The sequence below is a fragment of the Cryptomeria japonica genome, chromosome 6 (assembly GCF_030272615.1).
Source record: "Cryptomeria japonica chromosome 6, Sugi_1.0, whole genome shotgun sequence".
Taxonomy (NCBI): Eukaryota; Viridiplantae; Streptophyta; class Pinopsida; order Cupressales; family Cupressaceae; genus Cryptomeria; species Cryptomeria japonica.
This window is the reverse complement of record NC_081410.1, coordinates 603,605,784-603,749,962: the sequence shown is the minus strand read 5'-3', so window position 1 is coordinate 603,749,962 and position 144,179 is coordinate 603,605,784.

The window sequence follows — 144,179 nt, the reverse complement described above, 5'->3', positions numbered from 1 at the left end:
AACATATACTTCAGTAATATAACCAAAACTGCTAAACATGCAAACTCAAAAGCATATAAACATCATAAATCTCATAACACCAGATTTAACGTGGAAACCCAAATAGGGAAAATTACTGTGGGAGTTCGGACCCACTAAGAAATATACCCTTCTAGAGTATGCTCGGTTAAAAGCAAATCATGTAAAAGTTTACAAACACATTGCTAGATGTGACCCAATTAAGGGATTTGCCTCCGATCTGTTAGGATCTTCACCTTGTTAGAAGTGACCTTGTTAAAGGATTTCAAACACTCAATTAGAATGTCACCTTGCTAGAGGGTTTTACAAATAAGACTGTTAAGTCCACTCAATTAAGATATTTTCTGTCACTTTCACAAAATAATAGTAATAAAAATCTATCTGCAACTTCACATCTAAAATACTAAAGCAGATTCTTATTTGCTCAATACAATCTAGACATAGAACTAATCTTGTCCTTCTATTGGGCTTCTATACTCTGTTATTCAACAAGTCTTCAAGCTTTTGTGCTTGGTAATCACTATGTAGCATCCCTATGCATACATTTGCCCCCATACATTGTTTATCAATAGTTCCCTATTTATAAATAATTAGCTAACCGCTTAATCTCCTTGATCACATTTCCCATGATCAATCATAGCCATCAGATCTTCAAACTTGGACCAGGTTCAATGTATCCTTCAATCTGAAAATGTTTTACCCTGCCTTGGAACTTGCATACATTTCTTGGAACTTGTGCTAGGGTATTGCGGTTCAAAATAAGCTGTAGATCATTATGTCGATTTTCCTTTGCCATAGATTCATTAACAAACTTCATGCACGGCATACCAATCATTTAATCAGTTCCAACTCATCAGCTTCCTTCATTAAATAATGCATGTAACCATTTAATGTATTTTGTTATAGCTCAATTACAACTCTGTAACAACTCAGTAAATACTAAACTTCACTCGGTAGACATTCTGCCTTCATTAACTGATAGCAATAACCTTAGGGTTTATCGACTAGGTTCCTTAGGGTTTACCGACTAGGTTCCTTAGGGTTTACCGACTAGGTTCTTTGCTCGGTAACATAGAATAGTATTAACCTTACAATTTACAACATATGTATGATGTTAAAACAATCTAAACATCATGATCTCATCATTGTCTGGCTCGATAATAGTTGCCCATTGAATACCTTAATCATCCCCTTATTCATCATATTCTTTCTATGTCTTTTACTGACATCTTTATACTCTTCAAATCATACTTCTCAAGATATGGCAACATCATACTGAATTAGAAAATCAATTTCTTGACATCAATGACAAAATAATAATATCAAGACAGTAAACATCCTTAATCAGTTATATCCATAATCATCAACAACCTTCTCAATATCCTTATTGAAATGCCAACAATCTCCCATTGTCTATTATAATGCCAAATGCCAACAGTTTCTGCACTACCAAAGAATTTCTTAGATGGCTCCCTTGGTGCATCAAGTAGAGCTTTAGCATATGTCTCCAGAATAGATAGGTCTACCTCATAACCCATTTTAGTAACCCAAATAGTTATAGGGCTTACTGCTTCCATCCAAGTTTCATCTCGCTTAATGACAAAACAGATTTGCTTGTCATACTTATCAAATATGCTCTATGGTAGTCTCTCTCTTTCTCTCATCTTAGTTTGAAATATTTTTAAGTAGTCTATAATGATCTTATCACAGATAGTGTCCATACCGGTGAAAGTTGTTGGCATTCTACACTCTAGTGAGAAATGATGATGTTGTCATTGATGGAAACTTACTAGAAACCTTGTGGATATCTTCAGGCACCGACACTGGCAGGCATCGACACCGACAAATACTTCACCGACAGCGGCAACAATGTATACCGACATCCCAGCCAACATGAATAAAGTTTTGTTTATTTTATTTAATTGTAAATATCTTTTGTAAAGCGAACAAGGCATATTATAATAAGACTCATATATGCATGAGATCTTGAAAATCATTTGTAGTAAGTGACGGATGGACATATGATGGTAGAAGTGATGTGTGAATATTAAGGTAGATTTTGTATAAGATTTATGGTTGTTGTATGAGCTTAAACTAGTACTGAACCTAGCATAGCAGATGCTGAATTATAGCAGTACATTATATTGGATTTTCATAATTCATTTTGTAAGTCAGTGAGACTTCCTTTTGTAATTGAGCAGTGAGCTCTAGGCAGTTGGCCTTCCTGCATGTGCAGGCCCCTCTTGTAAGTAATATCCATTCATTGGCCAGTGAGTGAATATTGTGGGTCACAAATCCCACTGAGGTTTTTCCCACACTAGGTTTCCTTTTTAAACATCTTGTATTATGGTGTGTTTTCTATGTTGTCTTTATTGTTCTTATTTACTACATTAATTCTCATTTACCGGTACACTGTTTTGGAATGCAAAACACTTGTTAAGGTTAAAGAATCTGTAAACTGATTAGATACTTGTTCACCCCCCCCTCTGAGCATCTTTGGACTATCATCAATCCTAACAATTGGTATCAGAGCCTGGTCCTCTATTTTCAAAAGTCTAATAACTTGAGGAAGATTCTGACATCGGTACAGATGGAGAATTTAAGAAAGCAATTAGAAGGAGCTCTTGTAGACTATGATGCAGAGAAGTTGAAGAATATTAAACTTGAAGATGATCTAAGGACTGCACAGGAATTCATTCAAGGACTTCAGGAGAATCTCACTATTGCTAGAAATAAGAGAAAAGAACTTCATGAAAAGATGCAGAGTAATGATGATGAAAATGAAACTCTTAATGAGCTTGTAAGCAAGATGAGGCAAGAAAACATGACTTTGAGGAATGAAATGCAAGACATGACTATGAGATTTTGTAAAGATATTGAAGATAGAAAGAAGAATGAAGATGACTTGACTAGGAGACTCAATGATGCTGGAAATGAAAATCTAAGACTCGGTCATGAAAATGATATGTTAAAAACAAATCTGATTCACATGGAACATGATAAAACTGAACTTATGAGACAAAAGGGATTTCTGGAAAATGAGTTGGCTACTGCAAATCAACATAAAGAGAAATTCAAGAAAAGTTCAGAAGAACTTGATGGTATACTGAAAAGTCAGAAACCTAATAGAGACACTAATGGACTTGGATTTGAAGTTGGTGAAAGTTCTGGTATTGCAAACAATCATGATCATAGTAAACCAGTAAGACAACCTAATGCCTATAAATTTAATGGGAAAGGCTTTAATTGTAACAAGTATGGTCATAGAGAAAATCAGTGTAGATCTAGAAACAATCAGAACATTAATGCACCCACCGGTCAATGTTCCAAATGCAACAAAATTGGTCATAATTTAGAAAACTGCAAAATGAATGTAAGATGTTATGTTTGTGGAAGATTTGGGCACTTATCTAATCAATGCAAAACACAAACCGACATAGGATATGGAAAGGCTATTCAGAAAAACAAGGTGACTTGTTATGCTTGTAACAAGATTGGACATTTTGCAAAATTCTGTAGAAGCAAGACTTCACCAGCAAATAATAAAGGATCTAGTTTGAAAGACAAAGAGAAGGTTGATGAGGTAAAGCAAGAATTTTCAAGACAATGGATTAGAAAGAGAGATCAGAATGTTGATGAGACTATTCCTTCACAGGTAGGACAAAGTATTACTCCACCGACAGGAGATTCTTCATCCAACTAAGAAGTAACCCTTGGGAGTATTGTAGCAAGATGAAAATCATGCAAGTTTACCCTCGGTTGATGGTGAGAAGATGAACTTCTTCTCTACCGAAATATGTGTTAAGTTTCACTTAACCGGCGAGCATTTATTGTGGTTGTTGGAGAAAAAGACATTATAAATCAGTGATTTTTCCTCTTTTTCAATTCACCGAGCATTCAAACTTTCAAAGAGCGTGAAAATTTGAGCAAAGGCATCCTTAGCGAGAAGTGAAGCAAGTTATTTCAAGCATTCAAACCTATCAGGCATATTAAGGTATTTATCAATGGCTTCCTCCTCTGCCCCAGAATTTATTGCAAACCCTATTGTTATGGAAGTAGTTAAATGCCCTAGACCCATTTTTAAGATTATCCTCGAGATAACAAAATAGGATGATTCCCTAGGAGCTTTTTCAAAAATTCCAAAAGGTGTTGCATATGTTGAAGATCCTACAATCTATATTCATTTCCATATTGAGGAATTAGGTTCAGAAGAAATATTGAAAATGTTTAAAAATGTTATTTGTGATGAAAGTGGAATTGTGAAACCCGAACATAAGGTTATTGAAACTCTAGGTTATGTGGAAATCCTTGACATCCCAGAATTTCCTAAGGAGGTAGTAAGGATTGTGCTTAGCAGAGTTCATGGTGAATTCTTTTGGCTAGACTCTGTTTGTAAAATCACTAGAGAAGCAGTTAGGGAAGTGACTGGCTTACCCTCCACCGGTAGCGGGCCAGATAAAACTAAAAAGGTTCCTAATAACATAGTGATGACATTAACAAGAGCAACCTATGATAGCAGATCCCTGAGAGTTAATGATGTTAAAGATGAGAATGTTAGATTCATAAGTATGATTTTAGGTTATGAGGCCACACATGAAAACTGACTCAACTCTATTTCCAGTCTTTGTATTAAAAGTGCATATGATATAGTCAATAGTGATGCAAAGATAGATGTATGTGAGTGGTTAAAGGATGAGTTAATAGATAATCTGAAAAAAGATCAAAGGAGACAAGAAAGGTACTTTTCATTTTGGCAATCTCTTGGTATGTCTGATGTTGTATCTCACAAAAGAGGTTCCCGATTTTGGTAAGAAAGAATTTGGCTATGATATACCAGTAGGCAAACAACTGCTAGATACCTTCATCGGTATGGGGATAGATAAGGATAACAACATAACAGAGTATTTCAAAGAATTCAAAGCAAAAATCAAAACAAGAGAGATATTACCACAAAGTATTATAGACAAGTATGAGAAGGAAATATGTTTTGTAATCAAGAAGGATGAGATATGGATGGAGGCAGTTCTTCCTAGAACTATATGGGTAACAGAAATGGGATATGAGGCAGATGTAAATATCATTGAAACTTATGCTAAAGCCCTACTAGAGGCCCCTAGAGAACCGAAAGAAAAAGTTTTTGGAAGTGCAGAAACAGTAGAAAGTGGTGTACAGAATTTGAAACAAAGAAAGAGAAGAGAAAAATACATAAATGAATCTAAACAAGTTAAGGAAATAAAAGAAAACATAATGAACATAACTGGAATAAAGGAAATTGACTTGGAAGGATTACAACTGGAGGCACATCTCTCACCGGTTGGTACATCCTTTGACAATGAAATTCTTGCTGAGTTTAGAAGAGTTGATAGGAAGAGAAAACCATCACCGGTACCCTCTCCTCCTCCCAAGAAAAGAAGGACAACAAGGTAGAAACAACAGGTAGTGAGACCACCGGCAAAGAAGTTGACACCAAAGAAGAAAAAGCAACAACAGGTTATACCACTATTGGACAACTTACTAAATGAAATAACTGATGACGGTAACTTAGCAAATGTTAGAAAATTATATGATACATTCACTAATGAAGAGAAAGAAAGTATAGAGAATAGCATCATCCTACATCTTGACATATCTAAGAAAGTGTTAATAGAAGTTGTAGATGATTTGCCTAGTGAATTGTATAGGCGGTTAGATGCTAAAAGGATTGCAATCATGGACCTTGATAAGAAACTTAAAATTGAAAAACTACTAGCTATACATCCGGTCAACTCTGTTGAGGAAATTGATGAATTGATCAATGAAGCTAATAGGTCAGTTTTTGCAAGTGGACACTGGCATGTGAGCCTAATGGCTGGTAGGGTAAATGAAATTGTAGAAGAAACAACAGACAAGTAGGACATTTTTTTTGTTGAGAAGGAAAAATAGGAAGAGCTGAGAAGACCAAAGAAAACTTTCAAAGTTTATCAGAAGGACAAAGACAAGGGGAAAGGTAAAGTAGGTGGACTACCAAACATTGAAGTAACTGATAACCTACCACCACCTTCGGTTACTCCACTGGTACAGACTGATAGCACAACAGCTACTGAAAATATGGATACACCACATGAGGATACAAACCCTGAGTCTGAAATTTTATACACTATGAACATAGACACTCAGGAGGTTAACAATGTAGTTGATAAGGAAAGCACAGAGGAAAAGAAAGATGTTGCTACTGAGCAACCAACAGATAATATTGAGGTTGGAACACATGAAGAACACATTGAGATTGGGGTACAGGCAGAGCAAAATGAGCATTCAAAGAAACCCTTGGTTAGTGAAATGGTTATTGACGATACCAATGTAAGCACAGAGAAACCTGCAGAGACAGTAACTAAGATACCGACAGCTGAGAATAAAGAAAAAACAATGAAGATACCAGTAGTAGATAACACGATAAAACAAGCAGAGAAACCGATAGAGTCACAAGGACACATTGAGATAGTGAAACGATAACCACAGAGAAACTAAAATCTTTGCTAGTGGAAATGCAATCACAGATTGACCCACCAGAGGTCGAGACAAGCAAAGCGGTTACTCACACTGGAAGCACAAAAGTTGTAAAGGTAGTTGGGCAGACATCCAATACTTCACTAACCGAATTTAGACCCACCAATGTGACTGAAGTACTTTTGGATTCAATAAAGAAAATAGCAGATTGTAATGTATTGGCCTATAAGGCAATTGATGACACAATTCCTATTCTTTAGTTGATTGCACCCAAATGCAATTTAGATCAGGTAAAGGATTCTATAGGTCAGTTAGACACATTGTCTAAATATATTACTACTAATATATTGATAGTTGATCAAATAAATGAAGAAACATTCAAGGAGAAAATGGAAAAGGAAAAAGATAAATTATTTGAGGAGACAATAAAGAAGTACACAGAACATATTGATACTCTTTTACCGACACTAAGCACAACAATTATGGAGTTTAAGGAACTGTACAAAGATACTTGCAAGACAAATCTATTGACAGTGGATATTGACAAAGAAATCATCAAAGTTCAAAAGGAGATTAATGACATAGCTGATAATATCATTGGTTCATCTGAACCTATATCAGTTATTGAGCAAGAAATTGTTGGATTTGAAGAAAAAATGGAGAAGTTAGAGAAAGAGAAGGAAAGGTTAAAGGGAAAAGCCAGGGAGCTTAAGTGCAAACTTAGTCCGAAGTTAGATAACCTTATCTGTCTAAGGAAAGAAATCTTTGAGGCACTAATTCAAGATCAAAAGACACTAGAAGAACAAATGCATCATCTCATCGGTACAATTCAGAGAAATGAGGTAGCTATGAAGGACAATAATAGGTTTATTCAAAGCTTGAATTTGGTCTTAGCAGACTTATTCCAGATTGTAACCAGTCGGTTACAAACTTCATGCTGAAAACTGCACTCATTTGATAAGTTTGACTACCTTTGTCATTGATATCAAAGGGGGAGTAGTAGGACAGAGAAAAATGATCATCAGAGGAGATCATCTGCTTAGGGGGAGCACACATTTTGGAGCACACATTTTTGGTAAAATTTTGGACTTCATTTTTGGAGACAGATTTTTGGATTTTTCTCATGAGTGTTGCCATCAATGCCAAAGGGGAAGATTGTTGGCATTCTACACTCTAGTGAGAAATGATGGTGTCATCATTGATGGCAACTTACCGGCAACCTTGTGGATATCTTCAGGCATCGGCACCGGCACCGACAGACACTTCACCGGCAACGACAACAATGTATACCGGCATCCCAACTGATATGAGTAAAGTTTTGTTTATTATATTTAATTGTAAATATCTTTTGTAAAGCCGACAAGGCATATTGTAATAAGACTCATATATGTATGAGATCTTGAAAATCATTTGTAGTAAGTGATGGGTGGACATATGATGGTAGAAGTGATGAGTGAATATTAAGGCATATTTTGTATAAGTTTTATGGTTGTTGTATGAGCTTAAACTGGTACTGAACTTGGCATAGCAGATGCTGAATTATAGCAGTACATTATATTGGATTTTCATAATCCATTTTGTAAGTCAGTGAGACTTCCTTTTGTAATTGAGCAGTGAGCTCTAGGTAGTTGGCCTTCCTGCATGTGCAAGACCCTCTTGTAAGTAATATCCATTCATTGGCCAGTGAGTGAATATTGTGGGTCACAAATCCCACCGAGGTTTTTCCCACATCGGGTTTCCTCATTAAACATCTTGTGTTATGGTGTGTTTTCTATGCTTTCCTTACTGTTCTTGTTTACTGCATTAATTCTTGTTTACTGGTAGATTGTTTTGGAATGCAAAATACTTAATAAGGTTAAAGAATCTATAAAATGATTAGATACTGATTCACCCCCCCTCCCCCTCTCAGTATCTTTGTACTATCATCAATCCTAACAAAAGCTTCCTGTATCTATTTTCCTACCGGGATGTCATAACCAAAATCTTTGTGACCTATGTCGGGTATCTGTTTGGTAAAGTATAGCATCAGGCATACTAGTAGGTTTCCAAAACGGAAAGTACCTTTCTTGTCTCCCTTAATCTTCTTTAAGTTATCAATCAGTTAATCTTTAAGCCATTCACACACATCAATCTTAGCAGTATTGTTCACCATCTCATATGCACTATGAATACAAAGGCTAGAAACATAATTCAGTCTGTTTGCATGTGTTACTTTGTATCCTAGTACCATACTCACATATTTCACATTTATATCCTTAACATCATTCACTCTAAGTGACCTGTTATCAAATGTGGCTCTAGTTAACTCCATAACTCCCTTGTTAGGTATTTTCTTGGTTTTATCAGGCCTACTACCGGTTGAAGAAAAACCAGTAACTGCCTTAATAGATTCCTTGGTTATCTTGCAAACTGACTCTAACCATATGAATTCTCCATGGACTCTACTTAATACAAGTCTTACAACTTCCTTTGGAAATTCAAGAATGTTCAAAATCTCTACAAAACCTAAATCTTCCACAATCTTATGTTCAGGTTTAATTGCACCATTTCCATCAGTAATAACCTCATTAAATATTTTCTTTAAATCCTCAGTCCCTAGGTTTTCTATGTTGAAATGCATGTAGATTCTAGGGTCTTCTGCAAATGCTACACCCTTCAAAAATTTTGAAAAAGCTCCGACAGAATCATCTTGTTTTGCAATCTCAGGGATAATCTTGAACACAGGTCTAGGGCGTTTGATGTTTTCCACAATGATAGGTTTTGTAATAAACTTAGGAACAAAAGATGAAGTTGCCATTATGATAAATACCTCTTAACTGAAGTTCTTTGAATGCCTGAAAATCACTTCACAACTTCGCCTTAGAATGCCCTTGCTTAGTTTCATGCTCTCTGGTGTTTGAATTCTCGGTGATTCAAAAATGAAGGATCTCCGATGTTATATAATGAAATATCTTTCAATAACCGCATTAAATGCTTGCCGGTTAAGTAAAAACTTAACACACATGCTAGTAAAGAATAAATGTATCTTCTCACAATCAACCGAGGGTAGATTACATGATTTTCAACTTGCTGCAATACCCCCTAAGGATTATTCCTCAGTTAGATGAAGAATCTCATGTCGGTGGAGGATTACTCTGTTCTACCCGTGTAGAGATAGTTTTATCAGTTCTCTGATCACTCTTCTTGACCCATTGTTTTGAAAATTCTTTCTTTACTTCATCTACCTTTTCTTTGCCCTTCAAACTAGATCATTTATTGTTCACTGGTGTATTCTCGCTTCTACAGAATTTTGCAATATGTCTAATCTTGATACATGCATAACAAGTTACATTATTCCTCTGAATAGCCTTTCCATATCCTTGACCGGTTTGTGATTTGCATTGATTAGATAAATGCCCAAACCTACCACAAACATAACATTTCACTTTCATTCTACAATTTTCTAAATTATGACCAACTTTGTTGCATTTGGAACATTGACCGGTGGATAAGTTTGTATTCTGATTATTTCTAAATCTACACTGATTTGTTCTATGACCATACTTGTTGCAATTGAAACATTTCCCATTAAATTTATAAGCATTAGGTTGTCTTACCGATTTGTTCTGATCTTGATATTTGTAGTACCGAAACTTTCTCCAATTTCAAATCCAAGTCCATTTGTATCTCCGTCAAGTTTCTATCTTTTAAGCATGTCATCAAGTTTTTCTGAACTTTTCTTGAATTTGTCTTTGTCTTCATTTGCAGTGACCAACTCATTTTCTAGAATTCCAACTTGTCTTGTAAGCTCCTCCTTATCATGTTGCATGTGAATTAGATTTGTCTTTATCATATCAATTTTATGACCAAGTCTCAGATTTTCATTTCCTGCATCATTAAGTCTCCTAGTCAAGTCTTCTTCATTCTTCTTCCTATCTTCAATATCCTTGCATAACCTCATAGTCATATCTTGCATTTCATTCTTCATATTACTGTTTTCTTGTCTCAACTTATATGCAATGTCTCTAAGAGTTTCTTTTTCATCATCATCATTCTGCATCTTCTCATGAAGTTCCTTTCTCTTATTTTGTACTATAACAAATTTCTCCTGAAGTCCTTTTATGAATTCCTATGCAATCCTTAGATCATCTTCAAGTTTGATATTCTTCAATTTTTCTGCATCAAAATCTTCAAGAGCTCCTTCCAACTATTTTCTTAAGTTCTCCATCTGTACGGGTTTCAAAATCTTCCTCAAGTTGTTAGGCTTTTGCAAATAGAGGACCAGGCTCCGATACCAATTGTTAGATTCTATGACAATCCCATAGACACTGAGAGGGGGGGGGGGGGGGTGTGAATCAGTGTCTAACCAGTGTATATAATATTTGAACTTACTAATAACTTTGCCACCCAAAACAGTGTACCGGTAAACAAGAATTAATGCAGTAAACAAAAAGAATAAAGACAACATAGAAACACACCATAACACAATATATTTAATGAGGAAACCCGGTGTGAGAAAAACCTAGGTGAGATTTGTGACCCACAATATTTACTCACTGGCCAATGAAGAAATACTACTTACAATAGGGGCCTGCACATGCAGGGAGGCCAACAGCCTAGAGCTCACTGCTCAATGAAGAGTCTCACTAACTATAAAATGGATTATTAAATCCAATACAATGTACTGCTCAGAATAACATCTCTAATGCTAGGTTTAGTACCAGTTTAAGCTCAGATAGATACCTTAACCAAAAACCTTCGTTGCCACTAAACAATTATCTTCTACCATACATATCATATCATCTACTACACCTCACATCACTCTCGCATATCAAAATGACCTATCAGATCTCATACATATATGAGTCTCTTACAATATACCATGTTGGCTTGCAAATAGTTAATTACATTTACAAAATAATTCATATAAACAAAACTTTATCCCATGTTGGCTTGAGTACCGATATACTTCATTTTCGGTGTAAAGTGGATGCTGGTGTTGGTGTCTGTCAGTGCATGAAGTTTGTGATGCCGGTGCATGTAGAAACCTATTACCAGTGGGTTGCCAGTTGGTTGCCATCAATGACAACATCAACTATTCTCATAAGAGTGTAGAATGCCAACAGATAAAATAAAACTTTTTTACCTAATATGTGTCCCACTCCATTTATAGAAGACATTTTGGAATCAGTAGCAAGATGGGAGATATATTCATTCATTGATGGATTATTTGGACTGTACCACCACATCAAGATAAGGAAAGAAGACTAGCCAAAAATCACTTTTCCCTCATAATGGGGTTGTATATGTACACCATAATGCCATTTGGATTGAAGAATACCCTTGTGGTATGTAGCAAGATAATGATTTAATGTATTTAAGGACTTCATGCATGACGTTCTGGAAGTCTACTTGGATGATTGGACAACCTATGGATTGGTGAAAGATCATACACTAGTATTCTGCATGATGCTAAATAGATGCATAAGTATGAAAAAATATCATTGAACCTAAAAAAATGTATGTTCGCAATACCCTTTGGCACCCTATTAAGCAATATAATACATATTCAAAGAGGGATTGATGGTGGATCCTATCAAGGTTTCTCTGATACTAAAATTTATGCCACCTAAGAGGGCTCTAGAAGTTAAGATATTATTGGGATATACCAAAAAAAATAGGAATTTATTAGGGGCATATTTCGGTGTTTTCGTGCCACTAGAAGAACTCTTGAAGAAGAAGAATGGGAGGAATATTACATGGAATGAGGAGTCTTGAAAAACATTTGACACTTTAAAATAGAAGATTGTGGAGGTGCTAATTCTTATATTTCCAAATTGGAATAATCATTTCCATGTTCATGTAAATGCTTCCAATATTGCCATTTAGGAGAAATGATGATACAACCCAAAGGGAGCACATACCATCCTATTGCCTTTGCCAATAGAAAACTATTTTCCATAGAGAAGAATTACACTACCACTGAGAGAGGCACTAGCTATGGTCTAGGCACTTGAAAAATACAAACATTATTTGCCATCCACACCATTCACATTCTTTGTTGATCACGAGCCACTCAAGTATTTACTCAATTCAGTTACACATGGCTACATATGTAAATTATTACTATTGTTTGAATAATTTGATTTCAAGATTACATGGTGAAAGTGAGGATAGACAATCAAGGGTCAAATTATCTATCCCAGATTGAAACAAGAGAAGAACCAGATGCCCAAGGCAAAAACACATTGGGTGAAATCATTAAGTAACTCAAAGTGACTTATCAAGGTCTCCTCCTCAATTGGGAATCATGTCTTGAGAACAATACATGATTTTAAAAGGAGGGATGATGTTAGGAGGTCAAGGAGTAGAAGAAAAGTTTCAAACTAACACTAGATGTCTCTAGGAGTCATGTCCTTTCATGGGATATCATCCATATAATGATTATGAATCATATGAAAAACACACACATATACGAAGCTATATGCATGAAAGTAGAGACTAAGACCTACATTTTGATATGAAGTTATATTATAATAGGAGATAAAGGTTCTATACATATGTGGTGTGGATTAATTAATGTTTCTTTTGTTGATAATAAAGTATCGGCTATCCATTCTTTTAAGTTATTTATCAAAATGCTTATTTCTCTTACTCTGCCCTCTTGAGTATAAAGTAACTACATAAGAGGTAGATTGGTGTATAGATTTTTGGATTGTACAACCCCATTTCTTTTGCTAACAATTATGAGAATTTACTTTGAAAGATAACTCCAATTGTACAAACCAATGCTTTAGCCTTTCTACACCTCCTTCAAATGACAAAGTCTCAAATCTTGTCTTGTCCATCCTTTGAGGCATGCTTGTTGTAGACTATATTTGCCACTTAAATTTACATATTCTTCAAAGTGGGTTGTTCTCTCACTCTCTAATTACCATAACCTCTCCATGAGAATCTCTATTGGATCCTCTATAGTCTCCATCAATTGAGATATTTTGGCACCATTAATATCAAGCTTGAAGTATTGTTCCTCTAGGATCAAGTTTAATGCATCTCTATTAATGTTTTTAGTTCTGTTTAGAAACTCATCATCTTTTTAGGTTAAAAATTACTAGTAGCTCTTATTGCATACCTACAAAAACTTAGAATAAATTTCACAAGGAAAGACACCAATTGGATACCAGTGGATTCATAAATTAGGGTGGATATTTTATACACTAGTCATAAAAAAATAAAGAAATAAAATGTTGTAAAGTTGTTAACTAATTAAATTAATTTGCAAGGTATGAATGAAAAAATACCATACAAAATTGATAAGAAACAAGAATTATCTTGGAGAAGCTCACATACAAAGAAAAAAATCAACAAAATGATAACTATAATTCACTAAGAATAAAAAACTACAATGACAAATACAATATTTGATCACTTGACTATAACTAGATTGGATCTTAATGATTTGAATCCCTAGAACCTCTTACATAACCCTTTTACATTTTAAATTAACTCAATGATAAAATGTTCATTAGAAACTATAAATTCCTATCATTTCTCACTAAAAAATATTGTAAATATTATATCATTGTTATGTTAATTAATGGATAATAATGTGGAACATGCTACCTAAATATGTTTTAGGTCATATTCACTATAGTTTATATTAGAATGTTATTAGATAAATGTTAAGGAATCCTTAATCTTAATAATAGATTAATGTTGATAGCGTAGTTATGAAATTGGTTGTGGAGGGAGTTTTTGGGTGGTTGAGAAATGAATTTGAACACAAATCGATTTAGAACAGAATATTTTCACATAGGGGAAGAGCACCAGTTACCGTTCATGTTCCAATGTTCACTCCTTGCACACCCAACCCTCATGTTCCAATGTTCACCCTTGCACACCCAACCCCTCAATTACTAAACGTACATTAGCTGCTCATTTTTTAGCATTTTTGGACCATAATTGACCTATTTGTGCACCATTATTGGTATCCATAGTGCACTAAGTATTAGCGATTTTAAGTGTGAGATTATTAGACATCTTTAAGGAAGTATCGAAAGACACTTTGAAATGTGTATTGTTGAGACATAAAGATTACTACCCAGAAACCAAAGTAACATTGTGTGAAAGATGATGGTAAAGTCAAGTCCCTGACAAAGATGAAAACAATGGTAGATCGAAATTTTACAGGACTGAGAATTCTACGGAAGGAAATAAGTGTGTGAAGAATCTGTATTAGTTGTAACTGGCTGAAAATTTGTGTTGAATTGATGTTTATTAAATTGATGTTTATTAATTTGTTCCGGGCTACTCGCGTATCATTGTTGCAGTGGCTGATTGGATCGTAATTTATTGTATTAATTGTAACTGGCTGAAAATTTGTGTTGAGTTGATGTTTATTAAATTTTTCCTGGCCTACTTGTGTATCATTGTTGCAAGAGCTAATTGGGTCGTAATTAAATGATTGTATTAATTGTCATTTGAAGTACTCCTGACATGGTCTGCCAGTGGGTAGGGAAATCTTTTCGTTGTTTCTACGTGAGTGAAGGCCGGCTTTAATCAATTAAAGCTTGTCTGCAACACGAGAGGAAATGCTGCAAGAATATCAAATGATAGCTATAACTCACTGAAAAGCTGTAAGAATATCAAATGATAGCTATAACTCACTACAAAGCTGCAAGAATATCAACTACAGCTGGAGGAAATGATTCTTGATTCAGTCATTCAATTGTTAGATTGCAATTAGTGAGAGTGATCGATATATTTTCTCCATCCAGATTTAAATTTTATGAAAGTGTAATAGATAAGAGGTAAGTTTGAGATCGTGTTCTAAATAATTTTGATGGAATGGATGGTCTGCAATCTAATTTAGGTATTAATTTAGATTTGTGATTTTGATTGGAATTGTAAAAAGAATAAATAAATTATGAAGAAAATTGTCTTGAATTTTCAATTGTTGTTTAAAAAAAAAGAAGCTATTGAATTATTTTGAATGCAAAATGGGTGGTTAAATCTATATTCTTGTATAAAGATTAAATTTAAAAGTTGTAATCTTTTAGAGTTTGTGATATGAACCATTAGATAGGAGGATCTATGATTGGATGGAGGACTATTCTCATTTGAAGTTTGCTTTTCATTAAGAAGTTGGATATGCTATTTGAAAGGCATTAGATCTTGTTATTGTTTCTTGTTTGAAATAGAGAGGGGTAGGGGTGCATTCCCTATAATTTTATTTGTGGATGTAGAGTATGTCTTGGCTCATAGGTGGAGTGTTGTTGGGAATGTAGAGCATGTCTTGTTTATAGGTGGAATGTTGCATTGTCAATATTGAGTATATCTTGATTCAAATGTAGAGTGTTGTACTAGTGGAGAGTGTATTTTGAAATACAATATTTAGTGTGTCTTGATTCATACTATTGATGGATAATATTGGCATCTATTGATAAGTTTGGTTACTTATGTTTTTTATTAGTCTAGCACTAGTGTTCCTACCTTTGTTTGGGGTGATGTAAGAAATGGGAGAATGTTGGAGATATTACATCTTTGTTATCTTAGTTAATAGATAATAATGTGAAGAATGCCACTTAAGTATGTTTAAGTCACCTTCAATATAGTTTATATTATAATGTTAATAAATTAATTGATGTAGGAACATCTTAGGGGCCAAGCAATATTACATCATCTAAAATATATGTTTAATTTTCTTTATGTTATGTTCTTTTTGTTAGATTTTTGAGCTTTGAATGGATTTTGGATTTGAGGTACTTATAATAGTTGATACTAATTCTAATCATGCATATGTATTAGTGCAAGATCATATGGTTGAGTTGTGTTTGCCACTCAATGATGGAGGCCAAATTGATAGTCTTAAGATTGTGCAATAGTACCCAAGGAAGCATTAATCATCTAGAGGTCTTATAGTATTAAACTATTCATTGTTAGCTTATTCTTCATGATTCGAAGTGGTTTGAAATATTAAATATTCACATTGGAGCAATTCTCTTAAAAGTGGACATAAGGATACAATTGATGACTTGTGGTAAAGAAAGGGGTCAATTGGAATCATTTTTGAGGTATAATTTTACAAATTTGATAACTTCAAGGGCTCATATTGATCTTTATTGAAGATCTATTTGTAGGTTCCAAAACAAATATTGCTTTCATATGCTTTGGTATGATGCACAATGGTTATAACGGTTATAATTTATACATACATGCATACATACATACATATACACCTACACATACACATACACATATACACATACACATACACATACACATACATATACATATACATATACACATACATATACATATACATATGTATATACATATATATATATATACATATACATATATATATATATACATATACATGTATATATATATATACATATGTATATGTATATATATATATGTATATGTATATATATATATATATATATACATATACATATATATATATATATATATATACATATACATATCTATATATATATACATATCTATATATATATATATATATACATATATGTATACATATACATAAACATATATGTACATATGTGTATACATGTGTGTGTATATATATATATACATATACATGTATATACATGTATATAATGTATATATACATGCATATACATGTATATATACATATATGTGTATATATATGTATATACTTGTTGATCTGTACTCCTTGGTTGTTCTTTTCCAGAGGAATTTCCTTTCATTCTTGGGGCCGACCTATTTACACATTTCATTTTCCTGTCTTGGTAAATGTAATCTTTTGTGGCCACCCCAGATATGTTCCGGAGGGTATAAATATTGTTATATGAGATTCTTAGGAGGCAGTTAGAGGTTTATGCGTTCCTAGTTATGGGATGATAATTCAGAGGTCTATATATATGTAGACCTCATAAACCATTAACTTCCTCCTAAGAATCTCATATAACAATATTTATACCCTCCGAAACATATCAGGGTTGGCCACAAAAGATTACATTTACCAAGACAGGAAAATGAAATCTGTAACTAGGTCGGCCCCAAGAACGAAAGGAAATTCCTTTGGAAAATAACAACCAAGGAGCGCGGATCAACAAGAAGGTCGGCCAAGGACTCATGATCATCGAGCAAGACCCCAAATAGATCCACATGCCAAGAGATCGCTCCACACGAGAAGAAATCAACAAATTATTCGTTAATCTCAAAAACTACTATGGGAACCAGAACAGTCAAACTAGAAGCAATGTCTCATCGGAAAAGAATCCAAATGGATTGAGAATATGGAATTAAGCACAAGAACATGCCTGGAGACTGAAAATTTGATCCACAATGAAAAGCAACCAGCTACCGGAAGAACACGGAAACTAAAACATTGAACTTGAATAGAACAAAACTGAAAGGAAATATTTTTGGTTGATGCAAGATTGCTCATTGACCGGGGATGCTCCTGCATCAGACACCCTAGGTAGAAAGAGATGTTCCATGAGAGGCAACTCATGAACATCGAAAAGGACTCAAGATATAGACTCCATGCTCATCTCTGATCCAAACATCTTCTTTATCTACAAACCTCTTTCGTAGCTCCTTCGAAACCTCAACCAATTTCTCTAACTCCTGACTCCCTTTATTTCTTTTTCCCTAGTTCAGACCTGCACATTGTCTCTGAGTGATGCTCCCTTTCTTCTGTAACTCTGATTTATTTCCACCACAAGACTTCATCTGGTCTACCACCATAAACTTATTGCCATCCGGTTTCTTCGTACTATCAAACTTATCTATCATACCCTTATGTAACTCTATGCCACCCTCTGGTATAACCTCATCAACCGGTTTTTCCTTACTGGAACTCTCTTCAAGACTCAGATTCCTCACTTCCTTCTCTTTCTCCTTCAAAGAAGCCAATGGGTATGTGCAGGATCATGGTGTGCCAAAACAGGCCCTTAAGTGGCAATGAAATTTCAGAAAAATCAGAGTTATGCAACTTGACATGAATATTTGAATAAGTTGTGAACATTATTTTTAAAATATGTAAGAAGAGAATATATAGAAAATTGAATGTAGTTTCTAAGCTACTAGTTGTTTTTTGGAAAAAAAAAATCCTATTTGATGAAAATTTCAAATTTCAATGCAGTGGTGCTAAAATTCCAGGAAAAAAATAAGAAGTAGACGTATGTCTGACCACCCTAATCAAAATCAAATCTTAATATTTTTTTATAATATTTATAATATAAGTATTAGACTCATGTCCGGATGTGACACAAATTTTTTTTTAATTTTTTATGAATTAAATAATTATTTATGATTTTTTTACTACAGCTTTTCAGAAATTCAGAAACTCCTACATCTGACCACCTTAACTTGGTCAAAACCTTATGAAATTTAATTTTTTTTAATTTTTCCCTATAGTAAACGAAGCATAGGATGTGACGCATGTTTCAGTTTCAAAAAATGTTATACCGTTTGAAAGTTATGAGTGTTTTTCAATCAGTATATCAATCAGGACTATTGTCAGAATTCAATTAGAAAATAAATAATAATAATTTACTAAAGTTGAAATAAGAAAAGCCTTATATTGTTGGAAAGCTGGGAACGTCCTTAAAAAACCCTTTTCGTTTTATCAATTTTGGCTACAAAAAAATTCGTCAGCCACCAGTGTAAAGTCTGGAAAACTAGGGAATACTGAAAAACACATTTTTTCAGTTGACTTTCCAGGCTTGTAACTTCCAAGCCTAATACCAAAGCATTCCCGAGCCAAAATTTAAAATTTGAAAATTTGAGTACAAAAATTGCGGTCCCCGATGAATTTCCCTTTGCCGCCATTTATGAAGTAAACTGCCACATGGTAGAAATCCGATATCCGATTAAATCGGATATCGGATTTTATTAGTCATATTTTAAAGAGAGAGAGAGAGAGAGAGAGAGAGAGAGAGAGAGAGAGAGAGAGAGAGAGAGAGAGAGAGAGAGAGAGAGAGAGAGAGAGAGAGAGAGAGAGGGAGGGAGAGAGAGGGAGAGAGACAAGGAGAGGGAGAGAGAGAGGGAGAGAGAGAGAGAGAGAGGAGGAGAGAGAGAGAGAGAGAGAGAGAGAGAGAGAGACCATATGACCCCTAACGACACAATTTGGTGTCTTAAGGGGACCTATGGTGTTGTTAGGGGTCATATGGTGTCTTGGGACACCATAGGACCCCTTAAGACACCAAATCATATCGTTAGGGGTCATATTGTGTCTTACGGGGTCGTAGGACACAATATGACCCCTAACGACATGATTTGGTGTCTTAAGGGGTCCGATGGTGTTGTAAGGGGTCATATGGTGTCCATAGGGGTCATATGGTGTCCCATGAACCCTTATGACCTCTTAGGACACCATATGACCCCTAATGACACCATATTGGGTCGCTTTGGGTCATTGTGTCGTTAGGGGTCATATTGTGTCTTAAGGGGTCCTATGGTGTCCCAAGACACCATATGACCCCTATGGACACCATATGACCCCTAACGACACCATAGGACCCCTTAAGACACCAAATCATGTCGTTAGGGATCATGTTGTGTCATACGGGGTTCGGGTCATTGTGTCGTTAGGGGTCATATTGTGTCTTAAGGGGTCCTATGGTGTCCCAAGACACTATATGACCCCTATGGACACCATATGACCCCTAACGACACCATAGGACCCCTTAAGACACCAAATCATGTTGTTAGGGATCATATTGTGTCGTACGGGGTCGTAGGACACAATATGACCCCTAGCGACATGATTTGGTGTCTTAAGGGGTCCTATGGTGTCGTTAGGGGTCATATGGTGTCCATAGGGGTCATATGGTGTCTTGGGACACCATAGGACCCCTTAAGACAAAATATGACCCTTAGGACACAATATGACCCAAAGCGACCCAATATGGTGTCATTAGGGGTCATATGGTGTCCTAAGAGGTCATAAGGGTTCATGGGACACCATATGACCCCTATGGACACCATATGACCCCTAACGACACCATCGGACCCCTTAAGACACCAAATCATGTCGTTAGGGGTCATATTGTGTCTCTCTCTCTCTCCCTCTCTCTCCCTCTCCTCCTCCTCTCTCTCTCTCTCTCTCTCTCCCTCTCCTCCTCTCTCTCTCTCTCTCTCCCTCTCTCCCTCTCCTCCTATCTCTCTCTCTCTCTATCTCTCTCTCTCTCCCTCTCTCCCTCTCCTCCTCCTCCTCTCTCTCTCTCTTTCTCTCTCTCTCTATCTCCCTCTCCTCCTCTCTCTCTCTCTCTCCCTCCCTCTCTCCCTCTCCTCCTCTCTCTCTATCTCTCTCTCTCTCCCTCTCTCCCTCTCTCTCTCTCTCTCTCTCCCTCTCTCCCTCTCTCTCTCTCTCTCTCTCTCTCTCCCTCTCTCTCCCTCTCTCCCTCTCCTCCTCTCTCTCTCTCTCTCTCATCTCTCTCTCTCTCCCTCTCCTCTCTCTCTCTCTCTCTCCCTCTCCTCCTCTCTCTCTCTCTCTCTCTCTCTCTCTCTCTCTCTCTCTCTCTCTCTCTCTCTCTCTCTCTCTCTCTCTCTCCCTCTCCTCCTATCTCTCTCTCCTCCTCTCTCTCTCTCTAAAATATGACCAATAAAATCCGATATCCGATTTAATCGGATATCGGATTTTTTGCCATGTGGCAGTTTAGTTCGTAAATGGCAGCAACGGGAATTTTTTTTGGGGACCACATATTTTTGTACTAAAATCGGATATCGGATTTTATCGGATATCCGATTTTGGTACTAAAAACCAAAAAAAAAAAGGGTTTGTGGGCCATTCTGTTGATTCCAAGGGCCGACAGTCTGGGTCCTATGTTTTCTGTCGACGATCACGGGGTTGCAGACAGCTAGAGACAAATTAGTGCTTTTGGGAGATTCTTAAAGTGAAAACTTACATTGTCAATCACGAAGGAGCATATGTGTGGAGGGAAATGGGGAGTAGTAGTCGTTGAAAGTCTAAACGCAAAAGAAAAATTTCAAATGACCAAGTTGAAGTGTATAGAGAAAGAGATAGAGAATGTCATAGGAGGAGAAGACAAGGTATGTTAAATATTGCTAATTTTACTTCAATTGAAGAGGAAATTGAAATTGAAAATGTGCCACAAGTTATTGAAAATGAAAATGTAGATTTTGAAAGTGAAAATATTGAAAATGTTGAAAGTGATAATGAAAATGCTCAACATGTGGAAAATGTGCCACAAGTTATTGAAAATGAAAATGTAGATTTTGAAAGTGAAAATATTGAAAATTTTGAAAATGTTGAAAGTGATAATGAAAATGCTCAACATGTGGAAAATGTGCCACAAGTTATTGAAAATGAAAATGTAGATTTTGAAAGTGAAAATATTGAAAATTTTGAAAATGTTGAAAGTGATAATGAAAATGCTCAACATGTGGAAAATTTTGACATAGGAGGTGAAAATGTGGAAAACTTTAACATTGAAGGTGGAATTGCCTCACCAAGTGAACCATATGTAACATCTAATTACTTTAGAAATAAAGACCCTCTCATGGATGAAAGACAAATTCCAAATCCAAGACCTTCAAGAACCCCAAAATGGTTATTTGAAATCGATGAGAACATTATTGCGAATCTTGAAGGCAAGAGGTCAACAAGAACCGTTCGGTTGTGGGCTACAAAACTTTTCAACCAAAATTTTAGCAATAAGACATTGACCGAGCAATGCCAACTCTTTGTTCAATTGCTAAAGATGATAAAGATGAGACCATTGCTAAACAAATTGAAGATTCGTATGAACAATAAAATGGAGAGAAATTCTATTATTGCAAAAAATCTATTTGACGCTCTTAATTCTATTGGAAAGAATACCAAAGAAAGAGATAAGAGAGCCGCTCGAAGAGTGATTACAACCTCCTTAGTAAGCCATCAATTGAGGAAGGCTCGTCAAATGAGACAAACTTGTGTTGATTTTAACATAAACCGTAAAACTTTGGATAGAGCACTTGCACGAAGACAAAGACTTGACGATCCACTTCAACAAGATACATGGGCATTTGGTGGGAGGCTTCCACGTGTTGATAGAAAGTTGACTGACAATGTGAAGGAAGAGATTCAACAATTTTGGCACTCTAATTCTAGAGTGTCACCCAATGTAAAGGACGTTTTGAAATTAAGAATCGGCAATCGAGACTGCACACCACATCCCAAACATTTCTTGGAATCAAGCCAAACAATGTTGTACAAAAAATTTTGTGAATTACATCCAACTTTGCAAATATCACAAAGGGCCTTTGAATCTTTGAAACCATTTTATTGTGTTCCTCTTAAGATTCGCAATACCTGTTGTTGCAAGTACCATGTGGAGTTTTCAATGTACCATGAACTTTTATGTCATATTCGTTCTACGATGCATACTAATGAGATGTTGCAAGAGTGTGGTGCAATGTTATTTCTGAGATCATCAAGAGACTTGCAAGATCTATTTTTATGCCCTAGAGATGATGGCTACTATTTCTATAGAAATTATTGTTTGAATGAGAAGTGCTCAGAATGCGGTGGGTTGTCAAAGTTTGTTTCATGTTTTCATGAGGGCAGCGAACACGAGTTTGGAAATAATTATGTTGAGAAAAAAAGATACGAGACAGTGAAATATACTGTAAAGAGTGGAGGTGAAGGTTCTAGATGCGAATTAGTCTCAAGAGAAGTGAGTATTGCTGATTTTATTTTGGATTTTAAGGAAAATCTTTTCTACAAGTATGCAAGGCACACCCATAGGTCTCAGTGGTTGGATCAACAATTTAGGATGTGTAAGAACTCTTTCCTGATTGGCACTATTGTATCGGTGGTTGATTTTGCAGAGAACTATACATTGCAACCACAAAATGAGGTACAGTCTCAGTACTACAATTCAGTCCAGATTGCTATTTTTGTTCACATTACATATAGACATGCTCCTGATAGTACAGAAGAGGGCAGGAAGATAATCAGGGAGTATCATTTTTATATGAGCGATGATAGATCACACTCCTCCGAGTATGTGCAACATTCTTTCGAGAATTTTTTTTGAGTTCTTGCATGAGAAAGATATTGCAATTGACTGACATATAATATAGTCAGATAACTGTATGGGTCAATTCAAGAATGCGCATATGTTTTATTGGTTGAGTAGAATGCATGTGGAGAGGCATATACCTCATATTTGATGTTTTTTTTAGGTGGGGCATGGGAAGGGAGAGCATGATGGAGCAGGTGCATGTTTGAGGAGAGCTCTAGTTAAGGAGCAATTGAGGATTTCAGGTGCAAATTTCTCTGATGCACGTTCTATTGTTGATTGGTGTAGTTTAGCATTGTCACATGGAGGTACTCTTGATTTAGCAGTGAGCAGATTCTTTTGGTTGGTTGAGGAGGGAACAATGGGAGATAGATTGGATTGTCAAACAATTAAAGATTCTTCAAAGATGCATTCATTTCTCAGCTCAGATGCAAGTACATGGACCATTTGGACACAAGCATTGGCTTGTTTTTGTCAGAGTTGTCTTCGGTGTGATTGGGTTGATACATGGGTTCCCCACTATCTAACTCCTTTATCTCAAACAATATCCTTGTCAAACGATGACATGGAAAGTTCACTTGAGTATGATCGTCTATCAAATCTTGTACAACCAGGACATGTTTTTGTAGTTGTTGCACTGCAAGGGAATGAAGAGAGATTAGAATATTGGTTGGCATGATGTGTACAGGGAAAACAAAAGCTAACACAACCAGTGACAAATGATGATGGGTTCACATATCCTACAGGTTCAGTTGTTGTTGTGGGAACTTGGTTGCGAACATACATGATTAGAAAGAATGGCATACCTGCATTTGAAGACTATGAGAGACACAAAACCATTATAATGTATTCACACCTTATTATAGCTACAAATGTCAAGTTGTTGAAGCATCAAGCAAAACTGAAGACCAAAGAGCTATGGACAATGACTACTGCTGATCATGAAGCAATACTGGACACTCTTAAACAAAGAGATGACCCTTCAAGCACACTTGAGTAGTAGGTCTTTAATGGTGCCTTATTTTTTTATCATGCATTTCATTTCAAACAATGATCATTAAACCTTAATGTTCAAGTTTGTTACGTGTATATTAAGGATGTGTTCAAAATGCAGGTCTATTGATGAACATTTTTTTTTGGCAACATGGTTTTTGCATGCACATAGCGAGTACACTCGATATAATTGGAAGGGACGTATTTTTGCAACACGACTTATTATCATGCATTTGATGAGCTTTACAATTTTTGTTATTAGAGAACACTATTTGATAATTTTTTATGATATAATTATCGCATAACCTTTATGCTTATGAAGGTATTTTTTGATGATATACAACAGTATCACATTATGATTTTTGCGTCAACATAGTGGGTTTTGTTGATATAATTCGAAGGGACGTATTTTTATGGTATATGATCCCACCTTTTCATTTATTATCATGCATTTCAGTTGAAGTGATTATCATAAATCCGTTATGTTCATCCATGCATTTTATGTGTAGACTAACAATTCTTAAAAATACAGGTTCATGCTAGATCATTCGTTGTTGACAAGACCCTCTCTTGGTGATGGTACATATTCCTTTGTGCATTAATGAGATTAAATTGTGGGTCTTGTTGTATTTATTATCATGAAGATGATTCAAATGCATGTGGCTAGGACACATCTGCAGTGGATCAAATTGTCATGATAGATGATCAATTGAATCAAACATTTGACATTGATAGTCAGGTAAATAGGTTAATGTTGGGCCTTCAACATCAACACCTACTAGTCAAAGTGGTCATCGAACTTTCACTCAGGTAACCTTGTCTATTTTTATTCATTAATGGTTTATAAAATAAAGTCAGTTAGATTTTGGCAATTGAATAACATTATTTCATTTTCAGATGCTGACATCAAATGCACCTAATATTCTCTCCACAATGGAGCATGGTGTTCTCTAGCAGTAGCATCTTTGATGCTTTTGATAGCAGTATGAGTCAGATTAATAAATTTTTAATTTGATGCTTCCCACAGGGCTTTGCAACTTCAGATTGTGAGTGTGCCCCTGTTACAAATGAATTGTACTTTAATCGACATAGATGGTCTATGATGGCTTTTTTGTAAGACTATATGGTTTTATTACATATATTGTACTTTAATCGACATATAACAATATCCAAGTGGTGGTTGGCATGAGCTTGAATATGGTAAGTTGTATGCATCTTGAAGTTGAATATGATATGTTGTATACATCTTGAAGTTGAACTTTGATTAGACTTTGTCAGCATTTGATGAATCATAAATGTCATTTTATTATTAATCTTGTGAGTGTGAGATGTAGGAATAAATATCAATTACTTTGAAAGTCATGGATGGTTGTCCTCATATGATAACCACCAGATGGTTGTGCCTTATGAAGAAAAGATAAACAAATAATAACTAATTGAGAACATCAATTCAAATCCATAATCTAGAGGATACTAATAACAGATCTTTGTATATTTATTTTTTCTAATAATGAAACAGGTACAACTGTATTGAGATAAAATGAATCTTTTCTCTCATATGAAGATGTCACATTGGCAAATTGGTCTTTATTATAATACACAAGACATAAGTAAAATCAAAATGCTCTCAGGGTACAGTTTTGGACTTGAACCATATTGCATAAATCTCAAGGCTTCAACTTGATTATCATTAAAAGTTTCTGATTGTTTACAAAATATCCCTTCATATCCCTTCATGGATGTCACATGCGTAGGGTATGACCCTGAGCGTCGGATCGAGTGGGGGGGGGCAAAGTAGGAGCATGCGTAGGGTAATTATGCCTAACTGGACATGTCGGAGCCGACGGTTCGTCATCGTGACGAGCTGAACGAGAAATCAACCAGGCGACAACATTCCATTGAGTGAGACTGACAGTTTTTTTGCCAACTGAATAATTGTTGCCCTAATAAAACCATAGGGCAACTTGAAATACCGAGATAGGCTTTTGTAGGGACCCCTCTCATCGCCCTGTAGGTTCAAATGGATCATTCGTAGGTGCCACAGATTCCAAGTTAGGGCCCGTCAAAGTTTGACAATTTTGAGCACTTAGGGCGCTCAAGGGACGATGCCTGTAGGGTATGACCTCGAGTGTTTGATCGAGTGGGGGGAAAAAATAGGAGCATGCGTAGGGTAATTATGCCTAAATAGACATGTCAGAGCCGACAGTTCGTCATCGCGACGAGCTGAACGAGAAATCGACCAAGCGACAACATTCCATTGAGTGAGACTGACGATTTTTTTGCCAACCAAAAAATTGCTGCCCTAATAAAACCATAGGGCAAATTGAAAAAATGAGATAGGCTTTTGTAGGGACCCCTCTTGTGGCCTCGTAGGTTCAAATGGATCATTCGCAGGTGCCACAAATTCCGAGTTAGGGCCCGTCAAAGTTTGACAATTTTGAGCACTTAGGGCGCTCAAGGGACGACACCGGTAGGGTATGACCCCGAGCATTCGATCGAGTGGGGGGGCAACACAGGAGCATGCATACGATAATTATGCCTAATTGGACATGTCAGAGCTGACGGCTCATCATCGCAACGAGCTGAACGAGAAATTGACCAGGCGACAACATTCCATTGAGTGAGACTAATGATTTTTTTGCTAACCAAAAAATTGCTGCCCTAATAAAACCGTAGGGCAAATTGAAATACCGAGATAGGCTTTTGTAGGGACCCCTCTCATAGCCCCATAGGTTCAAACGGATCATTTGCAGGTGCCATAGATTCCGAGTTAGGGCCTGTCAAAGTCTGACAATTTTGAGCACTTAGGGCGCTCAAGGGACGACGCCGGTAGGGTATGACCCCGAGTGTTCGATCGAGTGGGGGGGAAAAATAGGAGTATGCGTAGGGTAATTATGCCTAACTAGACATGTCGGAGCTGACGGTTCGTCATCGCGATGAGCTGAACGAGAAATCGACCAGGCAACAACATTCCATTGAGTGAGACTGATGATTTTTTCGCCAACCGAAAAATTGCTGCCCTAATAAAACCGTAGGGCAACTTGAAATACCGAGATAGGATTTTGTAGGGACCCCTCTCGTGGCCCCGTAGGTTCAAATGGATCATTTGTAGGTGCCACAAATTTTGAGTTAAGGCCCGTCAAAGTTTGACAATTTTGAGCACTTAGGGCGTTCAAGGGACGACGCCGGTAGGGTATGACCCCGAGCGTTCGATTGAGTGGGGGGGCAAAACAAGAGCATGTGTAGGGTAATTATGCCTAACTGGACATGTAAGAGCCGACGGTTCATCATTGCGACAAGCTGAACGAGAAATCGACCAGTCGACAACATTCCATTGAGTGAGACTGATGATTTTTTCACCAACCGAAAAATTGCTGCCCTAATAAAACCATAGGGAAACTTGAAATACCGAGATAGGCTTTTGTAGGGACCCCTCTCGTGGCCCCGTAGGTTCAAACGAATCATTCGCAGGTGCCACAGATTCCGAGTTAGGGCCCATCAAAGTTTGACAATTTTGAGCACTTAGGGCACTCAAAGGATGACACCGGTAGGGTATGACCCCGAGCGTTCGATCGAGTGGGGGGGCAAAATAGGAGCATGTGTAGGGTAATTATGCCTAACTAGACATGTCAGAGATGACAGTTCATCATTGCGATGAGCTGAACAAGAAATTGGCCACGCTACAACATTCCATTGAGTGAGACTGATGATTTTTTGCCAACCGAAAAATTGCTTCCCTAATAAAACCGTAGGGAAACTTGAAAAACCGAGATAGGCTTTTGTAGGGACCCCTCTCGTGGCCCCGTAGGTTCAAATGGATCATTCATAGGTGCCACAGATTTTGAGTTAGGGCCCATCAAAGTTTGACAATTTTGAGCACTTAGGGCGCTCAAGGGACGACGCCGGTAGGGTATGACCTCGAGCGTTCGATTGAGTGGGGGGGAAAAATAGGAGCATGCGTAGGGTATTGTTCATTAAATGAATTGTATTGTTTATGAATTGTATTGTTCATTGAATGAATTTTATTGTATTGTTGATTAAATGAATTGTATTGTTCATTAAATAGATTGTATTGTATTGTTCATTAAATGAATTATATTGTTCATTATAAAAACAACACTTACGATGAAATGAAATGAATTTTATTGTTCATTAAATAGCCATTATTAACCATTGTTAATTATTGGAATGAAGATTAAAGATTTCCATGATAACACCACACACAGATGAGCAACAATTTATATGATCGAATATCAACTTCTGTATATATAAAAATGTCAAATGATTACAAATGTATGTCCATACACAAATATGGCATAAACACCAACTGAAACAAAATGTATGTCTAAATACGTGAATGTATGTCCATATACAAAATATACATGCCAACTAGACATGTAAGCATCCCAAAACTATCTATAACATCCTAAGCTGCTGATGGATCATCAAAATTGATCCTCTTCGCCACACTGCTTGGCTCTGAAGGATCCTGCACAAGAAAAACAAACCACGATTAATATTAGTTATATTATATAATTCACATTCGAAAAGTTAACATAAAAATGAACTATTTAATTGAACTATTCATGTTTACTTCATCTCCACATTTTCTCTTCAGCTTTGTAGGACTCTTGATGTATGTCTTCAGTAGAGGAGGTATGTTTTGAATATTTTCATAAACAACCTACATATGTTTAGAAATATGACATTGATACAAGTTAGCATATGATTGTCACTGATAATAACAAATTATATCTACTAATCCAAAAATAAAATAAACACACATCTACTCGAGGCATCTCTTCTTCTTCTTCAGGTATACTGGGTGTAGTCATTAAGGATGTGAATCCAAGGATTCTTTGTATATATACACAACAAGTATATGAAACTATCAATCTATGTCTAGACATGTATAATCACTATAAGTTATTTAAACTATTCATTCAATCATATTTGCATTCAATTACCTTTCCCTTGTCTCCAATTGCACTACCAGATCCTAGATCACACTGTACCACACTCGTGTTGCTTGTGCCCTACAAGAGTAAAATAAGATATACATGCAAGTTACTACATAATCTAATTAATACAAATATAAATGATGAGCATGTATGTACAATAAAATACAAACGACTAGGTGCAATAATATATGTACCATCAAGCTATCGAGGCCAAATGAAATGGCCGACAAGGTGCCCTCCTGAATCTATCTCAACTCATCCTCGGTCATCAACTGTTAAATAGACCATGTAAATAAAAATTAGTACTTAATATTATCTAATTTATAAATATTTAATTAAAATATAACATGAACTATGAAAACACAAATCTTACCAATACATCATCAATGTATGATGACAGTGCCTCCTCGCCTCTAGCATGTGAGGACTCCCTAGGGTATCCTCCAGTCTGTGTAATAACCTCTGGTGCATCATGCATCTCATGCACCTCGTAATCTGCACTGTCCATAGCAGGATCAACGAGCTGTCCAACTGGACCCAAGCATACGTGCCCACACATGACACAACTATGTGGCACGCATATGTGTGGAGCCGAGGATGACGTGTCAGCACCACCTGATGTACCGCTACCATCAAAAGTAGGTTAAGCTACTGATGTAGCCTGAGAAACCAAAAGGCTACTCAAAGAGTGAATAGCCGATATGGTCCGTGAAGCCGCCTCACAAATGATATCAGGATGCTGAACTACAGGTGGGGGATCAACAGGAGGAGGGGGGACATATGGGCCCTGGACTACTTTGACTGCCCTAGGTCTATTTTGGGGCATACTTAAACCTACACCCTGGAAAGGTTGGATGTCAAAGTAGTTCACATGTTTCTGTAAAACAAACTCAACATACAATTTTTTTATGAAATAGAAGGGGATATCAAGATTGTTGTTGTAGATCCCAAAAGTTTTTCACAATCCCATCATTTGTGCACCATTTGATAGAAAGTTTTGTTTTTTTGGGATCTACAGGCTAACCAGTACGGGGATTGACAAACAATGAGACGATTTCGACTTTGGATATCTCAAGATCCTTGATATCCTTATACGACAAGCCATTTGCATATTTTTCCTTCATAGAATCTCGCCACAAAAGGGTGGCATCGTGCTCCTCAGTCATGGTTTCCATACTTTTTACGATCGACGTGAGAGGATCAAACAATGGGTTTAGACGAGGGATCCTATGATATACTTCTGCAATCCCCCTCAATTCATTCAAATTTTGTGCAATCAAATCTTGAATTGAGGGGGGGTTTGGCAAATGAGGGTTTGGTTGTTGCAGTTGTGGTTGGTCAGTGTTTTCATTGTTATCTCCCATTTTTAACCTAATTGAATGTAAACTATTAAATTTAGTTAACAAATTTAAACAATTAGGTATTTGATTTTAAAAAACCTAGTTTTCATGAAAAGAAACCATATTTTCAATGAAAAATCAAATAAACATTCACAAAAAATACAAAAAATGAATGAAAATGATTCAAAACGACAAAATTCTTACCTCTAAATCAATTTTTTAGCAATTTTTTGTCCAAAAACTGGATATCGGATGGAGCGGATATCGGATTTTGACAAATTCGCGCGACCCGTGAGTTAAAAATGACTCACGGGACTGTCGCTGTCTAAATATAAAAGTCTCAGAAAATCGGATATTCGATTTCAACACTTAAATTATTTTTAAATAACATATATAATATAATAATATATTATATAATATATTATTATATTATATAATACGTATTGTATTATATTATATATATTATAATATAATATAACATAATATTATATTATATTATATTATATATTATATTATATTATATTATATTATATTATATTATATATAATATAATATTAAGTTATATTATAATATAATATAATATAATATAATATTATATTATATTATAATATATAATATAATTTAATATTATATTATATTATATATAATATAATATAATATTATATTATATATAATATAATACGTAACATATAATATATATTTTAAATTAAAATTACAAATAAAAATCGGATATCTGATTTTATCTGATATTCGATTTGCATAGGTAATTACCAGGCCAAGGTATACTGACACCTAGGCCAAGCAAAAGGTCAACACGGATTTTCGTGTTTTTAGGCGAGTGAGGAAGGCTTTTTTTTCACATCGCCACTTTTTTGCCCCCCTTGATCCTGCACTAACCCCAATGTGAACTTTTTCCCATCCTTCTCAATAGTGATCAGGTTTCTTCTACAGTCATAGATAGCTTCTCTATCAAACTGCCAAGGTCTTCCCAACAAGACATGACAAGCACTCATAGATAAAACATCACACAAGACCTCATCCCTAAAAGGTCCAATATTAAAACTCACCAAACACTGCTCTTTTACTTCCTGTTGGCAATTTGGAGGAATTGATTATGTGTTGCATTGATGTTTTGTCATTGATGGCAACATTGGTTATTTTGGTTGTTCACCGGTTTTCGATAGAGTGGTTGGATTATGATATTGATCCGGTATGCTTTGGTTTGTGGAATTGATTTGGATCTATCATTCGTGCTATTCAAATGTGTATCATGATCAGTTGGTTCAGGATTTGATGACTTGGGAGCTATCATTTGTTCTAGTAAGCCTTTTGGTCCGGTGTTATTTTAGGTTTGTAGATTACTCAAACTGACAAAGGTATTTTCATCTGTTAAACTAAGTATTCTAGAGAGCAGTTGAAGAAATTTGGTTTGGAAAATTCTAACCGGTTTGTACTCTGATGGTTACAAGTGAGAAATTGACAAAGAAAGATGCATCTGCACTGGTAAATCCTACGAGGTACAAGTCTATGATTGCAGGTTTGTTATATCTGACTCAGACTAGATCGGATATAATGAATGTAGTTTGTATTGTATCAAGATATCATAGTGATCCTAGAGAAAATCATGAGAGTGCGGTGAAAAGGATTTTCAGGTATTTGCAAGGAACAACTGGATATGTTTTGTGGTATCTTAAAAATGATGACTTTACATTATGTGCATATATTGATGCAAATTGGGTTGGAGATGTTGATGACTGGAAGTACACATCCAGTGGAGATTTCTTTCTTGGAAAGAAACTTGTTTCATGGACCAGCAAAAACCAGTTGTGCACCTCTTTATCTATTGTTGAAGCTGAGTATGTTGTTGCTGCTACTAACTGTACACAAGTTCTATGGATGAAGAAAATGTTGAAGGATATAAAGGTGGATTGTAATGAACCGATAGTTATTCACTATGATAACTCTGTTGCTATTGATATATCAAAGAATCTGGTATTTCATTCTAAAACAAAGCACATATCTATCAAATATAAATTTTTGAAGGAGAAGGTGGAAGCCAATGAAGTCAGACTAGTTTATGTGAACACTAAAGAGCAGATTGCAGACATCTTCACTAAACCTTTTCCTAAAGAATCATTTGAGTACTTCAGAGACAGATTGGGGACTTCTGCCCCTCCGATAGAGACCTGAGTGATGCTAATTGGCATCAATTTGGTATGCATTATTAGAGCTATTACTCATTCTGGATTGATGTGGTTGTGCTACTACTTAGGGGGAGTATTTAGTTGTGTGAATAAGAGGATTTATGACTTCTCTTTGATATTTATGTCAGATCTTTGGCATTGATTTCAAACAGGGAGAGTTATTCTTATGAAAAACATAAGGGAGAGATATACTCATTAGGGGAGTTTGGTTCAGAGCTTCATTGATATATCATTTTGTGGGAGATTGTTGGATGTCTTCCATAGGGGGAGATTTGTTTGGCATTTCTTGATACTTGGATGTTTTTCATATCTAGTGGGTATATGCACGAAGTTGTGGTACCAAAAAGGTGCCACACTTCAAAAAAAAATTAAAAAGCCCATAAGGCACACACCTTATAAGGCGCACACACTATAGGGCACACGCCCTATAGGCTTAGTGCACATGCCTTATAAGGCATGCGCCTTATAAGGCATATGTGCATTATAAACAACAAAAAAACCTTGCTTCACATTTCTGCATTCCAAACCCGCATTTTGGCATTTTTGGGTGCTATTTTCTTGCGCTCGCCCTTTGTAAAAGCTTGAAATTGGGCACTAAGTTGTCCATCTCTCATCAAAATGCAGCGATGCCATCGAAGACCTCAAAGAGCTCGAAGAGGTATGTATTTTTATTTTCTTATTGTCATTTTTTTTTATTAATTTGAAGATTAAACTAGGTTTATTGATTTAAATTTATTTTCATTATCAGAAAATGAGATTAGATAAGAAAATATTGAAAAAACTCAATCACCTCCTCATGAAGACCATATTAAAGAAGAAGCACATCAATTAGCTCCTCATGAAGACCATATTGAAGAAGAAGCACATCAAGAACCTCCTACAATCCCTAGACAACCCATAGGTACACAAGAAAACCTATTAGGTCAAATAGAAAATAGCCAAAAAGAGCTTGAAGGTTTAATCACAAGGCTAAAAGATCCCATTGGAACAAACTCCCATAGGACAAACCTTGCTAGTTCTTTGCAATCTATTGTATCTCACATACAATCTATGAGTGGGCAAATAAATTTTTGGCCCCGTAAGAAGGAAGAAGAAAAGCAATTTTATGCTGACAAATTATCATATGCGGTAGTGAAGAAAAAGAAAATTAATAAATTTGACTTGTGTACTCTTTTTATGGACCCCGAACGAATCAACCTTTACACCCTGGATGTAGGAGATTCCCTATTCATTAGTGTCATCATGAAGGGATTAAGAACAATTTTTTGGATAGCTGGTGGATGGTATTTGATCAGCCCCCATGCAATAATCATGAGGTACCCCAATACTTTTTGAGAAAACTGTACTGTGAGTTTGTCCTTAATGAGATCTCAAACTATTTTGATTTTCTAGATTTCCAAGGTAGAGGTGGGGGTTCCTCGCATGATAGAGAGGGTGCATAGCGTCATCCAAATCTCCCACCAAGACCCTTGCCCAGACCTATGGTGGAGCATGTTATTATTCCTTCCATTGTGAAGGAGAGTATTGAGGTCGAAACTCTAGACTCGATTAGCTCACTCACTCAGACCCTTATATAGTATGCTAGTCCTCTAGTAGAGGGTGATGCGAGTGATGATGTTGATTCTTCTAGGCATCGAGTTCCAGCTCATTTTTGTCGATCTTGTGGTTCTCTTTGCACTTATGATCCTAATAGTTCTAAGAATGCATGTGCACGAGCGAAGTTTGCTACAGAGAACATTGTCATGACAGAATCCTTGCTGAATGAAACATTTGGCATTGATACCTAGGCGAATTTCATTACAAGTTCATTTCATTCTTTTTATTAAATCTTATATGTAAATCTGAGAATATATCTAAATTAATAAATTATTATGATAAAAAATCAGGGTCAAAGTGTTCACAATACTAGCAACATTCCTGCAGCACCCTTTTTCACTACTTCGTCGACTCCACAGGTATACAACGAGTGAAAAAATATAATTATTATATGTAGATAGTTGAACCTTATGTGAATGATTTTCTAATTACTGATTTTGGATGTCAAATAGTTTGATGCTAGAGCTTCAACATCAACACCTCATAGTGTATTTCATCGACAATCTTTCACCCAGGTAAACAATTTATCTTTAATGTTGTTATTAAATAATATAGATAGTTTTGGCGATTAATCAATATACTTTGTTTAATTTTCAGATGTTGAATTTAGAGACTCCTCCTTCTATTCGCATGTCAATGGAGTGCGGTGTTACTACAGCAGTAGCAAGTTCAACTGCTTTAACAAAAGTATGAGACATATTTGTAAATTTAGTAAATTTAGCATTACATTTGTTATCTTAATAATATGTTATTAAAAATTTTAACGACACTTGTATTTAGTTTAATTTATATTGTGAAGCTTATAGGAGGGGCTTGTCACTCCAGATCATGAACGTGCACCTATTGTGGATTAACATCATGATTATTTGTATGCGGTAAGTGACTATTCTATTATATGTCATTCTAAAATTCAATTTTTGTGTATGCTAACATCATTCTTTTCATTGTATCAGGTGGAGTTACAAAAAAGTTTGGAGAGGAGGACGAGTGGATGTACTCGAAAGACACCTGCATCATATACATCTCCATCCCCTCGACAGGCAAAGATATCTCATGATCTGTTTCCTTCCCCTAGAGGGAAATGAATAGAATAGGGTCCTATGTTGTATGCCTATATGGCAATTTTGAACATATGTTTTGTATTACGAATATGTGACATTCTATCGCCATATGGCTTTTGGCAAGATCCTATTTGACTTTACTGGTTACCATGTTGCATGCCTATATGGAAAATTCAAACATATGTTTTGTATTACAAATATGTGACATTCTATGTCCATATGGCTTTTGGCAAGCCCCTATTTGACTTTATTGGATATCATGTTGTATACCTTTATAGCAATTTTGAACATATGTTTTGTTTTATGAATATGTGAAATTCTAAGTCCATATGGCTTTTGGCAAGCCTATTTGTTTGTATTGGATATATTTGATAGTTTTAATGGTATACAATGTTGCATGGATTTGTAGCTTTTTGGTTAATGCAAATCATTTATCATGGTTATCCATAATTGCAGTACAAATGATTAGATGAATAATTGCACAAAGTTTATTATTACTTAAGCTTTGAACCTAAATATGTGTTTATAATCCAAGACACAAGCCACCCCAATGCATACAAGCTGACGGTTTGGTGCCACAACACGACCCCACAGGATTAGACAGATCATTCTTATGATTAACGAGCATGGAGAAACGTGATGCCGAATATTGACAACTTTGAGCAATTTGAGCACTTGGGCAATTTGGCTACTAGGGTGTGACCCGCAATGACCGGGCAAGTTGGAGAGAAAAAAGAAGGCATTCCAAGCGTAAGCCTAGCCACCACAATGCGTACGAGTTGACGGTTCGGTGCCGCGATGAGCGGATTAAAAGATGGGGCATTGTGCAACTTTTCATTGAACTCATTTGTCGCTTTTTGTCACGATCGAGAAAGAGTCACCACGAGCAACTGGATCCAAGTCTACCCAAACTCGGAGAGGCTTTTTTAGAGTGCCATAACATGACCCCGTACAATCAGACGGATTGTTCTTATGATTAACGGGCACAGAGAAATGCGATGCCGAATATTGACAACTTTGAGCAATTTGAGCACTTGGGCGATTTGGCTGCTAAGGTGTGGCCAACAATGATCAGGTGAGTTGGAGAGCAAAAAGAAGGAATTCCTAGTGTAAATTAGGCCACCTCGACGTGTACAAGCTGATGGTTCGGTGCCACGACGAGTGGATTGAAAGATGGGGCATTGTGCAACTATTCATTGAACTCATCTATCGCTTTTTGTCACGACCGAGAAAGAGTTGCCACGAGCAACTGGATCTGAGTCTACCCAAACCAAGAGAGGATTTTCTAGAGTACCATAACATGACCTTGTAGGTTCAGACATATCACTTTTATGATTAAAAGGCATAGAGAAACATGATGCCGAATATTGACAACTTTGAGCATTTTGAGCACTTGGGGCGATTTGGCTGCTAGGGTGTGGCCCACAACGATCAGGCGAGTTGGAGAGAAAAAAGAAGGCATTCCTAGTGTAAACCTAGCCACCTCAATGTGTACGAGCTGACGGTTCGATGCCGCGATGAGCAAATTGAAAGATGGGGCATTGTCCAACTTTTCATTGAACTCATTTGACGCTTTTTGTCGCGACTGTGAAAGAGTCGCCACAGGCAACTGGATCTGAGTATACCCAAACCGAGAGAGGATTTTTTATAGTGCCATAACATGACCCCATAGGATTAGATGGATTGTTCTTATGATTAATGGGCACGGAGAAACGTGATGCCAAATATTGACAACTTTGAGCAATTTGAGCACTTGGGCGATTTGGCTGCTAGGGTGTGACCCACAACGATTAGATGAGTTGGAGAGAAAAAAGAAGGCATTCCTAGCATAAAACTAGCCACCCCGATGTGTACAAGTTGACGGTTCGGTGTCGCGACGATCGGATTGAAAGATGGGGCATTGTGCAACTTTTCATTGAACTCATCTGTCGCTTTTTGTTGCGATCGAGAAAGAGTCACCATGAGCAACTGGATCCGACTCTACCCAAACTAAGAGAGGATTTTTTAGAGTGCCATAACATGACTTTGTAGGATCAAATGGATCATTCTTATGATTAATAGGCATGGAGCAATTTGAGCACTTAGGCGATTTGGCTGCTAGGGTGTGGCCTGCAACGATTGGGCGAGTTGGAGAGAAAAAAGAAGGCATTCCTAGTGTAAACCCAGCCACCTCAATGCGTACAAGTTGACGGTTCGGTGCTGCGACGAGCGGATTGAAAGATGGGGCATTGTGCAACTTTTCATTGAACTCATCTGTCGCTTTTTATCGTGACCGAGAAAGAGTCACCACGAGCAACTGGATCCGAGTCTACCCAAACCAAGAGAGGCTTTTTTAGAGTGCAATAACACAACCTTGTAGGATTAGGTAGATCATTCTTATGATTAATGGGCACGGAGAAACGTGATGCCGAATATTGACAACTTTGAGCAATTTGATCACTTGGGTGATTTGGCTGCTAGGGTGTGGCCTGCAATGATTGGGCGAGTTGGAGAGAAAAAAGAAGGCATTCCTAGTGTAAACCCGGCCACCTCGATGCGTACGATTTGATGGTTCAATGCCGCGATGAGCGGATTGAAAGATGGGGCATTGTGCAACTTTTCATTGAACTCATCTGTCGCTTTTTGTCGCGACCGAGAAAGAGTCACCACGAGCAACTGGATCTGAGTCTACCCAAACTGAGAGATGCTTTTTTAGAGTGCAATAACACAACCTCGTATGATTAGGTGGATCATTCTTATGATTAATGGGCACGGAGAAACGTGATGTCGAATATTGACAACTTTGAGCAATTTGATCACTTGGGCGATTTGGCTGCTAGGGTGTGGCCCACAATGATCGGGAGAGTTGGAGAGAAAAAAGAAGGCATTCCAAGTGTAAACCCAGACACCCCAACATGTACAAGCTGACGGTTCAGTACTGCGACGAGCGGATTGAAAGATGGGGCATTGTGCAACTTTTCATTGAACTCATCTGATGGTTTTTGTCGCGACCGAAAAAGAGTCGCCATGAGCAATTGGATCCGAGTCTACCCAAACCGAGAGAGGCTTTTTTATAGTGCCATAACATGACCCTGTAGGATCAAATGGATCATTCTTATGATTAACGGGCATGGAGAAACACGATGCCGAATATTGACAACTTTGAGGAATTTGAGCACTTGGGCGATTTGGCTACTAGGGTGTGGCTCGCAACGATTGGGTGAATTGGAGAGAAAAAAGAAGGCATTCCTAGCATAAAATTGGCCACCCCAATGTGTACAAGTTAATGGTTTAGTGCCATGACGAGAGGATTGAAAGATGGGGAATTGTGCAACTTTTCATTGAACTCATCTATCGCTTTTTGTCGCGATCGAGAAAGAGTCGCAACGAGCAACTAGATCCATGTCTACCCAAACTGAGAGAGTCTTTTTTAGAGTGCCATAACATGACCCCATAAGATCAAATGGATCATTCTTATGATTAACGAGCACGAAGAAACGTGATGCCAAATATTGACAACTTTGAGCAATTTGAACACTTGGGCGATTTGGCTGCAAGGGTGTGGCCCGCAATGATCAGGCAAGTTGGAGAGAAAAATAAAGGCATTCCTAGCATAAACCTAGCCACCCCAATGCGTACGAGCTGACGGTTCGGTGCCACGACGATTGGATTGAAAGATGGAGCATTGTGCAACTTTTCATTGAACTCATCTATCGCTTTTTGTCGCGACCAAGAAAGAGTTGCCATGAGCAACTGGATCTGCGTCTACCCAAACTGAGAGAGTATTTTTCACAATGCCATAACATGACCCCGTAGGATCAGACAGATTGTTCTTATGATTAACGGGCACAGAGAAACATGATGCCGAATATTGACAACTTTGAGTATTTTGAGCACTTGGGCAATTTGGCTGCTAGGGTGTGGCCCGTAACGATCAAGCGAGTTGGAGAGAAAAAAGAAGGCATTCCTAGTGTAAACCTGGCCACCCCGATGCATACGAGCTAACAGTTTCGTGCCATGATGAGCGGATTGAAAGATGGGGCATTGTGCAACTTTTCATTGAACTCATCTGAAAAATGTCCTGAAATAATGCAAAAAAATTGAAAAATGTCCTGAAAAAGATCATAAAAATTGAAAAATGTCCTGAAATAATCCAAAAAAATCAAAAATGTCCTGAAAAAATCTCTAAAAATCAAATAATGTCCTGAAAAAATCCCTAAAAAGTCCAATAAAGTCCTGAAAAAAATGAACACAAAAAATTGTAAAAAATCGAAAAGCAAAACAAAAAATAAATGATCCCTTTTGTGCATAAGACAAATCACTGAGCATCCCTCCAACAACCCGCAATCGCGCATTGTGCTTTACTGAAATCACGCATAAATAGATAAACTTTTTCCATCAAACCAGACATTCAAAATGATCAAAATTGTCATTTCAATCGAATGTTACCATCAATATCATTTGTCCTTGTCACTAATATCATGGGTCTTATACAGGGTGTGGTATACTCGAAACCAAACTGTGTCCTGTCTTAGACGGGGTACCACATTCCCTGAAACTAGACAGCATGATCGTCCTATCAGCACTTTCAACTTTTGACAACGAAGATCAAGGTGTTTGTTTGACTTGTTGGAATTGGCGAGTCTTATCATTTATGGATTTATCTTCGATCATGTTCCTATGTTGCTCGATGATGTAACTAAGTGATTTAGAGTGACTGGGATGGTTCATGGTCCCTTTCTTTTTTGTTGTGATTGCTGTTTGTCTGCGATGTGTCTGTCTTTTGCAAAAAGGGTTGCATTTCAGCTCTGGCCTTCAATACCATGATGCTCTGCAATCCGCTTTGCTACAATAAATAAAGGTTCTCACCTACAAAGTGCATTAGTGAAAGCAAGTTTTTCTTCGTCTCTAACTGTCCTCTGTCTCGTTTTCCTCTTACTAACATTTCTTCTGTCCGTTTGGATAGTCAGTTCGGTCTAGTGCTCCGATCTCCAAACACATATGCTACATCTTGCATTCATTGGTTAGTACATTTGCATTACATCAAGCATCATATCAAGCATTTTATCCATTTCATATTATAAATGCATCGAAAACACATAAAAAAAAATACATCCATACATGTTCCACAATGGTACATAAACAGTGCATCAGTCATCCATACATAGAAAATAACATAAGTCATAACACATTGCATCCCATCATATCGATTCATATCATATGTCACAATAATATCCGGGTACAAAATTGGACTGTCTGTCCTAAGTATGGCCTGCAGGCTGACTATATAATATCACAACTACATAATGTCCACTGTCTGTCATAAGGAGCATGTGCCTCTGTCACTGGGTGCTCCCTCTATCCTCCTCATCCCTACCATGTCTCAAGGATGATGTACCTCCTATTCCAAGTCCTGCTAATGTATCTCTGTTCGTGCTCCTGAGTCTATGTCGTAACATGAAGCAGTCTGGTTGGTTCTCCCACGTGATCAATGGATGCTGTCGACTCTGCATCACAATTGGGGCACATTTTGTCAGTTTTAGGGTTTGCTCCTACGGGCTGCATTTCCTTGTTTCATGTCCAAATACGGGTGTTTCTAATCTATTTTGACCTATCCTACCCTTATCCCCCCTTTTTGGATCATTTGCATGCTATTTTTGACCACAATTAAGTTCCCAGGGCACAACTGCGCTTGTGTTCTGTATCCTGCACCTGTGTAAAACAACCTGCGCCTGTGTCCCCTACACAAGCGCATAAGACCTTACACAAGCGCAGAAGACCCTACACAAGTGCAGGAGTCACTTCCTGCATTCCTTGTGGGCCCCGCAATGTCCCACAAGCGATCAAAATTGATGAAATTGACAACATGGGTTTTTGAGATACATATCGCTGCTCCTGTGTTGTCCAGTTGTCTGAATGTGTGTACATGTTCTCCGAGGTGATCTTCCCTTGGAATGTTCGCCATCTCTCTGCAAGTGTCCTTTTCTAGAGCAACAAATCCTCTTCTTGAGCTAGTGCAAATGAGCAAATTTCACTCTCTTTGTCTCATTTATAGATCTTTGTCAGTACATAGATGGACGTGCACTCTCTCCATCTCATGTTGGTCATCGTCTTTTGCATCTTTAATTGTTTGTCCTTTGTGCATCCGGTCTCCGATTGTCAGTCTGTTTGTTCCTATCATGTTTTATCATTCTTATCGATCAATTGGCCTCTTTTCTGCATGTTTCCGGCCAATTCCTCGAGGGGGCATGCATATGTCATTGTCATTGTCTGGGGCATTTTCATTATTGTTCTTTGAAACAACGCTTAAAATCGCATTGTCTCAAAGAGGGGCAAAATGTAGACACCTAAAAATGGTCAACGCTTGCGGAATCATACTTTAACATTTGCACATTGCCTTATTTTAGGTTTTTTTGCGTCGCATTAACATTTTCTCCTATGTCACGCACTTGGTCTTTATCATTTGCGAGCATCGAGTCCTTCTTCTGCATTCTTCATTTATCTTGCTCTCAAATTTGGTCTTGTCAATAACAATATTTGTCATGATTTTGGTCAATCTTATCTTGTCGCATCAATGTGCGTATTCATTTGTCATCATTTTGGACATCGTCAATCCTAATTAGGGTTTCGTCCTCTTTTCAATCTTGTCATCATGCGATCGATTTGTCATCGATCGTTGTCATTTTCAATCTTGTCATTTTGCAATCTATTTTGTCATCGATCCTTGTTCTCTTGTCAATTTTGTCATTTTGCGATCAATTTGCCATCGACTTTTGTCTGTCTCAATTATGTCAATTTGGATCAATTAGTCATTGTTCCTCGTCAATTGGCGCATTTATCAATCAAATCATTTATCACATTGGTCCTTTGTTAATCAGAGTCATGATCGAGTCAATTATCTTTCATCAAGACCTAATTGTTGTTCTTGCATTTCTAATTCATCTTCTAAGGTTTTATGATTTATTCATTTAATCTTGTTTGTCATTTTCCCTCTAGGTTAAATAATTTATTTATTTATCCTAAGTCTTCTTGTCACAATTAAATATTATTTAATTGGCTAATTAATTCCCTCTCTTTTTGTGAATTAATTAATAAATGAAGAATTGTTAATTAATTCACCTAATTTTCCAATTTTCTAATTTTCCTAATTTCTAATTTTATTTCTCTCCTATTTTTCTCCTAACTTCATGGGAATGACATAGAAATTTGTCATAATTTGTCATAATTGACAATCAATCAATTTTTGACATAGAAATTTGTCATAAATTGTCATAAATTATCAATCAATCAGTTTTGCATAGAAAGTGCATAATTTGTCATAAATTTGTCATAATTGACATAATTGATTTGCAATTTCCATTTGAATCTCTTCATGCTAATTTGATCATTTCTCCAATTTGTCTATAAATTGGATGAATCTCTTCAATCTCAATCTAATAATCGCTTGTTTTGAAATACTTTGTCGAATCAATCACGCTTCAAGTACTCTTGAGCAATCATCTTGTCTACTTGCTTTCATATCATGATCATGCACTAGTAGGTGAGATCCACAACAAAGCTATTTGGAGAAGAAAGAAGGACAATGGAGCCGCATGAAGGAAGCATTTAGATCTACATTTGGTTCGCATAGTCTTTAGTTTTGAATGTTTCATTTTCATGTCTTTATTGAGTGTGTTAGGATTGATCATTGCAATCTGCTTTTGTGATTGAGCTATTATTGATATTTGCTTTGATGATTTCCGATTTCCTAGCTACATTAATTGGTGAACTTGACGTGAACCCATGTCATGCTCCTTCATATCTTATTGCCCTTCACTATCCTATTGAACCCCTATCATTACCCTTCATATCTTATTTTCCCTCATGTCCATTTCCTCTTTCCACCTTTGATCTTGACAAGGCTGAGGATCTTCATGAGCATCACGCATGTTGTTTGCAGCTTTTAGTCCATCATAGCTTTTGGTCATTTATCCATTTGCTTATTATAACCTTTCATCCATATTCCCTATCTTATTGCAACTTTCTGCCACTATCCCTTAGCTAATCCCAACCTTCAGTCCATGTCCTTTATCCATTCTTGGTCTTGCTTATCCTATCCATATCTTATCACTATCCATACACTCTTTTTCATTCCTTGATCTTGATTTGACATAAGGATGTAAAATTTAAACATGGTTTCAAAAACCTCTTGACATGTCCCTCATGCCATGTTCTTGCTTTACATTGTCATATCCAATCTTTTGTCCGATCACGCAATAGCTCTTGAAAATTGCATACGTATTGTCTCCATGATAAAAGGCCTTTGTCTTCCCTCTATCCACCATCATTTCAGCAAGCCTATTTATTCACCTATCATATTCCTTGCCTTGCTAGACACTGAGGGCAAAAATCATAAAAAATTGAAAAATGTCTTGAAATAATTCAAAAAAATTGAAAAATGTCTTGAAAATAATTCAAAAAAATTGAAAAATGTCTTGGAATAACGCAAAAAAAATTGAAAAATGTCCTAAAATAATGCAAAAAAATGGAAAAATGTCTTGAAAAAGATCATAAAAATTGAAAAATGTCCTGAAATAACGCAAAAAAATTGAAAAATGTCCTGAAAAAGATCATAAAAATTGAAAAATGTCCTGAAATAATCCAAAAAAATCAAATAATGTCCTGAAAAAATCTCTAAAAATCAAATAATGTCCTGAAAAAATCCCTAAAAAGTCAAATAAAGTCCTAAAAAAAAATGAACACAAAAAATTGTAAAAAATCGAAAAGCAAAACAAAAAATAAATGATCCCTTTTGTGCATAAGACAAATCACTGAGCATCCCTCCAACAACCCGCAATCGCGCATTGTGCTTTACTGAAATCACGCATAAATAGATAAATTTTTTCCATCAAACCAGACATTCAAACTGACCAAAATTGTCATATCAATCGAACATTACCATCAATATCATTTGTCCTTGTCACTAATATCATGGGTCTTATACAAGGTGTGGTATACTCGAAACCAAACTGTGTCCTGTCTTAGACGGGGTACCACATTCCCTGAAACCAGACAGCATGATCGCCCTATCAGCACTTTCAACTTTTGACAACGAAGATCAAGGTGTTTGTTTGACTTGTTGGAATTGGCGAGTCTTATCATTTATGGATTTATCTTCGATCATGTTCCTATGTTGCTGGATGATGTCATTGAGTGATTTAGAGTGACTGGGATGGTTCATGGTCCCTTTCTTTTTTGTTGTGATTGCTGTTTGTCTGCGATGTGTCTGTCTTTTGCAAAAAGGGTTGCATTTCAGCTCTGGCCTTCAATGCCATGATGCTCTGCAATCCGCTTTGCTACAATAAATAAAGGTTCTCACCTACAAAGTGCATTAGTGAAAGCAAGTTTTTCTTCGTCTCTAACTATCCTCTGTCTTGTTTTCTTCTTACTAACATTTCTTCTGTCCGTTTGGATAGTCAGTTCGGTCTAGTGCTCCAATCTCCAAACACATATGCTGCATCCTGCATTCATTGGTTAGTACATTTGCATTACATCAAGCATCATATCAAGCATTTTATCCATTTCATATTATAATTGCATCGAAAACACATTAAAAAAAATACATCCATACATGTTCCACAATGGTACATAAATAGTGCATCAGTCATCCATACATAGAAAATAACATAAGTCATAACACATTGCATCCCATCATATCGATGCATATCATATGTCACAATAATATCGGGGTACAAAATTGGACTGTCTGTCCTAAGTATGGCCCGCAGGCTGACTATATAATATCACAACTACATAATGTCCACTGTCTGTCATAAGGAGCATGTGCCTCTGTCACTGGGTGCTCCCTCTATCCTCCTCATCCCTACCATGTCTCAAGGATGATGTACCTCCTATTCCAAGTCCTGCTAATGTATCTCTGTCCATGCTCCTGAGTCTATGTCGTAACATGAAGCAGTCTGGTCGGTTCTCCCACGTGATCAATGGATGCTGTTGACTCTGCATCATAATTGGGGCACATTTTGTCAGTTTTAGGGTTTGCTCCTACGGGATGCATTTCCTTGTTTCATGTCCAAATCAAGGTGATTCTAATCTATTTTGACCTATCCTACCCTTATCCCCCCTTTTTGGATCATTTGCATGCTATTTTTGACCACAATTAAGTTCCTAGGGCACAATTGCGCTTGTGTTCTGTATCCTGCACCTGTGTGATGAGTCCTGTGCCTGTGTAAAACAACCTATGCCTGTGTCCCCTACACAAGCGTAGAAGACCTTACACAAGCACAGAAGACCCTACACAAGCGCAGGAGTCACTTCCTGCAATCCTTGTGGGCCCCGCAATGTCCCGCAAGCAATCAAAATTGATGAAATTGACAACATGGGTTTTTGAGATACATACCACTGCTCCTGTGTCGTCCAGTCATCTGAATGTGTGTACATGTTCTCCGAGGTGATCTGCCCTTGGAATGTTCGCCATCTCTCTGCAAGTGTCCTTTTCTAGAGCAACAAATCCTCTTCTTGAGCTAGTGCAAATGAGAAAATTTCACTCTCTTTGTCTCATTTATAGATCTTTGTCAGTGCATAGATGGACGTGCACTCTCTCCATCTCATGTTGGTCATGGTCTTTGGTGTCTTTAATTGTTTGTCCTTTGTGCATCCGGTCTCCGATTGTCAGTCTGTTTGTTCCTATCATGTTTTATCATTCTTATCGATCAATTGGCCTCTTTTCTGCATGTTTCCGGCCAATTCCTTGAGGGGGCATGCATATGTCATTGTCATTGTCTAGGTCATTTTCATTATTGTTCTTTGAAACAACGCTTAAAATCGCATTGTCTCAAAGAGGGGCAAAATGTAGACACCTAAAAATGGTCAACGCTTGCGGAATCATACTTTAACATTTGCACATTGCCTTATTTTAGGTTTTTTTGCGTCGCATTAACATTTTCTCCTATGTCACGCACTTGGTCTTTATCATTTGCAAGCATCAAGTCCTTCTTCTGCATTCTTCATTTATCTTGCTCTCAAATTTGGTCTTGTCAATTACAATATTTGTGATGATTTTGGTCAATCTTATCTTGTCGCATTAATGTGCGTATTCAGTTGTCATCATTTTGGACATCGTCAATCCTAATTAGGGTTTTGTCCTCTTTTCAATCTTGTCATCATGTGATCAACTTGTCATCGATCATTGTCATTTTCAATCTTGTCATTTTGCAATCTATTTTGTCATCGATCCTTGTTCTCTTGTCAATTTTGTCATTTTGCGATCAATTTGCCATCGATCGTTGTCTGTCTCAATTATGTCAATTTGGATCAATTAGTCATTGTTCCTCATCAATTGGCGCATTTATCAATCAAATCATTTATCACATTGGTCCTTTGTTAATTAGAGTCATGATCGGGTCAATTATCTTTCATCAAGACCTAATTGTCGTTCTTGCATTTCTAATTCATCTTCTAAGGTTTTATGATTTATTCATTTAATCTTGTTTGTCATTTTCCCTCTAGGTTAAATAATTTATTTATTTATCCTAAGTCTTCTTGTCACAATTAAATATTATTTAATTGGCTAATTAATTCCCTCTCTTTTTGTGAATTAATTAATAAATGAAGAATTGTTAATTAATTCACCTAATTTTCCAATTTTCTAATTTTCCTAATTTCTAATTTCATTTCTCTCCTATTTTTCTCCTAACTTCATGGGAATGACATAGAAATTTGTCATAATTTGTCATAATTGACAATCAATCAATTTTTGACATAGAAATTTGTCATAAATTGTCATAAATTATCAATCAATCAATTTTGCATAGAAAGTGCATAATTTGTCATAATTGACATAATTGATTTGCAATTTCCATTTGAATCTCTTCATTCTAATTTGATCATTTCTCCAATTTGTCTATAAATTGGATGAATTTCTTCAATCTCAATCTAATAATCGCTTGTTTTGAATTACTTTGTCGAATCAATCACGCTTCGAGTATTCTTGAGCAATCATCTTGTCTACTTGCTTTCATATAATGATCATGCACTAGTAGGTGAGATCCACAACAAAGCTATTTGGAGAAGAAAGAAGGAAAATGGAGCCGCATGAAGGAAGCATTTAGATCTACATTTGGTTTGTATAGTCTTTAGTTTTGAATGTTTCATTTTCATGTCTTTATTGAGTGTGTTATGATTGATCATTGCAATCTGCTTTTGTGATTGAGCTATTATTGATATTTGCTTTGATGATTTCCGATTTCCTAGCTACATTAATTGGTGAACCCGACGTGAACCCATGTCATTCTCCTTCATATCTTATTTCCCTTCACTATCCTATCGAACCCCTGTCATTACCCTTCATATTCTATTGTCCCTCATGTCCATTTCCTCTTTCCACCTTTGATCTTGACAAGGCTGAGGATCTTCATGAGCATCACGCATCTTGTTTGCAGCTTTTAGTCCATCATAGCTTTTGGTCATTTATCCATTTGCTTATTATAACCTTTCATCCATATTCCCTGTCTTATTGCAACTTTCTGCCACTATCCCTTAGCCAATCTTGACCTTCAGTCCATGTCCTTTATCCATTCTTGGTCTTGGTTATCCTATCCATATCTTATCACTATCCATACACTCTTTTTCATTCCTTGATCTTGATCTGACATAAGGACGTAAAATTTAAACATGGTTTCAAAAACCTCTTGACATGTCCCTCATGCCTTCTTTTTGCTATCCAACTTGCCCGATCGTTGCGGGCCACACCCTAGCAGCCAAATCGCCCAAGTGCTCAAATTGCTCAAAGTTGTCAATATTTGGCATCACGTTACTCTATGCTCGTTAATCATAAGTGTAGCTAGGAAATCGGAAATAATCAAAGAAAATATCACGTTACATAATGTCCGATTTCTTAGCTACACTTATGATTAACGGGCACAGAGTAACGTGATGCCGAATATTGACAACTTTGAGCAATTTGAGCACTTGGGCGATTTGGCTGCTAGGGTGTGGCCCGCAACGATCAGGCCAGTTGGAGAGCAAAAAGAAGGCATTCCTAGCATAAAACCGGCTACCTTGATGCATACGAGCTGATGGTTCGGTGCCGCAATGAGCGGATTGAAAGATGGGGCATTGTGCAACTTTTCATTGAAATCATCTATCGCTTTTTGTCACGACTGAGAAAGAGTTGCCACGAGCAACTGGATCTGAGTCTACCCAAACTGAGAGAGGATTTTTTATAGTGCCATAACACAACCCTATAAGATCAAACAGATCATTCTTATGATTAACGGGCATGGAGAAACGCGATGTTGAATATTGACAACTTTGAGCATTTTGAGCACTTGGGCGATTTGGCTGCTAGGGTGTGGCCCACAACAATCAGGCAAGTTGGAGAGAAAAAAGAAGGCATTTTAGGTGTAAACCCGACCACCCCGACGTGTATGAGCTGACGGTTCGGTGCCACGACGAGCGGATTGAAAGATGGGGCATTGTGCAAGTTTTCATTGAACTCATTTGTCGCTTTTTGTCACGACCGAGAAAGAGTCACCACGAGCAACTGGATCCAACTCTACCCAAACCGAGAGAGGTTTTTTTACAGTGCCATAAAATGACCCCATAGGATTAGACAGATCATTCTTATGATTAACAGGGATGGAGAAATGCGATGCTAAATATTGACAACTTTGAGCAATTTGAGCACTTGGGCGATTTGGTTGCTAGGGTGTGGCCCACAACGATCGGGCAAGGTGGAGAGCAAAAAGAAGGCACTCCTAGCATAAAGCCGACCACCCTGATGCATAGGAGCTTATGGTTCAGTGCCACGATGAGAGGATTGAAAGATGGGGTATTGTGTAACTTTTCATTGAACTCATCTATTGCTTTTTGTCGCGACCGAGAAAGAGTCACCACGAGCAACTGGATCCGAGTCTACCCAAACTGAGAGAGGCTTTTTTAGAGTGCCATAACATGACCCCATAGGATCAGATGGATCATTCTTACATATGCATTGATAAACATTATAATGGTTAGAAAATTCAATATGTACTCTACAACAACAAGTTGTGTGTGTGTGATTTATTTTGACATAAAAAGGCTTTACCATTTCAAAGAACCTTTGACTAATTTTTATTTGAGGATACATACGTTGAAACTTGGCAAAAAATTGTGTTTGAGTCATATCCAAAAAATGTTTCAGATGTGGATCACAGATTTTACTACCAATCCTCCTTCTTACAACATCTCTTTGATTTGGAGAGACCCTTGTGTTATTCTTCCAAAAATCTTCAATTAGGGATCTCAAGGCTTCAACAATTGCTTTATCTTTCCATGGTAATCTACTGAAAAATGTCCATAACTCATTGTTATATGGATCCTCCACTCTTTGTCACCTTCCCAAAGCTCTCATTAGAGTTTGTCTACTTATCTTCAATTGTTTACTTGTCTTTCTAAGGAGGCGAGCTTTCTTAGTTTGAGTGCTTACAATTGTTGATGTAATGACACATCGTGTGGCATTACTATCTTTTGTGTGTGAGTTAGAACCAATAGTATCATATGCATTCATCAGATTCTTCACAATAGATTTGTCGTTTGATTCAATCGATGTTCTTAGCCCAAGAATCTTCATTATAGGCCTAAATTTCAGATTTATCATCATTTCAACAAATAGTTGACATCTTCCTGTCTCAGTTAAAGGCTCAAAAAATATTTTCCATATCCGGTTAGCATGTCTTTGACAAGTACGCTTCGGAAACTTGTCAACCATTGGTTTCAAAACATTAGCATCAATATCAATCAAATACTTAGGCTTTCTATGCAAAACTTTAGGAGGTGTTCTCAAACTTTGAGTTATCTCAAGATTAGGAATGTCAACAACATTAGGGATAGGTGGCATACCTTCAAGCGGAGATGAAAATGATGACATACCTTGAAATTGAGGTGTACAAGATGGTGTAGCTCTAATACTTGATGTCAGTCGTGAAGTACTTGCAACGTCAAATGTCATAGAGGGAGTGCATTCAATATGAGATGTTGTAGACACCAACGGTGTGCCAATAAGAGATGGTGTGCCTTCAACTTGAGATGTAAGAGATGGGGTGCCTTCAACTTGAATTGTTGTAGACATGCTCTCAACCTTGGGATTCAATTGTCTCATTGCACGAAGGTTTTGCATCCGTTGCCTTTGTGTGGCCAATTTTGTCTCTCTTAGATTGGATGGATATTTCATGTTCCTCTTCAATTGGCACCTCTTCAATTGACACCTCTTCTTCTATGGTATTCAATTTCCTTTGTTCATGAAGTTGCTTCATTCCTTCTCTTTTTTTTGCATTCTTAGCTTCACGCTCTTCTGGTGTTACATTTTTTGGTTGTTTCCTCGGCATGATGACGATGCTGCATATGTTAAAATGGATATATGAAATTGAAATTATTTCATGTATTCCTTTTCTAAATTATTTCATAAGATCTTAAAAAGGATGTATGAAATTGCAAATTTTGTTTTAAACCACTAAACAATTAATTTTCTTATGCAACTTCCTTCAAATGCATTGTTAAAACTAATGTAAATCTAATAGGATTATAATCAATTTTGACTCACACTTTTATTCTAACATTTAAACAAAATAACACTTAATAAGTATTTGAATTCTAAAAACAAGAAAATATTACCTCAATTATTCAAATTTGATAAAAAAACTATGTTCTTCCTCTTTGACGTTGCCAAATGAAAAAAAAGGTGGTGGAGAGCTAATGGAATGTATAAAATAACCTTGCATAAAATGTCAACACCATGCAAAAAGCATTTTTTTGTTTGATCATGCGCAGAAAGAAGACAAAAAGAGAGAATGTGGGCTTGGATCACGGGTCAAGGGTCCCATATAACTTTTTTTTAGTGCAGCTCATTTGGCTAGCGCCAAATGACTTCCATTGAAATTTTTTACCTTTGATAAATTTCTACTCTATACCCTATAACCTTTTTTTTATGCAGCTCATTTGGCTAGCACCAAATATGGCGCTAGCCAAATGACTTCCATTGAATTTTTTTAGCCTTTGATAAATTTCTACTCTATACCCTATAGTTTGATAGCCACAACCATAAAAATTAAACCATATGACTCTTTAGGACATAATTGATGAATACTAAGAGGGGGGGGGTGAATTAGTATGCCCAAAATCTTTGCACTAAAACACTTACATAGTCTAAAGATAAACCGGTAAAGCAGTCTGACAATCAAACCGGTTATCACACATACAAACCAAAATGGGAATAAAACATTCACCCACAAAAGAAATACAACCATAACACAAGATATTTGACGTGGAAACCCAACTGGGAAAAACCATGGTGAGATGGAACTCACAAGTCACTATCTACAGAATAGAAACTAGACCGGTTAAGGTCAGACTAGTTAAGGTCTTACAATGTTCTTCACCAGAACAGATCCTGTTAGGAATCTCAATCTCTGTTAGGAGATAAGTTCGATTAAAGACTACCTTGTTAGAGGATTTTAGATTCACATGTATGAACCACCTTGTTAGAGGATTTTACAAAGGCTTTGAGGCCTACCCGGTTAAGGGCTACAAACTTGTCAAAGATGTGAGTAATCAACAAGTGTTTGATCTATCTACTAGCACAAATTGCTTGATTAGATCTAGTATTGCTCACAGCTAATGCATTCCAACATTACTTTAGTCTCCTCTCTCTTTCTCAGTTACAACTCGATCTTCTCTGATAAGATCGCTCTCCACTTCCACCTTAAACCCTAGCTCAACATAAACCCTATTCGCAACTTCTTCAACAACTTAAAAAACCTAGACATGATATCCTTTTAAAGGAATCTGATTTCATGTCGGTCCAATAGGATTACATTACAATTTCCTAGGTTCAGTGAATCTAGACATACTCAGTAACACGACACAAGAATCACCATCAATGTGTTGGCACCATCAAACAATCGGTGGATTGGTAACTCATCACAAAATGTCAGTTGGTAACTCATCATAGAGTGTTACCGGTTCATACAAAATGCCGGTTGCCGGTTTGACAAAAATGAAGACTGGAAAGAATGTGTTGTGCCGCTTTGCTTCCTCGTACCACTTTTGATCTACGAACCGCTTGGGGTCGACATGCCGCTTTAGACCGGGAAACACATTCTGCAAAATCACCACTAGTCTAAAGACTAGAATACAACATACCGGTTGGAACAAATACTGGTTGAGGATGAGCTCATACATATAAAGGGGATCTCAATACAAGTGTGTGTCCATCAATGACAATCACAACATAAACATCAAAAATACCAACAATAATATGGTGTCTTAGGACATCGTATGACCCCTTAGGACATAACATGGTGTTGTTATGGGTCGTATGGACACCTAAGGGGTCATATGATGTCCTATGGGGCCATAGGACACTATATGACCCCTTAGGTGTCGTTATGGGTCATATGGTGTCGTAAGGGGTCATGTGGTGTCCTATGACCCCTTAGGACACCATATGACCCCCTAGGACACAATAGGGTCTCGTTATGGGTCGTATGGTGTCGTAAGGAGTCATATGGTGTCTTATGACCCCTTAGGACACCATATGACCCCTTAGGACACAATACGGTGTCGTTATGGGTCGTATGGTGTCCTAAGGGGTCATATGGTGTCTTATGACCCCTTAGGACACCATATGACCCATTAGGACACATTATGGTATCATTATGGGTCGTATGGGGTCCTAAGGGATCTTATGGTGTTCTATGGGGCCATAGGACACCATATGACCCCTTAGGTGTCGTTATGTGTCGTATGGTGTCGTAAGGGGTTATATGGTGTCCTATGACCCCTTATGACACCATATGACCCCCTACGACACAATAGGGTGTCGTTATGGGTCATATGGTGTCCTAAGGGGTCATATGGTGTGTTATGATCCCTTAGGACACCATATGACCCCCTAGGACACAATAGGGTATCGTTATGGGTCGTATGGTGTCCTAAGGGGTCATATTGTGTCTTATGACCCCTTATTACACCATATGACCCCTTAGGACACAATACAATGTCGTTATGGGTCGTATGGACACCTAAGGGGTCATATGGTGTCCTATGGGGCCATAGGACACCATATGACCCCTTAGGTGTCATTATGGGTCGTATGGTGTCGTAAGGGGTCATATGGTGTCCTATGACCCCTTAGGACACGATATGACCCCCTAGGACACAATAGGGTGTCGTTATGGGTTGTATGGTGTCCTAAGGGGTCATATGGTGTCTTATGACCCCTTAGGACACCATATGACTCCCTAGGACACAATAGGGTGTCGTTATGGGTCGTATGGTGTCCTAAGGGGTCATATGGTGTCTTATGACCCCTTATGACACCATATGACCGCTTAGGACACAATACAGTGTCATTATGGGTCGTATGGTGTCTTAAGGGGTCATATGGTGTCCTATGACCCCTTAGGATGCCATATGACCCCATAGGACATAATATGGTGTTGTTATGGGTCTTATGGACACCTAAGGGGTCATATGATGTCCTATGGGCCATAGGACACTATATCACGCCTTAGGTGTCGTTATGGGTCGTATGGTGTCGTAAGGGGTCATATGGTGTCCTATGATACCTTAGGACACCATATGACCCCTAGGACACAATAGGGTGTCATTATGGGTCATATGGTATCCTAAGGGGTTATATGGTGTCTTATGACCCCTTACAACACCATATGACCCCTTAGGACATAATACGGTGTCGTTATGGGTCGTATGCTGTCCTAAGGGGTCATATGGTGTCTTATGACCTCTTAGGACACCATATGACCCGTTAGGACACAATACGGTGTCGTTATGGGTCGTATGGTGTCCTAAGGGATCATATGGTGTCTTATGACCCCTTAGGACACCATATGACCCCTTAGGACACAATATGGTGTCGTTATGGGTCGTATGGACACCTAAGGGGTCATATGGTGTCCTATGGGGCCATAGGACACCATATGACCCCTTAGGTATCGTTATGGGTCGTATGGTGTTGTAAGGGGTTATATGGTGTCCTATGACCCCTTAGGACATCATATGACCCATTAGGACACAATAGGGTGTCGTTATGGGTGATATGGTGTCTTATGACCCCTTAGGACACCATATGATCCCTTAGGACACAATATGGTGTCGTTATGGGTTGTATGGTGTCCTAAGGGGTCATATGATGTCCTATGACCCCTTAGGACACCATATGACCCCTTCGGACATAATATGGTGTCGTTATGGGTCATATGGACACCTAAGGGGTCATATGGTGTCCTATGACCCCTTAGAACACCATATGACCCCTAGGACACAATAGGGTGTCATTATGGGTCGTATGGTTTCTTAAGGGGTCATATGGTGTGTTATGATCCCTTAGGACACCATATGACCCCTTAGGACACAATATGGTGTCGTTATGGGTCGTATGGACACCTAAGGGGTGATATGGTGTCTTATGGGGCCATAGGATACCATATGAGCCCTTAGGTGTTGTTATGGGTTGTATGGTGTTGTAAGGGGTCATATGGTGTCCTATGACCCCTTAGGACACAATAGGGTGTTGTTATGGGTCGTATGGTGTCCTAAGGGGTCATATGGTGTCTTATGACCCCTTATGACACTATATGACCCCTTAGGACACAATATGGTGTCGTTATGGGTCATATGGTGTCCTAAGTGGTCATATGGTGTCCTATGACCCCTTAGGACACCATATGACCCCTTAGGACATAATATGGTGTTATTATGGGTCGTATGGACACCTAAGGGGTTATATGATGTCCTATAGGGCCATAGGACACCGTATGACCCCTTAGGTGTCATTATGGGTCATATGGTGTCGTAAGGGGTCATATGGTGTCCTATGACACCTTAGGACACCATATGACCCCCTAGGACACAATAGGGTGTTATTATGGGTCATATGATGTCCTAAGGGGTCATATGGTGTCTTATGACCCCTTACGATACCATATGACCCCTTACACCATATGAACCCTTAGGACACAATATGGTGTCATTATGGGTCGTATGGTGTCCTAAGGGGTCATATGGTGTCCTATGACCCCTTAGGACACCATATGACCTGTTAGGACACAATACGGTTTTGTTATGGGTTGTATGGTGTCCTAAGGGATCATATGGTGTCTTATGACCCCTTAGGGAACCATATGATCCCTTAGGACACAATATGGTGTCGTTATGGGTCGTATGGACACCATATGACCCCTTAGGTTTCATTATGGGTCGTATGGTGTCGTAAGGGGTCATATGGTGTCCTATGACCCCTTAGGACACCATATGACCCCCTAGGACACAATAGGGTGTCGTTATGGGTTGTATGGTGTTCTAAGGGGTCATATGGTGTCTTATGACCCCTTAGGACACCATATGACTCCTTAGGACACAATATGGTGCCGTTATGGGTCGTATGGTGTCCTAAGGGGTCATATGGTGTCCTATGACCCCTTAGGACACAATATGGTGTTTCTATGGGTCGTATGGACACCTAAGGGGTCATATGGTGTCCTATGGGGCCATAGGACACCATATGACCCCTTAGGTGTCGTTATGGGTTGTATGGTGTCATAAGGGGTCATATGGTGTCCTATGACCCCTTAGGACACCATATGACCCCCTAAGACACAATAGGTTGTTGTTATGGGTCGTATGGTGTCCTAAGGGATTATATGGTGTCTTATGACCCCTTAGGACACCATATGACCCCCTAGGACACAATAGGGTGTCGTTATGGGTTGTATGGTGTCGTAAGGTGTCATATGGTGTCCTATGACCCCTTAGGATACCATATGACCTCTTAGGATACAATAGGGTGTCGTTATGGGTTGTAAGGGGTCATATGGTTTCCTATGACCCTTTAGGACACCATATGACCCTTTAGGACACAATATGGTGTCTTTATGGGTCGTATGGTGTCCTAAGGGGTCATAGGACACCATATAACCCCTTAGGACACAATATGACCCCTAACAACACCTAAGGGGTCATATGGTGTCCTATGACCCATTAAGACACCATATGGTGTTGTTATGTGTCCTATGGTATCCTAAGGGGTCATATGGTGTCCTATGACCACTTAGGACAAAATATGGTGTCGTTATGGGTCCTATGGTAACCTAAGACGTCATATGGTGTCCTATGACCCCATAGGACACCATATGACCCCTTAGGTGTCGTTAGGGCTCGTTTTGTGTCCTAAGGGGTCATATGGTGTCCTATGACCCCTTAGGGCCTAGAGAGAGGAGGGAGTGAGGAAAAAACTGAGGGAAAGAGGTGAGAGAGGGAATTAGATGGGTGTAAGGATGAAGAGGGAGATAGCTTGAGGGATAGGAGAATAAGGGAATTGTGAGAGATAGAGAGGGGAGGGACAAAGAAGAGTTTGTATCTATTCCACATTTGGCACGCGCCAAATAGGGAGAGTGCCAAATGTGTACATAGAAACCCCCATCTCACCTCTCCCTTCTTTATCTCCCTTCCCTCGGAGTTCCATCTCTCTCTATGAACTAGATCTCATATTCTCTCTCTCCCCTTACCTCTTCTCGGGCTCTTCATTCTTATAGATCCATACTCTTCTGTGTCCCTCCCATTTCTAGCTCTCACAATTCCCTTATTCTTCTATCCATCGAGCTATCTCCCTCTTCATCCACATTTGGTGCATGCCAAATGGAATATCCATTCATCACATTTGGCACATGCCAAATAGGGCGCTTGCCATATTTGGCGAGTGCCAAATGTCCCGCTTTGGGAAACACCAAACCTATGGTTTGGATTTGCCTTGGGAATCCAACCCAAAGGTTTGGATGACCATTTCAGGCTAGAGAAGTGTTTTTGTCAGAACATTGAAAATTTTGACATATTTTTGGTCGTGCTCTCCATCAAGTTTGCACGTGTTTCAATGAAGTTAAAAAAAAATACTGTGGTAAACTTGAGCTCCCTCTTAGCTATCCAAAAATGTAATTTATTTCAAATTTTAATTTTGTTAAGTCTTTCATCTATAATTTCTTTTGTTAGTGTGTCCATTTTTTTGTCAAAAACCAACATGCACTATTTTGGGTCTAGTTATTTACACGTTCATCAGATTTTGAAAAAAATTACATTTTTAGAAACTAGACTCCATTCTACACAATTTAAATATATTTTTTTTGATTTTTGATTTGTTTTCAATGATTTTAGGGGGGAGCATGCTCAAATTTATGTTTTTCAGGATGTGTCCACTTCAAAAATTAGTAAAAAATCATATACTCGTTAAAAAATTAGCTGAAAATTCTGGCATAAACTTCAAGGTGTTAGCTAATTTCTCACTGAAGCGATTTTAAAAATTCAAAAAAAGAGTTAACATTTTAGGGGGGCCACAACAGACACTATGTTATGTTTTTTGCATTAAAACAGGACCACTTTTGTGGCCCCCCTTTTTGAAGCCCTTAATCTCCACCATTTTCAAAAAAAATTAGTATTTTAGAAAATAGACTCGAAGCACTCTGACTCTTGTTCTTGTTGCATCTTCAAATTTGGAGTGTAACTATCTTCAATTTGTCGTTGAAGTTTAGAATTTGCTGATTTCAGAAAAAAAGTGGCATCTTAAGACCCCCTTTTGGTACCACAACTTGGTGCACATACGCTAGTGTTTTCATCAATGCCAAAGGGGGAGATTGTTGGCAATTTGGAGGAATTGATTATATGTTGCATTGGTGTTTTATCATTGACAACAACACCGACTATTTTGGTTGTTTACTGGTTTTCGCTTAGTTTCGGTAGAGTGGTTGGATTATGATATTGATCCGATATGATCTGGTATGATTTGGTTTGTGGAATTGATTTGGATATGTCATTCATGCTATTTAGATGTGTATCACTATCAAATGGTTTGGGATTTGATGACTCGGGAGCTATCATTTGTTCTAGTAAGTCTTTTGGTCACCGATAAGGGTTTTACTAGTAGAGCTTTGTTGAAGATATTTTGATGCACATGATAAGTGGCGTTGGTGCGGCTTCTAGATGGTTCTCAGGATGTTGTTGGTTATCTTGTTTGCGTTTTCGTTGAGCGGTGGTGTTGGATTTGGTTTATGGTGACCTATTTTGGGTCCAGTGTTATCTAGGTTATGGACTGGTTTATGTAAGATGTTGGAGGATGTTCTTGATGCGTTACTGATAGGATTTAATGATTGGTTTGTATTTTTTTTGGCCTAAGACTACTTGGTTGATCATTGGATTGCAGGTTTATGATATGAATTTATTGTATTATCTTTTAGGTGGCTGAACTAATTTTTTAGGTCTCGGGTTGGTATAAATATGATGTAAGCTATCTTTGTAGATCATGGTTATGGACAAATAGGTCAAGGTTTTGGGATTATCTATGTGTGAATAATGTTGTAATTATATGCAGAAGATTTGATCGATAATATGTGATCAAATTGGGTTTGTGGAAGAGGTTTAAGGCCTCTGCTATTGAGCTTAACCAGAACTATCTCAGGCATAGGAGATGCTATCTTTGCAGTTCACTCTTCATTCCGAATTGTAGTATGGATTTATTTTGGATTCTCTATCTTTGCAGTTCACTCTTCATTTCGGATGCTATGTGTGTTGAAGATATAGGAGATGCTATCTTTGTAGTTCTCTCTATGCCCAAATCTGAACATTACTTTATAGAACTCCTTGGTATACTCTTTCACAATCATGTTTCTCTGCTTCAAGTTCTATAACTTCTTGAACAACTCCAACTCATAGTCTCCCAGAATGAACTTAGCCTTCAATCTCACTACCATCCGTCTCTACCGGGTGATATTCATTTCACCATTCTCCAATCTATCTCTTTGCAACTCTTTCCACCATAAGGAAACATTCCCTTTCAACTTAGTTTGTGCCAACCTAACCCTCTGCGAGTCCTTAACATCCTCAAATTCAAAGTAGTCCTCCAACACTCCGATCCAACCAATCAAATCCTCCGGATTCAACGTCTCATAAAAGTTTGAAATCTCCACTTTATGTATTTTACTTGCATGTTCCACTACTCTAAAAAATATTTCTTCTCTTCTATCTTCTAGTCCATTAGCCTCTTCCACCTCAAGCTCTTCTCCAGCTTCTTCATATTCATCCTCAGACTTCGGATTCCTCCACAAACCAGCCAATGCATTCTAGATCTCATTCCTCATCTCATTCTTGAAATCCTCGATCATCTGCAAAGCTTGAGGTAGTTCATCATTTTTGGCGACATCTCTTCCTTTACTCTGTATGAACTGCCTCAAATCAATGATTTGACAGTCGGTTTCAATTTCCTCACACTTGGTGATCTATTGAACACACTCACAACCTACCTCCACTTGACGATCTGTTCACCCAAATGAGTGCCTCAAGATTTGCAACTAGCTCTTCCACCAACCAGTTCATAACCTGACTCTGATACCACATGGTGCAACCATAATTCAGTGGCTCCTCAAAGAGAACAAACCAGATCATGCAACAAGAGTAACATAATGGAAGCAACAACAACACATTGAAAAATAACAAAATCAGATTTCCACACCATCATATATTCATCATAGATCATCCGGTTACATGCAGGCTAACAAGACAAAATACAATCCATCTGGATCTCTGAGAGACCTCTGATTCCATCATACTTACCGACACCTTTAGGCAATCTCCAAGAAATCAATGCTTCAAGCTCATCAAGCTCTCTCTCTCTCTCTCTCTCTCTCTCTCTCTCTCTCTCTCTCTCTCTCTTCTCTCTCTCTCTCTTTCTCTACAATCTCTCTTCTTTCTCTTCTATACTTGGATATCCTGCACTCATCAAGATCATACTTGTGCTTACCAGACATAGATGTTGATGCTCTAAATGTTGTCTCAGACTTTCCATGTGATTCTCCAAATTTTTTTAGGTCAAATGCAACAAGTTTTCCAACCAACATATCTCTTGTTACTGTAGTTACACTCTGGATCTCATCTATAGTAACAACCTTATGTATGTAAGCAGGAGGCAAAGATCTCAACACCTGATAACAAGGACAAGCTCATTCACCTTAGCCATGTATCAATGCATGTTCTCATCATCTCCCATCTTCAATGTCTCATACTTTCCTTTCAAACTTTGCAACTTAGCAACTTTCACTTGACTATCACCTTCATATAGGATCTAAAGCTTCACCTAGATCTCATGTGTGTTCTTAAGTTCCATTACATTTATCATTTTAGAATTAGTTACGGAATTGATTGATATACCAGAGGGTGGCATAGAATTGAGATAATGGTCTAATAGTAGGAAGAAACCGGTGATGGTATGATGAAAGAATAAGGATCTGGTCAACTACTAAGAGGGGGGGGGTGAATCAGTAGAAAGAAAAAATGATATTAACTTCACCAATCTCAAAATCAAGTTCTCAAGGTAAACTTAGAACTATAAATGCAATATCACTGTCAAGATAAATTGTCAAGTTAAACCGGTTGACTGTTACAATAGATTAATAGCAAACAACTTGAAACTTACAAACATACAAATACTTTTACTGACATAAGTAAAAATTCATTTCATATTGCTGTCGGTTATCATGACTTGTCAAAGTGGATTAAGTAGTTAAGCAAATCAACTATAGAAAACATAACCACAAAAACATTCACTACTTGATACAATATTTTTGACGTGGAAACCCAAATATGAAAAACCACGGTGAGATGAGACTCACAAGATAACTATTTGAACTCTTCTGAAGTTTGCCCTATTAGGAGCCAAGCCTGTTAAAGCTTTACAAAAAGTCTCGTTAAGAAAAATTCCTGTTAGGAACCACCCAGTTAAGGGATTGACTATAATGCCTTGTTAGAAGCAATACCCTGTGAGGAGTAACCTCGATAGAGGATTTGAAATCCAAGCTAATGGACCACCTGGTTAGAGGATTTAAACAACACCAAGATTTTTAGAGCTTTCCTGGTTAGGGGATTTAACTGCTATAATTGTTAGAAAACAACAAGGATTTGTTGATCTGTTTGAATAGCATTACACTTGCTTGTTCAGATCCTTTTTATGCTCTTATCTACCTTTACACAAACTATAGATACATCATCCAGTTTGGCAACCACACACTCAACTGAAACTTTTCCAATTTTGAAATAAAACAACTCATTGACCTTATAAACAAATAACTAGGTTGGTTAACACAACAAAAACCTAATTCTCTCATAGAGATTACAAACAAGTCAGTTCAAGTATGACCATTGGATTACATAACAATCTCTACACATCATTCAAGAAAGCCTCGACCGCTCCTTGATCACCCCTTCATCAAAATTAGTAACTCATCACGCTCTTTGCATTACATGCAATATACTTGCTCATTCTCAAGACAAAAACCGTTACCTCCACATACCAATAACACTTTGAAACTCTCTTCATACAATATGCATACGTGTCATAATCATTACCGCTCATCATCAAATCATAAACCAATATAACCAATTCACCAAATTTAATCAGTTAGGGTTTATCAAATCAACAGGTAGGGTTTACCGGTTCAACTCTCCACTACTTAGCAATATTGGTTCACTCCACAAACTTACCTACCGGTTACAAAACAACATTATAATAATATCATTACCGGTTAATTGACATCAATGACAACATAACATATCATTAATGTAATCTTCATGCAAATGCCAACAATCTCCCCCTTTGGCATTGATGACAATATAAGCATGAATACCATTTATTGCTATGATCGTGAATAGGAATCTTGGTTTATATTTTACCATGTACTCTCCATGTCTTCAGCTTGTCACTGGTTCTTCTCCCCCTTTGACAACAATGCCAAAGTGAAAGTAAAACATGCAATGATAAACTCCACTGTTCAGCATCAACAACTTGCAACTTGATGTTCCACAATGGAATAACTCCAGTCCTACACCAATCCTACTGTAAAATTCTGCAAGTAGCTTCGGGACTGATGTACTCTACATTATGCTCAATTCACCTCATGAAGGGGTACAACCTCTAGATGACTTCTAAGATACTCAAAAGTAGTCTTAGGAAAAGGTTTAGTAAAGATATCTACAAGTTGCTCCTTGGTAGAAGCATGCTCCAAGATCACATCTTTACTCTACACTTTTTCCCTCAAGAAATGATAGTTCAATTCAATATGCTTGGTTCATGCGTGAAAAATAGGGTTCTTTGAAATAGTTATGGCATTGGTATTGTCACATAAGATCCTTAAAGGTTATGAAAACTTCATCTTGAAACCTTCCAGAATGTGCCTCATCCAGATAGCCTGGGTACAATTCATATAAGCTGCAACACACTCAGCTTTAGTAGTAGACTGTGATATACAACTCTGCTTCTTGCTAATCCATGAAATAATTCTTCCTCCAAGAAAGAATGCTCCACTGGTTGTGCTTTTCCTATCATCAACATTACCTGCCCAGTCTACATTTGTGTACACCTTCAAGTCAAAGTTTCCTTCATATGGATACCATAATCCATAGTCAACAGTACCTTTCAAATATCTGAATATCCTCTTGGTTTGTATCAAATGTGTTTCCTTCGAATTCTTCTAAAATCTAGCAACTAGACCAATTGCATGAGCTATATCTGGTCTACTATGAACAACATAGTGCAATTTTCTAGTCATTGACCTGTTCTCCTTCTCATCAACAGATGTGGCTTCATCTTCCTTAGATAACTTACAACCTGTAACCACTGGTGTCCCAAGTGGTTTACACTCACTCATACCAAATGTCTTTAATACCTCCTTCACATACTTAGACTATGTGATGAAAATACCACTCTTCATTTGTTGTATTTGCAAACCTATGAAATTTTTTATCTCTCCCACTAGAGACATTTCAAACTCACTTTTCATTTCATTTGCAAAGTCATTTCTCATGTCATCATTCCCTCCAAATATGATATCATCTACAAACACTTCACTAACCAGTATTTTATCTCCTTCAGATTTGAGATATATTTTGCTATCTTCACTGGTTCTCTGAAAACCTATCTTCATCAGGTGTGAATGAAGCCTTTCATACCATGTTCTCGGTGCTTTCTTTAATCCATATAGTGCCTTGTGCAACTTACATACCATTTCTTTCTCATTAGTCAGAGCATAACCATCTGGTTGCTCAATGTATACTTCTTCCAATATTCCATTAAAAAATATTGACTTTACATCTATCTGATATACTTTCAATCCCTTATGTTCTACAAAAGCATGAAAAGTTTTGACACCTTCCAATATAGCCAGCGGTGCAAAAGTCTCACCATAATATTCTCCTTCTTCTTGTGCATAACCTTTACAAACCAATCTAGCTTTGTTGTGAATTACAATACCATGTTCATTCAGCTATATCCTGAATACCCACTTAGTACCTATCACATTTTTATTTACTGGTCAGGGTACTAGGGTCCATGTGTTATTGTTCATCTTGGTAGTGGGCCAACATCTCTCGCATGGATTCATGTCATGGTTTGACAACCTCATGTGGATTCTATAAGTCTAGTGGTTCTATCGGTCATTGACAGGTCGATCTTTTGGTGCAAAGACAACCACACTTGTAACAAGTGGTATCAGAGCTTGGTCATAGGTTTGAATCACGTAGGCCACGATGAGTGATGCTAGGAGGGGGATTGTTGGCAGTGGGCCAGCATCCCTCGTGGGGATTTGTGACATAGTTAAACAACCTCCTGAGGATTCTATAAGTCTAGTGGTTGTATCGGGCATTGACAGGTCAATATTTTAGTGCAACGACAACCACACTTGTAACACTTCTTAATTTGTTCAAGCTCCTCCTCCATAGCTTTATCCCAATGATCGTCTCCAAATGCTTCCTTAGTAGTTATAGGCTCAATAGTGGAGATCATGCAAGAATTCTCCCTGATTCTTTTTCTGGTTAATACTCCAGCATCCTTATCTACAATAATCTGTTCAGGATTGTGATTGAGTCTCACATACCTCAGAATAACATGATCATTATCTTCAGGTTCTTCTTCATTATTAACATCATCTTCTTCTGAATCTACCTATTCTGGTTGAACTGGTACAACAACATTATCTTTCCTTGTTTTAGGTTTCACAGGTTCTAGTTCCAAAAGCAAAATGCAAGGATCTTCATCCTTTTTCTCCACACTGGTTTCCCCTGAGACTTTAGGATACTCATCCACTTGAACATCAACACTTTCAATGATTCTCTGTGTTCGGTTGTTATAATATTTGTAGGCCTTACTCTTGGTGGAATAACCAAGAAATATACCTTCATCACTTTTAGCCTCAAACTTGCTAACATAGTCACCTCTCTTAATAAGACATTTGCTACCAAATATCTTGAAATAACTAACATTAGGTGATCTACCATACACAAATTCATAAGGAGTTTTATCCTTACCTCTTTTTACCAAAATTCGGCTCATAGTGTAGACAACTATGTTGGCAGCTTCTCTCTAGAAAGTTTTAGCTACACCTCCTTGTATCAACATCGTTCCAACAACTTCAACAAATGACCGGTTGTTCCTCTCTGCTATACCATTTTGCTATGGTGTCCTTGGTGTAGAAAGTTGCCATTTGATACCATTTTCTTTACAATATCTAGTGAATTCTTCAGAAGTAAATTCACCGCCTTGATCAGTCCTCAGACACTTTATCTTCTAACCACTCTCATTTTCATCTAAGGCTTTGAATGCCTTGAAATTACTAAATTCTTATGTTTTATCTTTCAATAATGTGACCCACATCATTCTTGAGAAATCATCAGTGAAGATCATAAAATATCTTTCACCTTGAATACTTTTAGTCCTTATTGGTCCACAGATGTCTATATGAACCAAATCTAATAGATGTTCCACTGAAAAAAAGATTTTCTCTTGAAAGTTGAGGATGTCATCTTTCCCAACTGACATTCCTTACATAGAGCATTAATCGGTTTGTCTAACTGAGGCAAACCTCTCACTGTCTTTGACTTACTCACTTTAACAATGTTATCAAAATTTATATGACAAAATCTCCTATGCCAAAGCCAACTATCATCTACTTTAGCAATTAAATAGTTGCTGACTTTAGGATTTAGGTGAAACAGGTTACCTTTAGTCTTCTTGCCGGTTGTAATCAGTTCACCTTTGCTCCCATAGATTTTGCACATACCATTTTTAAACTCTAATGGATATCCTTCGTCATTGAGTTGAGCAACACTCAAAAGATTGTGCTTAAGACCTTCAACCCAATAGACATCATCAGCACTACTCTTTCCATTAAGAAAAATAGTTCCCTTACCTTTAAGCATGCAGGGTGAGTCATTACCAAATCTTACAACTCTGCCATCAAATTCCTTCAAAGAAATAAATTTGGTCCGATCACTGGTCATCTGATGTGAACAACCACTATCAATGATCCAATCATCAGAATGTTCCATGCAAGAAACTAAAGCCTTCTGGTAAGATGTTTCTTCTTTAATGGCTACAAACACAATGTCTTCATTAGCATCACCATCAGATTCCTCATTAGTGATACCACCATCAATTGCAATAAGACAATCTCTTTTTCCTTTTCCCTTGTACTTATTGAATTTGTCTTGCTTGTGCTCATTATGACCATTAGGACAGTTAGCTGCAATGTGTCCAATCTTGTTGCATGCAAAACATTTCAAAGGTAATTTACCTCTATATTTACTAAGACCTCTGGGCAACCGCTTGGCCAACAATTCTTCAAGCTCAACCAAACTGTCTTCATCATCAACTTCTCTGCTGGATCTAGATTCATAACTGTGACTGACATCTCTACTTTTTCTCAAAGATGGGTTAGAAACTGAAGTTCTAAATGTAGACTCAAATTTCTGAACACTACCATCATAACCATTTAATTCAAAAGCAGTAAGCTTACCAATGATGGAGTCAAGGGTAACCTTAGTTTTGTCAATAGATTTTAACTCCGAAATAGCTGCAACTCGGATAGCATAGATCGGTATCACAGTTCTCAACACTTTACTAACTACTGTGGCATCTTCCACTTTACCACCTACACTCTTGATCTCACCAACTATCTCTTTTATCCTCTAACCATACTATTGGATATTCTCAACTTCAACCATCTGCATGTCATCAAACTTTCCTCTTAGACTCTCTTCCTTGGCAATATTCACATGTTCATCACCACTATAAATATCTTCAAGTTTCTTCCATACCTCATATGTAGTCTCTAGACCATGGACTATTACAAGCTAGGGTTGTCATTGCACCAAAAGATCGCCCTATCAATGCTCGATACAACCACTAGACTTATAGAATCCATAGGAGGCTGTTAAACCATGTCGTGAATCCATGTGAGGTATACTGGCCCATTGCCAACAATCCCCCTCCCAGCATCACTTACCGCGGCCTGTGTGATTCAAACCTGTGACCAAGCTCTAATACCACTTGTTACAAGCTAGGGTTGTTGTTGCACCAAAAGAATGACCTATCAATGCCTGATACAACCACTAGACTTATAGAATCCACAGGAGGCTGTTAAACCATGTCGCAAATCCCTGTGAGGGACACTGGCCCACTGCCAACATGGACATCTACATATTCTTCATTAGACAAAGAACTGATAATAGCTTCTAGTGCTTGATTGTTTTCTTGTTGCTCTTTCTTCTGATCATCAGTCATAATCCCACTAGGTGCAACATACTGAGTACCAACATGTTCCCAGTATTGATTTCAAAGACTCTTGATATAAATTTTCATTCTATCACTCCATATCCTATAGTTCTCTCTATTAAACTTCAGACCTTCCTTCTTCATCATGTTCTACAACATATTTAACTCAAGCTGTTAGGATTAGACCTTAGAGGACCTGAGAAGCTCTGATACCAATTGATGGTATGATGAAAGAATAAGGATTCGGTCAAATAATGGGGGGATGAATCAGTAGATAGAAAAACTGGTATTAACTTCACCAATCTCAAAATCAAGTTCTCAAAGTAAACTTAGAACTATAAATGCAATATCACTGTCAAGATAAACGGTCAAGTTAAACTGGTTGACTGTTACAACAGATTAATAGTAAACAACTTGAAACTTACAAACATCCAAATACTTTTACTGACATAAGTAGAACTTGATTTCATATTGCTGCCGGTTATCATGACTTATCAAAGTGGATTAAGTAGTTAAGCAAATCAACCATAGAAAACATAATCACAAAAACATTCACCACTTGACACAATATTTTTGACGTGGAAACCCAAATGGGAAAAACCATGGTGAGGTGAGACTCACAAGATAACTATATGAACTCTTTTGAAATTCACCTTGTTAGGAGCCAAGCCTGGTAAAGCTTTACAAAAAGTCCTGTTAAGAAACAAATCCTATTAGGGACCACCCGATTAAGGGATTGAATATAATGCCTTGTTAGAAGCAATACCCTGTGAGGAGTAACCTCGATAGAGGATTTGAAATCCAAGCTAATGGACCACTTGGTTAGAGGATTCAAACAACACCAAGCTTGTTAGAGCTTGCCTGGTTAGGGGATTTAACTGCTATAATTGTTAGAAAACAACAAGGATTTGTTGATCTATTTGAATAGCACTACACTTGCTTGTTCAGATCCTTTTTATGCTCCTGTCTGCCTTTACACAAATTGGAGATACATCATCCGGTTCGGCAACCACACACTCAACTAAAACTTTACCAACTATGAAACAAAACAACTCATAGACCTTATAAACAAATCACTAGGTTAGTTAACACAACAAAAAACCTAATTCTCTCATAGAGATTACAAACAAGTTGGTTCAAGTATGACCATTGGATTACATAACAATCTCTACACATTGATCACCGCTTCATCGAACTTAGTAACTCATCACGCTCTTTGCATTACATGCAATATACTTTCTCATTCTCAAGACAAAAACCGTTACCTCAACGCGCCAAAAACACTTTGAAACTCTCTTCATACAATATTTATACGTGTCATAATCATTACCGCTCATCATCAGATCATAAACCAATATAACCAATTTACCAAACTTAATTAGTTAGGGTTTATCAAATCAATAGGTAAGGTTTACTGATTTAACTCTCCAATACTTAGTAATACCGGTTCACTCCACAAACTTACCTACCGATTACTTCACTAGTGCTTTATATCGGTTACAAAACAACATTATAACAATATCATTATCAGTTAATTGACATCAATGACAACATAACATATTATTAATGCAATCTTCATGCAAATGCTAACAACCGGATGGTAGTAAGGTTATGGTGGTAGACTAGATGAAGTCTTGTGGCGGTAATAAATCAGAGTTACAAAAGAAAGGGAGCATCATTCAAAGACAATGTGTTGGTCTGAAGCAGGGTAAAAGAAATAAAGAGAGTCAGGAGTGAGAGAACCCAGTTGAGGTTCCAGAGGAGCTAAGAAAGATGTTTGGATCAGAGATGAGCATGGAGTCTGTATCCTGAGTCCTTTTCAATGATGACAAGTTGCCTCTCATAGAACATCTCTTTCTACTTGGGGTGTTTGATGTAGGAGCATCCCCTGTCAATGAGCAATCTTGCATCAACCAAAAATATTTCCTTTCAGTTTTGTTATGTTCAAGTTCAGTGTTTTAGTTTTTGTGTTCTTCCAGTAGTTGGTTGCTTTTCGTTGCAGACCAGATTTTGGTTTCTAGGTGTGTTCTTATGCTTAATTCCATATTCTCAGTCTATTTGGATTCTTTTCCAGTGAGATGTTGCTTCTGGTTTGACTGTTCTAGTTCTCGAAGCAATTTTTGAGCTTAACGACTAATTTTTTGATTTCTTCTTGTGTGGAGTGATCTCTTGGCATGTGGATCTATTTGGGGTCTTTCTCGATGATCTTGAGTCCTTGGACAACCTTTCTATTGATCCGCACTCAATGGTTGTTCTTTTCCGAAGGAATTTCCTTTCATTCTTGGGACCAACCTACTTACACATTTTATTTTCCTATCTTGGTAAATGTAATCTTTTGTGGCCAACCCAGATATATTCCGGAGGGTATAAATATTATTATATGAGATCCTTAGGAGGCAATTAGAGGTTTGTGAGTTCCTAGTTACGGGATGGATAATTCTGAGTTCTCTCAGAGATCTGGTTGGATTGTATTCTGGCTTGTTAGCCTGCGTGTAACTAGTTGATTACTAGATGATCTATGATGAATATATGATGGTGCAGAAATCTAATTCTATTATTTTTCAATGTGTTGTTGCTTCCATTGTGTTACTCTTTTTGCATGATCTGGTCTATTCTCTTTGAAGACCCACCAAATTATGGATACACCAAGTGGTATCTATATCTTGAGTATTTTTCGATGTTTATGAGTTGCTTCTCATGGAACATCTATTTCTACCTGGGGTGTCTAATGTAGGAGCATCCTTAGTCAATGAGAAATCTTGCATCAATCAAAAATATTTCCTTTCAGTTTTGTTCTGTTCAAGTTCAGTGTTTTAGTTTCTATGTTCTTCCGGTAGCTAGTTGCTTTTTGTTGCAGACCAGATTTTTGGTTTCTAGGCGTGTTCTTATGCTTAATTCTAGATTCTTAGTCCATTTGGATTCTTTTCCGGTGAGACGTTGCTTCCGGTTTGATTGTTTTGGTTCCTAGAGCAGTTTTTGAGCTTAACACCTAATTTGTTGATTTCTTCTTGTGTGGAGCGATCTCTTGGCATGTGGATCTATTTGGGGTCTTGCTTGATGATCTGCGCTCCTTGGTTGCTTTTTTTGGAGGAATTTTCTTTCATTCTTGGGGCCAATCTATTTACACATTTCATTTTCCTATCTTGGTAAATGTAATCTTTTGTGGCCGATATGGATATGTTCCGAAGGGTATAAATATTGTTATATGAGATCCTTACGAGACAGTTAGAGGTTTATGAGTTCCTAGTTACATGATTGATAATTCGAAGGTCTCTCATAGATCTAGATGGATTTTATTCTGGCTTATTAGCCTGCATGTAACCAATTGATTACCAGAAGATCTATGATGAATATATGATGGTGCGGAAATCTAATTCTGTTATTTTTTAATGTGTTGTTGTTGCTTCCGTTGTGTTACTCTTGCTGCATGATCTGGTCTGTTCTCTTTAAGGACCCCCTAGATTATGGCTGCACCAAGCATGTTCTTATGCTTAATTCTAGATTCTCAGTCCATTTGGATTCTTTTCCGATGAGATGTTGCTTCCGGTTTGACTGTTCTAGTTCCTGGAGCATTTTTTGAGCTTAACGACTAATTTTTTGATTTCTTCTTGTGTGGAGCGATCTCTTGTTGTGTGGATCTATTTGGGGTCTTGCTCAATGATCTTGAGTCCTTGGTCGACCTTCCTATTGATCTGCACTCCTTGGTTGTTCTTTTCCAGAGGAATTTCCTTTCATTCTTGGGGCCGACCTATTTACACGTTTCATTTTCCTGTCTTGGTAAATGTAATCTTTTGTGGCCGACCTGGATATGTTCTCGAGGGTATAAATATTGTTATATGAGATCCTTAGGAGGCAGTTAGAGGTTTATGAGTTCCTAGTCATGGGATTGATAATTCAGAGGTCTCTTAGAGATCCAGATGGATTGTATTATGGCTTGTTAGCCTACATGTAATCGGTTGATTATCGGATGATCTATGATGAATATATGATGGTGCAGAAATTTGATTTTGTTATTTTTCAATGTGTTGTTGTTGCTTCCATTGTTTTACTCTTGCCACATGATCTGGTTTGTTCTCTTTAAGGACCCACTAGATTATGGTTGCACCAAATGACTAGATCAATGAGCAATCTTGCATCGACCAAAAATATTTCCTTTCAATTTTGTTCTGTTCAAGTTCAATGTTTTAGTTTTTGTGTTCTTTCGGTAGCTGGTTGCTTTTCATTATGGATCATGTTTTTGGTCTCCAGACATATTCTTATGCTTAATTACAGATTCTCAGTCTATTTGGATTCTTTTCCATTCCTAGTTACAGGATTGATAATTCAGAGGTCTCTCAGAGATTCAGATGGATTGTATTCTATCTTGTTAGCCTGCATGTAACCGGTTGATTACCAGATGATCCATGATGAATATATGATGGTGCGGAAATCTAATTCTGTCATTTTTCAATGTGTTGTTGTTTCTTTCATTGTGTTACTCTTGTTGCATGATCTGGTTTGTTCTCTTTAAGGACCCACCAGATTATGGCTACACCATATATGTGTGCGTGTGTGTATGTAACTATATGTATATGTATGTGTATATATATAAGTATATATATATATATATATACATACATATACATATACATATATACATATACATATACATATATATATACATACATATACATATATACATACATATATACATACATATATATAGATATATATACACATTTATTAATATATATACATATATATACACATTTATACATATATATACATATATACATATGTATGTATATATACATATATATATATATATATATATATGTATATATTGACAAACTTAAAAGGAACTGAGAGGGGGGGTGAATTAGTGCAAGTAAAAACAATACAAATCTGATTATCAATTTCACCAACTTAAAACTCAATAGGCACATAAGAAATAACACCAAGTATGAAATCACCACATAAAGCATAAACCACATGACACGAGAGTTTACATGTGGAAAACCCAAATGGGAAAAACCACGGTGGGAATTAGTACCCAAGAGATCCACTATCTACAATATAGAGATATGTCCGGTTAAGGTCTACAACAGTCGGTTAGGGGCACACCCTGTTAGAAGTGTCTAAGCTCGGTTAAGAGATTTACAAAATGGCTTGTGAGGACCAACCCTATTAGGAGATACCCAAGTTACTGGGATTCGCAAATATAAGTTAATGTGTCACCTGGTTAAAGATTTAATGATCATAAATGTTAGGATCTGACTGCACCCTGTTAGGAGTGACCTTGTAAGAGGATTTTCTTGTTGCAACTGTTATGAAGATAATAAGCTCAAATAATCTTAGTATAACACCTTTTGTGTCTGATAAGATCCACTTCAGAACATTACAACATCACAAAGACTTCATCTCTCAATTCCTCTGATCTTTGCACTATCAAAAATACAATATTCACTCATCATCTATATCACTATCAATCTCATATATATCTTTTCATACCTCATCACACAATTAAACTTATCATAAGGTCGGCTAGAACCTTATTACAATTCCCTAGGTTCAATGCATCTATACAATCTTGCATTGTACGCTTTAGTTAAGTCGGCCACCGACATAACTGTATGCAGGAAAAGCGGGTCGATAGAACTCAATATGTGAAAAACGGAGCTCTAGAGAGCCTTGCTCACACACCCACAGGACTTCTTGGTGCAAGCTATGGAGTAATGAAGTATCACTCAGCTTCCCAAGGTTGGTCCCATGGTTCTCTATCTTACACGATCCCTCAAACCAATGTTTTTGCTCTCAGATCACTGAGCAAAATGGTTTAGGGATGGCAAATGCAAGAATGAGGGATGCTTTTTATTGATTTAATATGAGATGCATTCTAAGCTATGCATGATTCTAGAAATGCAAATAAACTAACTATAAGATGACAAGGTTAGCAAACAAGCTATCCTAGCATACTATATTAGTTCAATGATTTAAGCTAATGATAATAGAAAGTATTCTAAACATGCATATTTAGACTAATTCCTAGTTAAAAGAGAGGCTAAAAATGATGAGCATATATGGAATGAAAGATTGAATGTATTTGAGCATAAGTATGATACTACAAACTTGGATTCTTTTAAATGGAGGAATGAGAGCTCTATTTATAGCAAAAATAGGGTAATGGATGGCCAAGATTGAAAGAGTTAATCAAGGGTTGAGTTTGAAAGTTGGGAATCCATGTTTGCAATTTGCACCAATAAAATGATGAAAAATGTCAACATAGGGTTGGGTTGAGAGAAGGGGTTGGAGACATTAAATGCCTGAGAAGACCTCATGGTTATCTAGAGGGTAAGGGTTAAGCTTAAGTTAAGATTACCCATTGGATTAAGAGTTAATCCAAGGATAAACCCTTGTGCAAATGATTAAGAGATAATCATGGTCAAAGCATTAAAGGCTTGATGAGACCCTTGGGTTGGATGAAGGTTAAGTTAGGCAAAAAGTCTCTAACCATGTAAGAGGGTTGAATTAACCATTAATGGTTTGGGAGACTTTGGGAAATTAAGTGGTTGAAGACTTGAAGCCTTTAATGGTTATCAAAGACTTTAAGGTTTTGAGAAGTGACCTCCCCTTGCTTAGGGATGTGACAAAGTTTAGAAGATGGGTTAGGCTAATTAGAAATGATTAGAAGAGTGTAGAAGGGATTAGAAATAGGTTTTAGAATGCAAGTGGGAGATGTAGGAAAATGCAAGTGGATGGAGGGATAATAGGATTTAATTGAAATAAAGTTAATTTAATTCAATTTGGTTGTAATTTGGGGAAATTAAATAAATTAGATTTATTCAATTTAGGATAACTATTTAATTAAATTTGAATTTAATTAAAAGTGGATAGGGGGGGTTTAATTGAATAAAATGATTTATTCATTAAATGGGTATAGTGAATTTAATTTAAATAAATTGAGTAATTTACTTAATTAAATAGAGGAATGTGGATAATTTAATTAAATTGGATTTAATTAAATAGAGAAATGAACATAAAATATTCATTTAGGAATATGGTCATTTTTATACGTCTACATTTTGCCCCTCTTTGAAGTGACATGTGTGCACATGTTATTTCAAAGAAAATGATGTGTTATCATGATTTATGATCAAATGAAAATTTTGTGTTGCTCTCATAGTTTGCAAGTTGTGCCCCAGATTTGATTTGATGCGTGATGCCCCCTCGGGAGATGAATCAATATTTTGAAATTTTTTTATTGGAATTGATGAATTGTGTGTGGTGTGTATGATTTTGTCTATATGAAATGAGGAAATTGATTCATCCCTGATAATGTACATTGTGTAGGGTATAGGGGAGACCGTGACCACATTACATGTCCGGTTGGCTAACCCTAATTTCATTTTCCTCCTATAAAAGGGGAAAAGTGTTTTAATTTGATTCATTTGTGCATTGTTGACTTTGGAGAAAGAGAATTTGGTCTGAAGTCAAAATGCCTATTCCGTGTTCCAGGCATCATTTTGAGCACGTTCGGAGGTACCGGAGACCTGCCGCATATGGACCACTAGTAAGTCAACACTTTTGACCCTTTTTTGATTTTTGATTTGGTCGTTTTTGGTTATTTTTTTATTTTTGAAATTCAATTTTAGCGTTTTAGCGCATCAAAGTCGCAAAGTAGTGCATACCAAAATTTAGGTAGCGCATGAAGATGAATTTTAGGGTTGCGCCCAGAATAAAATAGCGTAGCGCATAGAAAGTCTAGGTTAGTGCAGGGAGTGAAAATAGTGCATGCCGAACGTAGGGTAGCGTGTCAGGTCAGCAGGGTAGTGCGTAGGGTAGACCTAGCGCATGGGGGTCATAGGGGTTCGCATGGGTAAGGGGTTTTAGCACGTAGGGTAGACCTAGCACATAGGGTCGAACAAGTAGCGTCAACGAGGTATAGGTTAGCGCATAGATAGGTTTTAGCACATAGGGCTGGTTGGGTGGCGCATGGGGGGAAAGGATTAGCATGTAGAGTCAGTCTAGCGCATAGGGTAAATAGATTAGCGTGTAAGTAAAATAGCCTAGTGCATGGGTGGATTTTAGCGCAGCGAGAATCTATTTTAGCGCATGCGAAAAAAAATTTGCGAGATGAGTTGATTTGTGAAATTGTTGTGTTTTGCTGTCTTGGGTTTTATTGATTCGTCCAATATGAGTGTCGATATAACTTGTTTTGATTTGCGATATGTCAAGTTATGCATAGATATCAATGTGTTGTGTTGATCAAAAGATGATTTATTTTTGCACTCTTGTTTTAAGTTCAATGTGTGAAGCCTGATCTGTGTTACAAGCTGATATGGGTTGGAAACTTGAGTTGTTTTACAAGCTGATATGGGTGGGAAACTCGAGGTGTTTTACAAGTTTATGTGATTTTGGAGACTTGAGTTGTGTTACAAGTTTTGATATGGTTTTTGATAACTTGAGTTGTTTTACAAGTTGATATGAAATGATAGGATTTTGAACTTGATGTAGATGAGCAAATTGTTTCATGTTGTTGATGTGAGTTGGATTGTGATATCTTTGTTTTGATGTGGAAACTAATATTGGATTTGTTTTGCTTGTTGACAGGAGCGATTGGGCATGGTTCAGTTGTAGGAGCGATTTTCGACGCCGTGGACATTGATACTGCGGTTGACTCAGGCTGACCTGGATATCATTGAGAGATGTGGGTTGACGTCCTTGTTGGATATGCCTCGGTTCACTGTGAATTGGGGGCTACTTACAACACTTGCAGAGAGGTGGCATAGCGACACAAACACCTTTCATTTTTCCACAGGTGAGATGACAGTTACACCAGAGGACTGTTACAGGATCCTACGCATACCAGTAGTAGGTGCACTACTACCATATGAGCAGTCAGAGGAGGGTGGTACAGAGGCACTTCGCTGCATTTTTCATGATGAGACAGTCTGTGGATATGAGATCTCGTGGTAGGAGTTTTTAGACCTGGATTATGCACCACTTCCATTAGTACTAGTAGGGTTTATCGGTGGATTCCTTTGTTCTGATCGCAGGTCAAAGGGATTCTCTGTGGGATGGGGGCTGGTTTTAGAGGAGATGGTCACACAGGGTCGTAGGTTCGCATGGGGATCGGCTATGCTAGCCCATCTATACAGGGATTTGCATGAGGTGGTATACCTCGGGTACAATAGTTTATCAATTGGCATGATGTTGTTACAGGTATGGTGCTGGGAACACATTCCGGCTGGTAGACCATTAGCAGATAGAGATAGGCCTGTGGGATGTGCATATGCTTATGGATACAGGGGTCTAGTTGTCCAGCGGAAGCTGGGCAAACTAGAGCATTGGAGGAGAGTGCTGGATGACATCGATACGGTCACATGGCGACCGTATATAGGGTGTGAGGTGTGGGCGGAGGATGGGTTGGAGATGCCCTACGTTTTTATGACGAGATACCTAATTAGGAGGACCCCATTTGCTATTGAGAGGTTTGTGGTGACCAGAGTTTTGAGACAGTTTGGTCGACAGTAGGGTATACCTCAGGGGGCTTGCTTATATGCACGGCGGAGGCAGGACGTATCAGATTGGGGCCCGACCATTGATAGCACGGTGGTGGTGGAGGAGTTTGTTAGTTTGGCGGGTCAGATATGGGATTATGCCCTAGAGATTTTGGATGTGAGCATGACTGATGAGTTCGCGAGATTGTTTGCTGCGCGGGTGGTAGCCAGGATATCTGATCTCGAGGAGATGCGACCAGCATTCGATGATGATGATGAGGAGGGAGAGGGAGATGATGAGGATGATGGAGAGGATGGAGGAGGTCGATGAGGGAGAGGAGTTAGAGGTAGGCAGGGAGATAGAGGGAGGAGAGGAGATAGAGGTGTGGAGAGAGCAGTTAGATAGGCAGTGATAGACAGGGGGAGAGGCGGATTAGCTATTGGAGCTGGTGGAGAGGGGAGGGTGGGGGAGGTGTTAGCTACAGTGGGGGGTATTGATGAGGTGAGGTGACCAATGCAGAGGAGGAGGATGGATGTGCTCCCACCGCCAGCACCGAGGACAGGCAGAGTGAGAGGGGATGCCCCTGCACAGGTACCGCTATGGGTTCGGTCCCTACTCATGTTGAGGATGCTCAGATTCGGACCCTGTAGGTGACTGTACAATAGCTGCAGGCACAGGTTTTGACATATCAGCGATAGATTGCATAGTTGACCACTAAGCGGGACACACAGAGAGAGTGGAGGGGTCGAGCGGAGGAGCTTGCAGCCAGTGTGTAGAGAGCAGTGGCGGGTGGTCCGATGAGAGACACCCTGAGAGAGCTCTTGGACCATGACATTCAGTACTTCAGAAAATCATCCATCCTTGGTATTTTTGTGATTTTTTTTTTTGTTTTGTTTTATGATGAAGCGTAGTTTTGGTTGTTGGATGCCATGCTTCTGGGTTTTGCTTCTAGTTTTGACATCTTGAATGTTCACAACTTTTGATGATTTTAAATGCACCTAGCTGAGTGTACCTCTTGATGTGAATATGTACAGTGATTTCCAAGCCATGGTGGAATGTGTTAAGAGGATATATATAGATAAACTAGGATAGTGACTATGCTAAGTATGTCCTGAATGGCTATGTGCTAAGTGTCGAGCAATGGCCGATACTATTTTTAAGGATACGGATAAAATGGTATGGAGATAGATAGAGGAGCCATTCTTTCACAAGAGCGCCTATTTACCAGGTTTTCACTATTTGTTTTTATTGTACTTTGTTTTGTTTCTTTTTCTAGATTTTTTGATTTTTTTGCTTGTTTTGGCTTTTTCCATGCACTAGGCTACTTAAGTGTAGTACTTCTTCAGATGGATGCTTCTAGTTGGTTTGTCGAGCACATCTCCTTCTGAAGCTGTTAGCTGATAGGCACCTGATCCATAGACTGATATGATGACATAGGGACCCAACCAGTTAGGTTCAAACTTCCCTTTCTTTTCTCGATCTTGCCAATTTCTTGGATTTTCTTTGAGGACTAGGTCACCAACTTTGAAGTTGCGAGGGATGACCTTGTGATTGTAGCTCCTGCACATGCATTGTTGATATGCTTTGAGATGAGTGTAAGCATGCTGATGTCTTTCATCTAATAGTTCAAGTTCTTGCAGTCGGTTAACTTGATACTCTTCATCTGGGATTAAACCTTTCAAAGAGACTCTGAGAGATGGGATTTCTACTTCTAGGGGTAAAATGGCCTCTGATCCATATACCAATGAGTATGGTGTTTCTCTTGTAGGTGTGCAGATGCTAGATTGAGTTGGATGTGCCAATCTTTGTCGGCATCATTCACTGTTTTCTTGAGGATCTTTAGTATTGTCTTGTTAGATGCTTTTGCTTGACCATTTCCCTGTGGGTAGTATGGTGTAGAGAACCGATGTTGGATTTTGAATTTTTCACATAGTTCTTGTACATCTTGGTTTTTGAAGGGTCGTCCATTATCTGTGATGATTGAACTTGGAATACCATATCTGCAAATCAGATAATTTAGGATAAAAGAGGCAATTTGTTTCCCAGTCATTGTGGTCATGGGAACTGCTTCTATATCCATTTAGTAAAGTATTCCGTTGCAGTTATAATGAACTTGTGTCCATTTGAAGATGAAGGATGAATTTTGCCAACTAAGTCTAGTCCCCACTAACAAAAGGGCCAGGATGTTGTAAATGGCTGTAGTTCCTGTGCTGGTCCATGTATCAGATTGCCATGGATCTGGCATTTAGGACATTTCTTGGCGAAGTGGTATGAATCTTTCTCCATTGCAGGCCAGTAGTATCCCATTCTTAGAAGTTTTTTAGCAAGAGTAGTACTACTTGAATGTGTGCGACAAATACCTTCATGAAGCTCATGTAAAGCGAAATCAGAATCATTACGATCAAGGCAATGAAGAAGAGTACCATCTAGACCTCGACGATACAAAGTATCAATGGTAAGGGTATAACGGGCAACTTGCCAGATAAAGTTACATTTTTGGTTACGGGATTGGTCAATTGGTAAGATATTGTTCTTGAGGTAGTCATATATTGGGCCATATAACGGAGAATCTGAACCAGTCAAGGCATAGATAACATGGGATTCAGAGTGGTCATAGGCTGGGGAGAACAGTTGCTCTACCAAGTTCTTGTAATGACTCTGTTGCTCTGGAATTTGTAGTAATGAAGCGATTGTAGCCATTGCATCAGCTGCTTTGTTGTTCAACCTTGGTATTTGCTCGAAGGTGATGTGCACAAAATACTATTTGAAGTCATCTACCATTCGCTTGTAGGGTAGTAGCTTGTCATCTTTTGTCTAATAGTCATTTTTGATTTGATGGACGATGAGTTGGGAGTCTCCATAGACCTTTAACTTTGTGATTTTCCATTCTAAGGCCATTTTGATGCCTATAACCAATGCCTCATATTCCGCCACATTATTTGTGCATGGAAACATAAGCCTATATGATCTTGGTATAGTGTGTCCTTCAGGAGTGATGAATAGAATACTAGTACTTGGACCATGTTGTGTATAGGATTTGTCAAAGTATAGGGTCCATTGTTTGGTAGAAAGAGCAAGAACGTCCCTGTCTAGAAATTCAATCTCCATGGTTTGTTTTCCTGGTAGCGGTGCTTCAGCTAGCTGATCTACAATTGCTTGTCCTTTGATGGCTCATCTTTCTGTGTATTGGATGTCGAATTCACTGAGAATCATGACCCATTTAGCCAATCGGCCTGTAAGAGCTACCTTACTGAGTAGATATTTGAGAGGATCAATTTTGGCGACTAGCTTAATGGTGTGTGCTAGCATATAATGTCGAAACTTCTGGGATGCGAAGAGCACTATTAGGCAAGCCTTCTCAATGAATGTATAGTTGAGTTATAGCCATTCAATGTCCTACTGATATAATATATGGCCCATTCCTTTCCTTGTTGATCTTCTTGTGCCAATAGTGCCCCCAGTGATATATCGGTTGTTGAGATATATAGGATAAGTGGCTTTCCTGCGACTGGTGGTATTAGAACTGGTGGATTCATTAGGTACTATTTGATTTGGTAAAAAGATTTTGCACACTTGGTTTCCCATCTGAATGGTACATTTTTGTGTAGTAAATGGTTAAATGGTAGACTTTTATCTGCTAGCTGAGCGATGAACCACCTGATTGATTGAAGTCGTCCTTGTAGAGACCTGAGTTGACTGATATTCTTTGGTGGTGGCATGTCGATAATGGCTTGTACCTTTGCTGGATCTACTTCAATACCTCTAGCTGAGACTATGTAGCCTAGTAACTTGCCTGATGTAACCTCAAAGACACACTTCTTAGGGTTGAGCTTGACTTGAAATTTCTCCAATCGATCAAAGATCTTTGTTAGGATGCTAAGATGTTCTGCTCTGGTGAAGGATTTAGCTAGTAAATCATCCACATAGTCTTCCATGAAGGTGTGCATCATGTCATGAAAGATTGTTGTCATTGCTCTTTGATAAGTGGCTCCTGCATTCTTTATGCCAAAAGGCATAACATTCCAATAGTATGTTCCCCAAGGACAGGTGAACGCAGTTTTATCTTGATCCTTTGGGGCTATTTTGATTTGATTATAGCCTAAGAAACCGTCCATTAGTGAGAGCATTGCATGGCCTGCTGTGAGATCTACAATTATGTTGATACTGGGCAGAGGAAAGTCATCTTTTGGACAAGCTTTGTTGATGTCTTTGAAGTCAGTGCATATTCTGATACTACCATCTGGTTTTGATATTGGAACGATGTTGGAAATCCATTCTGCATAGTCAATGGGTCAGATGAATCCGACATCTAATAGTTTCTTTAGTTCAGTTTTGACCATGAGTGTCACCTATGGATTCATCTTTCGTAGCTTTTGCTTGACTGGTTTAACTCCTGAAGAGATGGACAAGTGATGCATGATCAAGTGTGGATCTACTCCGGGTATTTCAGCATATGACCAAGCAAAGTTAATTTGCCGTTCTCTAAAGAAAATGATGAATGATGATCTTTCTTCTTCTGTCAGAGATTCTACAAGGTGTATGTTTTTGACTGCTCCTGTGGTACTAATGTTGATTGATTGAGTGGGCTCAATCAATATGGGTGATCGCTCATGAAAGTGCTCAGGAAGAGTGTCAAGTCTCCCATCGTTAGGTTCCTTAAAAAGGTTTTCACCCTCAGATGCGTCCTTTATTTTTACTTTTTTGTGATCTAGAGCTGCCATTGACTGGTTTTCAGCATCAGATCTTTACTTGGTTCATTTTTGCGACTGAGAGACTTGACACTCCCTGGTTTGCAGACATCGTTACTTTGTTCACTGGTAGAGCCTGTTTCCAGATTTATGACACATAGGTAATGGATAATAGATTCATCATCTGGGAAAATTTGTATATCATGGATTTCAGGTTCATCCCAGTCGATGAGGTCAGGAAAGACAAGCGATAAGGAATTGTTAGGTGGATCAAGTTCTACTACTGTAAGTGTTAGGACAGAGTTTTCATCATGATTGTTCTTATTTTTAAAGAAGTCCAGGATTTCATTGAAGTCTTCGATGGTATTATCTTCCATATAGACTTGTTCATAATGTTTTTGTTCACTTTCCTTGGCGTCATAGATATTTTGTGGTCCAAATTCAAGAGGTCTATCTTCTGCGTTAGGTTCATCTTGAGAAAGGGATATGGAATCAGTATCTTTAGGGATATCTATAGTAGCATTGGAGCAGGTACCCCATTCATATTCATTGGAATCAGTCTCAGAGGCCTCATCCCTTATTCTATCAGTGCTGTAAATAGGTATGTTGTATGGTGAAAACAAATCTTTGATGATGGATACCATTTTAATAGTTTTTGTTGATTCTGTGTCAGATCCTGCTTCTACTTTCTATATTTGTTCATAGACTGTGCTTCCTCAGGGAGAAATAAAGGTATCCGGAGATGATTTTATTGGTTCTTGAGATATTGGTGTTTGAATATGAGCTACTGCTACAGATATGGCCCTTTTATGGTTTAGAAGCTTTTCCTGATGTAACTTCTAATCTTGATGTTCCCGTGCCTTGCGGATTGTTTCTACCGATTCAAAGAGTGCTTCCTGCCAGGATTCTTCTTTGTACTTCTTCTACTTTCCATTGAGGTTTTGTAGTTAGGCGGGGTGGCCTTTATAATAGGAAAGTGAGCTCATAACCCAATCTTGCTTTGTTTCCACTGGGTTGTGAAGGAAGATCTATGGGTTCAGTGACTCCTTCTCTGTGTTTCCCAATAGGTCCTTTACTGTCATATCCCATTTGCTACATGATTAAGTATCCTTTTCCATACAGGTGTGTAGGTAGAACAATGTCTAGAACAACTGCTCTGTTACCTTCTTCCTCATCTTTGTATAACCAGCTAAGAACATCCTTGTCTTCTGATTCATGTGCTAGAGTGCCCAATTGGATGAAGGTACCATCAAATTTGGTGATGGGCTGAGTGACCAGATGTGTTGATGTAGTAGGTAACCCATGAGATCTAGGTGATGTTGGCAATTTGGCCAAACATAGGGGCTCCAAAGAGTATTCTCCCATGCCTTGGTCTTTGATTTGCATTTTCTTATTGAAGTCTCCAAATAAGGAGTTGGACTTTGTTGTTTGTAGATCTGATGTTAAAGATCGTTGTTTCTCTCTATTATGAGGAACCAAACTATCTTGGGCTACCCCCATTGCGTTGCAATGTTGAAATGGATTGTGATCAGCAGATATGGAGACTTCTTGTCTGTCATAAGGAAATTTGACACACTGGTGATACGTAGAAGGCACTACTTGCATTTCATGTATCCAGGGTCGCCCTAACAAAATATTGTAGGTGAGATCTATGTCTAAGACCTGACACATAGTATCCTTTTGCACTGGTCCCACTTGAATAGGTAACATCACAATTCCTTTAGAGGACCTTTCCTCATCATCATATGCCTTTATGGTAATCTTCTTACAAGGATCAATAGACTCTTCTGAAAAGCCTAATGCACGAATAAGCTTTAAAGTACATATATTAAGTCTGGCTCCTCCATCTATTAAGACTCATTTTACATGGTGTTTGCAAACAATGACTTTGATATGGAGAGGAGTGTTATGCGGATGGCTCAAGGAAGTATTGTCATGCTCTGAGAAGGTGAGGTTATGAGGTCCAGTCATATGGGCTACCATGGCTTGAAATCTGTCTGTATCCAGATTTTGAGGTACATTGGTTTCCAATAGTGCTTGTTCCAATATGTCTTTATGCTTTGGTGATAGTTTCAGCAATTCTAGTATAGATATCTGAGCTGGAGTTTTACGTAGTTGGCTAACCAAGTCATGTTGGATTTTTGGTGTAGTAGTTGTAGGTGACGTATGTCCCTTTAAGACATATTTCTTAGTTCGGGTTGTTACATTGACAGATTCATGATCACGCTGATCTCGGATGGTGATGACATTTACTTGATGATCTTTAGCTGATATGTGATTTATGGTGTTGTTGTAGATATGGTTGATACAAGCTCCACATGTATCGTTCAAGGTTGAAGCTCCATCTTTGTTATAATTTGGAAGAGGATTTTTAAAGGCTCCATGATCTCCATTTGTTTTGAGACCATCTACTGTTAAGTCACCTCGATCAATCATATCTTGCACCATGTGTTTCAATCTCATGCAATCATTCGTCCGATGACCCTTGTTACGATGGTAATCACAATAGTGTGAATCATTCCACCAAGGTGGTTTGATTTGGGTTCATAGTTGCTGATTGGAGGCAAAGAAAGAATCTTGTTTGCCAAAAGTTCTCTGAATGCTGATTCTAGTGATTGCCCCATTGGTGTGAAGATACGCTTTTGGAAATTGTTTGTGTTGTCTCGGGAATTGTTGTTAGGTCCTAGATTCATGTTTTTGCTTTGAGTATCATTGGTGTTGTTTGTGTTGAGTTGTCCTTGATCAGTGTTTGGTGCATATGTGTTAGCATTAGCATTTTTAGGATTCTTCGTAGTTTGAGGATTTCCTGATAATGTAAGTACTGGTTGTTTAGATTTGGGATCATGTGAGTCATTGTTGCCTTCATTTCTGTTTCGAGTCCAAAATCGAGATTTGTCTAAGTTGTTGTTGTTCTGGTTATTGTAGTTTGATGAGTTTGTTCCTTCCTTGTAGAATTTGAGCGTTCCCTTTTTGACACATGCTTCCTCTACTTGAATGCCATTTTCAATCAATTTAGCGAAAGATGGTATGCATTGAAGTTTTAGCCCGTAACTCATTTCACCATTCAGATTGTCAATGAAGATTTCCATTTTCTCATTTTCAGGAATATCTCGAGGATATCTTGATACCATACGTCGCCAGCATTGAAGGAACATCATGAATGTTTCATTGTTCTTTTATTTTGTGTTACAAACATCTAGCATGGTTATGAAATGTTGAATGTTATAGGAGTATTGTGTTATGAATTTATTAACCAATTCATCAAATGATCTGACAGGTGGTGTAATTTTGGATAACCATTCCATTGTTTGCCCTCCCAAGCTTCTTGGGAATAACCTCATCAGATAGGTATCATCATGAGCAAATTCAAGACTCATTGTGCAAAATTCTCGAACATGATCTCGGGGATCACTGTTCCCATCATATTTATCAAATTTGAGAATGTCTGATTTTGGAGGAAAAGGCACCATGTTCAATCTTCTGTCAAATGGATAAGGGCAGATTTCATTTAAAGAGTACCACACTGTTGTACCTTGTTGCATGTCATGTATTTGTCATTGTAACATTTGCATTTGTTGAGTAAGAGCAGCCAAAGGTATATTGTCTTGTCGAGGGAAGAGTTCTTCCCTTGTATTGGTTCTCAGCTGAAAAGGTGTGTTAAATGGTATATTTTGCTCTGGAGTTTCTAGCTCGAGTATACGCATTTCTGGTATGCGTTGTTCTGGAATGTGTTGCTCAGGTATGTGTTGTTCAAAGTTACGAGTTTCTTCTTCTCTTTGTTGTTCTTGATATGCATATTGTCGAGATTCATTTCTAAAGATGTTTGTGTCTAAATTTTCGGGAAGTTTAATGCCTTTACTTGTGAGCATGAGCATATATTTTTCTTTGTCATTTTCCATAAGCCTTTCTACAAGCTTTTGGAATGAAGGGTTTTCCTGACATTCCTAAAGAAGCGCTTCAGAAATTTCAGTCTCTTCCAAGTGTGGAACTTCAAAAGGATTTGACAACCTTCAATTCATACTAGACTCTGCGTGTATCTCACTTTGTTGGTTTCTTTTAGAGCGAGTAATAGGCATTTTAGTAAAAACTTTCAGTGATGAAGGGGACAAAATCCTCATTGATATGTTGCTCGGAGGTGGGTGGTTCTGGTCAAGATGTGTTATAAGTGATACACTCGTCAGGTAAGAATGCTGGATTGATCTTTCCTCTGCAGTTTATGATTTGATTAAAAGCAGACTTTTGACAGTAGACTCTTGTTTTTAAGGGTTCTTTGTCAAATTCGTTGGATTTGTTTTGGATATAACGTTTGATGTGATGAAGGAATACCCGATGAGATTTGAAGAGTTGACGATTGATGTATAAAAACTTATTTCTTTTGATGAACTTGGAAAAACTAGGTTGTTGTTTCTTCAACGTGATGTTACGATAAAGGTTCTTTCTTCTCAGAATATGGGGATTACTCATGCATAAGTGATCAATGGTTTCCTTTGATTTGTTTGGATTTAGTTGATCTTATTTGAAAAATTTCAAATCTTACTCTATCAAAATGAAGGCTTAGATGCCCCTTCACGACAAAGCATGTCAAATGATATGGATAAAAGCCTCCCGATATGGAGACTTGATTTGACAACTTGAAAATTTTAAACAAGTGTTTTTGAGATGAAATCCGTAAGATGGTAAAGGATTCTGTTGATACTGATGATGAGGTTTCCAGATTATGATAAGATAGATATGTTTTATCGTGCGATTAGTTTAGGATTTTTATAACATTTGTTTTGACACAAACTTAGCTCAAGAAATAGTTTTTAACATTTTGTTTTTGCCACTCTGCTTTGATGAAAAATGATGTTGATGGAAAAAGGCTTCTAAAAATGTTTTCAAAAATTTTAAAATTCCTCATTGTTTTGCCCCCTACCTTTTTGATTTTGGTCACGCGCTAAAACAAAGATAGGATGCGCTACCCATTTTACTTCACGCGCTAAAATAAGGACTACATGCGCTAGGCTGCCCCCAGACACGCGCTAAAGTTTTGACTGTTCAAAAATTGTTTTCTATCTGTTTAAAAAGTCATTCGCTAGCTTGGGCCTGTAACGTGCTAACTTTTGAACTTGATCCGCTAATGTTGGGTTTCCACACGCTAAGCTGATGCTTCCACGCGCTAGACTATTTTTTTGATGCGCTAAATGTTTTCACATTGTTTTGATTTTGGGATAAAAATGCTACTATTTAGAACTGACGTGCTAACTTGATGGTTGGATGCGCTAACAAAAGTACCTCACACACTAAGAAGTTGCTCTTATGCGCTAAACTGCCCTGATTTTTTTTTTCTTTGGTTGGTTTTTTGTAAATTTTGGATTTTTGTTGTGAATTTTTTAGGTTTGATGGATGATTTTCTGAAGTAGTAAATGCAAGCATGGCACAAAAAGTACAACCATTTTGCCTAATCTAACAAAAAGTGTATGTTCTGCGAGGATGTGTTCAAATCCCCAATGTTTTAACAGGTTTGGATACGAATAATACACTTCAAAAAAGACTCTTTATTCAAAGGTCATAAATAACACCATAGCCCACTAGTCTCGATACTCTGTCAGCTCAAACAGCCGTGTCACCCCCTAAAGGGCGCCCATTTTTTTGCCTTTTGCCAGAAATTAACTCAAAGTGAATCGCTTCACAGTTGAGTAGTTATCTTGGGAGATATATGGTGAGTAATCTTGGGGGTGGATTCTTCCCCACCCTTGCACTATGATGTTATAAATGTCTGGTTACTGACTCGGTTCAAAGCTTCTATTTCTATGGTTCATAATCAGGCTTCCCGTTCGGCCGTCAGTGATAAACTCCCTCAGGAGGCTTCCCAACCTTTAGAACAAAGGCTTTACGTATCTCGAGGATATTAGGGGAAGGCTACTCGCTGCGCGCAACCGTTGAAAAGGACTTTCGTCACTTTCCACATTTGATTATAGTGGGTTGGAATTCTTGGCATCAAAGTCGTTCTCCACTTAGGTCATTCCCTTCACACCGGCCATAAATGGCTTTAAGAGTTGATTCCAACTTCTCAGGAAGGCAGACCTGCTAAAGGTTTTATGCTTGAAATACAAAAAGCTTAAGAGTGGTTTGGCTTTTTGATCACCTAGTTAAGGGGAGAGCATATACCTTCCTCTTTCGATTCAAGGAAATCACAAATTCTTTTTAAACCTTCAATTTAGTGATTTTCTAACCTCTACTGGGAGATGTTGCTCCAAGAAAAAGCATGGTGTTAATTTTACTTCCTCAAAGCAATGATTTTTTTAATCTAAGGAAATAACCGTGTCAACAAAGCAAAAGGTTCGATTTGGTCAACAAATAAACATCGATAAACAAAAGGGGAATCACTTCCCTCTTTAATTGTAACAAAAATTTTGAGGTGAGGTTCTTTCCTTTGCAAAATAAAAGTGGATCCTTTTATGCACCAAAGGATGGTGAGGTTCTTTTTAAGCTCTCTTTTTTTACCAAAAAGAAAATTTTGTGTTTGTTCTTTTTAGAGCCCAAATAAAGTTTTTCTCCTATAAAAGCAAGAAAATTTCCGATAGTGGTTCTTTTTATAACCCAAAAGAAATAAGTGAGTTCAATTTTAAGAATAAAAGACGTTCAAAAATCTAAACTAACTTAACTAAGTTAGTGAAAATCCTAACTATATAAATATTCTAAGATTAAGCTCCTTTCTGCAACAAATTTGTTAGAATCCTGCAAGAAAACCAGAGAAAAAACGTTAGATGATTTGGTGGACTTCTACAAGTCTAATTTTTAACTTTCGGTTACAATTTTTTTTTTTTTTTGTTTCGGTTTGTGATGCACTATAGAACAACTGCACGTGCTATAATATAACAGTGATGCGCTAAAAGAAAGTTTCAACACGCTACACTGTTTTTGGGATGCGCTACTCTATGCGTCGAAAGCACTGCTCTGTTTTTTTTTTTCGCGTCGAGACCTATAGGAAAATATTAGTGGGAGTCATGCGCTAATATATTGACTTCACGTGCTAGATGATGGACTCCATGCGCTAAACAGTAAGTGGGATGCGCTATACTGTTAACCGGATGCACTAGGGAATGTTTCCCATGCGCTGATTCTCGTTTTTCGTGGACCTGCAAAAGTGGTTATATTTCAAAACCAATTAGATATATGGGGTAATGCCCCACGGTGGGCGCCAGAAATGTATGCGGGAAAAGCGGGTCGATAGAACTCAATATGTGAAAAATAGAGCTCTAGAGAGCCTTGCTCACACACCCACAGGACTTCTTGGTGCAAGCTATGGAGTAATGAAGTATCACTTAGCTTCCCAAGGTTGGTTGCATGGTTTTCTATCTTACACGGTCCCTCAAACCAATGTTTTTGCTCTCAGATCACTGAGAAAAATGGTTTAGGGATGGCAAATGCAAGAACGAGGGATGCTTTTTATTGATTTAATATGAGATGCATTCTAAGCTATGCATGATTCTAGAAATGCAAATAAACTAACTATAAGATGACAAGGTTAGCAAACAAACTATCCTAGCATACTATATTAGTTCAATGATTTAAGCTAATGATAATAGAAAGTATTCTAAACATGCATATTTAGACTAATTCCTAGTTAAAAGAGGCTAAAAATGATGAGCATATATGGAATGAAAGCTTGAATGTATTTGAGCATAAGTATGATACTACAAACTTGGATTCTTTTAAATGGAGGAATGAGAGCTCTATTTATAGCAAAAATAGGGCAATGGATGGCTAGGATTGAAAGAGTTAATCAAGGGTTGAGTTTGAAAGTTGGAAATCCATGTTTGTAATTTGCACCAATAAAATGATGACAAATGTCAACATAGGGTTGGGTTGAGAGAAGGGGTTGGAGACATTAAATGCCTAAGAAGACCTCATGGTTATCTAGAGGGTAAAGGTTAAGCTTAAGTTAAGATTACCCATTGGATTAAGAGTTAATCCAAGGATAAACCCTTGTGCAAATGATTAAGAGATAATCATGGTCAAAGCATTAAAGGCTTGATGAGACCCTTGGGTTGAATGAAGGTTAAGTTAGGCAAAAGGTCTCTAACCATGTAAGAGGGTTGAATTAACCATTAATGGTTTGGGAGACTTTGGGAAATTAAGTGGTTGAAGACTTGAAGCCTTTAATGGTTATCAAAGACTTTAAGGTTTTGAGAAGTGACCTCCCCTTGCTTAGGGATGTGACAAAGTTTAGAAGATGGGTTAGGCTAATTAGAAATGATTAGAAGAGTGTAGAAGGGATTAGAAATAGGTTTTAGAATGCAAGTGGGAGATGTAGGAAAATGCAAGTGAATGGAGGGATAATAGGATTTAATTGAAATAAAGTTAATTTAATTCAATTTGGTTGTAATTTGAGGAAATTAAATAAATTAGATTTATTCAATTTAGGATAACCATTTAATTAAATTTGAATTTAATTAAAAGTGGATAGGGGGGGTTTAATTGAATAAAATGATTTATTCATTAAATGGGTATAGTGAATTTAATTTAAATAAATTGAGTAATTTACTTAATTAAATAGAGGAATGTGGATAATTTAATTAAATTGGATTTAAATAAATAGAGAAATGAACATAAAATATTCATTTAGGAATATGGTCATTTTTATACGTCTACAATAACAAATCCAATTCTGTTCCATTTTATCGATCTAAGTGGTTTTCATCAGTACTGGTTAAGTCTCCATCCACTAATCTATTTTGTCAAACAAATCTCATTCACTTGATCGATTCAGCACTTGCGGTCACAAAAATATCTTTATCTGATAGTCTCAAATGCTTCTGCAAAACCACATCATCTCAATATTCATTATTATCATGTACCGGTTGTCGAAATGTAACATTGTCTACCATTTACCGATTGAAGTCCTAATTACCGGTTCTGATGAAACTGTCTCTGCTTTACCGCTTAAGTCTAGCCAGTAGAACTGTAGGGCTTAGATGACTCAAAGAAACATAGTTTCCATCAATGACAACATACAAAATAGTCATCATACATAAATCTAACCTTTTACATGTACCAGTTGCATAACACACATTACTAGTTGATCAAATGCCAACATTCTCCCCCTTTGGTATTGATGGCAACACTTAGGAAAATTTTTATCAACTAAGTGTGCAACAAAAATTGACTAACTAATAGACTCATACTCCCCCTCAGCAATTACATGCCATTACAAAAATGAAATGAAATACATTACTCCCCCTTAATAGTACATACAAAATTTTGACTCACTTAAACTAATTCTTCTCCCCTTTTGACAACAATGCCAAATAAAGAAGTAAAATGCATACATTACATCAAAATTTGTCATAAAAAACTACATGTATATATAGAGATAAAAGTTTTAAGGTCTTTATAATGCAATTCTTAAGAAAACATCACTAAAATGAAAGTTCAACTGTTTTAGATCATTGTCCCAAGTTTCTAATAGTGTCTTGGTAATCTCAACATGTGTCAAGATCTGAGCTGCAAACTCCTCCATAGCATCAACTATACTCATCTCAGGGGTAGCCAAAATTACTTTGGACTCCTTGTATGCTCTATGTAAGATTTCAACTGAAATGTATGTTGCTTCTTCAATGGATTTAAGTTTTTTATCAACATTAATAACTAACTATCCAAGATTATCCATTGGTGAAACAAGGTTTTCAAGATCAGTCTCCAGTAGGAGACTTGACAAAATATAAAAAATGGTCCTTATAGTCTCTGCTTCCTTTTACTGTTCCCTTAATCTTTTCTTTTGTGCCCAATATTGCATTGCAGTTGCAATCTCCATTAACTCAGAAGCACTCAAATTATCCATCTATTGGACCTTTTATGCTGATTGCGTCATCATCATCATCCTCAACTATTCTTTTCTTCTTCTTATCTTGATCCTTGTTATTTGTCTTTTCTTCCTCTATTTTCTTCTCTATCATTCACCGGTTTGTGAGCTTTCTCCTTTATTTTTTTGGTTTGGGCAGGAACAACAGGAGGTTCAACAATATTACCTTTCCTTTGGAATTGTATTTTAGAGGGTTTCCCTCTTTGAGATTCAACATGCTTCACCTTAGGTTCTTCTACTTTCATCTTCTTAGATGCTTTGGCTACTCTGGTCTTACTGGTGGGAGTACCAGTTGGTACACTGGAAGTTTCACCTTGTTCAACCTAAAAAATGGCTCTTTCTGCAGCTATCTATTCTTTTGTGAATCCGACCTTCTCAAAAAAGGCTTGTACCTCTTTTCTTTCTTTGCAATCACTGGTTTTTGTAAATTTGAGTGTACTTTGAGTAGTTTCTCCTTGCAAGTTCTAAAACCTCTCATCGATGGTATCAACTAGTTGAGCTAAAAAATGATCAGCATAAGGAACAAGTAGGTCTTTATCTACTTCATAACCCATGGACATTACCCATGTGGTCTTGGGAATAACAACTTCCATCAAGCATTTATCTGTGTCAACCATAAAATAGATAGAATCCTCATACCGATTGAATACCTCTGCTGGTATGCGTTCCCTAGCATGCATTTCCTTATGAAATTTCTTAAAATATCCCCATGAAATATTATCAAACTTATTTTTCAATATCCTAATGTTGTTCTTCATCTGCAATAGGGTAGGTGTCCCGGTTATCCATTGTACATCACCAATACTGGGGAAAATGTTTTGGAAATAAAAGAATAAGCCAAAATCAGTTGTCCACATTTAAATCTCAACCTTTTGTTTTTCTTCACAGCTTCAAGATTTGCCATTAATTGACTCCTTAGAGCTTTAGTCAAGTCATAGTCCACATTTTCCTTAATCATCCGGTATGCAGAATGAATAGCTCTTGCCAGTATACTGTTCATTATGCTTGAATAGAAAATTCTATAGCCAATCACCATATATGCAAATTTTACAGTGGGATCAGTAATATCATTCACAGTCATGGCTCTTTTATCCCATCTAGATCTAGTTAACTTCTCAACATCATTCTTAGGTATAGACCTAAGCAATGGTACTTCACCAATTGAGCAGAAGTCAATTACATCATGGATTGCTTCCTTAGTGATTTTGTGAGGTCTGTCCAACCACATGAACTGATCATGAATGCGGCTCAAAGCAAATCTCACCAACTCGTCATCAAAATCATCAATAAAATTGATTGCATGATGAAAACCTTTATCGGCTACGCTTCTGAATTGTTCTTTCAATGTACCCTGTTCATTGCACAGAGATTTGTATTGTTCATGAATTACTGCTGTAGACGTCTAAAACTGGTCAACACTTGCGGAGTCGTATTTTAACATTGGCGCATTGCCTTATTTTAGGTTTTTGCGTCGCATTAACATTTCTTCTATGTTGCATACTTGGTCTTTATCATTTGCGAGCATTGAGTCCTTCTTCTACATTCTTCATTTATCTCGCTCTCGAATTTGGTCTTGTCGACAACAATTTTCAGTCATGATTTTGGTCAATCTTATCCTGTTGCATCAATGTGCAAGCTCATTTGTCATCATTTTGGACATTGTCAATCCTAATTAGGGTTTTGTCCTCTTGTCAGTCTCATCATTTTGCGATCGATTCATCATCTATCCTTGTCCTTGCCAATTTTGTCATTTTACGATTGATTTGTCATCAATCATTGTCCTCTTTTCAATCTTGTCGACTTATGATCAATTTGTCATTGATCGTTGTTATTTTCAATCTTCTCGACTTGTGATCGATTTGTCATCGATCATTGTCATTTTCAATCTTGTCATCTTGCGATTGATTTGTCATCATGTTATCACTGATTAAAAATGGGCTTTTCTTTTCCCATGATTGGCTATGAGTTGTTGAAATTTTGAATAGGATGTGGTTCCAAATGCTTCAGCTTTGTTCTAGACCTCAAGGGTTTAAGGGTTTTTGATTTTAGATCCTCTTGTGTTTCATTTTAAACCCTCTGGTTTCGAATCTTTCGTTACTTTATTCACTTAAGTAATGGGTCATGGGGTCGTAGGAAGTGTTCCCCCTTGTTGTTTGCCTAGGTAGTTATGTTAATTAATCAAAAAATTTATGCCTTATATGTTTTTCTTCTAAAGTTGTCGGGCCCAGTAACTAGTGCGCATCTCGCGGATGGATCCACGGCTCGCGTTATTTCGCTAGGCGAAGTTGTGCGTAGTTTAAAACCAGCGAAGTTGCGAAAAACACATGGCATGCCACATAGACGGTCCAGCTGGTGGTTGACAGCGAGTAAGTTGGCGACACATGGCACAAGTCACAACAGTCAGCGGGTCAAGATTAAAGGCTAAAAGGCGGGCTCTAGAGGTGAGTCAGGTCGCAGGTGGAGATGACTTGGCGGGTACAACTGTTAATAACTTACTGGAGCCCCGTGGTTTCCTTTGGCGTATAACAGAGTGACAAGTCAGCTCCGAAAGTGACTAGGCGCCAGGTGTTCACAATGAGTCAGTGGGCCCACCCCTCCTGAGAGCCTTTTCAGGCAGTTAAAAGAAGATCAACTTGAGAGATGATCCAACGGCCTGCGCTATTTCGCAAGGGTAAGATGCTTGTTCTTTATACCCCATGAAATAGCGAGAGTGCACGAGAGTCATCCACGTGTCATGATGATGACCTAGAAGATATAGCTGTTAAGAAGAAAGTGGGGCCCCGTGGTTTCCTTTTGGCATATAACAGAGTGACAAGTCAGCTCCGAAAGTGACTGGGCGCCAGGTGTTCACAATGAGTCAGTGGGCCCACCCCTCCTGAGAGCCTTTTTAGGCAGTTAAAAGTAGATCAACTTGAGAGATGATCTGACGGCCCACGCTATTTCGTAAGGGTAGGATGCTCATTCTTTATACCCCGCGAAATAGCAAGAGTGCACGAGAGCCGTCCACGTGTCATGATGATGACTTGGAAGATATAGCTGTTAAGAAGAAAGTGGGGCCCCGTGGTTTCCTTTGGGCATATAACAGAGTGACAAGTCAACTCTGAAAGTGACTGGGTGCTAGGTGTTCACAATGAGTCAGCGGGCCCACCCCTCCTGAGAGCCTTTTCAGGCAGTTAAAAGCAAATTAACTTGAGAGATGATCCGACGGCCCGTGCTATTTCGCAAGGGTAAGATGCTCGTTCTTTATACTCTGCGAAATAGCGAGAGTGCACGAGAGCCGTCCACATGTCATGATGACATGTGGTCTAAGAAGAAAGTGTGGGCCTGCCAAGGTGGAACCAGCGGTATAAAGGAAAGACACGCGACCGACATTAAGTTGACTATGAAGGAAATTTCAAAGCCAATGGCTGGGTGCCACGTGGTATTATATAGCCAATAGAGAAGCAGGACCCAGCGTGGAGCCAAAGTTGTTAGTTAATCTAATGTTCGATCAAGTTTCTTTTGATCGGACAGTCGACGCTATTTCACAGGACTAAGTTGCTCGATAGTTATGCTTCGCGAAGTTGCAAAAGAGCAGAATGAAACACTTGTAGGAACGTTGTGACCCATTGGAGCGAAAAATATGAATTCTTGTAGGAATTCAATTTTGAAGGGACGACCGAAGCATGTGGGATCAATGTTGTAGTTAAGGCCCAGAGTACAAAATTTGATTTCCTATCAACCAGGTGAAGATATCTTTAAAGGATTTTGCAGAAGAGCAGATGCAGAGTTATTTTCTTCAGGTATAGAGCAAGTTGGTTCAGTTGCAGAGCAAATTCCTTCAAGCGAAGAATAGGTTCTCTCATATTCTTGTGTAAGCAATTCCTGTTTAGTGTTTTAAAAAAGATAATTGATTCATCACAGAATTGTTTAGGAGTGGTATTCATTTATTACATTTTCAAAATGGCTCCTAAAAGAGAATTTTCTGGTAAGGTTAACTATTCAGAGAGGAGTGTTTGTGATGATTTTTTAGAACAGTTGATGTTGTCAACTAATCAGGCATCAAAGGCAAAAGAATTAGTACCCAAGGCTCCTTGTTTAAAGATAGGAGAAGGATTATATGACAAAGGTAACTGGTTGAGAGAGCCATAGGTTGGATTGTCTAGGTTGGGGTTGTTTAAAGTTGGATTCGGAATGAGAAATTCTCCTGCCCCGCAAAACTGTATCTGGGAACTAGATGTCGGGAAATTAGTTGTCCCAGGAGTATTTATGGACACAGATTTGCTAATCCAAATTGTGCTCAACTATGATCTAGTCACAAGAAGCATTTGGGATGTAAATGGGAAAACCTTTGTTGAGATTAATGCTGAAGAGTTCAGAACGGCTTTTGGGCTTAATTAGTTCACCAATTTTTTAGAACCTATAAATTTCACATCATTAGCCCAAATTTACGACGCTAAGAGGAGTCATCTCAGGAACGGGCCTCTCAAGGAATTTTTTGTAAAAATAGGAGGGTTAACAGTTGTAGGACCCAACACATAGGAGCCCTTTTCATTAAGTATGTTCACCCTGAGGGCTAAAGGAATGTATTGGGCACTTTGCCAAGTTTTGGGAGAAGATGCTGAAGCAAATATGCTGAATCATTACTTGTTAATGATCGCTCAGATTTTGAATCCTTCTCTTGCAATCACATTTGATTATGCCGCTTATATTGTTGATGCTATTCATGGAGGGTTGATAGGAATCAAAAATGGAAAGGTGGATAGGCCTTCGGATGGTACTCACTCCTGATGCATCTTTTTCTCTTCAAAGGTGGTGATTATTTTGCCAGTGGACTGGACCTTGTTAAGGAGAAGGAAGGAGAAAAAATGCCGGTACAATTATGGAGTACTGTGTTGTCATGGGATAGAGAGGATGCTAGTTTTCTGAAGTTTGATAAATATTTTGCATCAAAGATAAGGACTCTCCTCTGCTCTGAGAACCCAAGAATCCCCAAAGTTCTTCTAGAATTCATGAGACCAAAAGAATTCGCAGAGAACGTAAAAATTGTTCATAACTAGGGTGACATTTACTTGTATCCAGTCTCCATAGTTTTCAGAGTTTTTGGTTTCAGGGGCACCCCATTTCTATTACCTTACTAGGTCCCTCTCAAAGTGGGAATCATGGAGATCCTCAAACAAATTGGTGGCTTGCAAGAGGCAGATTTGACAGGCAGGGGTAAAGGGACTATTTTCCCTGCAGCTACCATAGCTCACCAATTTGTAATAACAAAAGGAGGCTAGAATTGCTTTGAGGATTTCCTCAAGCCTTATCATTTGTCCACTGCAGTGTCCAGGTGTGCTGATCCAGAAGACTTCTTCAACGGTATGTTTAGGAAGAAGGTAGCATGCAGGGGTAGGCCTCATCAATTCTAGTTTCCTGAAGATTTCATCAGAAATGAGTTTGATCTAGATGAGAAAGAGCTAAGGAAAGAGAAGTGGGTAGCTTACAAGAAAGCCTTGGATTTTGTGCATTAGTTTGATGCTAGCTATGACCCATTGTCTAGATTTTTCCCACTGGAAGAGAAAATAAAGTTTTTGATTGTTTGCTTTGAAGATGTCATGCAGACACTGAAGGAGAAAAGGGAAGCTGTAATTAAGAGCAACCCTAAGAAGGAAAGAATGATCCTTAGTAGGTCAGCTTCTAGCAAGCCAATCCCTCTTGGTGATTACACACTGCATAAGAAATCAGGTTATAGTGTGCTGGTGCCTACAATAGGGGAGCCCTCTACCTCCAAAGGAAAGAGGAAGATACAAGATGTCATTGACATCCTAGAGAGCCCAAAGAAGCAAAGGGTGGGGAAAGAAATAAAATCAGATACACCTTTGTATTCCCCATCCCAATCCCCTATCCATATAGGAAATCAGCAAGCAGCAGCTGAGCAACTCCTACAATTGGGTAGTCTAGGGGAAATTGCATACACCTATGATGAAGTGGAGGAATGGATGCTGGAAGAACCCATTGCTGCTGGAATGGATATTACCTCCATTGAACTTAAAGGCCAGGAGTGGGATCCTGAGATAAAGCAGGCAAGTAGTGCCTTTCTAGCTGATAACAATTTTGTCACATCAAAAGCATTTATGTAGTTTATATGGAAACAACACATAGATATATATAATGCTAGATGTGAAACAAGAAAGGTTGAGTAGCCCAATAAAGATCCAGCCCTGGTGGAAGAGGAAATAAAGCAAGAGATGATGGAAGAATTCAAAACCATCACCCCTGAGCAAGGAAGAGACATGGTAGCACAAGCTAGAGTGCTTATATTACCCGAATGGGATATTGCAGATGCCCTGGTACTAGATGCAGTAAGAAAAGAGACTAAACCTATGGAAGGGGTTACTTTCAATAAGGACAATGCTGCACTTGTCATGTGGTCTCTCAAGAGAAATGAGAGTAAGAAAAGCAAAGACACCCCAGGGTCAAGTTACCTTGGTGGAATGATGGTGAAGAGAGTGTAGAGTATAAGGGTAGTAGAGGCTGCTAGCACTGTATTGGAGATTGCAAAATTCAGTGTTGCAGTAGTAGAGAAGGAAGCCAAAGAGAAAGAGGCCCTCCAAATCAAGTTGGAAACAGTTTTAAAGGCCTATAACAGTGCCAAGGAGGAGGTAAGAGGTAAGGATAGCATCATTGCCAAGCTACAGAGCCAGTTGACTGGACAATACCATCAAGGTGAGTCTTCAACACTGATGATCTCCTCTTCTCCTACAAGACCTCCACCTACTAGCCCTATCATTGAATTTCCACCATCTCCAGCAGCCTCCAACTCTCAAATGATTGAAATCACTCCCCAAGAATTAGAAAATTTGAAACAGTCTTAGGCCTTATATGCAAAGAAATATGAGGAGAAAGTAAGGGCTACAATTTCCAGTTTTGCAGATACAATAAATGCCTCATTGATCTACAACAATGTAGGTAAAATTATGGAAATATGGAATGAGCTCAGGAGAGACAAGGCCATTTTGACACCTATTCTTGACAGATGGAGGCCTAGGGAACAAGATTTAGAGTTTAAGTGTGTATCCTATGATGGAGCAAGGGCCAATCCCATCATTAAATCCACTTTTGATGTCACTAAAATCTTAATACAATTAGCAGCAGAGGTGGATAATTTGGATAGGAAGGTTAATTTGTGCAAGAAAGAATACACTGACCAAGTTTTTGAGTTGCTCCCAGGAGTTTTTGCTAGCCCAGATCAGTTAAAAGACAAACAAATGTGGCTTAAGGAGATAGAAGCTAAATTGTTAGTGAGAGTTAAAGGAATTATTGATCTTGATGATGCTTCTTTCTTTGTTGTGACAATACAAGAGATAGAGAAAATTAAGTCACATTATGCTTTTCTCAATTCATAAGTCAACAAAATGAGAAATTCTTGGAAAAGGTTGACTAAGACTAAATATAAAGTGATTAATTTCTCATGGCCGACAGAAGAGGTGTATGGTGAGTGGACAATTAAATATGCCACCCATGATCCAGAATAGTTGGAGAGCACCCTTGAAAAGGTAGAAGAGGTTGTAATTGAACAGCTTGTTGAAGAAACCACAAAGGCTGAAAAGAGTTTGTAACTGATTTTGCGAAAAGTTTGTAACCTCTTTATTCTGAAAGAAATGATTGTAACAAACTCTCCTCGAGAAGTCCGAAGCTTTGTGCATCCATGTTGTTATAAATGGATACCAGGACTAGAGGAAAAGGGATCGCAAAAAATTGTAAGAAAACGCTGCAGAAATTTATCTGAGCTTTTTTAAGTCTAATGGAGAATCAAAATTTCTTGTAACATTTCTTGAACTAAATATCAATATACAGACCATCAGTTTTGAGTAAAGATTTGTGTTTTCTTCAAGTTTGTTCACAAATTTGTTTACCGTTTTCATTCTGAATAATCCAGGGTTGTTCTGTTTGAATGGAATTGCAAAGCAATTTTAGTATAAGTGTTCGTTAGCTTTTCTCTTTAGGAGGGAAATTAAAGAGGCAGGGATCACTCATACCAGTAAATTCTTTGGAAGGAACTCTGAATTTTGATTACCATAGCTTAGTTTGGAATGCTTGAATTCTTGTAGGTGTCAGGCATATACAAGGATTAATAGAAACCAAGTCGACGGGAAGCATAAAGATGTCTTGTTTGAGGAGTTTTATTTGAGTTTAGATGACTCCGTGACCTTGGATAAGGCACTGGTATTAATTGAAGTTGTTTATTGCTTGCTTTGTTGATCGAAATGCTGAATTTGAGTACAATTTCCGTTCTTTGTCTTTAGTTGATTTCAAGGTGAATAGATCCACTGGTTTTCTGGACTGGTTTGTTGTGGGTTTATGTTTGAAAGTGTGAATTTAATTCACAAAGGTATACCCACCTGGGCACTGAGTAAGCCCGAAGTGTAGAAGGTCTAATCAAACCTTGTCATATGTTGTCTTGAGAATTTCCTTATCTTTGATGTCTCTTCTGCACCAAGCTTAAATCATATTATTTTAAGGATGTTAAAGGGAATCAGATTTTGAAGACAACACATCGATCGTGGTCATTTCTAATCTTGTCATTTTGCAATCTATTTTATCATCGATTGTTGTCGTTTTTGTTATTTTGCGATCGATTTGACATTGATCGTCATCCTTCTCAATCATGTCAATTTGGATCAATTAGTCATTGTTCCTCATCAATTGGTGCATTTATCAATCAAATCACTTATTAGTATGAATCATTTATCAATTCAAAATCATGATCGAATCGATATCAATTATCTTTTGTCAAGACCTAATTGTCGTCCTTGCATTTCTAATTTATCTTCTAGGGTTTCATGATTTATTCATTTAACCTTGTTTGTCATTTTCTCTTCATTTTCCCTCTAGGTTAAATAATTTATTTATTTATCCTAAGTCTTGTTGTCACAATTAAATATTTATTTAATTGGCTAATTAATTCCTCCTATTTTTGTAAATTAATTAATGATTGAGAAATTATTAATTAATTTACCTAATTTGCATCAATTTCCTAATTTCCAAGTAATTATTTCTAACCTAATTTTCTAATTTCTCCTAAATTCCTAAATGTCTATTTCTATTTCAAATTCTTGTCATAAATCCTTGCATAGCAATTTGTCATAAATTGTCATAAATCCTTGCATAGCAATTTGTCATACACTTGTCATAATTTTGTTATTCTTGATTTGAATTTCTATTCGAATCACTTTCATGCTAATTTGATCTTTTCTCCAATTTGTCTATAAATTGGATGAATTTCTTCAATCAAAGCCCCTGGTCGAATCAATCATGCTTCTAGTATTCTTGCGCTATCATCTTGTCTACTTGCTTTCACATCATGCTTATGCACTAGTAGGTGAGATCCACAAATAAAGCTATTTGAAGGAGAAAGAAGGACAATGGAGCCACATGAAGGAGACATTCAAGTTTGCAATTGTTTGCGTTTGAGTTGATGTCTTGTTTTCAATGTATCTCTATTGAATGTAATTAGGATTTGTCACTGCAATTTAGTTTTCATGATTGAGCTAGTCCAATTTGCTATTGCGTTGATGATCCTCAATTTCCTACCTACATTAATTGGTGAACCCGATGTGAAATAACTCCCTAACCATGCTTTTGAGTGCTTTTGAGTTATTTTGTAGGTGAAAAACCCAAGAAACAGGGTAATGCAGGGCTTTCTGGGCACCTTTGGGCCTATGTCAAGGACTTCTGTGCCTGTGTCAAAGAGATCTACGCCTGTGTTACTGCATTCTGTTCCTGTGTTACTGAGTTTTGCACCTGTGTGAGACATTCTGTGCCTGTGTAAGGCCAGAAACAGAGGTAAAAAGCAGTGTTTTTACTCGCAAATTGCTTTGTTTTGCATTCTATTTCAGCTTTTTGGTTTTTGGTACTGATTCTCTATGCAGCACCTTAGCATTATGCATGACAAAGACAACAAATGAAACTACTAACACATTGTATGCAGGTTCGCTAGACAAAGACTAAGCAAATTAAACTTCTGACTTGGTGGTTTTGCAGGTTGCCTTGTTCTCCAACTAAACTTTGTGTTTGTAATTCATAATTAGGCACCTAGTATTATGTCTAAATAGGATGGAATGAACGTGTGTTTTCTTTGATTGTCAAGTTTGACATTGGAGTAGGAGAGTATGCTCTCATCCTTCTTAGGGTGATCAGAAATCCAGATCTTCGATACCATTCTCATGGCTCGAATTGTTTCTTACCTTTAGAGGGCCTGCCTTCTCGACCATTTGCTTTCTTTAGCAAGCAAGTGACAATCGTGAGAAGGGAATGACCCAAAGTGAGTACGGCTAGAATACCTTGGCATTCTAACTCACTATAAACAAATACCTGATGAGCAAAAGCTTTGAAGGAAGGGTTATGTGGGAATTGTAGTTACTTGGGAAGTGATGACCCTTGGACTCTTTCTCATATCAACATCTAAGTAGGGCCTTAAGGTCTAAATCGTGCTTGCGCAACTACATTTGTTTGGTATCCTGGTGGGCTTAATGTCTTAATCACACTTGCGTGACACGAAGGAGTAATGCTTAACAAAAATCTTGACTAAACACCTTGTATTTAGAGGCCAAAAATCCTTCTAGTTGCTTGAGAAGGACAAGTTCGGATACTTGGAAGAGATACTAAGTTCGCCATGGGGAGATTTCCATAGGGACTAATGCTTGGCTGCCCTGAGAAGTGAGTGATGTGGAGGGGAGCCCGTGGGGTCAAGCATCTATGTATTCTCCTTGAATCTCATAACGAGTCTACCTCTCAAGTACCTACTGTCCTTGCCATCCATAAGAAATGTGTGAATGCGCATGATTGTTTTGAGTCTAGGTTGAAGTATCTTGTCTTCTTTTCTTGTCAAAAGTTGAGTTGTGTCTCATTTCAAAAAACAAGACAAATTGATTCAAAACAAGGTTAAACACAAGAACATTTCATCCAACAAAGTTCAAAACATATTCAAACATGGTTGTCAAACATTTTTCAAAATCTTGTCTCAACATTCATTTCACTTAGATTTAGGTTCATCCTAGGTTTGCAATTTGCAATGTCATTGTCAAGTACCAAGGTTAAGTTTCACCTAGGTCATACTCCTTTGGATATCAATAAGGGTCATCCATTTGCATGTGTCCGCTTGCATTAGAGTAACACCATTTCATAATTCAACCTTAGGTTGACATTGTCATACATTTGCATTTGCATCCTTGTCCTCATAACATTAGGTCACATTTGCATACCCTAGGTCTCTTCATTAAGCTTAGGTCATTATCATATCATATTAGCGTCACTTGCATAGTAATTGTCCCTTAGCATATAGTGTCAAAACTAGGTTTTGTCATACTTGAGTAATCCAAATCTTTGATAAACCCTAAGTCATTGTTAAGAAGTCTAGACCTTATCAAACTTTTGTCTTTTGTCATCAATGTCATTTCGTCAAACCTAGCTTAGTATCCAAGCATATAGGGGAGACATTGTCATTTTGTCCTTTTGTCACTTGGTCCTTTTGTCCTTTGAGGTCTAGACATCATTTTAATTGCCTAAGGGTCTCTTTCAGATTTGCATTCCAAAAAGTTTGTCAAAATATTGAAAAACAAACAAAAACATAGGTTGCAGTCTTGCCATAGAATGCATTTTCATCTATTTAGTTTGCATTTAGTTTCATATCATATATCATCCTTGAAAAATTTCAAAAAAATATTGCATTTGCATAGTGACATGCCTGTTGAGACAAGGTCAAAATCTAATAAGATGAGCGAACCAACGTATCAACCCATTGACAACATATCAAATTCACAATTTCAAACTAGTCAAACAATACAAATTGAAGGTTCATAAAGCACATCATTACCACCATATGGAATGGTTCAACTTGGACCACCTCCATTATATGAACCAGTGTTTGTACCCATGAAACTAGGACATGGGAGTGTTCCACCAACACCAAGAGGAAATGCACCTTTTGATTGGAATCAACCGAACCTGCAACATGAAATTCAAACATTATATGAGGAACAAACTCTTTCCCAAGGATTTGGTTCAGATCAAGGCATTCAACAAGAAACAAATCCAAATATTTTACCAGATTCTTCATCAGATTCCGATGCCTCTGATGATGTTGATATGTTCCTTCAAGATCCAAAGTTGACGAAAAAGATGGATAAATTCTTGAACAAGGTCTTCAAGATGTTCCCACAAAAATATCTTGATATGATGAGTAATGTGACTTCCTCAAGTGAACAACTCAATGTGCAAAAACAAGGCGGTGAGTTGTTAAGTTTCTCTCCGCATCCAAATGAAGAACATGTGCAACAAGAAACTCAACCTACCTTGATGAGTAAACATGCTTCAAAGGCATTGACAGTGACTATTCCTCAAAAGTCACCATTTGAGACAATAAATAATCCATTATTTTACACAACACCTGTAACACAAGATCAAATGAGGACCACACAAATATTGACAGCTATCCCTCAACAAGAAATGGTTCCTCACATGCATAAAATTGGATCAAAATCTAAGATGCAAGAAAGCTTCACGACTAGAATGCCTTATCTCACAAATGTCGAAAACAATTCTATAATGCAACAAAGTTCCTATGTCCCACTAAGTTCAATATATTTACCAAACACTCAAGTACCTGTTATGCAGACTATTGTGAGAGATCCTTTGATAATGGCAACACAAAGAGCTACAGATAGTGGTTTGCACCAACAACAAATGTTGCAACAATTGAGTAATACACAAAAGGTACAATCAAATGTGCAAACAAACAATGCTCAACAACAACAATATCGCATTCGACAACAAGTTGCAGCACCCTCTGAACCATTACAAGTTAATGCAAACTTGCAACCACCACAATGGATTGGACAAACAACACAGCAAGTTAATGCAAGTGCCATACCCCATCTTAAGGATAAACAACAAAAACCACCTAAAAAAAGTTTTTTACAAATGATGGGATTTACACCGCGACAACAACAATTGGCACAAAGTCAGCAAATTCCAATTCGTCAGCATCAAGAACAACATGTGCCTCAATATGTGCCAAGACAAACAAGCTATCATACTTCACAACTGCAATTGACATCTGTGCAATATCAACAACACCCTCAATTGCAATATCAACCTAGGCTACAAACAATGATTCCACCACAAGAAGCACATCAACAAGGTCAATATCAAGGCATGGCACAACCACAACAACAAGAGGTGTACCAAGAACATTATATGCCGGAGACACCAAAGATGGCAATTTCAGAGCATCAACAACCGATCGGAAACACGATGTATCGACAAAGAGTACCCACCAGGATTAAGGATGGACCTCCAAAATCTGACACAATTGCACAATAGCTTGAGAAGTTGCAATGACAAGTTGACGCATTAGAAACCAAAGGAACAAAGAAGTTGTACACAGATCAAGATTTATGTCCTAATCCATTTAACAAGAGCTTATACATGCCTCCATTCCCTAAGCATTTTGAGGCACCTAATTTTGAGAAATATAAAGGGAATGGTAATCCAAAAGATCACATTCGAGCATTTTTCACAGCGTGTACAGAAGTGAGTTATGAGGAAACATATTTAATGCACTTATTTGCACGAAGTCTCATGGGACAAGCTATGGATTGGTATTCGCATCTGCCAGGAAATATAAAGACTTGGTCGGAATTGGCTCAAAAGTTTATATCTCACTTCGCATTCAACATTGACAGTGACGTGACCATGTCAAATTTATGCAACACCAAGTAAAAGAAAGGTGAACCATTAGTGACTTTCTTGCAACGATGGCGAAGCTTGTATAGTCATTCTTCCCTAGATATACCTGAAGAAAAACAAGTGAACTTGTTTATCCAAAATTTGGTCCCAGAAATGATGTATGAACTCAAATTGAAAAGTCCTAGTACTATTGAGAAACTCATTAAGAAAGGGATGAACATTGAAACTGCCCTTGTAGCTAAAGGAATCATTAAGCTCAACAAAGACAGTGACAACACAAACAATCCCGGGGACCGAAATAGATTTTGGTACAAAAACAAGAATGTCACTAATGATGGAGTTGTTGATGCAAGAGCAGTGAATGCAAATCAACCCCCGTTCACAATCAAGAAATTGAGTGCTTCTAATATGTCAACTATGGAACAAAATCAAACACCAGTGAGCAATGTTACTCAATAGCCACAATACCAACAACATCCTCAACAATATACTCAACAACAAGGTCAGCAACAAAACCAGCAACACAAACCTTTCTGATCAAGGGATGGACCTCCTCGATAGTTCACACCATTAGCCTATTGAGTCAGTAGTGAAACAATTAATACAAGCAAAATTTATCAAGTTACCAGATATCAAGGCAGAACCATTGGTAAAGCCGCATTGGTGGAATGATAATGCCTATTGTGAATACCGTCGGTCAAAAGGGCATAAAACTGCATCATGTTTTCAATTGAAACATATGATTCAAGACTTGTTAGAGCAAGGAGTAATTGAGGTAGATCCACCCAACGTGACCTCTAACACTGATCATACAATTTTCAAAACTCCTTTGCTTGATCATGACAAGGGTAAAGCATCCTCTTCAAACTCTACCCAAACAACAAATTATGCAAATACTAGTTATGTGTGGGAGAAAAAGCGAGACTAGGTTATCATGTCCTAATCCTACCTCTTGTCACACATTACGGAATATGAAAGAGCCTAGAGGTATCACACAATTGGCTACTTCTTTTTGTGAAAGAGAGAGCCACGGGCTACCTATTAGGATTTCTATTCCTTCGTTGTATTTGAAAGGTAAGATTATGCAAGTTCAATTCCTAACCCTAAAATGCAAGTATGAGCTAACAACAAGATTGCAGAATTGAACTTAAACAATGGAAAGCTGTAAACACAAGGATAAAACAAGAATGCCAATGCATACCCGGAGTCAAAATCTGAGTGGAAATGTTTGGGACGGGGGCGCGAGCGCCACTGTCCTGATTCCGCACCTGAAACTGCACCTGAAACTGCTGTTTTGCACTCTGGAAAACTGTCTAAAATGCTGTCTGTCAGGAGGACCAGGGCACCCAGTGCCTCTGTCCCAGGGACCAGGGTGCCTAGCGCCCCTGTCCTGGCAGGACCAAGGCGCCCCACGCCCCTGTCCTGGTATTCTGCTCTGCAATTTGGTGTGGGGTGCTGTCTCAACCTGCTTTTTCCGGATCTGCAACCTGCGGCATCATCCGAGTCTCGAAACCTGAACTTATATCTGAAAAAGGTGTTTGGGCGGCTATATAGGGTTTTGCCTTAGTCAAACCCCCGCTTTGGTGATTTCCACCTCCACGAATAGCCAAGTTGTATTGTAAAAGTAATGTGTGTGCAGACCTTGTGTGTGTGCAAGATCTAAAATGCAAGTAAGCAAGCTAGAGCAACCTAGAAAGGAAACCCTAATTGCTTGTAAATGATAATGTAAATGCTCTAAATCAAGATGCAAAGTGATCTAAAGCATGAATAAATGAGATATTGAAGCTTATGCAAAGACATGAAAACAACATGAAATCATACCCAACCCTCAAGGGAGGGGTACAAGCCAATCTTCAGTCGGTAATCTCCTATTGTTGTTCAATGTCTTCCAAGCCCTAAATGGATGAATGGATTTGATAAATGCTTGATAGAGGGATGTTGAAAGTTGTTTAAGTCTTCAAAGATCTGCTCTTTCGCTGCATATGAGGTTCCTGAAAACAAAATTCTGATCCCTTCAAATGAAGAAAGAGAGCTCTTATGTATGAAACCCTAGGTCGCAATTTCATCTTTTGGCCGACCTAGAGATTGAATATCCCACCAATTTCTTGGGGTTAAGCTTTATTTTATGATTGGATCGTGCTCCTTAAATTTCAGGAAAAATGTCTGGGACCATGTGCACTCCGGGCGCCATGGTCCCGACAACTTTTCACCAAATTTTTAGGGCCGTCAGATATGATGATTTTAGAGAGAATCCCAAAGTTACAGGTGATTTCGAGATGTTTTGACCCCCGAAATCAAGCCCCCAAGTTCGAAATAGAACTTAATTAGGGTTTTTGATTAGATGATGTTTTGGAGGAATCACATGAAAAGGGGCACACTTTAGTGAAAGGGCCCGACTTTATGATTTGAAGGATGATGAAATAGGACCTTAGACCTAATTAATTTGATTAATTAAGTGCTAAAGGGGAAATGCAATGCAAAATGCAAACTGCGCCAAGGTGGGTGCTAAACTAGGTGTTAAATTGTACTGCTTTAGCAAGTGCGTACAATTTATGACGTTACAGGTTATAACAATGTCATCAATTGTTTTCGAGCATCAAATGAGTATGTTTCCACCCTAAGAATAAAGGGACAAGATCCTTCATGCGCAATCACCACTCGTCGATCCAAAATAGTCCTAAAAGGAGCTCCTGCCATTCCTCCCAAGCCAACTCCTACGAGTCAGTATAATCTCCTAGATCATCTGGGAAAGACACCTGCACAAATATCGATCCTTGAGTTGTTGAAAATGTGCCCTATGCATCGTGTAGTCCTAGATAAAGCTTTAATTGAGTCCACTATCTCGACAGACATTGATGTTGACCAGTTTCAAGCCCGAATAGGACATCTAGCTGTTTCCCAACACGTTGCATTTTTTGATAAAGATATTTCACCTAATAAGCTCCCTCATAATGATCCTTCACATCTTGAAGTCTTTGTCCATAATTGCAAAATCCGACAAGTCTTGATAGATGGTGGAGCAGGTCTTAATATTTGTACCTTGAGAGTGGTCATTGGTCTTGGTTATACAGACAAGGATATTGATTCTTCCAGAAGAATAACAATCAAAGCATATGATGATGCTGAGCACCCATCCAAAGGGATAATTACATTGCCTATCAGAGTCAGTCCAGTAACAAAAAACACTTTCCTACAGGTCCTAGACCTCGATCTCCCTTACAATATGATTCTTGGTCATCTGTGGATCCACGCAATGAAAGCAGTTCCATCCACTTATCATTAATGTTTAAAATATCCTTATAATGGAACTGAGATAACAATTCCAAGAGATCCTAATCCATTTCAATTTTGTGCTACTCTAAAGGATTCCCTGCAGCAACAAGTCCCAGTTAATAGAGAGGCTCACTCACATAGTTATGTGGATCCTAATGAGTTGTTAGAACCTATCAAAGGTAAATTGAAGATACAGGACCAAGGATGCGAAGAGTATTCAATGGCTCAAACATTCCTCATTTGGAATTTACCAATATCTCCAAAATCACATCGCAAACCACATTTGTTGCAAAAGGAACCTAAGGTAGTTATTTAATATCAGCCTCCCACTACATTTACAAGATGGGGTGAACTTGACAAAGAAACCCTGGATGACGATGTCATAGATTGGCTTTATAAGGATCCAACTAAGATACCACCTATCAGGTTGCCGGTGGAGTGGTACGACAAAGGGTTTACTATGCTGCAAAAGAAAGGATATGATGGTTGTCGTGGCTTAGGCCCAGACAAGAAAGGAAGGCTAGAACCCATTATACCCAAGAGGCGACCTCCAACTTTAGGGTTAGGTTTTGTACCATTGCAAATTGGACCCTCGTCTACCAAAATGACCACGTGTAGAAAGGGGCATAACTCTGATGATGAAACAACACTTGAGGATACCCGACCCAAAACTGATTCCAATGAATGGGAGTGGAGTTCTTTTTCCTCTAGTTCCTATGCCCTTGACAGTGTTTTCCTTGACCCTGATGATTTGCCCATGGAAGAAAAACATGAAATAACTCCCCCTCCCAAAACATGTCCTAATGCTTGGATAGAGTCATTCTGGGACCCAAGCCCTGAATCAGATACAAGTAGTTCAGACACTGATACCATGGATGTTCACATCTTTACCATTTCAGCCCTCTCTCTCCTTAAAACCGATGATGACATGCCTCTCGTTTATCCCCAGCTTATCCAACATGACCAACAAGAACCACTCACATTGGACTATTTTCAAAATGACGAAGCAATTGCAGAATTCCTAGGACTATGGGATGGCATACCACAAGGTGATCATAAGGTAGGATTTGCTATTGATCTACATTCCACAACATATTTTGGGGAGTCAACTCCATCTTCCAGTCATAAAAAAGATAGGTCTTTGAGTGAAAACTGTAAGGCACTCTCTGATCATACAAAAGTAAAAATAAAAGATGTACCTATGGGTGAAAACCTCTCTGAGGCGCCCAAAGGTGGAAGAGTGGACATACCCCTATCAAGTCAAGATAAATCAACATTGCTTGTGGAAATGACCAAGGAAATCAATTTGGGTACACTTGACAACCCTAAGGTCATTCATTTCATTGCTTCTTTATCAAAACAGGAAAAGATAGATTTTGTCAATTTCTTTCTTGAGAAAAAGATTAGTTTTGTGTGGTCCTATGTAGATATGTCTGGCCTTGATCCAGAATTAGTCCTTCATCACTTGCCATTAAAAGCAGATGCCAAGCCTGTCAAGCAGAAACTCAGAAAGATGCATCCCCAAGTGGCTCTTTTGGTCAAGGTAGAACTGAAAAAATTACTAGATGTGGGTTTTATCAGACCCATTGATTATGCAGACTGGATTTCAAATTTGGTACCAGTTAGCAAAGTAACTGGGGGCATCAGAATCTATATAGATTTTAGAGATCTCAATAAAGCATGCCCTAAAGATGACTTTCCACTGCCAAATATAGACATCATAGTTGACATGACTGCTAGATATGAGATACTCTCATTGATGGATGGTTTCTCTGGCTATAACCAAATTCACATTGCTCTTGAAGATCAACATAAGACTGCATTCACTTGTGCTTGGGGTACCTGTTGCTGGAATGTGATGCCCTTTGGTCTTAGAAATGCTGGCGCCACATATCAAAGAGTGATGACGATAATTTTCCATGATTTCATGCATACTTTGATGGAGGACTATGTTGATGACTTATATGCAAATATGTCACAAGAGATAGTCATCTAGACATCCTAGGCCCAATCTTTGATCGAATGGAAACTTACAAGATTAGAATCAATCCAAAGAAGTGTGTCTTTGGTGTCACAACTGGCAAATTACTAGGGTACATTGTTTCTCACTGAGGCATTGAAGTCGACCCTGCCAAGGTTAAAGCAATAATGGATATGCCTCCTCCTTCCAATCTCTGACAATTAAGAAGCTTGCAAGGAAAGCTACAATCAATCCGTCGGTTTATAGCTCAATTGGTAGACAAATGTCATCCATTCCAGCATTTATTGCATAAAGGAGTCACTTTTAAATGGATTGAGCAATGTCAATCAACATTTCAAACTCTCAAGGACTATTTATTGTCGCCGCCTATTCTAATGCCTCCTATAGAAGGAAAGCCATTTATATTGTATATTTCTGCAACTGAAATGGCACTAGGAGTTCTCTTGGCTCAACAGGATGAGAACGACAAAGAGTGAGCTATTTATTATATCAATCGGACACTAGTAGGCTATGAGCTGAATTATTCACCTATTGAACGGGCATGCTTAGCAGTGGTCTTTGCAACACAAAAACTCCAACACTATATGTTAAATCACCAAACATTGCTGGTCACAAAAATTGATCCCTTGAAATACTTGCTTAGAAGAGCAGCTTTGACAAGTCACCTAGCAAAGTGGGTTATGATCCTTAGTGAATTTGATATTGAGTACATGGAGCGAAAGACAATAAAAGGAAAAGTCATAGCGGATCAACTTGCAGAGGCTCCTATTTATGATGATCATCCCATGTTGACCGATTTTCTAGATGAATCAGTCTTTGCTCTTACATCTTCTAATGAATGGAAGTTATACTTTGATGGATCCCATACCAAGTTTGGGTCCGGAGTAGGCATATTGTTTGTCACCCCTCATGGTGATGCTATTCCCAAGTCCTACAGAATAACTTTTCATTGTACCAATAACATTGCAGAGTACGAAGCTTTGGTCACAGGACTCCGAGTAGCGGTCCACTGGAACATCACACATTTACAAGTCTATGGAGATTCTCAGTTAGTCATCCATCAAGTGAATGATGACTATGAAACAAAAGATGAAAATCTTATTCCCTACAAGCATTTGGTAGATTTCTTCAAGACAAAATTCACAGCTATCCATTTCAGTCAAGTTCCAAGAATTCAAAACAAGTCGACAGATGTGATGGCTATGAGTGCTTCCATGTTGAATATACCCCACAATATGGACAAATGTGAATTTTTGGTCGAATAGTTCCTTGTCACTTCTTTTGACATTCCGACAACATATGTGATGTGCATTCTTGTTGGTCCTAACTCCCCGTGGTACAATGATGTATATCAATACTTGAAATCCCAAACCTTACCACCTAATCTTTCTGCTACCCAACATCGAGCCTTCATCCGACAGACAGCCAAATATCTCATCATTGCCAATACCCTTTACCGTCATTCCTTTGACCATACCCTCCTCAAATGTTTGGATTTTGATGAAGCACAAATGACTTTACATGAGGTTCACGATGGTATATGTGGGGGCCATTTCAATGGTCTGAGCTTAGCCAAAAAGTTGATTCGTGCTGGGTATTATTGGCCCGCTCTGGAGAAGGATGTTCATGATTTTGTTAAGAAGTGCTACAAATGCCAGATCCATGGGAACTACATTCATGCACCAGCCCAAGAGCTTCATTCTATCATATCTCCATGGCCCTTTTCTCAATGGGGATTGGATCTTATTGGCAAGATTCACCCGGCATCTGCAAATGGCCACAAGTTCATCATTATAGCCACAGAGTATTTTACAAAGTGGATCGAGGCTATCCCCATGACCTATATCACTGGTGTGCAAATTTCCAAATTCTTACTGAATTATATCATATGCCGATATGGGGTTCCCCTTGCCATAGTCACAGATAATGGCTGTCCCTTGAAGAATAAAGATGTCAAGGAACTCTGTGAAAAGTTTCATATCCAACACCGTTTCTCCAGTCCATACTATCCATAGGGTAATGGTCAAGCCGAAGCATCAAATAAAACCATTATCAAGATCCTGAAAAAGGTTGTCAATGACGCTGGTCAAGATTGGCATGTATAGTTGAATCCAGCACTATGGGCTTATCACACTTCTATCCACACACCTACTGGAGCAACACCTTATTCCTTGGTGTATGGTGCAGAAGCCATTTTACCTTTGGAAGTGGAGATTCCTTCTTTGCGTGTTTCCTTGCAACATCTGATTGATGATGAGATGCATAGAGTCTCTCGGTTGCATCAGCTTGAGATGTTAGATGAGAAATGTCAGACAACCCTGACATATTTGCAAGCATATCAAAACTATCTCCGTCGCTCTTATAATAAGAAGGTCAAAGGGTGACACTTCGAAGTGGGAGATTTGGTTTTAAAGGCAAACCCCAAGAATGCACAATCTACTGATGTCATCAAAGGCAAGTTTGAACCTAATTGGGTTGGGCGTTTCATAGTAACTGCAGCCTATGGCTCGGGGGCATATCAGCTTGCCACCCCAGAAGGTGAACCTTTGTCAGATCCTGTAAATAGCATGCACCTTCGCAAGTACTAGACATAATTTTCTATCAGCACTTCTTCAGGTAAATGTCCTGAAATAAATCATAAAAAAATCAAAAAATGTCCTGAAATAAATCATTAAAAAAATTGAAAAATGTCTTGAAATAATCCAAAAAAATTGAAAAATGTCCTGAAAAAATCCAAAAAACATTCAAATAATGTCCTGAAAAAATCCAAAAAAAAAATAAAAATCAACTAATGTCCTGAAGAAACTCCAAATCCAAAAACAAGCATTTTGCATTTTGTCAATAAATGATCCCTTTGTGCATAGACAGATCGCTAAGCATACATCCAACGACAATCAATCACACACTGTGCTTTAATGAAATCACGTATTAACAGATGAACTTTTTCAATCAAACCAGACATTCAAACTAATCAAAGTTGACTTATCCATCGCACGTCAGCATCAATATGATTTGTCCTTGTCACTACAATCATGGGTCTTATACAGGGTGTGGTATGCTCGAAACTAGACTGTGTCCTATCTTAGATGGGGTACCGCATGTCCTGAAACCAGATAGCATGATCGTCCTATCAACACTTTCAACTTTTGACAATGAAGATCAAGATGTTTGTTTGACTTGATGAAATTAGCGAGTCTTATCATTTATTGATTTATCTTCGATCATGTTCCTATGTTGCTCGATGATGTCACTGAGTGATTTAGAGTGACTGGGATGGTTCATGGTCCCTTTCTTCTTTTTTTTTTGTTGTGATTGTTGTTTGTCTGCGATGTGTCTGTCTTTTGTAAAAAGGGTTGCATTTCAACTTTGGCCTTCAATTCCATGATGCTCTGCCTCCATTTTGCCACATTAAATAAAGGTTCTCACCTACAAAGTGCATTACTGAAAGCAAGTTTTTCTTCATCTCTAACCGTCCTCTATCTCATTTCTTCTTACTAACATTTCTTCCATCAGTTTGGATAGTCAATTCGATCTAGTGCTCCGATTTCCCCAAACACATATGCTGCATCCTGCATTCATTGATTAGTACATTTGCATTATATCAAACATCACATCGAGCATCATATCAAGCATTTTATCCATTTCATATTATCAATGCATCAAAAACACATAAAATATATATCCATACATGTTCCACAATGGTACATAAATAGTGCATACACCATCCATACATGGAAAATAGACATACGTCATAACACATTGCATCCCATCATATTGATGCATATCATATCATATATCAAAATAATATTAGAGTACAAAATTGGACTGTCTGTCCTAAGTATGGCCAGCAGGTTGACTACATACATGTCAAACTACATCTATCTCTATCCTAAGGAGTACATGCCTCTGTCACTGGGTGCTCCCTCTATCCTCCTCATCCCTACCATGTCTCAAGGATGATATCCCTCCTGTCCAAGGTCCTGGCTGTGGTGGTCTCATAGGTCCACTCACCCCCATGCTGCTCACTGACCTCCGAGAGCATGCCCTGCTCTCTGTCCTTGATCGTGCCTAATATGATGCTGCTCTCTACTCTCGTGGAACTGCACTCTCATATAGTGTCCTCCAATGGCGTATCTCCTCTCTGGTCTCTACCAACATCTATGCCATCTCACGTGCACTGGCATCCCTAATCGACCCAATATACTCAGTGACTCTTTGTTCTTCTCGCTGTGCCTGGGCTATTGCTATATCTCGAGCCGCTGTCAATCTAGATATCTCTACTCTAAACTAATCCTGCTCTATCCTCAAGATGGCATTCTATCTCTCTAATGTCGCAATGTGATCATGTTGACTCGCTATGGTAGCCCTGCATATCTCCGTCTCCTCTATGCTAGCTGTCTTAGGCTCTATGGGTATATCCTGCAGTGATTCCTGATCGGCTGAATCTAGCTCATAGTCATCATCCTCATCATCTCCATCCTCATCATCCCCCTCATCCTCCTCCCCATCCTCATCCTCATCTCTATCCTCATCATCTCCTTATTCCTCTCCTGTGAGTGGGAAGTCCTCTTGTCTGCTTGGTACCGGAATATCAGGATCCGTCAATGGCACTGGTTGTTGTCGTGCAAACCATCGCTCATACTCCTCTGTCATCCTGGTGTCCACCACATCTGATCTCCAATCCCACTGTCTCTGCTGTAGCTGTGTGAAGTCAGCATATGCTATGTGTGGCTGAATCATCCTTCCCCAATGACTCATCTCTCTGTGAGATCGGGCAAAGTGTGCAGTCCCTCTAGGTACATCCTACCTCTCTCCAAACTGTCATCTGACTCTCTCCAGTAGGTACATCTTAATCACTCTCTGGCAATTCACTAGTCACCCAATCAGGTATCTCTCCTATCTACAATACGATAGCTCATCCCTATCATCTGACCATCCAGGGCAATCAAGATATGGCCTCCATGTGAACTCTCTCAATCTGTCTAGCTCATGTCGCCAATACAGTATGTATCCAAACGGACCCTATCTCAGTGCTCCCCCATAGCAATACACATATGGTCAGTGTGGTAATACCTATCTCTCTGCGATCAGTCGACATATGGCTATGTGCTGAAATGCCCATACCTGTAGCAGTGTGACACCACAACTCAATGTCTGAACTCCCTGATATGCTATCTGATGCAACTGAAAATATAGCATAGCAAGTACACATGGTCCCCATGTGTACATAGTCCCCTCTGTTGCCATCCTCTCTAGCACTCTTCCCCATCCAATAGGAAATCCATGTCCTCATCTGTCTCTTGCTAGTAGGCATGCTATAACCACTGCTATCACCACATATCACCGATCATACTCTGATGCCATGGTCTCCCAGCTAATCTCCCTCTCTACGATATCCAGATCATCTGCATCACACTCAAATAATCTACACAAAGCATCTCTCCCTGTCACTGGGTCATACTCTATCATCTCTCCATGAATCAGAATGCGGAGGATACACCATACATCCTCTAGTGTCATAGTCGCCTCTCCAGTCGCCAGATGGAATGAGGAGGTCTCTGAATGCCATCGCTCTGCCAATGCAGTGAGTAGTCCTATGTTTGCCCTAATCTCAGGCATGAATGTGATATAGAATATTCCAAGTCTTGCTAATGTATCTCTATTCATGCTCCTGAGTCTATGTCATAACATGAAGCAGTTAGGTCGGTTCTCCCGTGTGATCAATGGATACTGTCGACTCTACATCACAATTGGGGCACATTTTGTCAGTTTTAGGGTTTCCTTCTATGGGTTGCATTTCCTTGTTACATGTCCAAATCAGGGTGTTTCTCATCTATTTTGACCTATCCTATTCTTATCCCCCCTTTTCAGATCATTCGCATGCTGTTTTTGGCCAAATTAGGGTTCCCAATGCACAACTGCGCTTGTGTGCTAAGTCCTGCGCCTGCGTAGCAACAACCTGCACCTGTGTAGCAACAACCTGCACCTGTGTACCCTACACAAGTGCAGGATACCCTACACAAGCACAAGATGCACTCACACAAGCGCAGAAGTCAGTTTCTGCATTCCCTGTGGGCCCCACAATGTCTCGCAAGCAAGTCAAATTCATGAAATTGACAATATGGGTTTTTGAGATGCATACCGCTACTCTCGCATTGTTTGGTTGTTTTTAGGTGCATACAAATTCCCTGAGGTGATCTACCATTGGAATGTTCACCATCTCTCTGCAAGTGTCCTTTTCTAGAGCAACAAATTCTCCTCTTTGGCTAGTGCAAATGACCAATTTTCACTCTCCTTGTCTCATTTATAGATCTTTGTCAGTGCATAGATGGACATGCACCCTCTCCATCTTATACTGGTCATAGTCTTTTGCACCTTTAATTGCTTTTCCTTCGTGCATCCGGTCTCCGATTGTCAGTCTGTTTGCTTCTATCATGTTCTATCATTCTTATTGATCAATTGGCCTCTTTTCTAGATGTTTCCGGCCAATTCCTCGAGGGGGCATGCATATGTCATTGTCATTGTCTGGGGAATTTTCATTATTGTTCTTTGAAACAATGCTTAATATCGCATTGTCTCAAAGAGGGGCAAAATGTAGACGTCTAAAACTGGTCAACGCTTGCGGAGTCGTATTTTAACATTGGTGGATTGCCTTATTTTAGGTTTTTGCGTTGCATTAACATTTCTTCTATGTTGCATACTTGGTCTTTATCATTTGTGAGCATTGAGTCCTTCTATATTCTTCATTTATCTCACTCTCGAATTTGGTCTTGTCGACAACAATTTTCAATCATGATTTTGGTCAATCTTATCCTGTCGCATCAATGTGCAAGCTCATTTGTCATCATTTTGGACATCGTCAATCGTAATTAGGGTTTTGTCCTCTTGTCAGTCTCATCATTTTGTGATCGATTCATCATCGATCCTTGTCCTTGCCAATTTTGTCATTTTATTATTGATTTGTCATTGATCGTTGTCCTCTTTTCAATCTTGTCAACTTACGATCGATTTGTCATTGATCGTTGTTATTTTCAATCTTGTCGACCTGCGATCGATTTGTCATCGATCATTGTCATTTTCAATCTTGTCATCTTGCGATCGATTTGTCATCGATCGTGGTCATTTCTAATCTTTTCGTTTTGCAATCTATTTTATCGTCGATTGTTGTTGTTTTTGTCATTTTGTGATCGATTTGACATCGATCGTCGTCCTTCTCAATCATGTCAATTTGGATCAATTAGTCATTGTTCCTCGTCAATTGGTGCATTTATCAATCAAATCACTTATCAGTATGAATCATTTATCAATTCAAAATCATGATCGAATCAATATCAATTATATTTTGTCAAGACCTAATTGTCGTCCTTGTATTTCTAATTTATCTTCTAGGGTTTCATGATTTATTCATTTAACCTTGTTTGTCATTTTCTCTTGATTTTCCCTCTAGGTTAAATAATTTATTTATTTATCCTAAGTCTTCTTGTCATAATTAAATATTTATTTAATTGGCTAATTAATTCCTCCTATTTTTGTAAATTAATTAATGAATGAGAAATTATTAATTAATTTACCTAATTTGCATCAATTTCCTAATTTCCAAGTCATTATTTCTAACCTAATTTTCTAATTTCTCCTAAATTCCTAAATGTCTATTTCTATTTCAAATTCTTGTCATAAATTGTCATAAATCCTTGCATAGCAATTTGTCATACACTTGTCATAATTTTGCTATTCTTGATTTGAATTTCTATTGGAATCACTTTCATGCTAATCTGATCTTTTCTCCAATTTGTCTATAAATTGGATGAATTTCTTCAATCAAAGCCCCTGGTTGAATCAATCACGCTTCTAGTATTCTTGCGCTATCATCTTGTCTACTTGCTTTCACATCATGCTTATGCACTAGTAGGTGAGATCCACAAATAAAGCTATTTGAAGGAGAAATAAGGACAATAGAGCCACATGAAGGAGACATTCAAGTTTGCAATGGTTTGCGTTTGAGTTGATGTCTTGTTTTCATGTCTTTATTGAGTGTTTTTAGGATTCTTGTCACTGCATTTTAGTTTTCGTGATTGAACTAGACTAATATTGACATTGGTTTGATGATTTCCACATTTCCTAGCTACAACTACAACTCCCAAGTCTTCAAGTTTGCAGTGATAAAAGGATCTTACATCCTCTACATGCAAAACACCATTCGGTACACCAGATACGACATTGATAGGGTCAATTTCCTCGGACTTGTATGGATGTCATTTGTATTTAGGTCTTTCCTTCTCGGTCACATCAACTATATGTGGAGTATCCATACTACAATATACAAAACTTTGAAGAAAAGAGTAAGATTCACTGATAAATACCTCTTCTGCTCCAGTGCTAGGGTTTTTAGCCATAAAAACTTTCAATACTCGATCACCGAATCAAACTTCACTTCGATCGCCTCAGATGCTGGTAAATGATCTGAATGGTGCTTGCACAAACTTATCTCTTCTCTACTTGCTTTACCAAAATTTCTCAAGATGCAAAGTGAAAAATGAAATTCAAAATAGTTCTATTTATTTGCATTCTAACTACTACAATAAATGCATTTACCGACAAAACCCTAAAGCACCTTAAAATACTCTAAAGCATATTACCGCTAGCAAAAACTCAATTATATTCACCTTTTATCATCCAAAAACACATCAAAACATCAAAATGCATCAGAATATGTAGATTTAACTTAGAATACATCATCTGGGGGTTCAACTCAAGATTTGACAATAAGCTCACCCCAAGTTGTAGAAATAACTTAGTTTGTCAGAGATAGATTCTCCACATTAGGTGAAGAATCTAATTCCTCAGATGGTTTGTCATCACTCTTCTTCTTCTTCTAGGTCTTATTCATATCATCTTTGGTTTGTTCAATATCAACCTTCTGCTTTCCTTTCTGGTCTATAGGTTGATTCACCAGTTGGTTCTTTTGTGTTCTGCAAAACTTGGCAATGTGTCCCAGTTTGTTGCAATGATAGCATGCCATTTTAGAATCTCTCCAAGGTCCTAAGTTGCCTCTACATGTTCTTCTTCTGAAGTTCATTGCCACATGTCCAAAATTGTTGCAGATTGAACAAGTCACATTAACTCTTTTTTCCATCTCATAAGGACTAGACTGGTTAACATAGGGTATTTTCCAATTTGTGTTCCTTCGGTTAGTGAAAATCCTTCTCTAGTCACCAATAGGTCTTGGGTTCATGTGAGGTGCTGGATTGTTTTCTCCATATTTGCATTCAACTGATCTATGGCCATACATGTTACATGTATAATAATAACCTTCAAATCTCCTAGGCACATATCTAGTATTAGGTCTATAACAAGTATTAGCATCAGATCTGCTTCTACAAACATTAGCAATATGTCCTAGTTTATGACAGTTAAAGCAAACAGGTTTATAAGCTTTCTTAATGGTAGGCTTCTGAGCCCTAGGAACAATTTTACCTTCATGCATGTCGCTCTTGGTACCAGAAGGTTCTCCCTTCTTAGATGTATTGCATCCTAACCTAGATGCATCACCTTTCATCCTTTGAGATTGGATCTATTCATCCAACATAGAGGAGCTCTTGTTGAATTTTATCAAGCTTCTCATTGGCCTCAACAAGTTCCATTGTAAGATCTTCATTTATTTTCATGAGGGTCTCTCTAAGAGACATTGGCATTTCAAGATCTGATTGTAATGCTTCTTTTTCTTCCTTCTCCTCATGCCAATGTTCATACTATTAGGATTAATGATAGTCCCAAAGATACTGAGAGGGGGGGTGAATCAGTATCTAACCGGTTAACAAAATATTTTACCTTATTAAGTATTTTGCATTCCAAAATAGTGTACTGGTAAATAAGAATTAATATAGTAAACAGGAACAATAAAGACAACATAGAAAACACACCATAACACAACATATTTAACGAGGAAACCTGGTGTGGGAAAAACCTCGGTTTGTGACCCACAATATCCACTCACTGGCCAATGAATAAATATTACTTACAATGAGGGGCCTGCACATGCAAGAAGGCCAACTGCCTAGAGCTCACTGCTCAGTCTACAAAATAGAAGTCTCACTGACTTACAAAATGGATTATGAGAATCCAATACAATGTACTGCTTCAAATTAGCATCAACTATGCTAGGTTCAGTACCGGTTTAAGCTCATACTATAACCATAAACCTTATACAAAATCTGCCTTATGCATTCACATATATCTTCCTTATTATTCACTCATTCCTATTCCATATTCTATATCAAAATGATTTACAAGATCTCATACATATATGAGTCTATTACAATATGCCATGTCGGCTTTACAAAAGATAATTATGATTAAATACAATAAACAAAAGTTTATTCCTGTCGGCTAGGGTGCCGGTATGATTGTTGCAGCTACCGGTGAAGTGTCTGCCAATGTCGGTGCCTTCCAGTGGTTTACTAGATGAATGCCACAAGGTTGCTAGTAGGTTTCCATCAATGACAAAACCGTCATTTCTCATTAGAGTGTAGAATGCCAACAATCTCCCCCTTTGGCATTGATGACAACACTCATGAGAAAAATCCAAAAATTGTTCCAAAAAGTGAAGTCCAAAAATTTACCAAAAATATGTGCTCCCCCTAAGTAGATGATCTCCTCTGAATAGCCATTTTTCTCTGTCCACTACTCCTCCTTTGACATCAATGACAAAGGTTGTCAAAAAAATTGTCAAACAAGTGCAAAATTTCACCTTAAGGTTTGTAACCGGTTGGTTACAATCTGAAATATATTAGCCAAAACCAAATTTAAACTATGTATGAATTTGTTGCTATCATTCATGGTTGCCTCAATCCATTGGATTGTGCTAGTGAGATGATGCATATTCTCTTCCGGTGATCTTTTCCCTTGAATTAATGCCTTAGAGATCTCATTTCTCAGAGAGATAAGGTTATCCAATTTAGGACTAAGTTTATACTTAAGCTCTCTGGCATTTTCCTTGATCCTTGCTTTTTCCTTCTCAAATTTCTCCATCTTTTCCTCAAATCTTGCTATTTCTTGCTCAATAACTGATATAGGTTCAGATGAACCAATGATGTTATCAACTATATCATCAATTTCCTTTTGTACTCTACTTATTTCTTTTTCAATGTCCTGGGTCAACAAATGTGGCTTGCATGTTTCTCTGTACCGTTCCTTATACTCCAAAATTGTTGTATTCAATGTTGGTAAAAGTGTGTTAATATGTTCAGTGTACTTCTTTATTGTCTCCCCAAAGAGTTTTTCCTTTTCTTTTTCCATTTTCTCTTTGAATGTATCCTCATTTACTTTATCAACTGTTATTACATTTCTAGTAATAAATTTAGACAATGTGTCTAACTCTCCTAAAGAATCCTTTACATGATCTACATTACATTTTGGTGTAATCATCTTAAGAATAGGTATTGTATCATCAATTTCCTTGTAGGCCAATGTATTACAGTCAGTTATCTTCTTAATTGAGTCCAGAAGTACCTCTATCACATTAGTAGGTCTGAATCCGGATGTCTGACCAATGCCTTTATTATTTCAATGCTTCCAGTATTAGTAACCAATTTTCTTGTATCAACCTCTGGTGGATCAGTCTGAGTTTTTGTTTCAACCTATAGTGGTTTGGGTTTCTCAGTGATTACCCATTTTACTATCTCAATATGTACCTGTGCCTCTACCATTTTCTTTGTCAGTTTCTCTATGTTATCAGCTGTCGGTATCTCTATCTTTGTCTTTGTAGGTTTCTTAGTGCCAACATCTATACTACCAATATTCATTCCACTATCCAAAGGTTGCTCTGTATGCTTTGTTTGCTTTGTTTGGTTTGTTTGTATTTCAACCTCAACATTTTCTGTCGGTTGCTCAGCAATGTTTCCACTGCCAGCTGTTACTACTTATCAAATTGCCATTAGTTTCTATATTCAAAGTCATACTATATATTCTAGTTGGTTAACACTACCGAATCATGCAGTCGGTACACATAGAGAAGTCGATATGCACAGTCTAGTCGGTTATAGAGGAAAGCAGTCACAGAACACAGTACACAACAAGTTGTCTACCGAGTATCTTTTTGAGACTACCAAGTAGCAAAGGTGACACACCGAGCTGATATTCACCGAGTGAAATGTGTTACCAGATACATTGAACTTGGACATGCATATGAAAACATGTTACAAGATCGAGGCACATCTAACCATTATTACATTGGAAATTGCACAAGAAGATTGTGTATGATTACAAAGACAATCTAACCAATGAAATACTTTGTTTAGTTATTCATTTGAAGAATCTTGTTTGTAAGATCTATGCAATGAATTGGATCACCGTTTTAAGAGATCTATTTATACAGCATTAGTGAAGTGTATTTATGTATGAAAGAAGACTGTTACAGAGACACAGAGGTCACCGAGAAGGTTTTCAGAGAACAGTCGAAGAAGAGAGTAAACAGAAGGGTTTACCGAGTTACTATATGGGTTACCGAGGTATGCTATAAGCAAAGTAATCTATTCTGAGCACATAGAATCTGCTATAACATTTCAGATGTAAAGTTGCAGATATTTGTAATGATTTTATTGTAATATTGTGAAGTTGAAAGAGAAACCTTTAACAGGGTAAAAGACTCTAACCAAGTCTATAAATTGTAAAGCCTATAACCAGGTGCAACATTCAGAATAAATGTTGTAAAATCCTTTAGCAAGGTAGATCTAACTGATCTTGTTACTCCTAACAGGGCAAGATATCAGAAATAACTAAATGTAGCTCTAACCAAGCATTCTTTATTATTGCAGTAGTGAAGTTGTGGGTGCCATCCCCACAGCAGTTTTCCTCTCTAACCAAGAGTTTCTGCGTAACCAAAATATATGTGTTATGGAGTGAATCATGTATGATTGCTATCTATTTGTTTTAACTTTATTTTATGTTACTGCACTATTCTATTTATACATAACAGTAAGGTTATTATTCAAGAGAAGTTTTGGAGTACTGATTCACCCCTCCCCTCTCAATACATTAGCTTTCCATATTGGGCCTAACAATTGGTATTAGATCTTGAATCTTGGAAAAGGGTTTAACTACCTAAAGAAAAAGATCTTATCAATGGAAGGCTATAAACAATCTCGGAGGATTGTGTATCTACAAGAAGAGCTAGATCATGCTAATCAAGTGATTGCAGACATGCAAAGGCAAATGCAAAAATCTCTGAAAGTAAGAAGAAGATTATCTGATGATTTGTAGGATTCTCAAGAGTTAGTGGAACAAATTGAGACATCATCTAAGAACAGTATATGTGAAGAAACTGAAGAAATGATTGGAGTATTGAAAGAAAAGAACAAAGCATTGGCTGATCAACTAAAAGCAATGAAAAGAGAACATGAACATTTTAGCACACAGATGATTGAAAATCTAGATGCATTAAGAACAACTGAGGATAAAGAAAGAGATCTAGAAAGAGAGAAACAACAACTTGAAGTCTTAGTATCTGATAAGAATAATGAAATCATAAGGTTAATTGGGATTCAACAAAATATGACAGATCAACTAGGTTATGCAAATCATGAAGCAGTTCTGAAGAATGATGAAAATCAAGCTTTGAGACTTGAAGTATCAAGATTGATCAATGAACTTGAAACAGAGAAGAAATCCAAAGAAACATTGAAGAAGAGTTATGAAGCATCAAAGATGTTGGATGAGCAACTGAATACAAGAAGACCTAACAAAGATGCAGGACTTGGTTACAAAGGAAAAGAATCTACTGAGAAAGGAATTCATACTACCGAGAGAGGAGAATCATCAAAGCAAGATGGAAACAGGAACAACATCAAAAGGAAGAAGCCTATTTGCTACTACTATGGAAATCAAGGTCACACTACCAACATATGCCAAATCAAAAAAGGTAAGCAACCGAATATCACTAAATCAAATGATTATTGTTACAATTGCGATAAATATGGTCATACATCTAATCAATGTAGGACAAAGTCTGTTAACAATTATCAGAAGGCAAAATTCAAAGGGTTTTGTAAAAAATGCAATAGATATGGACATAGTACTGAGAAGTGCTGACTTAAGCAAAAGAACTACATGTGGTCTACACACCGAGAAAACACTAGAGGTTACTGAACTCACACAGATCCTTACCAACAATATGCAACAGTACCATGGGATTACAATACAAGGATATGGTGCAAATGTTGTGGAAGATATGGACATATAAGTTCCAACTTTTTTATAAGGTTTGGAATGAACAACCGAAGATCATGGAGAAATCCTGGTATGGCATGTTTTCATTGTCACAAAGTTGGACATTTAGCTGGAGATTGCAGAGATCAACCTAGAAGAGACACTGAAGAAATAAAAGAAAAATTAAAGATGATTTGGAAAAAGAAGGATATTGTATCAAATGAAGAAAGAACCTTACCTACTGAGTTAGGTGCACCTATTCCAAATTAATCAGCAAAGGTATGAAGGGACTGCATTCTCTAAAGGTTAAAATCATAACAATTCCTATTCTATTATAATCTAAATCCAAAATCTGCATAGTTAAGATGCATTAGTAAGTTTGAAATTCTATCAAAAGTACTTTATAGGAAGCCTGTCAAGTCGGTAAATGAAGGAAATTTGGTTACTCGGTTAAAATGAAAAAAAAGGGAGTAAATTGGTTAAAGGTAAACTGAGTGCATTTAATGTTTTGACCTAACTCGCATGGAGCCCGATAAGGTATTTTGTGTACTTAAAGGTATTTTCGCGGTCATTTACATTCACCAAGTTTTCAAGAGAGCAAAGTAGAGTGAATCAAGGCGATCAAACCTCATTCAAAGTGAATCCAAGGTATTTACACAAATTTCATCACACTGTTAAGCTAGTTTACCGATCTTGTCAAATTGCTATTATCTACTGAGTGTGAAGCGTCTGCCATTTGTAAATTGTCAAACCCTAAGGATAGTTTGCTAGTTTTATCTAAAATTTATAAATGTAACCCAAGATCCAAGATCCCATAGTTGTCAAGAATGTCGAGAAGCCCTCACTGAAATACTCTTTGACTCCTAAAGTCGCCTCTGAACCGGATGACAAAACTGCCTTTTCATTCATCCCAGATCGAGTCTTGTTAGTCAAAGATGTTAGATTCTTCACCAAATGTCGTGATGAAGAACTTGGTCATGTTGAAATTAAGGACACATATGATGAGCTATGTACCGATGCCAAAATGGATAGCAAGTATGAGCATATCAAAATCAAGGGATTAACTCAAGCCCTAGCCTATCCTCGTGTGTTCAAACCCTAATGGGTTAAGTTTGTTTTGAGAAGAGTTCATGATGATTTTATGTGGCTAGAGGAGGAACCATTCAAAATCACTAAGGAAATCATTCATGTGATCATTGGTTATCCTATCTATGATCATGCACGAGCATAGAAGATGATATAACAGAAGGAGTTAATCAGTTTAACTGGAGTAGAGTCTGATTACCGAGGACTACAACTTGGCAAATACACTGAAGTTTGGTTCACTTCTTGTATGCATGTTTTTCTACTTTGAGAAATTCTTTCCATCAATTGGTAAAGTAGTTTGGGAGCTACATCGACCAATCACCCATCAAATTAATGACTTTATCAAGAAACTGGGAGAAAATTTCAATGATATCATGGATGACTACTTCAGCAAATTTCAAGAGAAGATGCACAACAGGTACCGGATTCCACCCCAGCTGGTAGAGAAATATAAAGGTGATATATGCTTTGAGGTAGACACCGATTACTATTATGTGAATGTTGTGGAACCTAGGAATCAATCTTTGCCACAAATGGGTTACAAGATTGACTATGATATCACACAACAACAAATTGATGCATTTCTTACACTGCCAAGGCATGCTACCGAACTGAGATATGGAACTTATGAAGAAGTTAAGGAAAAGGTAAAGATGAGCATTGTAGTACCTAAAGCTACAAGAAAGGCTACAAAGATGATTAAGGCATTATCTGAGAAATTCGAAGAAGAATCTTCCTCCACACCTATGAAAGGTATTCTTGCCATCACCGAAGAGGAATCAGAAGCTCAAGAGGCAACAATAACATTGAGCACCAAACTGCCTAAGGGTAAAGTATTGAAAAGAAAGAAACAAGACATTCCAAAGGTCCTACCGACTCCTCCAACAAAGAGACCTAATACAAGAGCATCAGCTGCATCATAGAGTAAGAAACAAAAGATTGTTACTGCACCCAAGGTAACCAAGACCTACAAGAAATCTACTCGGAGACTCATTCTGGCAAAAGAGTCTAGTGATACAGAATTTGAGGATGCCAACAAATTCTAGATTGTCAAAAGCAAGAAGGTAAATATTCATAGTGTTGAAAACTTTTGTGCAAATCTAAAAGAATATGGTGGATTTGTAGGATTTTGGTATGTCAAGTATGAGACTGGAATAATGATGAGAAGAGACAAATTGAAGAAGCTATCATTTGTACACTTCTAAAGTTTCAGCTAGCTCCATTGGAACTAGTCAAGTCACTTCCGAGTGAACTGTACTTACATATTGACAACAGGTGGAAATATGCAATGGAATCAGAGAAACAAATTGGAGAAAGAAGTCTAGTCCATCTATTTCCTGATATGTCTGTCGCAAAGATTAAGGAGCACCTGACAACCTACAATTCTAAATTTCTTGTCAAACAGAGAGCCTTAACATTAATGAATGGGCTATATATAGATGTAGAAAATGAGACAAAAGCAAAATGGCAGGAAATATTCAAAATAAAAGATGTCGGTGAACAATCTAAAATTGAAATTATTGATGTCACCGAGCACAGTCCTGACACTACCGAGAAAGACTCGACTGACACTATTCAAATTAATGAAGATGTCATGGATGCAGAAGAACAAAAGCAGGAGATGATCAAAGGCACTACATATGCAAAGATTGTATCTAGTAAATCTGTGTTAGTACAAGTTCAACCTTATCTGCTGGTCAAACAACCTGTCTCAACCGAAGATCCTAAAGATACAACACAAGGCACCAAAGGTCACCAGTTTGAAGCAGCAGAAGGTACAACTCAAGACAAGACCTCTTAAGCACCCTCGAGCACCGAAAATTTAGCAGTTGAGACACCCAGTACCGAGACACCCAAAGACACCATAACAGCTACAGGTACTGACCAAAGTGTTGCCTCTACCGAGCAACCTACCGAGGGTTAGCAAGCCTCACAAGCTATTGTCTTGGTCCAACCGACCAAAGGAAAAGAGAAGAAGGTGAAAAAGCATAGTTTTAAAGTTGATTTGACTAAACCGATAGTATTGCCCAATGTGGATATCTCAAAATTAAAGGGGCAAGCACTTATTGATTTTGGTGAACTATGCAAAGCAAAGGACGAACTAGAAAAATAGATGGCCATTCAAAAGAAGAATAAAGTACTTCAGAAGGTGAAGACACTACTAACAGAAATGCTACCTACAGCTACAGTGTCAACCGATGCAGCCATCCATATTCAACTGGATGAACTCCTTAATCAAATAGAAACATCTAGAGTTGATGCATCTGAGTACTTGAGCAAGCTAAAAGACAAGGAGCTTACTACAAAAATGATAGAAGAGGTACAAAAAGCTCTAGCTATTGGGAAAGTCAAGCTTGTCAAATTCATTGCTGAGTTGTCCCCTCAACTCAAGCATATTCTTTATTTATTTCAGAAACTTTGTACATTTTCCATATTCATTAAAGATATCAAGAATAAAACTGATGCAATTGAGAATGAGATCACCGATCTCTCAAATAAGTTGACTCCTGAGCCCAATTTAGTTCAAAAATTTTATACCAAGCTTCAACAGCTCATGGCTCAATAGTTAGAACTTAGAAATGAAGAACATAAGATCCAGATGGATATGATGACACTCCAGACATTATTCCTTCCTCATCTTTCATCAGTTCAAGAACATATTAACAAAGCTACACACCTATCTACTACACAAGAGGGAAGCACTCTTGATGGCTTAATATCACTCTTGGCTGATATTCAAGCACAAAATTCTTTAATGGAAAGTGTAAAGGATGCATTCTCTGTCGCACTCACCGACGCTCGGAAAAAGTATAAATATATTTTTGATCAGTTACCACCCCCAGATGGAAATTAAGTTTTTGATTTTTGTCAAAAAGGGGGAGTAATACTATATATTTGGGGAATGATACTATATAGGGGAGATACAATTTTGTAATACAATTTTGATACAATATTCAGAGTATTGTATATAGGGGGAGTATATCGAGTAGAGTATGTAGAATATTCAAGGATAGTAAGTAGAGCACACAAGCATAGAATCGATGTACAGTATAATGATAAGGGGAGTATATCTGAATATACTATTTCATTGACTATTGTATTTACTGTTAAGTATAGTCATTTTGCACAGTATATAGATTTTTGAGTTATGACTTTGAAAGTCATTTTTGTCAAACATCTCAACTAATGTCAAAAGGGGAGATTGTTACTACTTATCAAATTGCCATTAGTTTTTATATTCAAAGTCATACTATATATTCTAGTCGGTTAACACTACTGAATCATGCAGTCGGTACACATAGAGAAGTCGGTATGCACAGTCTAGTCGGTTACAGAGGAAAGCAATCATAGAATGCAGTACACACCGAGCTGTCTACCGAGTATCTTTTTGAGACTACTGAGCAACAAAGGTGACACACCGAGCTGATATTCACCAAGTGAAATGTGTTACCAGATACATTGAACCTGGACATGCATATGAAAATGTGTTACAAGATCGAGGCACATCTAACCGTTATTACATTGGAAATTGCACTAGAAGATTCTGTATGATTACAAGGACAATCTAACCAATGAAATATTTTGTTTAGTTATTCATTCGAAGAATCTTGTTTGTAAGATCGATGCAATGAATTGGATCACCGTTTTAAGAGATCTATTTATACAACATTAGTGAAGTGTATGTATGTATGAAAGAAGACTGTTACAGAGACACAGAGGTCACCGAGAAGGTTTTCAGAGAATAGTCGAAGAATAGAGTAAACAGAAGGGTTTACCGAGTTACTATATGGGTTACCGAGGTATGCTATAAGCAAAGTAATCTATTCTGAGCACATAGAATCTGCTATAACATTTTAGATGTAAAGTTGCAGATATTTGTAATGATTTTGTTGTAATATTGTGAAGTTGAAAGAGAAACCTTTAACAGGGTAAAAGACTCTAACCAAATCTATAAATTGTAAAGCCTCTAACCAGGTGCAGCTTTCAGAATAAATGTTGTAAAATCCTTTAGCAAGGTAGATCTAACTAATCTTGTTACTCCTAACAAGGTAAGCTATCAGAAATAACTAAATGTAGCTCTAAGTGAGCATTCTTTATTATTGCAGTAGTGAAGTTGTGGGTGCCATCCCCACTGCAATTTTTCTCTCTAACCAAGAGTTTCTGCGTAACCAAAATATATGTGTTATGGAGTGAATCATGTATAATTGTTATCTATTTGTTTTAACTTTATTTTATGTTACTACACTATTCTATTCATACATAACAGTAAAGTTATTATTCAAGAAAAGTTTTGGAGTATTGATTCACCCCTCCCCTTTCAGTACATTAGCTTTCCATATTGGGCCTAACACCAACAATATCATTCTGTACCTCTGTGTTGTCCTTGTCCACAACAATGTTCACTTCCTGAGTATCAACATTCACGGTGAATAGAATTTCTGATTCAGGGTTAGTGTCATCATGTGTTATGTCCACATTTTCAGTAGTTGGTGTATCATTAGTGTGTACCGGTGTAGTATCCAAGAGTGGTGGTAAGTTGTCAGTTATTTTGATGTTTGGTATTCCACCAACTTTACCTTTCCCTTTGTCCTTGTCCTTTTGATAAACCTTAAATGTTTTCTTGGGTCAGTTTGATTCTTCTTGTGTTTCCTTTTCTACAAAAAAGATATCCCGTTTGTCAGTTGTTTCCTCTGCAATTTCATTAACTCTACCAACCATTAAGCTCACTTGCTGGTGACCACTAGCAAAAACTGATCTATTAGCTTCACAAATTAATTCATCAATCTCCTCTGTAGAGTTAACTGGATGTACAGCTAGAAGTTTTTCAACCTTAAGTTTCTTGTCTAACTCCATTACTACAATCCTGTTTGCATCTAACCTTCTATATAGATCATTTGGTAAGTCATCTACCACTTCAATTAACAATTTCTTGTATATGTCCAGATGTAGAATTATACTGTTTTCAACAATTTCCTTTTCTGAATCAGTGAATGTGTTATACAACTTGCTCACATTTGCCAAGTTACCGTCATCAATTATTTCATTCAGTAATTTATCCAAAGGTGGTATAACCTATTTCTATTTCTTCTTGGGTGTTAATTTCTTTGTCGGTTGTCTTACCACTTGTTGCTTCTTTCTCAAAGTTCTTGTTTTATTGGGTGAAGGAGAGGGTACCAGTGAGGGTTTTCTCTTCCTATCAACTCTCTTAAATTTAGCAGGTATCTCACTGTCAGGTGATGTACCAACCGATGAAATATGTGCCTCTGTTTGTAATCCTTCTAGTTCACTTTCCTTTATTCTAGTAAGGTTCATAACATTTTCTTTTATTTCCTTTACCTATTTTGATGCCCTCCTTATGTACTTTTCTCTTTTCTTTCTTTGTTTCATTGTTTGTACATCACTCTCAATTGTTTCTGTACTACCAAATTTTTTTTCTATTGGTTCTCTAGGTGCTTCTAATAGGGCTTTAGCATAAGTCTCAATAATATTCACATCAGCCTCATACCCCATTTCAGTTACCCATACAGTTCTAGGAAGAACTGCTTCCATCCATATTTCATCTTTCTTAATCACAAAACATATTTCCTTATCATATTTATCTACTATACTCTGTGTTAGTCTCTCTCTGGTTTTGATTTTGGCTTGGAAAGCTTTGAAATATTTAGTAATATTGTTTTCCCTAGTAGTACCCATGCCGGTGAATTTATTTTGAGAAATACAACATAAGGCATACCAAAAGTTTACCAAAATGAAATGTCCTTTCTTTTCACCTTTTATCCTTTTCAAGTTATCTACTAGTTCATCCTTCAGCCACTCACACACATCTATTTTTGCATTGTTATTTACCATATCATAAGCACTTTTAATGCAAAGACTAGAAATTCAATTAAGTTGGTTTGCATGTGTAGTCTTATAGCCTAAAATCAGACTTACGAATCTTACATTAATATCCTTGATGTCATTTACTCTTAGAGATCTACTATCAGATGTTGCTCCAGTTAAGGTCATGACTATGTTGTTAGGTACCTTCTTTGTCTTGTCTGGTCTACTATCAGTTGAGGGTAATCCTATCACTGCCCTAATTGCTTGCCAGGTGAATTTGCAGACTGAATCTAACCAAAGAAATTCTCCATGTGCCCTACTTAGGACAATTCTCACTACTTCAGAAATTCAGGGATGTTCAAGATTTCCACAAAACCTAAAGTCTCAATAATCTTGTGTTTGGGTTTGACATTTCTATTTGCATCACAAATTACAGTTTTAAACATCTTTAACACTTCCTCAGAACCTAATTCTTCAATATTGCAGTGAATATAAATTCTAGGGTCTTCAGCATAATCTACACCTTTAGGAATTTTTGAGAATGCACCTATGGAATCATCTTGCTTAGCTATCTCGCGAATAATTTTGAAAACAGGCCTAGGGCATTTTATAATTTCCACAACAATAGGGTTTGCAATAAATTCGGGAGCAGAAGAGGAAGCCATTTGAAAAATACCTTAAGCTACCTGATAGTGTTTGAGTTCTTGAAAGAAATTGCTTCACTTCTTCGCCTTGAATTCATTCGCTCGAATTTCTTGCTCTCTACTAAATTTGAATGCTCGACGATTCAAAAATGAAGAAAAACCAATGATTTATAATGAAATTTCTTTCAACAACCACATTAAATGCTTGTCGGTTAAGTGAAAACCTAACACATCTGCCAGTAAAGAAGAAATCTATCTTCTCACCATCAACCAAGGGTAATTTGCATGATGTTCAACTTGCTGCAATACCCCCAAAGGGTTACTTCTCAATTAGATGAATAATTTCCTGTCGGTGGAGTAATACTTTGTTCTACCGGTGAAGGAATAGTCTCATCAACATTCTGATCTGTCTTTCTAATCCATTGTTTTGAAAATTCTTTCTTTACCTCTTTGCCTTTCAAACTAGGTCCTTTATTATTTACCGGTGGAGTCTTTCTTCTACAAATTTTTGCAATATGTCCAATTTTGTTACAAGCATAACAAGTCACATTATTCTTCTTGTTAGTGAAAAGATTTGCTCTTTGCATTTAAATGATTAATTTTAAAACTCTGTTACCTTCTGTAGCGTCCTAAAATTGTGACACTTGCAATTTCGACTGCATTTCAGTCTTCACGATGGCGACGCAACACGCAACCTGAATGGAGACCCCAAAACTCGCTCACGACACTGAAAACTGCATTTTTCAAGCACCCTGGCCTGAACCTCCTTGCACCCTGATGTCCCGGGAGGTGGGACCAGAGCGCCCAGCGCCCTGGTCCCTCAGGACCAGGGCGCCCAGCGCCCTAGTCCCTGGGTCCTATTTTGGGCCCGGTTTCCTAAGTGATATCGGGTCTTTTTGATTGCAATTTGGAAATATACTTCCCTGGTTGGCCTAAGGTCGGGAAAATTAGTCTATCAGCCCTAATTGACAAGTATATAAATGACATTTTCCTCTTTCATTCGATATGATGGAAAAGGCGTGGAAACTATACTCAAGCATTCAAGCATTCAAGCAATTGATCATTTCAAGTCTCCATTCAAGGCTAAGTGTTGCATTCAAGTCAAGGATTCAACCATTGAAGAGGAGATCACTTATTACATGCTACATACTACAACATACAACATCTAAACCTTCGCACATAAGGATACAAACATCCTTAGAACAAGGTATTAGTACTTGTTTTACAGTCATTTACATTTACAGCTCTTGCTCATTTCTTGGTTAATTCCAAAACCGGGGTTTGACCTAAAGGCAAAACCCTAATCCCTAACCCCCCATTGTCTTCGCTTTTCTGTGTGTAGGTTGCAGGTACACGGCTGAGATTGAAGATCTGGAATCCTTGTGCAGAGACGAACAGATCCCCCTTCGTTTCGCGGATTTTTCGGAGGACCGTGGCGCCGAGCGCCATCGTCCTGACAACTTTTGCCCAAATTTGCAGGACAGCGCCGTATCGACATTTTACTGCTAATTCCAGGTCCGCAGCTTCATCCTATAACCCGAACTCAGTTTATAAGCGAATCTTTATGACTTTCTATGCATTCTTAGCTCAATTTCCTTAATCAACATTCTTTACAAAAGAGGGTAGCTTTGCTTTCCTAACCCTTGAAATTCATTTAGCATCCAATCTTACATCGTGTGGGATTGGATCTTATGAGTTTCAACCCCTCTTTTGAATGTAAAGTCTTCCCCCTAAGTGAAAACCCATCGAATCCTAGCGAACCTCCCTTCTCTCTCCTCGGAGTTAGAAGAGGGGAGACCAACTAGGATTCGACCGCGATTTTCCGCTTTACATTTTGGTGAACCCGACGTGAACATCCTTTCTGATTTTTCATGCTTAGATCTAAAAAAAAATTGATTACATTTCCATGTTTGATCTTTTGGAAAGTTTTAGAGGTGATTGCATTAAAACCCTAAAATTTCTTTTTAATAATTAAACTTGCGAAATGTCTAAATGTTAATGCTTGTTTCAGATCTGTCCTTCTATTACAAATTATCAATTCATATTTGTGCTTTAATTCTGAAAATTAAGTGGTTAAAAGTCAAAACCCTAATTTTTGAAACCCTCTTGATTCAACCTTTGTCCGACAATTTGACCAATCAAAACATCTCTAAATCAGCTGTAACTTTGGATTCCGCAATAAAATCACAATATCTTTCATCCCTGAAAATTTGGAAAAAAGTTGTGAGGACCGTGTTGCACTCCGAGCGCCATCGTCCCCGACATTTTTTCCAAAATTTCGGGATCGAGATCTTGCTGTATTTTCCTGCTAAAATCCAGAATTTTGGCTGATTTTTTCATTATAACACTTTCAAAATTACAGTCAAAGTTGGTCTTGTGATTGCTTGGTCTAAGGCTCCTAATCATTCAAAAATTATCGAAACTGAAATTTTGTGTCAAAATTGTGTTCTTACTGTCTTAGATCTGAAAATTGTATTTGCATTCATTCGAAATTTCAGTGCTTTATTCAAATATTTGCATTTTGTGACTTTTGAAATTAAGTGCCTAATTACAACAACTTTGATTTCCGCTTTCAAAATTGAATTTTGTGTGAAATTGAGTCAATTTTCAAATTTCAAAATTTGCATTGCTCTTGACATTCCCTCTAAAATCATAAAATTCAAAATTTCAGTCTCCCTCTCTTTTTCAAAATTCAAATTTTGCATTTTTCGACAATCTTGATAGGGTTCAATTTTGAATTTGCAACTTTAATTTGGCCTATCTACAGATCGTGAAATCCCTCAATTTTTTCAGATTAGCTCTAAAATCATCATACCTTTCATCCTTGCAAATTTCGAAAAAAGTTGCAAGGACCGTGTTGCACTCCGAGCGCCACGGTCCCGAACATTTTTTCTGAAATTTCGGGAGACTGTTGTGATTGCATTTAACAGCTTAAATCTGGAAGATTGGCTGGTTTTACTGAAAATTGCTACCTCTAAAATCAAAATTCTCTCTCTCTCTCTAGTGCATGAGTTTTACAACAATAAGCCCTACTTACACTATTCCCGTTAGATGAAGCCGTAGAATTAAGTCTTTCCGAGGTTTAACTACTGAGGAGATGGAACCTAATTTGAGTAGTCTTTTTAACGAGGACATGGGTAATTCCTCTAATCCTCCTAATGATGAAGAAGCTCCCCATGGAGTTTCTGTTGAACAACTTTCCAAATTGGATAACCAATTTGACGATTTTCACCAATGGATGTCTCATGAGTATCCCGATAGTCAAGCTCTTCCTTTAATTGAGGGTCTAAAACATATGCTTCAAAGTGATAAGAATGGAATTGATATTTTGCGTGGTATTTCACACATTGTGAATTCGAATGTGATGCCTATGAAGAGTTGTACTGAATCTTTAGGTTATACACAACCTCCTACACAAGTCAATCATTCTATTCCTTTGACCACTTCTATTGCTAGTTTACCTACCTTTACATCAAACATCATGGCTACCTCTATACAAGACATTCCTCCTGTGATCACTAGTCATGGGGGCAATCCTCCTTCTTCAATTAACCCTATTCCTTCATTCAATCTGACTTCTTCATTCATTCCTTCAATAAGTGTTCCTATTACATCTTCACAAATGAACATGACGCAAGGGGGCAATTCATTTAACCATTCCATTCCTCCTTGTAGTGTTCCTCCTATCCAATCATCCCCTATGGTTGACTATCATAGGGTCCCACCACCTTACTCTTTACCATCTTTCAATAACATCACACCTCCATCTCAATCTAACACACCTAATATGAACTCTTCGACTAAAGCTACCATTAATAATCTTGCACAAACTGTCTCTTCTTTACAGCAACAAATTGCCTCTATGAACCAATCTAAGTTTAGTGTGCCCACATTTGATGTTGCGAGCCCACTTTCTCTTGACATTGTTCGAGCTATCCCTCCTAAACATGTTGAAATCCCGCATCTGGAGCTTTATAATGGTAAAGGAGATCCTCTAACACATGTTAAGACTTTTCAAACAATTTGTACTGATTTTGCTTACGACCCAAGGTTGCTTGCAAAACTATTCACCAGAACATTAAGAGACAAAGCCCTACAATGGTATTGCTCATTGCCTTCTTATTCTATTACTTCTTTCGAACAACTTGCAAATGCTTTCATTCAACAATTTCAAAACAATATAAGTCCTAAAGTTACTTTGATTGATTTGATGCATTGTAAACAAGGTGTTAAAGAAAAAGTGACTGATTTCATTGGTAGATATAAGCATTTGTATGCTCAAATTTCTTTTCCAGTGCCTGATAATGATATTCAAAGAATCTTTATTTCTAATTTACAAAAAGACATTCGAGACAAACTTCTGTTTTTATATTTATATCCAAATGAAAAGCTTTTAACCAGAAAGCATATAAGGCTGCCCATATCATTCTTGGACGAAAGGCTATAACTTTCCTCATATCTCATAAATAATGGAAACTATCTTCTTAATTTTTCAAAGTATGTAATTACAATAACTGAAACAAAGTTCAATATAGTTCTTCCAAATAAAGATGAATAGATTCAAAGAAAATGAATGCACCCGCAAACATGAATCGTTTATAGAGTAAACAACACATTCAAAGGAAAGAACATCAGAGGAATAATGAAAAACTGCAATGAAATAATCAAATACTATTACTTGATCGGATGAACATATGCAAAGACATGTTATCTATTCGGATTCAAAATACACAGATCTTTCTTCTCCCCCAAAAAAATATGACCAGATCTCATATATATATATCTTTATGTAATCAAAGACATAATGATACATCTGCTAATCTTTTTCCACCACAGATCTCCACCATCTAATTCCTCCTTTGATTAGGAATAGAAAATATCAAAACAAACACACGTCCAAGTTTTTTTTAAAATTAGTTACTGCCCCTCCAAAAATTTTCTTTTACCCTCGATTCTACTTAATTTATAGTCTAAATGGGGGGGGGGGGTCTCCCTGAAAACTCGACCACTCCCTGATAAAATAGTTACGAAACCAACAAAAGGTATTTTGGGATAGTTATCCCGAAGTTTTTGCATAACTATGAAAAATGTTTTCTTTTTTTTTAAAATAAAGAAAACTAGCCCAAAACGGATGTATTATGTCATATTTCATCATCATCCTCTTCTCCGTCTTTGCGAGCGTCATGAGCAGCCGTGAGTTCTTGGATCATTGATTGGCTTGGGACTTTCATTGCATTAAGCTTCACCTTTGCCACCTCTTTATTCCACTTGTGTTGCACCATCTTCTCTGAGTGCTTCGGCAGTTGATCATTCCCAATGAAAACCATAGATTTGAACCTAGCCACTTTGGTTATATCCTCCGGCGTGAAACTACTCCTAACTCTAATCTTCTCCATGTTCAACTAGAAAGACTTGACTGCTGCCTGTGTACTTGACCCACAGATTCCTAGTTCCCAGTCATGATCGGGATTAACCACTTTATTATCTTTGACAATACTGCTCTGCAAATCCTGGAGTTCATAGACGGAGGTTTTTGCATCTGTAATTACCAACTGAAAGGTGAACACCCACCACATGATAGTTTTCTTTAGCATGAAAAGTTGGCATTCATCAGATACTAGCTTAATTGAATGTTCTGTCAAAAATCTAGTAGTTTCGTACTCTTCAATTTTGGTAAACAGAGGCAGGACATTTTGCCATTTATGCTCTTCTTTCTCCCATGGTACAAGCTGATTTTGGATTTTGGAAATCAGGCCCTGTACCTCATCACACAACTTTTGGGAGTTGGTAATGTATTTTTCACCATCTTTGATTACTTGTTCAATCCATTTTTCAACCACTTCAGCGATGCTCTTAGCCCGTTGAACTTGATTCATCAACTTCTTGTTTTTCGGAGAAGTTGGGTCAAAATTCTCAGTGGCATGGGATATTGGAATTGCTCCAAGGCAACCGATTCTACTAATGAACTGAGCCAAAACACTTATATGTCTTTTAAGTTCTCTTTTCTCCCGTCCATCCTTCTCTGACCGGGTAAGCATCTTCTTCTCTAACACTTGGAAAAAATGGTTATCTGTATCCCTGCTCATCTTTCCCAACTCTACTTTTGTGATTTCAAAATCATCAGAACCGGCCTCTTTGTTCTCATCTTTTGGTTTGTAAGAGGCAATTTCCGCTATCCATTTACCATTTTCCTCATCATTGTCTAGGTGCACAGTGGTCTTGAACCTCTTTGGCTTTGGATTCTTCTTAGAGTACTTGGCAACCATCTCTTGAATTGGAATGGTCACAGGAAGAAAGCTCCTTTTCTTGTTCACTGAGGTTGTTAACCATTTAGGAGTCATAGCACAATGAGAAGTTCCTTCAATCATCTTTGGGGGTAGCATCATAGCCACAGTCACCATTTGGGAGTCTAGAGCACAAGCAACTTCACCATCCAAATCTTCAATTTCAAAGATCTGTGCTTCAAGCACAACATCTTTGACTCCCATATCCTTGACCTGGTCCATCCTCCTCTGGGCGACACTACGTGATCGAGTATGCCGAGGGGTACTGAAATCCAGAGTTGGGCTAGGTCTAGGCTAAGCCAACTTGTTTTCCTTACCTCCATGAACAGGAGCACTGTTAGAAGGACGTTTTGGTGAAGACATACTTCTCGTAGAAAGAGACTTGGTGTCTGGCTTCATTGCTTTCTTCTTGACCACCCATGCCACGGTTCTATCCAGAACTTGTTTAGTTCTCAATTGAATGTCATCATTTTCCTCCTCATCCCAATTAATTGGGGGCATTTCAGTCTCTACGTGGGCTAAATACCCTAGTTCAAACAGTTCAAGATAATCTTCTTCAAGCCCTTTAATATCTATCTTTATTTGCAGAGAAATAACCTGTTCTAGGACCAATCTCATATTTTCCCTTTTGAAGACTTCAAGCTCATCTGAACAGTCTTCCCAAAAATCTTCTAACTGTGGCATGGGAAGATAAGGCATTAAGCCAAGGCTCCGAGAAAATCCTTTGTTGTCAAACCCTTTTCTTTCAGCATACAGAGAGAAATTAAAATTTCTAAGATCTGCTCCTATACTTAGTGCATTAGACATTGAATTATAGGATAACACTCCCAATTGTATTGGAAAATGACCTTCCCACTTGTCCTTAGGCTGTGCCTTCTTGACCATGAAAGTCAATTGTCTACATACTTCTGCTAGGACAAAACAATCAAAATAGAAATGCGGAAGCTTGAAGGGTTCCTCTTCAAAGCCTCCCACTCGTATATAGCAAAAGCATGGGAACTGGATGTAAAAGCTTCCGAACTTCTTAATCAAGGACTGTGCATCATCTGAAATTCCCTTAGCTTTTGTACCTTTCAGTTCATGACACATATCGCCCAGGAATGCATTATGTACCCTTCTAAAATCTTGGAGAGCATTGTCTTTTTGTAGCATTGGATAAAACTCATACATCGGAACATCTTCCTCAGTGGGCTGTTTGGGTATACCCGTTAACTCCTTAACATAGGCCAAACAATATAAAAGATATGAAGACATGAAGAATTTTTGTTGAAATTGCTTGGCTAAACTCAACTGCTCCCTCATCGAATCAACAATTAACTCCGCCCAATCCAAATATTGTTTTCCTTCCAGAACTAATTGTACATAGCAATATATCCAATCATCAAAGCTATAAGCTTTGACAAAACGTCTGGCTCGATGCAATAGAAGCATGACATCATGGATATGTGGCAACATGTGGTTCTTGTTAGGATTTTTAGGTAGTCTAGAACCACCTCTCTGAGGGACCTTCAACCAGAACTTCACCACATTATTCCTGTGTCTGGCTCTATCTGCATTGAACTCACTAATTGACTGAGCAGGGGAGAAATTAGAAAACTGATAATCCGGTATTTTGAACACTGAAGCAATCACTTCGGGGTTAATGGCAAGAAGGGTTTCACCATTATCTCTTTTAATAGTCTCAGATATAGGGTCATATCTGGCAATACACTCCTGAACCAGCTCTGGACAAGGAATTGCTGGAGGAAAAGCTGCAGCTTCTAAAAGGCCACTACTCAAAATTTTTATACAAAAAGACTTATCAACACCCCTGAACACCCTTTCTTTCAAATCTTTAAGGTTCTCACCCTTCAGGTCAGTATCACTAACTATGGCTTGTGTGGATGCCATGCTAAAGATGTTTCCAAACAAGTGTAGGGTGGACTTCATGATTTCAAAACAAGAAACCTAAACTTGATTGCAGTGAAACCTTCTGTATGAGAGAAAATGCAAGGGAAAATACTGGAGAAAATAAGGAAAGACTCACCTTCACAGCTGTATAATCAGATGACAGCTAGCAGCAAGAAAGACTCATGTCCAGGGATAATATAAACACAAATCTAGCAGCAAGTAGCAAACGCAGAACACAAATGATTTTCATACCTTATAGAGAAAGGTAATAATACAGACACATTAAATGCAATGATTTCACAATTTCATTTCGAACACGGCAAACTGGTAGATTAGACCCCCACACACATGCATTGAATGCATGGCGGTGTACTTTAAGAAACTACCAGTTCCCAAAATGTTCACTTACTTTGAAAAAGCCAAAGAACGACATCACTTTACAATATGGTTCTGCCTCTCCATATTTAGCAATAAATGCACTTCTCGAAACATTAGAAACCGCAGGACCCACCAGAATTGAACCCGTGTGAACCTCTTGAACTAACTTCTTGAGTGCTCAAGTAGTTCACGATGTATGCCACGTCAAACTATTGACCACTTTGCTGTGTTGAACACATTGAACATATTTGAACCCTTTGAACTTAGTTCAACAAGTTCAACACAAATGTTATATCACCGAACAAGAAAAACTCTATTAAAGAGCTGCTGCAAAAACTTAGAGAAAATGTTAGTACAAAGAACCTTTTTTGAACACCTCGGAACCTATTGAACCTAAATGAACATCTTGAACCTAGTTCAGAACGGTTCGACGCGTTCAAGGAGTACAATGAATTGTTCGAACTTGAACGAAAATGACTAGAGGAAGGACTTGAGGCCGCATTTAAGGACTTGAACCAAGGTAATATGGTATGAACTAGGACTCCAACATAAAAAAAAATAAAAAATATGACCCACTCTCGGCATGAAAAATAAATGACGTGGTAACACTTCTGAATAGCCTTTCCATATCCTATGCCAGTTTGTGTTCTACATTGATTAGATAAGTGCCCAAATCTTCCACAAACATAACATCTTACATTCATTCTGTAGTTTTCTGAATTATGACCAAATTTGTTGCATTTGGAACATTGACCGATGGGTGCATTAATGTTCTAATTATTTCTAGATCTACACTAATTTGTTCTATGACCATACTTGTTATAGTTAAAGAATTTCCCATTAAATTTGTAAGCATTAGGTTGTCTTACTAGTTTTTTTGTGATCATTATTGTTTGCAGTACCGGATCTTTCACCAACTTCAAATCCAAGTCCAATAGTATCTCCATAAGGTTTCTAACTTTTCAGCATATCATCAAGTTCTTTTGAACTTCTCTTGAATTTCTCTTTGTGTTGATTTGCAATAGCCAACTCATTTTCTAGAATTCCCCATTGTCTCATAAGTTTAGTTTTATCATGTTGCATGTGAATCAGATCTTTCTTTAACATATCATTTTCATGATTGAGTCTTAGATTTTCATTTGCAACATTATTGAGTCTCCTAGTCAAGTCATCTTCATTCTTCTTCCTGTCTTCAATGTCATAGTCATATCTTGCATTTCATTCCTCACAGTCATGTTTTCTTGTCTCATCTTGTTTACAAGTTCATTAAGAGTTTCCTTTTCATCATTATCCTTCTGCATTTTCTCATGAAGTTATTTTCTTTTATTTCTAGCAATAGGAAGATTCTCCTGAAGTCCTTGAATGAATTCCTGTGCAGTCCTTAGATCTTCTTCAAGTTTGATATTCTTCAACTTCTCTGAATCATAGTCTACAAGAGCTCCTTCCAATTGCTTTCTTAAGTTCTCCATCTATACTGGTGTCAGAATCTTCCTCAAGTTGTTAGGCTTTTGAAAATAGAGGACCAAGCTCTGATACCAATTGTTAGGATTAATGATGGTCCCAAAGATATTGAGAGGTGGGGTTAATCAGTATCTATCTGGTTAACAAAATATTTAACCTTATTAAGTATTTTGCATTCCAAAGCAGTGTACTGGTAAATAAGAGTTAATACAGTAAACATGAATAATAAGGACAACATAGATAACACACCATAACACAATATGTTTAACGAGGAAACCCAGTGTGGGAAAAAGATCGATGGGATTTGTGACCCACAATATTCACTCACTAGCCAATGAATAAATATTACTTACAATGAGGGGCGTGCACATACAGGAAGACCAACTGCCTAGAGCTAACTACTCAATATACAAAATAGAAGTCTCACTGACTTAGAAAATGGATTATGAGAATCCAATACAATGTACTGCTTCAAATCAGCATCAATTATGTCAGGTTCAGTACCAGTTTAAGCTCATACTATAACCATAAATCTTATACAAAATCTTATGCATTAGCATATATATTCCTTATTATTCACTCATTCCTATTCCATATTCTATATCAAAATGATTTACAAGATCTCATACATATATGAGGCTATTACAATATGATGAATACTAAGAGGGGGTGTGAATTAGTATGCCAAAAATCTTTGCACTTAAACACTTTACAAGACTGATAGTAAACCAGTAAAACAATTTAGCAGACAAACCGATTAGCACACATGCAAACCAAATAGCAAATAATGCATTCACCCACAGAAGCACAAACACCATAACACATGAGACTTTGATGTGAAAACCCAAATGGGAAAAACCACGGTGAGATGGAACTCACAAGTAACTATCTGTAGAATAGAAACCAGACCGGTTAAGGTCTTACAATGTTCTTTACTAGAACAGATCCTGTTAGGAATCTCAATCTCTGTTAAGAGATAAGTCTGATTAAAGACTACCTTGCCAGAGGATTTTAGATCCACAGATGTGAACCACCTTGTTAGAGGATTTATGAAAGGCTTTTGGGCCTACCCGGTTAAGGGCTATAGACTTGTCAAAGATGTGAGTAATCAACAAGTATTTGATCTAGCTAGTAGCACAGACTGCTTGGTTAGATCCTTGGTAGCTCATTCCTAACGCACTCCAACAATACTTCAGTCTTCTACACATTCATATTCTCTCCAACTCCTCAATCATCTTAAACCCTAGCAACAACATAAACTTTCACTATTTCCACATCAACAACCTAAAACCCTAGACATGATGTCCTTATAAAGGAATCTGATTTCATGTCGGTCCAATAGGATTACATAACAATTTCCTAGGTTCAATGAACCTGGACATACTTGGTACCATGACACAAAAAGCATCGTTAAAGTGTCGGCACCATCAAACAATCAGTGGATGGTAACTCATCACAAAATGCCGGTTGGTAACTCATCATAGAGTATTACCGGTTCATACAAAATGTCGGTTGTCAGTTTGACAAAAATGAAGACTATTAAAAATGTGTTATGCCACTTTAATCCCTCGTACCTCTTGGTATCCATGAACCGCTTGGGGTCAACATGTCACTTCAGACCGGGAAACACATTCTACAAAACACCAATAGTCTGAAGACTATAATACAACATATTGGTTGGAACAAATACCGGTTGTGCTCAAACTCATACATATAAAGGAGATCTCAATGCAAGTGTGTGTCCATCAATGAAAATCACAACGTAAACATCAAAAATGCCAACAATCTCCCCATTTGGCATTGATGGCAACACTTAGGAAAATAAAATTTTGACATCTAAGTGTTTTACAACAAAATCATGCCATTAGCAAAATTGCTCCCCCTAAGCATATACACTATCCCTTTGGCAATACAATGTATAACAATTTTGCATAAAGAGCATAAACATTGAGATATTCAGAGCATATATCAAAATTTTGATAACCAGATACTTTTCTCAAATAGAATTCTTCTCTCCCTTTGCCAACAATGACAAAGTACAGCTGAACAATCCTGTTATTAAAATAATTAAAGTTTATGACAATAAGGAATAATACTTGTCAAAAATAGATTTAAAATCCTGCAAGAATTGTTTCATCGATAAAGACCAAGACTC